The 108389-nt window shown below is 41.5% G+C and overlaps 1 protein-coding gene across 6 annotated transcripts; it reads left to right on the top strand.

Annotated features, from left to right (window-relative positions):
• The first annotated feature begins 7249 nt into the window (after positions 1-7249).
• On the top strand, positions 7250-105781 carry TRERF1 (transcriptional regulating factor 1). Of its 6 annotated transcripts, none has more exons than XM_088053296.1 (18): positions 7250-7471; positions 7625-7773; positions 35646-35701; positions 75987-76084; positions 85428-87068; positions 87672-87721; positions 88502-88652; positions 89576-89824; positions 93228-93597; positions 94193-94253; positions 94993-95132; positions 95837-95940; positions 97140-97215; positions 102033-102121; positions 102970-103083; positions 103774-103962; positions 104404-104612; positions 105252-105781. In XM_088053296.1, exons 5-18 carry the CDS (start codon positions 85695-85697, stop codon positions 105571-105573), a joined length of 3498 nt encoding a protein of 1165 aa, XP_087909422.1. In that variant the 5' UTR covers positions 7250-7471; positions 7625-7773; positions 35646-35701; positions 75987-76084; positions 85428-85694; the 3' UTR covers positions 105574-105781. The 6 variants fall into 6 exon arrangements, with proteins under 6 accessions (XP_087909422.1, XP_087909423.1, XP_087909425.1 ...); XM_088053299.1 differs by lacking the exon at positions 7250-7471 and adding an exon at positions 84764-84996 and having other exon boundaries at positions 7564-7773; XM_088053297.1 differs by lacking the exon at positions 7625-7773.
• Positions 105782-108389: the final 2608 nt, after the last annotated feature.

The raw sequence follows: 108389 nt of genomic DNA, 5'->3' as shown, positions 1-108389 counted from the left end.
AATGGGAAAGTTCAGAGCAGAAGATGTGGATGGCTGTTTTCAACTCCTTCAACAAAACCTACACAGGGTACATTCAATTTTGAATTAAATCAGCAAAATAATTTGCTTCTGTGCTGAGGAATATGAAATAGAAAATAGAAATGGCTGAAAGTAGGGTGATGGGATGACAGGGATAGTTCTGATCAGAGGTGGCTGTCTGTGCTCTTCCACACAATATGCAGTGTGCTATTGCCAATATTGCATCCACTTCCAACAGAAAAAATTCTGAAAAAGGAATAAAACTTTAATCTTGATTTCAGTTGCCAGTGCAGACTTAGACACATTGCATGTTGCAAGAGAGAACCACAGGGACTTAATCATATCTGTATTTAGATATTATCCTTCTGTTACAGAAAGTTATTTAGATTAAGTGTAACTTAAAGTTAGCATGCCAGGCTTCCTTCTACTCTCATCATATGTCTTTTCTATAACCTTTTATATTTAGAATCTTTTTGATTGTAATCAGCTTCATTTTTCCTTCTGTACTCAAAAGTAGGATTTCTCTTCTTCAACAAACACATTAATACAGCTCTCTGTAGCAAGCCATCCTAAAGCCTCTTTTTTATATGTCAATTTTACCACATAACAGATTTTTAAAGCCAAGAGAAAACAAATCAGAAAGATTGATGGGGGCATTCAACAAAAGTAGTAGGAGACAGTACCTTAAATCTGTCATTTCACTGGATTTCAACTTGATGGTACCTCCGTAAAGGCAGTTTTTATTAAATAGTGTACTGAACTGAATCTTTGTCTGCAAGCAGGACTACATGTTTCTAGAACAGCAGCAGATTTAGAGTAAGGTGTGCTTCTTCATGGAGCAGTTTTCAGCTGTTACCACTGGGAGCGCATACAAAGCCAGTGGGATAAAGCTTCTTGCATGTCAGCCAAAGCTCCAAACATTTCAAATTGGGCATAAGATTTACTTGAACAACACCGGTCAGTCTTTAAGACATAACAAGGTGCAAAGAGCCAGGAAAAATTTTTTCATACTTTATCTCTGCAGCTACATTCCTGCATGACACTGGACCACCTCTGTTCCCTACTTTAACCATCTGTAAAATGGAGACAGTATTACTAACCCCTGATTGTATTCCCAACTCAGATCTACAGTCAATGGTTTTAAATTGCAGAATAGCTCAAAACATACCACCAACTTAAAATCTGGAAATTATTAAAAAAAAATATTTTCACTCATGTTACTTTTATAAAGACACATCCGTTTTATATGTTTATGCATTCATAACTTACAAATGCATGTAATATAATTTATGTAATGTGTCTATATTAAACAAATTTGTAAATTTACAAATATGTATGTCAGTGTACTGTATAAAATAAAACATTTCCTCTTTTCTGGCATGTGAAAAAGCCACACAAACTGGAGCATTGCTCACTAGGACAAGATCCTGCAAGATGGCCCATGTCACTGAGTCCTTTGTGCGCATATGTACATGCCCACAGATTATTCCTGACAGCGTGATAGTATAAGCAACTCTTCCAAGAGGAATGGGAACTGGCACAAACCAAATGAAGCAAGAATGTCTCTAGCTCCTTTTCCTCTCTGGGGCTCACATACAGTTGCAAAACACTAATAGTGTTACAGAAAAAAAAAAAGAAGTCTTTAAGTCATCACTATTTCTCACTTGCCTATCTGTAATTTCTTAACAAAAATATTCCTAAACACTTTACGTGGTTTAATTTGCTTCAGGGCATCCCTGTGAAGTGGCATTGTCTCTCCCATGCACCCAAGTAGAGCGAGATGCAGAAAGGTCAAAGCCATGTCCCACCAGGAGCTGCCAGGAGGATCCCTCAACCAGCAGCACCCAGCTCCACCAGCACTGGGCCAGAGCCCCAGGAGCTCAACAGCTACTGCAGGTTGTGCTAAAGGAGCAGCTCAGTAGATCAGTGACTGATGGGCAGCTCTGAGCTTTGCTAAAACATTCCTGAGGTTGAAGTTGAGAGACAACTAGTGCTTGTGGATTTCCAGAGCCGACAACAGTGCAAACAGCTGTGCAAGTTCAATTTTCCTTTTGTTTTTTGTCTACTACCTGGACTGATCTTCTTAGAGAGCATCTTATCTCCCAGATGAGATAGCAGCCATGGCTTTAAATGTCTAATTTAAGACAATTAGAGGCAATTTAAAGTGGTGTGGCTGCAAATCCCATTTTTGAGCACACAGTCCTACCTCCTTTTCTGTTGCTTGTCTGGCTGACTCAGTGAAGCTATCTATGGGGAAAATGACAGGGCATTTCTGCCAGCACTGGGAGGTGATCAGACTCACTGGGGAAGCAGTGTCAGTGATAGGAGGCAAACCCATGTAGCTGGAGGCAGTAACTTGCATAAGGGATAGCAGGACCCTAGCCATCACAATTCACTTTTGTTTTAGCCTTCATGGAAAGATTCATAGCATCATTCAGATTGTAAAAGACCCTTAGGATCATTGAGTTCAACCATTAATGTAATACTACCAAATCCACCACTCTCCATTAGCACCACATCTTGCCAATCTTTTAAATCCCTTCAGGGATGATAATTCCACCACTTCCCTGGACAACCTGTTCCAATGCTTGACTACTCTTTCCATAAAGAAATTTTTCTTAGTACCCATTCTAAACCTCTCTTGGTGCAACTTGAGGCCATTTTCTCTAGTTCCATTGCTCGTTAATTGAGTGAAGAGAACAACCCCCACCCTGCTATGGCTTCCTTTGCAGTAGTTGTGGACAGCAGAGGGTCTCCCTTGAAATTTCTTTTCTCCAGGCTAAACAACCCCTAGCACTTCACTCAGTCACTCCTCATAAGACTTGTACTCCAGACTCTTCACCAGCTCTATTGCCCTTGTCTGGACATGCTCCAGCACCTCAATTTTTTTCTTGTAGTGGGGGGCCCTGTGAGCAGGGCTTTCATCAGCAGTCTGAATGAAAGCAGCATGCTTTCATCCTCTCCCCTCCTTGGCATGTTTCCTGCACCATTCCTTATGCTCTGCAATCAGCAAAGCAATCTGGCTGAAAGAAAAAAATAAAATTAAAAAGTCTTACTTCCAGGATTAGTTTTCAAATTGCAGCAGCATGGTCTGAGATCATACTAGGCTGCCAGTGAAATCCATAACTTCACCTCATATCTGGAATCAAAACAGCCAGTCCACTGGACTAGGGGCAGCTTGGACCAGCAAGGCTGGGACGTTGCTCTTCTGACACAGGCCTGCTCCTCACACGGGTGGTGAAAGTGGAAAAAGGGAAGTACGTGGTAGTTTGCAGTAACTGGGATCCTGATGTATGTCTACTAAAAATTATTCAGCTTCATTTCAACCCTTGGCCATTTTTTCTAACTTGCAAAGGATGCAGTCAGAAGTGACACTGAAAAGAGGGCAAGCTATTTTATCCTGGAAGCTCTCCATGTCCTGCGCTTCCTGGTTACAGGACCTAAGAGGGAGAAACCACACCCCAAAGTACATCAAGGCAAGAGCACCAAGGTGAGAGCAGGGGTTGTTAACATTACCTTGAAACAAAGCAGAGATACTGTTTCTTGAGCACAGGGACAAACTGGAATTATGCATTTGTTGTTCTCTGAGCAAGCCCATTACCAATAATAATGTATGCTTTTGTGTGTGTCCAGGTTGTGGGAGGCTGCGGCCACTTCCCTTTTGATGCACAGGGAATGTGATCACAGAAAACACATGTTTGGCTTTTTAAAACTATTGTACCATTGTATAGTGTATATGTACCGTAGGACCCCATTGCATCTTATGCTTCTAAAAGGAAAGAGACAAATGACTGACTAAGTCCAAGAGATTCACATGATACTAAACTGATTTAGAAGGGAATGAACCAGCAACTTCATGCTGGAAAACCCTCAAATTGAAAAAGAAATCAAGGTCAAGCATTTAATCACGGGGTGGATCAGTAATTATACCAAAACAACAGATACCAAAGGGCAGATTTGTCATCTCTTGAAATTACCATAACGGTTTTTATTTTTTCTGGAAAATAAGGCCATAATCTCAATTATAAATATAAAGACTACATTATGTCAAATGTCAGGTTCTGAAACTGAACTTGCTTTTAAACCTAAATCCATCATTACACTTTATGGCTCAAAAGCTCCCCCTTGAAACAAATCTAAGCCTGTCATTAGTCTTGTTCATTGAACTCAGATAATTACGGTCTGATTATTTTTTTTTTTTAGGATAACATCCACAATTCAAAATTCAACCTGGAAACAAGCATCTAAAACCAAGAAACTGGAAGAACATCGGTATTTTGGCTGCTGCGACTTTGAGCAATAAGATACTTGCATAAATGTGATTTTTTTTAAAGGTTTTCTGAAGTGGTTTTATTTTCATTAGTCCAGTTGTTGAACAAAGGTATGTTGCCTCCTACCACAGCCATAGTATGTTTTCTTCAGCATTGTCTTTCTTGGAAAGCCTATAAATTCAAGGCAAAACCTTTTAATAAAAACTAAGGCATTTGGGAAAATAATGACACAGCAATTCTGTGCCAGAAAGGCACGAACCAGGAGGATGATCAGAGACCTCTGTCACTTCTAAACTTCTGTAATGCTTTCATTTCTGAAACAGCCCCGCTTAGAAAAAAATTAAAATGCATTAATTGCTAGCAAGACCCTGACAGAGTGATGGCAGTTGCCGTAGGACGCTTGTTGCTCTTGTGTTTTTTGTAAGCGGTGGGAGGTTTCGGAGGCAGCTGAGCCACCCAGCCAACTCGCTGCAGGGCATCCCTTGGTCCTCCCCGCCCCTCAGCCGCCAGCTCCCCCTGTGCTGACCTCCCACGGAGCTCACCAAAATGGCAGGAACTTAGCCCAGAGAAGGAATAGTATGCAGGCTTGGCGAGCTGAACCAGCTCGGCGGGCAGGGAAGAGAAGGCAAGGTCTCCCTCTTCTGACAGCAGCAAGCGGGCAGCTGGGCCGGCCAGGACCTCACCACGGCTTGAGGACTCCCAGCTCACCAACCTGCCAGGTATCCCTGTCAAATCCTTGTCGAACAATATCACGAGCCCATAGAATTATTCTGAGGTTGAATACTGTAAATCGCAGTCTGATTTTTTTTATTCGAAAGTGGGAAAGTTGATACTCAAATCCTTCAAAGATTAGAAGAAGTATCAGGAAAACTGAGAACACAAATTAAGGTTTTGTGCTTTTGATGGAGACCAACTCATAACTGGCAGGATAAACACAAAGAATGCAGTCTGGTTATAGCCAGCCCACACGATTTTATGGAAATGTTGTCCAGAGCTAAGAGTTTTGTGTAGCTAAACTTGTTATGACAGAGTAAGATGGGTCCAATTTATAGTGCATCAGAAGGCTGCTTGATAATCACAGAACATTCTGGGCTGGAAGGGACCCACAAGGATCAAGTCCAAGTCTTAAGTGAATGGCCCATACTGGAGGCAAACACACAATCTTGGCCTTACTAGCACCATGCTGTAACAAACTAACCTAATGGTTCTTTGTTCAAATTTAAATTAGACATTTGCTTCTATTTTGAATTATAGCACAAACCCTTGTGTTTCAGGTAAATCAAGTAACACCTAGCTGATTCAACAGAGATTTGCTTGTATTGATTAATTGGACGAGTAAAGATGCTGAGACAAACCTAGAAAGACTGTTAAATTCCATTGCTTATACTCAGAGGTCATTTTGGAAATCACAAGTAATATGGGCTATTCTGGGTTTCAGACTAGACACAAAAAACAAACAGAGGCAAAGCACATGTTGAGTTGTGGTTTTAATTCTATTTTCATCATAGTTTATATGACTTGGGACTCCAGCAAGCAAGCAAGCCAACCATTGAATCCAAAACTCAGCATAGATTTTGAAAAGCTCAGCACAAAGAACTTACAATACCTGAAAGGTATTCTTCAGTTACATAAAAATAAAATTAGAAACTTAGTAGCTTGTTAGGAAAAAAACAAGCCTTTCCCACATTTGCGTATAGTTCAAAGAAATTTAATAGCCAAGGGGTGATATCATACTTTTTCACTCTTGCTCTAATCTACACTGTAAATCAAAACAATCTCATAAAAGGTTAAATTATTAAGGACAGTGGGCCGATGGAAGTGTCATGCAACCAGGAAAACAGGATTACCATAAAAAGAAAATGAGGCTGCTGGTAACCATTATAATGTAAGGCTGAATCACAAATGCTAACACCAAAGACCTTTTTCTGTTCCAGTTATAACCCTTGAGAGTTTGTCTGTTGGGGTTTTTTTCCCCTCTTTGAAGGCAGAAGTAGGCCTATAACTATCCTCGTTTCAATTTCTCCCTTCCCAGCTACGGTTTCTTACAGTCTGTCATTGTCCGTGAGCTTAAACAGAACACTGCATAAGCTGTATGCACCACGTATCTGTCCCCAAGATGTAAAATCCTTCCCTGCGAGGGAACATTTTGGTGCAATCTAATGCAAATGTTGAGCCCAAGGGAAGAAGGACCGATGAGGTATTTCACAAAAATGTTCCTGTAGACTTAAAAAAAAAATCATTTACGACTACCAGTGGCAAAGATCAGTGACCACGGGAGCAAGTTACTACATTGCTCGCTGTATTATTAGAGAATTAACTTCCGAATTAACCCAAAGCGGAGGAGCCGCCCTGGAGCCGGAGGGCAGGCGCAGCAGCCCTTCACGGCTCAGGGCAGGAGAGCTCCCGGGTGAGGGAGAGCGCTCCTTTACCGCGGCCACTTTCCCCCTCCGGAGCCCCGGGGCTGGGGCAGGCCGGGCCACAGCGCCCGCAGCCCCGGGCCCCCACACGGCTGCCCCACTCCGTATGACATCCCCGGCGTCAGGGGAGCACCCCCTCCATCCCAGCTTCTCGGCGGCGGGGTCCCCTCGGCCCCAGGGCTGGCGCGTTGTCGTCCCCCGGCGCCGCCGCCCGGGCGGGAGCGGGGGCGGTGCCCGGCCCCACCGCCCTGCGGCATGCGGCGGGATCCCGCGGCACCCCCTCGCCCGCACCCCGCCGACCCGGCGGGAGCCGCTGACAGGTCGCTGCCAGTGGCCCCGGCACCTGCGCTGCGCTCACCGCCCTGAGAGGAGGGGCTGCCGGCCAGACCGCGGCGCGGGGGGGGGGGAGGGAGGGAGAGAGGGAGGGAGGCGGCGGCGGCGCCCGGCCGGCTGGCCCCTGGGGGCGGGGGGCGCCCCTCGCCCCGCCGCGGGGCCGGGCGGCCGCGGCGCCACAGACACCTTACTTCCTGCTTCGCTCCCCGGGGCCAGACCCATCGCGGCGGAGGGATCCCGCCGCCTCCCGCAGCCTCCTCCCCCTCCTGCTTCTGCTTTTCCCGGCTCCCTGCTGCAAGGAAATTATTTGACAGCGATTTGCTGACATCGGGGTTTTTTTTCTTTCTTTCTTTTTTTTTTTTTCTTTTTTTTTTTTTTTTTTTTTTCATCACGGACTCGGCAGCGCGGCGGGCGGGGGAGGCCGTGCCGGAGGTAAGTGCCGGTGACCGGAGCCTCCCCCGGCGCGGGGCCCCCGCCCCGCTCCGCTCCATGTGCCGCCGCCGCCGGGGTGGGTGCCGGGCAGCGGGGCCGCGCCGGGCCGGGCCGGGGGAGTGCGTTTCCTGGCGGAGCGATATTTGTTTACAGGATGGGCGCCGTACTGTAAGTGAACTAGGACCGAGCCCGGGGCAGCTCCGTAATAAATTAATATCGCGATTTGCTCCCGCCTCGCCGCCACGAGCCCCGCGCCCGCCTGCCCCCCCGCCCGCCTGCACTTGTTGCAGACTTCGCGCCAGGTAGGGGCAACGCTTCGCAAGTTTCGTTTTTGCAGGAGCCGGGGCTGCGCTGGACGGAGAGGAGGAAAGAAAAAAAGGGGGGGGGGGGCGGGAGGAGGGAGAAAAAAGTTTACAGCTCGCAGTTGACTTTCGGTCTGCAGCGCCGAGGCCCTGCCGGCCGCTGCCGCCTCCTGCCCGTCCGGGCGCGGGCGGGCGGGGGGCGCTGCCCGGTACCTGCCCGGGCCGGGCGGGCAGCGGGGCCGGCGCGGGGCGCCCCCACCGCGGCGCTGCTGCGAGTCCCGGGCGCCGCCGCGCCGTGCCGGCAGCAGAGGAGGGGAAGGGCGGCTCGGCGGGGCTCGCCGCGGAAGTTCTCCGAGGCGAGCTGCCCGTCACGGCCCCTGACACGAGTGGGCGACCCACGCGGTACTCCTCCCGTCCATCGTCCCGCTGCGCGCTCGGTGCCCCCTCGGTATCAGTGTTGGGAGCGAAGCGATGCCGGGGGCTCGGCTGTGGAGCCCTTCCCCGGCGGCACCGCGTGGGGCGAGCTCGTTTTGGAGGAATGGGAATTTCTCCCTCCATTCCCGCGGGAGGGGAGCGCGCGGCGGGCTGGGCGCTGGTGGGGCGCTCCGGGTTTCTGGCCCGTCAGAATTACAGGGTGGTAAGGTAAAAAAAAAACCTCTTAGCCAGGTGTTTAAATACCGGAGAGGTGATTTGCAAGTGAAATTAATCGGCAGTTAACCAGTTAATAAGTGGATAATGCCTATTCATCCTTCTGCTGACTTTACAGAGTGGTTTTCACGTCTGCCTGTCAACTAACCGGGCTTGACTGATAGAGATGTAAACCTAGCTGGGTTATTGCCTTCGTCCAGTAAAATCTGACCTGCACTTGCTGTCCTTGCGCATCAGTGCTGGTCATCATTCAGATAGTTACAGGTGAGGTTCATATGTTTTTACAGACTGACACGATGATAGGATGACCCACAGCTTATGAAAATTATTTTGAAGTGCTTAACTGCATGATTAATGTTTGAAGCAGGTAATCACTGAGGGGGAAGTTTCATGCCTTTGGTAGCTACAATTTTACTGTAGATAGGGGAAGAGGAGAGAGTTCACCTGGCAAGGTTGGCCTGGCTGCTCAGCAGGGCCACTCTTCTGCCTGTACCCATCCTGCTTGGGCCTCTGGCTCACAGAGCTCCTTTGGGGACCAGGGATTTGTTTGCTGCCCTCACTCAGGTTATAGTGTTATGATGAAGTGACCCATCCTTACAGTGGCAGTGTGTGCATGAGTTGTTCCTGCATGTGGTACATGCAGCTGTTTGCTGTCATCGCTTATCTACTTTATGGTCTTGCATGTTCAGTTGGATCAGAATGGAACCATTGCATTAATAAGGTGCATCTATCTAGAAATAATCCATTTTGCTTTGCTGCCCACTGAAGTGATGGCATTTAATATGCACCGGTTGGTATGTTACCTTTTTTTCTAAGTGTTGTCCAAGGCACACATATAACAATAGAAGGCCTGCTCCATAGTGCTCTATGCGTGAATACTACACAGCTTTGCATACAACAAATAAAGACCTTTTTCTAGAATTCAGATAAGTAATTTTTTTTATGAGGAAAATGTGTTTTATGCATTTTTCTTTCTTCTGTAGAGGATACTCTGATAAACTTTGGAAAAATTAAAAGCTTAAGTATAGCCTACTCAAAAAGTTTTGGTGCAAATGAACACTCTGGAACAAATATGTTCTACCATTTATTAGCAGCTTGTGTTTCTGAAGACCTCTATGAGGATTTGAGCAGCCCTGTGGTGTGGTTGTCAAACCCATGTACCTTGAAAAGCCAAAAAAACTCAAATAGAAGTACTGCATTTCACTGTGAAACTTGGCCTCTTGGTGAACTGGAGAACTGGCCTCTTGGTCATACGATAAGAGCAGAGCTTAATCGTGCTGCTATATCAGTTTATGTCCTGCTGTTGGCATCCCTCTCTGGGGAAGAGGGATGAGGCCACAGGTAGATAGGCAGGCATCTTGCCTCCAGTGTTTAATATCATGGGCCAGCATGAGCATAAATAAACCACAGCATGACTAACCTCTCTACCTAATATTGACTCATGTTGTATTTCGATAGACTGAAGAAGTGTCCGTGCCTAAGCCATTTCATTTTCTCAATCTGTATGTTACTGATGATGACCTGCCTATTGAGAATCCTCCAGTATTCATTTAAGACCATAAAGCCAGTCTTTGTTTCAGGTTTGTTTTGCTTTTGGATAGTGCTCAACTAGCTTAGATAGAAAAAAGGAATTCTTAGATTTTAAACTCAAAACTCTGTTGCTTCTCTTCTGGCCATTTTAATTCTTCAAGTGATACAGTGAGGCTTGCTGTTATAAATTGGGCTAATAACTTGGCATCTGGCAGTGAGTGTGAGAAAAGTATAAGAAGAGCAGTTCTGTAAAGTACTGTAGGTTTCCTAAAGCAGTAAGTTAATATTTTGCTCTGAATATTTTCATCTTATTTTTTTTGTTTGTTCAAATCAAGTGGGGGATATGTCACCTAAAAACTTACTCAGCCAAGTGTTTGAGAAGGCCCTTCTCTCCCTTTGCCAATACTGTAATGGGACAGTATAAAAAAGAAGGGCCCTGCATTGTGCCTTCTTACTATGTGTCATAATAACTGTGAGATAAGGCAGTTTCATTTCAGCTTCCTTAGAAATATGTGTTTGTTTTTTGTTTTTTTTTTTTTAAAAAACAAGCAGCGTTTGACAAAATAATGGTTGGTGTGGAAACAATTTGTTTCCTCCCCTTGTATTCTTTCGAGAGCTGCATAGTTCCAATGCAAAATTATCATCAGAATTACAATTTTTTCTGTCCCTAAAATTAACGGATCCTTTTGCCTGGCCTCCACCTGAAAGAAGTAGGCAAAAGCATGGTGCACATATGAATTCTGCCTGGAGTAGCTGCCACACCCGTGGTTATTTACATAAGGTGAGGAGCTCAAGTGGTCACACTGACTTCCATGGCACTGCTTACAAGGGTAGAGTTACTGTGTGTGAGAGTGGCGGGGGGGGGGGGGGGCTGCATTCAAAACTAAAGAAAAAGGAAGGCAACAATTCCATATGTTTTGCTGTATGTGAAGTTATAAAACCTCTTCTTAACTTGTCCATCTCTGAGAAACTTATTACTGCAATCAGTTGCAGGGCTCTGAGGGGAAATCGGGCCTTCTAAGATAAAGATGAAAATAGCACATTCAAATATATTTTAAGAAAGGCGACTCTTCCTTCAAAGAGTAGGTCTGAACCTTGTTCAAAGAACAATAGCAACAATTTTATTGGGTTGTTGTTTTTTTTTTTGTCTTTAACAGTTCTTTGCTTGAAACCAAACAGATTTAAGAGATTCACTGAAAATACTCTTGAGCAGGATGCGTTTAGACACCAAGCTAACTTATGGGGCTTGTGGGAGTATCTCCTGTTAGATCTGAAATGCTGAGAATGGGCTCTTGCAGCATCATCTCCTTGCTGCTGCCACTGTATTATCCAGGCTGGCCAGGAGGACAAAGTGGGTGACACAGTTGGCCAGCAAGTCATAGTGACATCGGTCCTTGTTGGATGTTGGTTTCTGTGGGCAGAAGGAATAGTGTTTCTGATAGCAGTTTCTTTTCTCTCTTTCTGGCTTGCCCACTCCATGATGGGGGGGATGTGGGCTCAACTGGACGTGGTCAAAAGAGCAGCAGAAAAAAGCCCCAAATCATTGATTTGTGTGGGGAAAAACTAGAAAATATGCTCAGGTTACAACCTGCTGCCACAGAAAATTGAAGGAAAATATGTCATTTATGTTACTTTATTCTTGAGAGGATAATGGTTTGGGGAGCCCAGGACATGGTCTTAAATATATGCCCTATTACTATATAATCATGTTTGATTATTTTTTTTTTTTAAAGTTTAAACTCTTTGCATTAGAGTGGGGGTGTTGCAGGATTTTGGCATAGTCCTGTAGCGTTAGGTATATTTTGAGGTTCTGAGTGAAATGAGTCTTGTGGTTTCAGCTTACTCTGTAACAAAGAGGAATGTGTCACACACAAACAGCTCACCTAAGTTTTCATAATTGACTGATAATTTACTCTGGAAAGACCCAAAATCCTGATATGAGGCAGATGCAAAATATAGTTGATTTTTTTTTTTTATTTTTAGTTTTCTTTTTAGTTTGTCATTCTCCAATTCTTTACAGTTTAAATTTTGTTAGAATTTCAGATGAATCTCTTCGGCTTCCCATCCACTGCTCAGGTGGGCTGTTGTCACTTCCCAGGCACACGGTGACAAATGCTGAGTTTCCATACCCCACCAATGTCTAAAGCAGCCATCCTGGGTCTTGTCACAAATTTTCTCTTGTCTGTTTAGTTCAGCAGTAAAATGGTTTCTGTCTTTCCCCTCCCTCCCCTCATCAACTGCTCATGGTAAGATTTTTTTTATAGAGCCCGCATTGTGATATGTCCTTGAGTTGCAGAGCTGCAAGGTTTTGTTTTCATTTGCCATTTTTTCTCTTCATGTTTAAAGTTCATTGCAACTATAGCAAAGCAAGATTGTTGTAGATGGTCTTTTATGATTCCTTCCTGCCTCCCCCCACCCCCCCATCAAAAATCTCATGCTCAGTAAAAAGGAAAAACTCAGATTTAGGTACTAAAACTTACTCCAGCTGACCCTGGAGTGTAAAGACTGCAAAAATATGGTTTGGGGAAGGATTGCCCCAGCAAAACAGGTAGGTGTAAGTTAAATGTTAAATTATCAGCACCTCCTTTTTGAAAGATCCCTTGATGGTGAGGTTTTTGTTCACGCCATCTGGCTAGAACAAGGCTTACCAGGACTCTTAAAGGACAGGGGCCATTTGAGGTGCAGAATTTATATCAGGTACTTTCTTTTTAAGTGGATGTCAAATCCTAAATAATTTTAGCATCAGACTGCAAAAAAAATATCCAACCCTGCAAAGCAAGTTTAAAATTTAAGAATGGCTGCAGTTCTCTGTCTTTAAAAAAAATAAGTAATTTCTGTCTTTGTTCTCTACTCTCTCATCTCTTCTTTCCCCCCGCCCCAAATTTTCATTGATGGGGAAGTTTCATTTCCTTTATTTATATATTTTTAGTGTATGTGTGTTTGGGGGGGCATGAGGGTGAATAGGAAGGAAGTCTGTGTTCTAGTTTTTATATTTAAGACCAAAAAAATAGCTAATGCTGATGTGTTTAGCTATTACTTTAAATGCATTTTTCCCCAGTAAACCAAAAATTCTGCCAGTGAATAGTGAGTATTATTAGGGCATTGAGGGGTTTTGCAACACTTTTGTGTGGGTGAGGGTACTGTCTGAGTTCCAGTTGTACTAGCAGGAAAGTGTTTTTCCCAGTACTGTCATGTTTCACATGCCAAATCAGAACTAGAAAGTGCATTTTCCTGGAAGGATCTCTATTTACACTTGGAGGGTTATGCCAGTTACAGCTACATTAGGCTTTTTTTTTTTTTTTTTTTTTTTAATTTTTTATTTAATTCCACACTTGACCTACATAGTAACTTCTTTCATTTTCTTAACAGAACACCCAGTACAATCCTGGAAGGTCAGTAGGGTAAACCTTCTGTCCTGTGGCTCTAATGCATATGGGTACTCTTGCAAGAGCATGATCTTAAGTGGCTCCTCATGAAATGAATGTGCTAGAGCTTTGTCTAACTTGAAATAGCCCTCTGTTCTCCAGGCAGAATTGAATACAGTTTATTGGGGAACAGGAAATACATTATGAAGTATGTTATCCATATGTAATAATATTTTTTCCCCAAAAGAGATCCCATGTACTTTAATTTTGAATACAATTTTTAAATACTGCAGGTTAGAAAATACTGTATTTCAAATCTGTGAAAGTTTGGGGACATGAGATGAAGTGATTTTAATACACATTTTGATCAGAGACTAAAAGCTATTTATTCTTTCAGACAGTGTGGCAGTTCATGAAGGAGGTAAATGGGGTTTCTTTGGCAAGTGTCTGTAGGTACTGGGTGTGGGAGCATGAGCTGGCAGTGCTGCCTCCTGGACTTGTACCACCAGTGCTTCATTCTGCTGCTACCTTGTTCTCTCTTTCTGCTGGTGGAGAAGATGTCCTAATGGATGATGTTGTTTGTACCAGAAAAAAACAGCCCTGACTAGTAAATAGTGCTGTTCTTATTTTGCAAGATTTGCTACCTATTTGCTCTTTGTGTGAAGTTAAAACTAGCATTGTTAGCAACAGTAGCAGTGTATTAAATAAAAAAAATGGATGCTGACAAGACTTTACATGGTTCACAATTATGAGTACTTGGAAGACCCTACATAGCTAAACTGAACTTTCTTTTCCCTAAAATGCAGGCTGCCAAAGCCCTGAAGTATTTAAGATATTGACTTAAAAGTTTTGTAAACATAATCTCAGTTGCTTCTTTTTTTGATCTGCCTCTTTTATTTTTTGTTTTATCCTGAACGTGGAAGCTGGGCTTACCTTGCAGAGAGGTGGTGGTGTTTGAGTTGGCCCCTTGCTGCTCTCAGCAAGGAGAGGGCTGCATGTTGCACTCTTTTTAGAGGCTGAAAGCATCTTCAATGTCTCGTAGGCCACAGTGGGCCTTGAAATAACCGTGAGCTCTGTGGCCATTACCAAAGCTGTGCCTGTAGTCACCTGAACCACAAATACACACCACGTATAGCTCAGTGCTGAACGCAGCAGTTTTGTTCCTGTTTGTGCTGCTCGTATATTTGGAGGGAAATGTGTGGAAGTAGTTCAGATGTTAACTCACTGGCATGATTTTGGGGGATTTTTGGATTACCTTTCAAAAGCTCACATTCAGTGTTGCAGAGGAACCCTTAGGTGTCTTGATGAAACAAAAATAGTTAATGTTCAGCCATACTGAGTGGTGCAGCTTTGCAATAGCACTGATGCTTTGGCCTGCCACACAGTTCAAATTCAAGCAAAGGTCTCCCATGTGATTGCTTGCATGTGTCTTCCTATCTCTGTTTTGGATCTGCAATTTCAGTATATGCTTCCAGAATGATTTTTTATTCATTTCCAATCATTCTTCAAAGATAACTTGCAAAAAACATCAGGCTGGTTGTGATTTTACAGTGGTAGAAGGTAGACAACTTTGATCTTGTTAAATTAATTTTCTTCATGTGTGGGCTGAGTGTGTAGTGAGCTGATTTAGTTTTTATTGATCACTGTAAAAACGTGAATTCAGCATCAGAGCAATGATAATAAACAAGTACTTGCAGTGATATTCTAATGAGTTCCTGGCAAAAATAAGGTGGAAAACCATCTCAGAGATTGAGCTTTAGTGGGGAGATGCTGAACCAGGATACTTTATTTGAAAGGGTTGAGTAAAGCTGTTTGAAGTTCTAACTCTGTCTGGCAAGACATTTGCTGCGAGCAGGAGCATGCCAAACAGGGCAAGATGCAGTTTTTCATGGAGGCATTTGAGTGTCAAAAATGGCATTCTTGCCTCTGTCTGGAACGGCTTTCACCCTCCTGATCATGCCAAGGTAAGACAGGCTGTAGGAACCAAGTATCTGCTTTGTTAGAAGGTGTCTCTGAGCACAAGCATGGAAGCACGAAGGACATTTCTGTCCCCATCCGCAGGAATGCCCTGCAAACCACTGCTGTGTGTTTCAGTAAGTCTGCATGGCAAAGCATCAGGTACTGAGCGGGGGAGTGGAGAGAGCTTTCTAAATTAGCAGGCAATTTATGTGTGGAGAAATGAGATTCATATTCATAATTATGTTAAACACATATTCTGAATATGGTAGGGGCATATCTCCATTTAAGGTGGCAGTAATTCCTCTAAGCCAAAATATTTGCAGAAGTATGGGCAGGCAAATTCTCTCTCATTCTTCCATTGATTCCGTGTTTCCAAGACTTGAAGAGGCTTCTGAGTTGTGATGGTGAACAGTGATTCTCTGTGGGTTTTTTTTGTCAGTTAAGCTTGTTTTATGCTGTCAGAGTTCAGTAAATTGGTATGTGAGCAGCATGGATCATAAGGAAAAAGTATTGCTGCTGTCTGTATGAGTTTGATAAAATTAGAAAATGAGAGGCAAAATTTTTCTCACGTGAGGAAAAGAAGGTTTTTTTAGGACTATGAAATTTTGAAAGAGATGGTTTTTAATAAACTTTAATACTTTTCTAAAGCTGCTGCTATTATAATGAAAGAGCATGAATAAGAGAATATGCCTTGCAGGTAAAACGAAAAAAGATTTCACCGTTTATATGCTTGAAAACCAAAGATACATTGCAGAGGATGAATTTTACAGTTCCTATATTGCTTGTAGTAAAAAGTTAGTCTTTGAAGTTGAAAACAACTTTAAAGAAATAATACACCTGAAAAGGGAGGTGCACAGAAAAAAGACATTGGATTAAGTACTGTTTTGTTAATGAAAAGAATGTAAGTTAAGCCAAATGTGGTTGCCTGCATAGTAAGGTAATGTTTAACATGAGTGGGAATGATAAAATAAAGCCTTAGCAGACTTTTATTTCAACGATTTCCAACTTTCAGAAGTTTTAATCTGGACATTGCATGCACATATATGAATGATAGACTAATACCACAGAATTGCTCTAATTTATGAAAGGAGCTGCACTTTGATGCTGGAAGTCTGTCAGCATACGATCCCTTGGCTAACTATTTGATCGTTAGTTAAAGTAGGGGTTCATTAAAATAACATGGGCTCATCTGATTTTAAAGGCCACTTCTCAGCCAGTAGGCAGTGGTCCAAAACTAATAAGGTTGCAGTGCAGACATTATATGGCAATGGCACATAGAGTACTACATAAAGCTGGCTGATGGGAAAGCTTCTGTTGGACTGCATGCTCAGTGTGGGACCTGCTCTTTCAATTTTTAGTCATCTGTAGCAATGCCTGCTCTTACGATAGTTGGTTGAACTACCTGTGTGACTGAAAGAAGGAGCAAGGTTGGGTCTGCATATGACTGCAGCTCCTAGTTGTAATTATTTTACTCTGTAAATACTTTTTTGAAAATAAATTTTACTCTGTGTTCTTCTAGTTGAAGTATCATAATTACAAAATGGATGATGGGCTTCAGTTATGTAAGGAAAATCCTTACATTTAAGTCCCACGCTATCCTTAGCATAAACAGCTTTTTTTTTTCCTTTTCTTTTCTTTTTTTTTTTCCCTTTCCAGGTAGAACTTTTACTTTCAGGTTATTTCTGGAAAATCTGTACTGCTAATTATGTAAATTGCAAGAAACCAATAAAGAGAACAAAAGAGTGGGGCATCTTATTTTAGGCTTCAGCAAATGCAAAGTCATATGTGGCCATTAGAGCTATCTAGAATATGTACCTGCATTGTTCTGCTACTGCTTTTGTTACCAGCGAAACTTAAACTGGCCATTTCTCACTGGCTTTGTATGTTAGATTGCCAAATGTGGGAACCAGGAAGTTTTTCCAGTAGCAGGGTCAGCTTGTGCCCCCTGGAGAGCCCCTCCCTGCAGGGCTCCTTCCTTGCATACACAGAAGTTTCTTGCTGAAAGAAAATGTAGGGCTTTCTTTTTTTGGTCTGTTTGTTTTTATGCTGTTGTGTAGGCAAACGTGCATTTTCTTAGGGCAATCCTCTGCAAGAGCAGCAGGTTTTTGTACCTGCACCTTTCACTTGTTCAGGCAGTAAGAAGCTCTCCTTGAAAGGAGGAAAGGCAGATTTCAGACCTGCCTGCTGATCAGAGAGAGAGAGAGGAGAATAGAAGTGGTGTTTGAGTGAATGAACAAACTTTCAAGCTGACTCAGTGATACACGTACAGGGTAGCTGTAAGGATTAGTCACCAATTTACAGTAAATCTGTGCGGTGTTTGGTGGGGATGTGTCTCTATGGAGCTGCACTTAGCAAGCTTTGTAGACTGAGAATGCAGGTAAATGTTATTTCCACAGTATTTTCCCAGTGAACAACAACAAAACAGTGAAACTCAAAGGCTTGTAAATTACTAAGCTGAAGGCAAAAATAATCTTTTGGCTATCTCATGGTGCTGCTATCTTCATCTGTGAAACTAGTAGGAAAATGAATAAATTATGCAACAACTTTTTTTTTACTATTTAGAAACCTGTGCTTACATGTTATTAATACTGTTCTACTCTGTTCTGTGCAGGTTGGTTTTATCTCGGGTTGCTTTTCTTTCAGTAGGTAGGTTTCAAGCTGCATTTGTGTAAAACACCAATTTACGTGATTGCAACAGAATAACATTTACAAGGAAGGGTATTCATCTGTTGAAAACACTATTTTCATTTGCCAAACAGAAATTTCAGGAAAATTACCCTGCAGGTTGAATTTTCTTATAAATGTTCTTATAAAAGTGCTTATAAACAGCACTTACAGCAGAGTTTCTATTAAGAAGTTACTTTTTGTGGGGGGAAAAAGCGGGGGGCTTAATTTGAAAAGGTTATTATTTTTAAAAAATGGTAAAATTATTCTACAGCATTTCCTGAATTACCCAAATATAGTAAGTTTATTTTTTTTGGACTTTCAGATTGTTCTTTCACCAGTTTCTTCTCTTTGGCTGAAATTTTTTTGTTTGTTTGTTTGGAGGTGTTTTTGGGGGGGTTATTTGTTTGGGTTTTTTTTTTGTTGTTGTTTTTTTGTTAATTTAGCTGAGCATCTTTCATAATTCTAAGATCCCCTTTCTCTCTGATCTTCTGACCTGTTTTGCTTGGCTTGTTTAATCTGTCCTTAGAGAATAGTTCATTTCAGCCATAATCATACCAAAAAATCCTTCAGAGCTGCTAGAGCAAGATTTTTTATATATATATATATATATATACTTTGCTTAAAATTACTTCCTCCAAAATAAAAAGCCCAAACCAAACATCTTGTTGAAGAGTGAGAACCAGACTCTGCTGGCACTGCTGGGTGGGACGGTGCTGAGGGTGCGTGCCTGTACAAGTGGTTTGGCTCACTGCTCTCCCAGCGAGCTGATCCTGTTGAGGGTTTCGAGTCTTCTGAAGAGCAGGAGTGAGGGCTGAAAGCATTATTAAGTTTTGGGGTTATCTCATACTGTTTATTTGAAATGGAAGCCAAACAATTTACATATCTCTGTATCTTGGATCTGAAAAAAAAAAATAATTTTTTTTTTTTAATTTTTTTTTTCACTAGCCTATGTGTGGAAATGACATCACAGCTTACATCAGCCATGCTAAATTCAGAGGTTTTTTCTCCTCCCTGTTGGGTTATTAACTGAGCATTAGCTCTGTGCTGCGAGTCTTCCTTTGCTGACTGTGGCACATCGATAACTTAATCGGAAATGCTCTGACTTTTGTGCCACAAGGAGAAATGAAGATCTGGTGTAAAGCCTTTTGAAACTGGTGGGAATGTAGCTCGTTTCCTTGCTGTGCATGCAGCCAGACTGGGTGGCCCCCTAATGCCACGGTGTTCCCAGGATCCCTGCTGCAGTGGAAGCGACCAAAGGACAGCACTGTGCCTTTTGGCACTTCTGGTGACCAGGTCAGGAGTTTGCTGTGGCACATGGTTGGGTAGGTTATGTCCCCATAGCCCTACAGGTCAAAACCTGCCCTTGTGAGACTGAGTAGGTTTTGAACTAAAGCTCTTGCGTTGTGGCTGAGTGTCCCACGTGCAAAGCTGAGCTCTGTGTCAGGGAGTAGAGAGCTCCTCATCACTACCAGAAATCCCCAGGTTTAGGAGCTGCCCTTCTGGGGTTGATGTAGGGCTGCAGCTGTGGCAAAATGTGAAACGGAGGCATGGGGGTTTCCTGTGAGAGCCTGAGGACCTGGGAGGAGGGAAACAGAAATCAAATTAAAGTTGACATTTTGAAAAGTTGATTGCTGTGTTTTTTTAATCATAAAGCAATTTTTAAAGTAAGTCACTTCCCAGAGGAAAAATAAATACATTAAGAAAAGGGAGAAATGTGGTGTTTAATTTGTGCATTTGAGTGCAGCAGATTTGGTAGCGAGCTGGTGGTGGTACCAATGTGCACAGAGACAAAGCAAAGGGATAAGCATTGTTCTATCTCTCCTGCTGAATTTCCAGCCATAATGTCCTATATGTACAGCATTGTAATTTATCTTTACTATTTTGGGAGGACTGAGGCTATGGAGATGGGACTCATCCCAATAACTTAAAAAAACCCACCGAAAAACAGTGAAACAAACTCATCTGACACTCTGGTGGATGTGGAGAGGTTTCCCTGCTTGTCGCATGTTTCAATCAGCGGCCCTCTGCCCGGGAGAAAGGCAAGGAGGCCTCCAGGTACTTCCAGCAGGAAGACTTGCAGGAGCAGCTTTGGATTCTGCTCATTGCATGCAGAAGTTACGGATAGCCCTTCGCACGCTTTGTATTTTTTTACGTCTCTTTTTCTGCCATAGTCAAGAGCAAGGGGATGCAGGAGGAAGGGCTGAGTGATGTGCTGGGAGGGCATGTGTTGGTATAACCCTCGTGTTTGAGCGATCATGCTCACATGTGCCATGGAGCTGGTGCAATTACTTGTCTCTTTCAGAGCTTGCAAGGAGCACTTCATTGCTGCATTGCTTATTTGTATGGCCATATGCTATTTTTTTTCCTTACATATGTTCTCTGATAATTGTCAGTAGCAGGTGCCTGTGAGCCAAGGCAGAGCAGTATTTAAAAATCAGTTGCTTAATGAGATTAAAGAATTGTGTGAGTTAAGCACCAGCAAAAAGGCCAGGTTGAAAGCATTGTCCTCTGAAGGTTGTATTCCTTGCAGAGCGACAGCATGGCTGGTAGCAGAGCTTTCAGCTCCACCATTCACTTGTAGAGATGTGACCTTTAAGAAGTAGTCAGGAGGTCTAGTTTTGGGTTTTTATATGTGGTTTGGCTAAATCAGGGAAAACACAAAGTCCCTTCTGATGTGTATACCAGCCTCCAGAAACAGAATTGGACATGTGTTGCATCCCTGCTTGGTGACTTGGGTGGTATAGGGCTGGTTGGAGATGTGACATGAAATCACTAGTCTGGCAGACTCCCACTCTTTGAACCTGCCTTTCCCTGTGTTTGTCAAGCATCCCGAGCTGTTCAGGTTGCGTAACTGGTCCCCATGGATCATTGCTGTGATAGTAATTGATGATGCTGAATCTCCTTCCATCATCTGAGGAACAGCCATCTGGGGAGACTTGAAGTCGCTCTGGACTTGGAATGATGCAGCTGTGTCCACTGAAAATCATTTTGGGGCATTGCATGACCAGAATCCCCCAGTATCCATGATATTGCTGTCACATCATCTTCACATCTTCACAAATAGCTCTCTGAATTACCACTCCTTCTGTGTTTCAGCTGGGGGAAACTTAGAGCTGGGTGTAACAGATGTCTAAGTGGCCAACAAGTCAGAAGTACCTTATATTTCAAAGTGTCACGAAAGACATAATGCCCCTAACATTCTTTTGTGGGGGGATTGTTAGTTTGGGGGGGGGTTTTATTCATTTCTGGTAAAGAACTAGTAAAATATAGAGCACATATGGAAATGGCAGACGTTGTTGGGTTTTTGATTTTTTTTTGTTGTCCTTGTTTCTAAAATTAAGCACACAGGAGTTTGTGAGATCTTGCAAAGAATTTAAATCATATTGCACAGTCATGTGTTCAAGGAATCTTTTTAATCTAGTCACATATATAGTGAACGGATCCAAATTTTAAAAAATACAGGGCAGTAAGGAGAGATAACCTAAACAGAATAAAGACAAAAAGCTTCTAAATATTTTTGACTGTACTTACCTAGTTTAGTTTGCTGCCAGTATTCTGTTTCCTTTTTGTTTGGTTGTCCTTCATGTTCTTCCTATGTGAGAAAGAAACCTCTGGTATGAGCTGTTCTGCTTATCCCTTGCATAATGCTGGCAACTGAGAATTGGATCACACGACTTAAAGTAGGTCCGTCTCTGTGTCAGAAAACTAACAGTTTCTCCTTCCTGTGGGTGGGCACCCATGCACAGGGGTAGTAAGCTCTTATTCTGCCATGGCTTGTTTCTGTAGTATGTTTCTGAGCTGGATTGTAGGAGGAGTGATCTCGCAGCTTGACCACAAGTGCACTTGGCAATGCTCACATGGGCAGAGCTGGTTGCAGAATTTGGGTCAGTGGGACAGTATCCTGGTGAGCTGTCTGGCACAGGACCCTCTAAGACTAATTGTATTAGTTTACCCTCATTTGTGCTATATATACAGTTAAAAAATAACTTTCTTGGATGTTCTTACTTCTGCATCTGCAGAACGTTGACCTTGGACTACTACAAAACCTTTGAAATAATTTTGATGGCGTGTCCTACACGGCTTCAGGGCACGAGCAGCTAAAGTCAGACACACTGAAGTCATATTTAGGCTTTGTAACTGAAAGAGGTGTACAGCATATCATACAACTGTATGTGACATTGTTTTACTGGTTTCTCATGGTAAATTTAATGAGGAAGTCTTGGGAAGTATATATATATGTATATATATGTATATATATATATATATATATGCATGTACAAGGCAGATTTGAAAGCAGTGAACACAGGCATATATGCATTGTGTTGTAATTGTTTTCTCTTGGGGGTTTTATTATTTTTGTCCCTTTCACAAACTGTGAACCTTTAATTTTTTGTGTGCTGTTCTTTGGCCCTCTCTGCCAGAGAGGCTCAATCTATCAAGTTAAAAGAAATCAATAAAAAGTCTAGAGGTTTATTTATAAAGTAGAGCATAGAGAGAGGGTGCAAAAATTCCATTAAAATGGCAGTTTAGCACTAGCTACATCTCCTTGGGACTAAACTCCAATATTTTAAACTATTAAAATTGTTACAAGAGTGCTTTTAAAGTACCACAAATCACAGTAAAGCTTTCTAGCTGAAACTTGCCTTTATATAGTGCACTAGAGTTTAGCTTATACATGTTTTTGGAGTGTCTGATGCTGCCCTCAAACACCATTTTAGCATCCATTTTAGAGCTTTATTATAGTTAATAATCTTACAGGTTTATCCTCAAGGGGAAATATGTGAATGTAAGAAGTCAGAATTTATTTTCACTCAGAAATGTGAGTGTATGTATGTCTTTGTGCAGATGCAAATCTGAGCAAATTAATTATTTCTGAGAAGTCTATAGGCTTCTTATGAATTTCATCAGGATTGCCTGGCTTGGCACATACTACTTGGTTACAGGAACTTATAAATTCTATGCTGTGGGCTATTTTATGACATAGCAGTTTTCACCAGTGATGTGATGGTCATCTACTTCATCTTTTCTGTCCAAAGAAATAAATGTGTCTGTGTGCTCATAAATATGAAGCTGGAAAGTTTATGGGATAGTGTCTGTGCTGAACCTCTCAAATATCAGAAGCAGTCTATCTGGAGTGTAAGCTTTGCCTCCATTCAGCATGCTTTTGAATATTTTTTTAATAGCTGAAGAAGTTTGATCTTGAAACTGTTGAGTTTAAAATGCAAATGGCACTCTATAGTTTTGTGTTGTACCATCTTCTATCCTGGGATAAAATTGTTCCTAGTGGAAGCACCCTTTATTTATTTGCAAAAATACCCAGGAAAAAAAATGGTGAACTCTTATTTAGGCCAAAAGTAGGCTTCTCCTTCTCCAGGAGACAGTGCAGGCTTTTGGAGAGCATGGCTCTTGGTAGGGGCCATGGGAGCAGGCTACATAAATGAGCATGGCAGAAGGCAAATGAGAAACTCTACCAAACATTTGTGCAAGCCTATGCACCCTGTCACACAGTCATGTCTGTACATAAAACTTAATAACACAATTCATCATTCCTGCATTGTTCATCATTTTTCCTTTCCTTACTGATCCACAGCCTAGTTTTAGCTTACTCCTTGATGTTGATTGTGAACATTGTCCTCTTTCCTTGCTATGTGGAGTAACGATCCCAGCAAGCTTAAAAACAGCAAATCTAGTAACACTGCCCTTTCACTGTTAATACACATCTGAAGTTTCAGAAAAAAGGCTCTAACCTGTGTAGTTTGTATGGTGGAGATGCTAAAGGGAAACCACTAAAGCTTACTTTTCTAAGCACAGACAGCTAAAATCTTTACTGTAAGGTGTTTCTCAGTGTGGCAGAGGAAAGCCTCTAGTTGTGTTGTACAGCCCTGAGCATAAGTGATAGCGTCTCTGCTTTTGAAAAAAAATAAGCAAGTGCTGTTAACGAGGATAAAGCACAAGAGCATCATTCAGGAAAATGGAGTTTCCCATGAAGTCTGAAGTCAGCAGCCCACTGAAAATGGGATTGCGGGTGAGTTAGGTTTGGCCAAATTGTGTTTGCTGCCAGCTACAGTTGTCGTTCCAACTCTTCTCTTCTGCTGGGGGGGCTCCTCCTCCTCCTTCCGCTTCCTGCCCCTGGGCTTGCTGAGGCCTGTTGGCTACCTCACCTCTTCGGTGGTGCTGGGAAGTGCCACAGTGTCCAGGCCTGTGCCAAACACTGTGATGTAAGGAGGGGAGTCTAGTGAGAGGTGTGGGAAGAGGCAAGTGAGAGAAGGCAGCACAACCCAGAGCATTAAGCTGCAGCCTTTGGAAGGCATTTGTGAGGTCAAGATGCTGCAGCGGTGTGGAGGCTGCCTGAGATCATTTAAGAAGTATGATGTCCTTGAAGAGAAATGAGCGTCTTCTCCTCTCACTGTGCCATACTCACAGAGCAGGCTCTGATTCCCTGGTAGGCAGAGCAGCTGGTCATCAAGCTTTGAATATCCTATAGTTCAGGCCACTAGTTTCCATTTCTCCCCCTTCCTCCCAGTGATGGACACGTCCTCAGTCTAGCAGGATGTTTGTCTCCTTGCCTGCAACACTGACCTTTTGCAGATGGTTGTAAAAGAATCCTTATGGAGTGTTGGCGGTTGTCGGTGCTGTCCTTAAGGAGAGTGGTGCACCTTCAGGGTGCACACTGGGCTAGCTGTGAGCAGCTGGTACACACTTTGTGTAACAGGTTAAATCTGTTGGATTGAATTGCTTCTACTTCTAAAAGTTCCTTGGGAAGAGCGCTGCTTTTAGCCAGCTGCTTTTGGGGTGAGTCTGATCATTCATTGGCGTCTGGGTCACAGTCTTTGTGCTGGGGTTGGGGCGTCAGCCAGCTCCTAAAGAAAGCCCCCAGTCCACCTAGCAAGATTTTCCTATTGGAGCAATTTGGGGCACTTTCCCCATTGTCCCACTTTCCCCATTGGGGGTGGGGGGTGGTGTGAAGCCATTTTTGTGAGTTTGCCCCAGTGAGGAGGTGGTGTGTTTTAGGATGTTGTGATGACCTTGCTGAGTCAAACAGCTATCCTGGAAAGGATTGTCCTCCTCCAAGTGTGATCCTTTTTAAGTTTGAGGTCTGGCTGTTGTAAGAGCGGCTCTCTTGAGACACTTAAGTCGCTCTTCAGCCAAACTGGCAAAACTATGTGTCTTTGGCTTTTTGGAAAAACTTTGGAGTTTTCCCCACCAGGTCTGTTGGTCTTACCCTTTCTCAAGATGATGTGGGAATACCTGCACTGGCCCTCCCCTGTGCTTGGGGTTGAGCCCACAGTAGGTGAGGGAGGACTCTCAACTTTTCTGATGCTTACGGCAGAAGAGAGGAAGTGGTAGATACCAATCTTGCCCTCTCACACAGCCTTCCACACGCATCTTGCTGGTGGCCACCCAAACTGTCCCCTAGAGATGCTGCCCTACCATGACTAATTTCCTGGCTTTTAATTTGAAAATGCAGTTATCAAAGTTATGCCAAGTTCCAGCTTTTATTGTATATGAAAACCTAGAAAGCATGCTTCTGGGAAGAGATGTTGGAGATTGGTTGGGTATTTCTGGTCATTGGAAAACAGGAAGGGGATTAGTCAGTGTTGAGGGTTTGAATAATTTAATTGGTGTACCTTGATTTCAAAATCAAGACTAAGTGCACTGGAAGTAGTAGATGCAAAGTCTGTCAGGCACAAAGACTAATCAAGGCTGTGATTGTTAAAGATTTATATTGTGACTTGTAATGCCATAAAAGCTGAATTGAATGATTGGTGAGATAATCAACCTGTGTGATAAACAGGTTATCTTTCTTCTGCTGTTTATACAAATACTTTTGTTTGTAGTATTCTGTGGACATCAGTATTGAATGACTGTGCACATTAGACATAGCTGTTAGTTAAACTTCCTTGGGAAATATTTTAACTAATAGATGTGCATGTGAATCTAGTAAATTCTTTATGCATTGTTTTCTCAGCTATAAAAATGTTCCAGTTAAGGGAAATAATTTTTCTTAGTAAGTAAATATTACTCTTAAAAAGAAGACTTCGTATTTTCTTTTGTGTTTTTCCTTTGGGATATGTGTGTGTGTTTTAAAGAAGAGTGTTAAGTGAATAAAAATCCTTGCTTGAAGTATTGGTGAGTTGATAATGCAAGATCAGTTATTTGTATTACTTATATGGTCATTTGTTTAAAAACAAACAAATTTTAATATGCATTTCATGTATATAAACGATTACAGATGCGGTAAAAGACAAAGCAGAGAGTAGAATAACAGACGTAAGCTTTAAATGTAGGTGCCCTGAATTAGCTGAGATGCCTGGGGAAGCAAATTTAGAAAACCAGGTATTGAGATGGCTTCTTTCTTTATTTGAGCAATTCAATTGTCAGAAATTGTCTAGAAGGAATTTTTTATGGCTTGTACAGTTTCAATATCTGAAAACCATTTTTACCAGATTTTGCATTTATTGGTGGAGCTCTAAATAAATGCAGAATAATTTTGCTGGGCTTCATGGAGTTTTTGCGACTCAGTGTCAGCCCAACAGCTCTCAGGGTCTGGCCTCACTTCCTCCTTGGCTGGAAGAGCCAGCCCATTTCTTAAAAACTGTGGCAAAACTAGCTGGGGCATTAATCTTAGACAAACTGTTTAATTAGGGGCTTTTTTTGTTTTGTTTTTAATTAAAAGATATCTTTTTCAGACAGACAGTTTCCTGGAATGCTGGGACAAACAGTTAACTAAACAGTTTCCCATTACCAGTCTTAGTCCCAGTGTTTGAAAAAACAAAATACAACATCCCCCCTGCCCCAGCTGCTGAGAAGCCCACCAGCCAGCCAGCCTTCACTCTCCAGGGGCCATGCCAGCCTGAGCACCTCTGAGGGAAATGTGAAGTACAGAAAACGTAGCAGTTTGGTAAATGAAGTAAAGGGGAAAGTGAAGTTCTCACTGTCTCAGTGTGGAAATCGAGAGAAATAACAGGGTTGTCTGTAGGTTAGCCTAAAAATCAAGGTTAGGAAGCTCCTTGGATAGTCTGAATTCAGCTTTTTTGCAGGCAACTGCTTTTAGATTGCCTGGCTCTTTAGGAATTGGTTGCTAAATTTTAATTTTAGCAAAAAATGAGTCAGCCAGTTACCTAAAATAACATTTTTATTAATGCCTTACCCCAGTGTAAAACATTTGGAGTTTAAAAAAAAAACAAACGCACTTTTTTTCTGGATTTCTTCTGTCTTTAAAATTGTCTCTATGATCTGACAGCAAGCTGTGAAATGGTTGTGACATTCACTATCTTGACTTAAGCCCTGTATCAAGACTCCAGGCCAGGGAGTGCAGTCATGCGATAAGCAGAGTAGTGAAACACGTCTTAATTGCTGCATACTCCACTTAGTTGCTTTCTGGGGCCTTTTCTTCATGGGCTTTTGCAGGATCAGGACCACGAATTAGCTTCTTCATACACTGCTTGTGACCCTTGACTGAACAGGGGAAAGAAAAGATAGAGTGTGTACTCATAGAGACATAGCAAATAAAAGGACAGTTCACCTTTTATTTTAGCTTCTGGAAGTGCAACTTTTTTTGAATTGCTGTTAGGGGAGGCTTGGTGAGATGTAAAGTGGACTTGTCCTGACTTCCTCCAGTGATCCCAGCACTGCAGTGCTGTGGTACCTGTCTTGAGTTTTCTTGGGTTAAGAAAAGTGAAGCGAGGCAGCAGGAAGCAAGGATGTAAACTTCTCAGAAGCAGCAGGAAAATAATGACATCACTGTTTTTTCAAACTTTGAGCAATCTTAAAGTTCTAGAGCCATTTTCATCATCTCTATTGCATGAGGAAAATTGTGTATTTTTGAAAGCACTTGATGTGATCATATTCTTAACTTTTTATAGTGCTGGCATTTACAGACATGGCAACTGCTTTGAAATAGTGTTTCTTTTATTACAGACCTGATTAGTTGGGAGGGAATGGGAACTAGAAATTTTTATAACAAGTACTGGCAGTATCTCAAGCCCCCCCTTTAAATATCTTCCGCTTTTATTTCTTTTTATTTCAAGTCATTATGTGAGGTGCATGTTATCCACTGAAATAGGAAGGACATGAGGCAGTTAGAATTCAGCATTCTTGTGAAGTAATCTGTTTCAGCAAAAAAAGGCTGTGAAATTTTTAATAAAAAGTAAGGAAAAAAGTTCTGAAAGTTTCTGACTCTGGAAACCCACTTTTTTCTTCTAAAGATTTTACTTGTTGGTGTAATTCTTTAAGGAGGTTGGACTGCTTTTGAAAAAAAATGATGCTGAATGAATATCATGGGATAACACAGAAGCCTTTGTAGGATATTCACTGACCTACCTAAGAAACCCAAGAGAGATAATTACAACCTTTGGTAGTCTACATGTAAATGCATTTTGCAAGCGATTTTCCATGCAAAAAATGCAAATCAGTTGCATTGTGGAATCTGAACTGTAAAAGAGATGCCTATTTCAGGCAATTTTTGATGAGTTCCAGATTAAAAAAAAATAAAATTTTGGCATATTAAATTATTAGGCATCTTCACTAGGGTGTAAGGAAGATTTATGGTGCAATGAAATATTGCTGCAACCTAATTTAGAACTTGACAAATCTGGTTTTATAGGGTTGAATTATAAAGGATACCTCATTACTTGTGGGGAAAACTTATTTTATTATTATTTGTGATGCCCTGGTCTTCTCTTTGGTTGGGCTGTGCTCTGTAGGAGCTGCTGTGGGCAAGATGTCTCAGCTGATCCTTTTTCAAGCGAGCTGTGCAGGATGAAGTCATAATTAAAGATCACATCCTGGCAGACCTTTCTTACCACATGTGGTTGCTGATTTCAAGTTAAATGTGTTCAGTCCTCATTGCTCCTCTCGGTCAGAAATGTAGTTTTTCTTAAAAGCACAGAATTGTACTTCATTCTCCGATATTCCTTACTGATAGCGAATATCATATACTGTATATACAGTATCAGTAGTTACAGAAAATTTTGCTACACCAAAATTACATGTGTGCTGCTTTTTTTTTATCCTCTGTTCCTTTCTTCTGCATGCAGGCCTCTTGATTGCACAAGGGCATGCTTTGGGCTTAAAGTAAGAGGCAGTTTATGTGGAATATGACCTGGCATTATGGCTTGCACAGCAAATAGAGAACATTAAAAAAAAATCCCATTATTTTTTCAGTTTAGGAAGTCTATGAAAAATTTGGGGTAGCTAATATTTTGATCCTCTTTGGAGACCACTGACAGTATTCTTACAGTGCTGTTTATAGGTTCTCAGCTGAGAAAAAAATCTGGAATCTAAGTTTGTGCATTCAGCTAAACTGAAGAAGAAATTTTACCTGGAAATAGTATTTCTTTGTAGGGTAATAGTTTCTTGTGTGCATTGTTTCCCCCTAAAACTGACATGCAGAGCGATTGATCCTAAGCAAATTGCACAGACGTGTAACTACAGCCATCTATGTGCACATACAGCAGCATGTAAGAAAGGAAAGCAAAACCACAGGCTTTGAGTTCAGAAAATAAATCTTTTGAGGACCTTTTCTCCTCATTTCTGTGAGAAAGAAGTCTCAGCTTCTCCTGATGCTGTGGCTCCACAAGTGTGTTTCCTGAGGTGATGTACCTGCCTCATGGGAGGAGTAAGGCATTGCTGGATGGCTTATGTGGTCAGGTATGTAGCAGAGGAAGTGTTTACATTTAGGAGACTCTCATATTGAATACTTAAATGACTTTCTGGTAAGCAAAGCTTCAAAAGTTTAAGGAGAGTAGCAATTTGGTGTGTGTTGATTGTGCACTATGTTATGCACTTAGCTTCAACTATAAACCATTTGCTGAGTTTTAGTGACTATGATGTTTAGTCTTTGTCCCCCCCCGCCCCCCATTTAGACATTAGTAGCCAAGTGTTTTGCCTCTGTATGTAGCCTTAAGTTGCACTTTTTTCTGATGTAGTCATCAGATCAAATTATTTATAAAATGAGGACATCCCTTTGGACTTCATGCGTAAACAGTCTTAAATATGCACACAGGCAGAGAGATTCTTTTCTGTTTATCCACAGTTGAAGGCTAAACATTAATAAATGCTAACATTAAATAGTGGGGTTTTTTCCCCCCCTCGTTTTTCACTGGAGTTTTCACTTTAAGGTTCAGATTCCTTCTCTAGATTACCCAAAGAACTTTCCCCTTGCCCTTGATCAAGATGCTGGTTGCAGTATGTCTCTGCTACTGTGATCATTGTGAGCTAGAGTAAGCAAGTGATTCCTCTGGAGTGGTTCCTGCTGGACAGGTATTAATGTAATTAAAACCACGTCTGCAATGCTGGCACGTGTGTTTGAGGGTAGGATCTACTGTCTTCAGGCAATATGGTGACTCCAGGACTCTTAATTCTGGAATTAGTGGTGAGAACTGGAAACATGCCACCAGCTCACCAGAGTACCATCTGAAATTTCCTTGGAGCCAGATTGGTCTTGGCCTTGGCTTATTTCTAAGATACCTCAACAGACAACAAATTTGTGGTATGTATTTGGGGTTGATGGGGAAGGATTCTCAATAAAGATGAGAGGTGACTGATGGTGTCTCAAACTGTTGCAGCAGAGAGACTCTCATTTTGCTCTCTCTGCTTTTTTGAATATGTTTTGCTGGAGTCCTGGAAGGTGCCCATCCAAGAGGCTGCCTTCAGCTGGAGGGGGAGATGGAAAAGCAAGCTGTAAAATGGGGTTTGAGAAATGTTGCCTCTTGCATAGTTTAAAGGTACCTACTGCTGCCAGGGTAATTTCATTTGTGTGTTTGTTTCAGCTTTTTGGCTTTTGTTTTTTGCCTATTTTAACAAAACTTGAAACGTCCTGTTAGCCAATGACAGCAAGGTTTGCAAATCAAAACCAAATCTGAGCATAGCACTACACTTGAGTGAGCTGTGCTAATCTAAGACAAGCTTCTGTTTCCTGCTTGGAGCTTCTACCCCATGCTCTCGTTTGGCACATGTACAGCACTGACAGGCACCTTTGAGGCACAGATCAGTTAAAGAAGTGTCTGTGGTGGCAACTGCTCCAAGCTCAGTATTTCATGTGCTGTTTGGCTACCTACTCGTGGTTAGGAAGTGGGTCTTTGGAGTGATGTAGGCTAGAGAAGAGTCCTACATTTGTGAATTAACACCTGTAATGGAGTGGTGTCAGATCCTTTTTGTGTTCTTATGGTTAGACAAAAAGCTTAATCTGCCGATGAAAGTATTTCCCATAAGAACTCAGAGTGCAAGCACTGTGTGAGCAGAATATTTCAGGCAGTGAATACGTTGAACTGACAGAGTCCTGCATAGCCCAGCGCTGTGGTTTGCATAAAAGCAGCCCCTTGAAGACCCTGTGGTCTCACGTTCTATCAGCAACTCTGTGACTGACTTTCACTTTCCCTACAGTAGGAGAAGAGATAGAGAAGAGAATTTGCCATCAGTTTTCTCTCTCTGCATTTTTCCAGACAGTTTGGCCTCAACAAATTGTACAGCCTCCCTCTTGTCTGCGTGGGAGAGTACAGACTGCTGCTGGCGGCAAGGAGAGATTAACATTCATCTGTTCTCTCCCCGCTCGCTTTTCCATCCCGTGGGCATGGGAGACTTATGAATGTTCCGCTCCTTTGGGGTGTGCTTCTACCGATTGCCCTGATGGGAAGACCACAGAGACGCCGGTAAGGTTGTGCAAGTTTCACATTGCTGATTAAATAGGCACATGAGGAAGTCAAATGTAGTGTTTCCCTAGAAGAGGTCAGAGAGGAAGATGGAAGGACTGCCATAAGCCTTAGGTTGCTCGCTTGCTCAGACATCTCCTTTTCCAGGGTCTGTGCACATTGAAGGCTTCATGCAAAGTCTGCCTCCTCATTTGGGTCTTCCATGAAAAGTGTGTTTTGACACACTTGGAAAAGTCTGTTCCAAGCAGAGATACTAAGTTCTTTGATGTTTACTCTCTGTTTTAATGTTGCACGTATAGCCAGAAAATCTGATGGGGAATATGGGGAAAGAAATGATGGGAGGGGTTTGTTTATTTTTGAGGGTTTTTTTAAGGAAATTTTTTTCTGATGTAGAAGCTGAAGTTGATACTGTATAAATGTATACAGTATCAGTACACAGCAATGGTTGGTAACATTCAGATGTAAGATGAGGAGTTTTACTTTCACTTTGAGGCATTGTGAGGGACCAGGAAAGGTTTTGCAAACACGTCTTTCTGAATGACCCTGCTGCAAGGGGAGCTCTCAGCTGCCATTGTCCTTTGGTACCCATTTGCCCTACCTAGGAGTCAGGTACCATGGTGGGTGCACACCATGAAGAATTATGTATCTGCTTGCTCCTGCTTCCCTCTGCATGACACCAGCCTGCCTGTGCAGGAACAGCAAGGGCCTCATTGTTCCCAGCATCTTATGGTGCTGCCAAATTACGGGGTCTCTCTCAAGTAAGAGCCAGATATCCTTTCTCCTGCTGTTTCCTGTCCTAAACGGGGAGTGGCTGATAGTCAGCATTTACTAATTTAGCACTGTGGAAGGTTTGTTCTTGATGAAATGGAGTTGGGAGGTCTTGCTTCTTCTTCACTTAGTAGTTCCTGCAGGAGAGGGGGCAGTAGGCTTCTTCCCATCATTTCCAGTGCTAGCCACTGCCTAGTGGGATGTGATGAGCCAAGTGCCACTGCCACTGGCCTGGAGGTGATGGGGCTGCCAGTATGGATAGAAGTTGTGGGAGCTGCAGAATCTGGGGATTACGAGTGGGCAGCCAGCACTTTGCATGAGGTGGTGGAAGTGTACAAATGTGGTAATTTTTTGAACGGTACAGTGAGCGTTTTACCTGGGGTAGCTTGCGTATTGCTTACAGTGGCAGGGAATTTCTACAGAGCTTGTTTGAACTTCTGAAAGGATGTTGCTAACGGGCATCAAGTGTAGTGAGGTCAGTACAAGAAGAACAAAACCTCCCATTCAGATAAAAGCAGGGAAGGGGAAATACTGCCACGTGTGGGACTGCTTCAGGCTGAACTGGTCCATGCAGCAATTTGTGCAGCTCTACAGAAACGTACTATGGGTTTGAGCTTCCCAGCTTAGACAGGTCTACGTTCATGTTCCAGGCTTTGGGAAAGCAGGAACGTCACCATCTGTGTCCTACTTAATTTGAAAAAGAAAATTAAAAAAAAAAATCTTGAATGCCAGCCATCTGCTGATGCTGCATCCAAACTTTATCCCGGTATCTGGGGGCAGAGGAGGAAGATAGTTTCTTAGGGAGAGGCACCATTCAAAGAGAAAGAGCAGCCTGTACCTGGTGCTCCTGGATCCAGAAACCATCAGAGGAGCATGTGCAGGATGGCTTGGCATCTCAGTCCAGCCACTTCCTGGAATACCAAAACAGTCTAGCCTAGAGAGAGTAAATCTGCGTCCCATCCTGCCGACAGTCTGCAACACTTGGTTTATGGGTTATTAAGAGCAGATTTGAGCATTTCTGTGAAGTGGATGCCCAGTGATGGATGGTTAAGGGCCACCGTATTGATGTTTGACACAAAAAGATACGTCACTTTTTTCCTTGTAGCCTGGTCATCGGGCATGATGTTGTTTCAGAAATATATTGGGTTGTGGTTTTCTACAGCCTGCCTATGAAAATAGGCCCACAATCTCAGTGGGAGCTAATATGGGCCCTTGGCTGGACACAGCAAGAGCAGACTTGCTTCTCTTAAATTCTTATAACAGATCTTCCCCAGCAAACGCCCGCTGAATTTTATGGTTATGAAGGTGCTTTTTCTGAAGTCAGTATGTCATTTTTCTATGTTGTATTCTCTTCTCTGTATTACATCAGTTGAGTGCTGCTTCTGTCCTGGTGGCTCTGTGTGAATGTGAACACAAGGCAGTAGACAGTTAAAAAAAAATCCATTAATTAAAATATTTACATTGGAAGCTGCAAAACATTTACTCTTTGTGTAAAACAAACTTCCCCATTGTTCTTGTATGATTGCTACAGTTGCTCTGAAAATAGCCGGGAAGAGGTTGTGCTCTGAGGAATTTTACTGGGTTGGCAGGGGACTAGGAGGGTAGGGATTCTGAAGTGGGCTCTTGGTCAGTGGCTGTCTTTTGTTCAAATCTTTCTGTAATGTGAACGGAAGATCTTTTTTTTCCTAAGGAAAAAACAAAAAAACTAACCAAACAAATAAAAAAACCCCAAAACAAACCTATAGTGGTGTAACTGTTGTCATATTATTCTGATAATGCAAAGAAAATTAACGATCATTGGTAGAATCTGAGAAAATGGTATGTACAGGATGAAAGGTTTATTTTTTAGCACTTAGTGTGTACTAGTGTATACTTAGGGGGAAAAAGGAGGCACCCCAGAGCTGGCAGTTTGGACCTGGCTGGGGACCCACATGCCACCATCCCATTTTGCTGGTGGGGAAATGGCAGTGCAGCGTGGTGAAGGATGTCACCTCTGCCTGGCACTGCGCACCTGTGGGTTTCTGCTGGGGTGTGTTGGCATCATGGCTACAGCTGCTTGGTGTTGAAAGAAAACCAGGCGAGGGGGTGTACCTGTTTTTTTACTTTAGGCACAGGCGTACCTTTAACAGCGTCACTACAGGAGAGGTAGGCAAACATGAAAACTGTTTGCTTCAAATCCTTTAATTTCTGCTGTATCTCCCCCCAGGTAACTGGATTGAAAAATCAAGCATTTTTTGTTAGGTTTTTTAGTAGTATTCTCTTGTGTACCCTTTCACCATTGCACATTTCTGACATTTTCCACTCTGGCACTGGACTAACAGGCTTCTGGACTTTGTGGGCAGGACACTGAAGGGGCTAAAAGAGTGTGAAGGGATTGGTTTGGTTGTTTTTTTAGGTCCTTGATTCACACTTCTCACTCTAGGCAGATTCTTAGAGATTTTCAGGTTGCCAGATGGAGGTCTCTCTTCTGCCCTAGTGACTCATGGGCTGGCTGGATTGCAGGTCATGTCGTCTCTTCTTAACACTGCTGTGGTAAAGTGTTTGTTCAAGCCTGAGTCTATCCAGACTCTAAATTTTATTAACAATTTTAAGGTTGCAGATTTGTTGGTCAGGTGTGTGGTATTCTTTCCTCTGATCCCAAGAGTGTCATATTTACCTATATTATAAAAACACCTTGATTGCTTTGAAAGGTTGGTCTGTAAAGGAGTTAGGAAATTAAATGTACTTGACTGGAGTAGGCATGATTTAAACTTGAGCATGAGAGTTTTGTTCCATCCATTTCTTGCATGCTTTACTGTTTCTTAAGAGAGGCTGCATGCTGACAGTTTCTTGGCCTGGAGATAAAAAGCACTGCTTACCCAGGTTTGATAGTCTGATGGAAAATTGTCTCCACAATGTATAACACCACTGGGATTATTTCTAGCCATTACCGTTGGTCTCATTTTACAACTGTTCACATTATGTAATTTGATGCTCATTTAATTTAATGAGAGGATGCTGCAGACTTACTTATGACTCTGCAGGACAGTCTGTATGCTTTGGCCACCTCTGTTAGCCCTGCCAAAGGAGGAAGAGCATGCTTCTTACAGGACATGTTACAACATCTTTAATACCTTTATTATCCACGCTTCCCAGATTGCCGGCAGTGGGAGGGCGACTTGCCTGGGGTGTAGATTATACTGGAATGGCAGGAGAAGTTTAACCTTTTTTTTTTTTAACTGCTTATTAGACTTCTGTTGTAAGGTTATCAGGAGGTATTAATGGGCTTTTCCTTTTGTTGCAGATGGAATTTCATGAATTGCTGTATTTTGAATAGGACGAAGAGATGTGTCTCATAAGGTAAGAGAGAGGGTAAGATAAACATGTTCCTACACAAAACCGTCACACTATTTGGTTTTTCGGGTTGAGCATAATTTTTTTCCCCCTGGCAGAGCCCTGCAAATAATTGTGATAATTATTTTTAAGTTAAATCTGCCTCGGAGCAGAGACCATCTCTGTTCCATACAGCTTCTGACCAGTTCTTTCTCCTGGTGAACTGATGTACAAAGGCCAGAAGACAAAATGGGATGCCCTTGCAGATACAGGGGTTAGCAAGATAGTCATGCTATTATTTTAGAGTTTTTTTCTTTTTAAGTAACAGAGGATGTAGAGAAGTATTGCTTTAGTTTTGAGATGTTGCCTCCCCCCACATCCCCACTCCAGGTATTTAAAAGTTCAAAAGATCTTCGAGTTGTTTTAACTTCTACACTTCAAAACTTGTTTTTCTTGTTGCAGTATTTTCAAATTTGGACTGTTTTTTTATCAGGACAGAGTATATATAAGTAGAAATGTTCTAGATTTGAGTTTGAAATTAATATTTGCTGTCACTAATGTGCTGAAGGAAGCTGCAAGTTTGCTGATTTTTTAAAATTTATCTTCTAATGGCATTTTTAAATGGTACTGTTTAGGTGGATACCATTTTCTTTTTGGTTTCTCCTTTAGAAGTTTCTGCTGTTAGAGAGGAGTAGGTGTCGCTAAAACTCTTAAGAGTTGGGAGAACCATATTCAAACAACAAACAGCCAAGCATAAAAGTGGTATTACCTAGGGATTGTCACTGTCTTTCAATGTACAATTCACGGTGCAACTATACAGCTCTATCACTTGTTTGTTTGATTTTTGTCTCACCCTTCTTCCTGAGTTCTGTACCTTTTACAGGCCTCAAAAATCCCTATTGTTCTTTTTGGCTCTTTGTTGGAAAATGTCATGGAAACAACTAAATGTATCATGCCATTATATGAGGATCAGGACTAAATTATTTTTTCCTTGGATTCAGACTTTTAGCTCTTGTAGAAGCTCTTGAGTTTTCTTGGTTTGTCAGGGGTTTATTTGTTCTTTTTCCATATAAGTTTTATTTTCCAAGTAGAGTTAGCCTTTGGAGGGTGGCTGCTCAGGCAAGAGCTGAAAACTTTGAATGACTCTTAGCACTGTGTGGTGTATGCAAGATTCAAGCCACTTGGTGGCCGCCTGGCTTGTTTGGTTTTTTGCAAGTGTTAGACATTTTGTCCATTCAAACCACCCTCTTTGATGCTACTGTTGGATCATGTTATGAATATTTTATCTAAAGGCTTACTCTCTACACGAAGGTGGTCTTGTATGTTGGTAAAACCCAGCTCTCCAGGTGAGAGAGCTTGCAGTGTGCGGCACTGTTACACAAAGCACCTCGCATGCATACCTCGTTTGTTATGTAAACAAGCTGCTTCACTTGCACGTGTTCCAACCAGTCCTCCTATACTCCAAGAATGGGTAATTAAAATTGTTTTCAGGACTTCTTAGAGTTTTCAGGCAACGTGCACTGGCACCCCTCTGCATCACCCTGTCGCACCGTGCCAGCGGTGCTGCTGTGGCTGGAGGCCAGGCGGTGCCCACTGTGGCATTGCTACTCTGTGCTCTTGTTGAAAAGAAGCATAGCCAGAATGGGACAGGTAGAAGTGCCCATGTTCAGGCAGCTTTGTTCAGACTCAGTTCATTGAGAAGTCTGTTTGTCCAGTGTCAAAGCAATGCTGGGGACTTCGGTGTGCGTCAGCAATCGGGACTGGACAATTTGGTGAGACAACAATTTAGTTACTCAGCTGCTAGTATTTCCTGAAGACATTATTCTCATGTATTATATATGTATTATATAGTGTACATATATTACACTGTTTAATTTTATGTACTGCTCTCTTCTGTGGAGTAAATATTGACAAATCTGTGTGCTGTAGCATGGGCAGCTCTTGTAGCAGAGTTCCTGATTGCTGTTATACTCTCTCTCCCAGGACAATTTCACTCTCCTCTTGTCTTGTAAAACAACCGCTGAGGAGGCTATGTTTCTAAGCAAGTTTTGCAACTTGAGGCCATGACACCTCCTCTTACCACTGCTTTATTGCCAGCCCCGGCCATGTGCAAATTGTAGGGTAGATCTCAGCAACTGGACTGGCATTAAAGTGAGATTCAATGAGGAAGAAGTAGCACTTTCCACTGGCTGTTGTCTTTCACCTCTAAATTAAATACTCTTGTCCTCATTTTGTATGATACCTTCTCAGTAAAATTCAATTCTAAGCTAGGAATGGGTGTATCTTGCTCCCCTTTCTCTGAGAGGGCTTTGTTTATCCTTTCCCCAGCAGCCTGGGCTGGAGAAATGCTACTGTTCCACTCCTGGTCCTCCTGTGTTGCAAAAAGTGTCTGTTCTGGTCGTGTTCCTTCTCAAGGCTGCAGGTGTCACTCATTCTTTCAACTGTCCCTAACTTCTAAAGATGTCGTCAGTGTTACGTCACTTATTTCATTTTTTAACCTTCTGTTCCCTTTCTGGATTCTCTCTCCTCATTTACATTTGTATTTTCATCCTTCCAGACAGGCATCTGGATTCTGCCCCAGACATGCACTCATGTCTTGACTGTGCCTCCTATCGGTGTTTTTCCTTGGTGACTTAGTTTGTATGGATATTTCCTGACCCATTCCCTTCTGTTTCTTCTTCTGCAGGAGTCAGTCATATTTCTTGCTGCCATTGCAATTAAAGGGTTTAGATCCCATTTAAAGCAACAATAGATGGTCCAGTCTGTGCAGAAATAATCTTGTTTTAATGCTAGCCATGGTGACTTCCTTGTAATGGCTGGCTTTTGGCATCTGTTCTACTGATTACGTGGCAAGGTAGAATAAAAAAAATGAATAATAGCTCTTTTGATATTCCTGAAGCCTAGTGATGAAATTATGAGACTTGGCAAGCTTGCAGCAATGTTGATGGGTCTCAGACCTCTCACCCACTATTTTCTTTTCCTTCTCCCATATTTCCCTGTGTCTTTATCTTGCTCCAAGCAACCCAGAGTCCTTGTGAATTGCAAGTCCGGTTTCGCATGAGGTCTGCCCAATAGCTCAGATTATAAATATAAAATCATTCTATAAGGCCTAATCTATTTTCGGAGGTACGCTTATGAGATAAAAATTACTTTGATCGCTGAAACAGCATTGTGTCATTTTTGAGAGGAAATGACAAGAAAGTAACTGTTATCAGGCCTATTTTCACCCACTGTTAGCTTAGACCTGACAAATGGTGTCTGCAAGGTCTCTTGTCTTAACAGTTCCAAATTAGGTTGCCAATTAATACTGACTATCTAAAAAGAACTAGGTTGATGTATATTCTATTATTAATAGCTGTTAATGATCTTCATAATAGTAATCTGTTTTGCAAACATTTTCTGGTTGTTCTTTTCTAACGAGTCTTGGCAGTGAAACCCCCGATTTTACACATGCAGAACCACAGTAACTCGTTGAAGTGTTTGTGTGGGTTTTGGTATTTTTTTTTAAATTTGGGTGTGTTTGTCTTGTTTACTGGGAGTAACGCTTGATTTTGATGAGACCAAATGGAGGCAAAGTCCAGAAATTACTTATGTCCAAACTGGTACACTGTGGTTTCTTCTTGTGTTAATGTAGGTCAGCACAAAACACTTTCATCACTGCTAGATGAATTTTAATAATTTCCTTTGACATGGCCAGTGAATACTTTTGTCTCTACAGAAGCCATCTTAGGATAACTTAAACAATAAGAAAGCTAATTTGAATAAAACGGTAACAGGTAATTTGAGTTTCTTTTCTTGTGTTATTTAGCTGTTATGTCACAATTTGTGGAAAGTACCTGGAAAGCACAAGGAGAAAAATGGGAAATCTCATGCATGAGGAAAAGCCTCTAGATAAGAGTGTGTAGGGGGAGAATATATACATAAATGTAGACATCAAGGTAAATGCTTTTTCCTTTTCTTTTTCTTCCAGAAAATTTGAATATTTGCGCAATCTGATGTTGCAAGTTTTAAATGCTTAACACTTCTAAAAGAATAAATTACTTGAGTGCCTGAATTTATAGATAACTGTCAGCTTCAAAGGATCAAGTGAGTTGGAAGGGATGTCTGGAGAACTCAGTTTAGGCAGGTATCAGGCAGAATGTAGAAATGAGGGGAGTATATCCAGCTAATATAACAGACACCTAGATGTAATTTTATATATGAATTAAGACCACTTAATTCATAATAACTTTCGTGCTACAAAAAGCAGGTTTCTGTCGTTCTGCTTTTAGTGTAAATGTAGGATACTCACTTCCCCCTCCACATCTCTGTCACACTGGGTTTCCCAAACTGCTTGTTACAAGAATTGTGTTGCTTCTGTAAAAATTAAGAATTTAAATTCACCTATTTAATACTTTTCCAACTACCCTTACAAAAAGGACTGCCTTTGGCTTTGGAATATCCTTGTTGTGTGCTGGCTGGCTCTGTAAGATATAAGTAACTTTACACTCTTGACTAAACAATTAAGAGAAACTGAAATCAGCACATTAAAGCTATAGGGATGAGATGGAAACATCCATTTCAGCTTCTGCTTCGTAATGAACTGATCTGAAATTCCCCTTGGAGTGTGTAAAGCACAAAGATGAGGAGTACTTGAGGTGAGCAGTCTCTGGGGTGCTTGTTGCCTGTCTTTCACTCCATCCAGTGAGCCAGGGCACAGCACTAAACCTGGCCAGAGCCACTGGCTTAGACTTTTCCCTAGGGCTATTTTTCTGACCCAGGTTCTCTGGGCTTTGTGGGCACAGGGGGGGTGCCAGGGGGCATCGCCTGGGGATTGCAGCTTCCCCTTTGGGGTGGGCACCCACTGGAGCAGGACTCTGGGGTGATGGGAGCATCAGTGCTGGTGCGAATCCCTGAGCCCGCCACCCTGGCTGGACACACCCTCCTTTCATCCTTCCTTGGTGTTGGTGGTGTGGCTGGGGCTGGGAGACGCTAGTGGGGAGCAGGTGACCTGCCCCTGCAGCTGTGGACTGGCTGCCAATTTCAGTGATTGAAAACAGTGCTGGCAGGCAGAAATTTCCAACTGCAGCTCTGCTAATGACTGGTGTTGTGGTTTTGGGCAACTCCCTTGGTTGTCTTTGAGTCAGCTCCCCTTTCAGTAAAAAGAGGATGATACTTACTGCTGAGGTGATTAATTATTGTTCTTCAGATGTCAAAGTCCTGCCATTTATTCTTACCCTTGGTACAGAGAACCTTCTCTGCTTTTGTTAGGCCTGGCTCCGAGAAGATGACAGCTTGTAGGGACTACTTTGTTTTGTTTTGTTTTTTCCTTTTTTACTTGTTGATTTAGGAAATGGATATGATTGACTCAGCACCAAAATACCAACCACCACTACCAATCTTTTGGATCTTGGCCCCCTCCCTTCCTCTTCTCCTTTCTCTCAGCATCTCCTCTTGACTGTCCATTGTTCATATCAAACCCTTCCTAAATTAAAGACAGGGTGCCAGATAGAGTTAAAAGGAAAATTTTACTTGAGGTTCCTAGCAGTGAGGCTAAGGGTTTGCTAATGGTGTACTGGTGAGATACAGAAATGTTCTGCTTTTTTCTCTGAAACCCATTCTGTGTGACAGTTGTGCAGTTTCCAAGCTCAGACTTGGCCACCAACTTCAGACATGCTAGTAACTTGCTGATTTTTAAAAAAATATGTAAAATAAACAAGTCTAAAAACAGTATTTGGGGGAGTGGCTGAGTGAAAAATTTCAAAATTCACATATGAGATTAAATTTAAACTTACCCTCCCCCTCTAGATATTTTAGGAAAAGTATTAGTTAAGGTACCCAGGCAAAGTTCAGAGAACACCAGAAGTTCTAACAGCTAGTTTGCTGTTAATCTCCCACAAAAAATGTGTTGTCTGGGTTCATGAGAGACCTGCAGCTGCAGGTGGTAACTTCCTGCTCTGGGTGGAAGAGAGAGAATATGTTGAAGGGGCCGAGAGCTCTCCCTGTTGCACCCATTGGGGTGGTGGGGCTGTGCGGAGCAGGCAGCTCTCAGTGCTCCTGCTGGGTGCCTGTCTGCAGCCTAGCACACTAGGTGGGACTCTGGTGGCCCTCCTGATGCTCAGACAGTAGCCAGGGCTCTGGTGACTTGTGGACTTCATAAACCCCAAGGAATGGGCCTGAGTTCTAGGAAACATAGTCTTTGAAGAACATTCAAAGGCTTCTGTCCATAAAATGAGCATCTGGTGTCTGTTCATCCTGTCCTGCTAGAGCACATCATGAACTCTCACTCAGTGATTTCTATAGTCAGTCCATAACTTCTGGTGTTACCTTACAGAAACATCCTTTTCTGACTGTAAATAACAGTAGGAGGCCTGCCCCGTTTTTGTTTTTTCTTTTAGTATTGTCTCATCTTTGTTTCTCTTTTGTTTCTCCCTTATCCATGGAAGGATGTAATATAGTACCTGGATGCAGCATAATGCATCGTGCTTCTGTTAAATACAAGCTGCTGTCAGGTAAAAAGTGGAAAGAGACATAGATGGATATCATAAACTTTGTTTCTCAAACCTGACATTTCCATACTTGGAAATCACTTCCTGTGCCTCATTTATCCACACAAAAATTTGAATCTCCAGCACCAACTAACATTAGGTAGAGCAGCAGAACAGTAGATTGCTGTCTGTCTGGAGCTCTGGAAAAAGCCTTGAGTAGCCTGAACTGAGGCCTTGGAGCACTTTGAAGACAAATGTACTTTGATTTGAATATTCTAACGGTGTGTAGGGAGCAGCAGGTGCTTCTGAAGAGTTGTGCTCCCAGAGCCATACTTGTTGGAGTTACCTGAATGCAGAGGTCTGTATTTGTGAATTGATAGCACTTGTGAATTGGAAAAGATGTAAATGCCGAAGGAATTTTACAAGATTTTAGTCAGCTGGATTAAATAGAAAGTGGTTCTTGGAGAAACTGCATTTAGCAAGCTTGCTGTCAATGAGTTTTTGAGCATACTACGCATCATATCAATCAACTGTAATTATGTACAGTCAGGCAGAAGAGATTAATTCTGAATTCTTCAAAACCTTTTCATCTGACCAGAAGCATCTTTTGGGAGCCTAGCTTTGGCTAGTTTATTCTTTATCTTCTGAGTAAATTTTGGTAGAGACACTTGGCCATTTTGTTGGTAAGTCACTGATAACCATTATCCTCTTGGATAAGCCAAATATGCAGACTGTTTAAACTGTTGATATAAGATGTATTCTCTGAATCTTCCACTGTTCTTGTGGTATTTTCTTTTCCAGAGTGAATAGACCAGAAATGCTTGTTGCCCTTGTTGTTACTGTTTTTTAGATAACACTCTCCCTCCCTGCCTTGCCTTACACAAAATAATGCTCTTATCCATCCAGAGGTTATGCTTCCTCGCTTAGCTGCAGATTTGTGCAGGAGATTTAGTGTCTAGATGGTGTCCACTGTAACCCCCAGTCATCTTTTATAGGATTGCTTGGGGATATCTCTTGGAGTTCTTTTTTTAATTCCTAGAAGTTTGTAATTTTGTGTTATGGCTGTATTAAAACCAGCTGCTGCTCTGACAAACTATACCTAGCTAAAAGTATACTTTACCAGAAAGTAGCCTTTACTAGTTTTTTGCTTACCATTGCTCCAGGTTTCACATTCTGTACAGATGGCAAGAATTGGTTTCATATTTTCCTTCTGATCCCTGGTAATGGCAATGGACAGCATCCCATCAGGCCCCCAAAATACCAAGAAAAAAAATACAAGAGGAAGTACATGGTGTCATTAAAAATAACACAGGATTTTGTATCATTGAACTTCTTGTACTCTGCAGTTTAGGTTTGTATGAACATAATTACAGCTTTGAATTCTTTCTTTTAAATATTGCATGTATGTGGGAGAGTAGTTGTTTTGTTTTTGCTAAGTAGCATTTTTCCAGACAATTGCATTCATACCACTTGTGTTCTTTTTTAAAGGTTAAATTTAATATTGATAGGGTTTTTTGGTCTAGTTTTTATATGAGATTAAGTACCAGACAGTTGCATGTTTACAATCAGCTAATAGTCAAAAGGTACAGTCTCACAAAGACTTGGCTAAAACTAAATGAATAGCTCTCAGTTTCCTGTGGGTGTGGGGTTTAGTGTGTGTGCACTGCTTACCAATAAGGAATGGAGCAGCTTTCTCTCTGAGATAGCTATGCTGCCAACTTTTATACCACTGAAGTAATTTTGTTAAACAGGAGGAAGAAAAGAAGTTCATAAATTGTCAAAAGGAATTTGACTACAAAGTGTGCCAGCAGGGTTGGGTCTGTTTTTCCTCCTCCATTTTATCAGGAGGAAAGTTGGCTCATTGCTTTTGTACTTTATTGGCCTTTTGCTTTCAAATGGTGAGCCTCAACAGTATACTGCTTTCATTATCTATTTCAACAGTTGCCTGTGAGTGTAGTATTTGAACACACCTTAGATTAAAAGATTAAAAAGGTCAAGACTTAATTCCTTAGAGATGTTGTACGTGGCCTCAATTTGGGCATTTCACTGAAGTGACTCAAGTAATTGCCTTAGGGCAGTGTGGAAGGGCTGTGGGGATTTGAATGAAGGTACCCTCCCACCAAAGCCATCTTCTGCTGGTCAAGGAATGCTCTGTTTGGTCTGTCTGTTACAGGCTCAGATGAATTTTACCTCTGATATATACTAGTGTTGTCACTTTGATCCTGTGCATTGCTAGGTGCTATTCTAATGATGGCATGCTGTTTCTTCTACAAAGGAGCAGTGTGCACTCTCTGGCCCTCACCCTAGTCTGTGCTGTTAAAAGACAGGGAAACAAGCAGGCCTGACTGTGTCCCACTTAAACTTCCTCTGAATTTGAGTAGACAACTCGGAAGATCAAATTATCTCTGTCCTTTTTCTCTACTTTCTTCTCCTTACTTGCAGCTTAAAATATCATCCCCTTTAGTAGCCTTAAGGAGGTAGATGATGAAGTCTTCATTAGAAGTATTCTCTGAAGTTGAATTAGTTATACCATCAATCTCACTAACAAAGCTCAGTGGAAGTAGAGCTTTTTGACACCATGCCAGAAGGATATCCAACAAGTTTTTACTGATTGAAAAACATGCTTGGGATATACCTTGCTGTGTAACTTTTTCCTTTTATGATCTTTTGGATGGCCCATGCTGCCTAGAAAACTTGGCATTTCTACCAAGAGAGGTTGTTGGAGAACTCTCCAGGGACGTCTGCAATATCTCTAGCAATTGTTAAATGTGTGCTCCATGTGTCCCTGACTCAGGGAGCAGCTGTTGTTCCTCAGCTCTGGTTTGAGGTCAGAGCCAGATGAGGGTGTGTTCTTGCTTCTCCAGTTTTCAGAGGTGGTGTGAGGGAATGAAAGGAATAAGACACCGTGCTCTGAATAACCCTGATGAAGAGTGAGCCTTGAAATTATTTGTAGCTCTGATTACTTAACATGCAAAAAGAGGTGAAAACTCTTGTTTTATGTAGACTTCAGCAAGATCAGTGGTTAAGGATCACCTGTAGGAAGATCTGAAGTTCTGACATTGGTTTCTGGTGGGACCTGGTATTACATGAGGTTTGAGTGAAAGTAGCAATGGCCACTGTTCAGCAAAAACAGGTGACAGGGGTTAATACAAGCTATTCTCTTACATTATTAGAATGTTTTTATTAAAACATGACAGATAACTGTGTGACCAGATGCTGATGGATTCTGGTGCAAGAATCAAAGCAAGGAATACTCTTCAGGCACTAGTGAGTCACATGCAGTTTGGAGATCCTGTGCTGTCTCTCATGCAAGACAAGTTCACATTTGCATAGGCTGCCTTTTTTTCGTGCATGGCTTTGGTTTTCACTACTGATTAAATTTTAAATGATTTCCGTACATTTTTAGCTGTTGATGTAATATTAAAGTGTTAGTCCTTTTCTGATTGCTTGTCCTCTCTCATATATGTGTATATTTTCTCCTTATTAAAGAAGAAAAATAAACTAATAAGCTAATTAAAAATGAAAATAATAAATAAAATAAAATTTAAAAAAATAAATAAATAAAATACATTAATTTTATTTAATTCTAGCATAGCGCCTGAAGAACTGTTGAAGGTGAGAGACAGGCCTTCTATTTTATGTTCTTCCTGTTTAAAACAAATTGAGACTTACATGATATTTACTAGCAGTCTCTTGCTCATCCAGGGAAATAATTTTTAAAGACCAGGTCCTGAGAGTATTCTTTTCATGTGGAAGGGGTTAACATGAGCTTTTCCTGTTCAGATTGTGTGGCTGGGACAAAGAAAGACAACCATACAAATTGCTGTAGGTGGGAATATGGTTTGTATAAATAGTTTTCTTAGCAGGTGATGAACTTTTTCCTTAAACATTTAATTACTTAATTTCAGGAAAACTTTGGGGGAAGAAAATGTCTGGGAAGCTCTGGTAGACACCTATATAGGTGTGGCAATAGAAAAAGAAAGGGACGATGACATCTGAAGTTGGATGCAGGGCAGGAAGCACTGGAGCAAGGGTTGGCCAGGAATGCTGAAATACAAATTTTGGGGAGGCAGGACATGAGGACTGCTGCTGGTTAGCCCAACAGCAAGTCACTTCAGCCTCAGAGTTTCCACCTGTGTGAGACAGTGTATAATACAAGCCTCAGAAGTACTGTGAAAGTACTAAATTAATGCTTTCAGTGGAAGATCACAGGATGCTTTGAATAAAGCTTTACAAAAGTGCACAGTGTTCTTACACACAAACTATTTGGTATTAATAGTATCTTTTAAATGACAGGGAAAATGAAATGTGCCAGATTTGTGAAGCAGGAGAAATGTTTGCTCATTATTTTGGAAGAGATAGAAAGTGCAGATGGAGAAGGGAGGATTGAAACCTAGGTTTGGAGTAAAAAGTCCTATGGGCTGTCATCCCACAAGGGATGTGGTTTGGAAATCCTTCATTTTGTTACCTTGTGTCTGTCAATTGGCTTTGTAGGTGGCTGAGCATATTTCTGAGCAGGCTGAGAGGGAAGAGGGTGTTCACTGGTGCAGAGTAATGCAGGGCAGAGGAAGCTGCTGCACAAACTATTTATTTGAAGATGTGGCAGACCAGGAACTGCTGTAGTCCTTTGCTTAAATAGGAAGTACATGCAGCCACAAAAGACAAGTGACTGGCTGGAGGCTATAATAGAAATATGAAGTTGCAAGAAGTAGTCTTTCAGCCTGCTTTGATGTTTGGATAATACTTCAAAAGCTGAAAAAAAGGCCAATCAATGTTCAACCTGCCTGCAGAATAACAACTGGCAGCATTTTAACCTTCATGTCCACAGTATGATTGTGCTTCCATCGAATCACTTTGAATGTTTTGGGTTGGATCTTAGCGATGTTCCAACCCCTCTGCCATGAGGGACACCTTCCACTAGACCAGGTTGTTCAAACCTCCATCCAGCCTGGCCTGGAACACTTCCAGGGATGGGGCATCCACAGCTTCTCTGGGCAGCCTGTGCCAGTGCCTCACCACCCTCACTGGAGAGAGTTTCTTCCAGAAGTAGATGAGAGATCTTCACTGAGATGAAGGGACTCTTCATAGTGGGAGGATCGCTGTAGCTCTGTCCTCAGCTTCAGAGTGTCTCTCTCCTGCCCATGCTCCAGTTCTCCTCTGTCACAGGCTTGATGTGGGCTTACAAAAATGGTTTGGTTGAAACCAGCTCACAGAGAATGAGGAAGATTCCCATTGCGTCAGACAGCTGGAGCTTCTTGCTGTATTTCAGTTGTTAACAGTGAGGTGTGACCTTTCTGTGAGCAGGTGAGAAGTGAAAGTTCTGCCTCTCCCTTGCTTGGATATTAGCATGCTCAGAAATGAGGAAATAGCTTTAACTTTGTGACAGAGGCCAAAACACTAAAGAAAACCCCAAACCCACGTATTCAGAGAAGTGAGTCCTCAGCTTTATTATTTAGGAACAACTACGTGATGGTCAGGGTATGTTCTCCTGATGGACAAGTTGGCCATCCTTTGTTAGGTATGGCAAATGAAACATTTAATTTTTAAATGAGCTGTGGTAGTTACATTCTAATATCCTAGGGGAAGGCTTTGTGGCTATTAGGCTGGTAATTAATTCTGGTAATTAATTCTGCTGTTGGGCTAGAGTTCAACAAAGGGTTGCACAGGTTTTATTTAGGCAATACTAACCTGAAGAATTGTGTTGAAATTTCTTTGACCTTTGTTAAAAAGTTAAAGCCCTATTAAAGTTTAGCCTGGGAGAACACCTTCAGGTCTATATTCTATTCCTCTTCTCAGAATAAATCCATATGGGAAAACCAGCACTGAGTACTTGGGTCTGGCATCTAGACCTTTCTTGTAAAGGGAATCCTCTCATAAAAATTGTAACATCAGCTGACCTCACCACCTCTGACTGCTGTGACGATGGATTCAGATTCTTCTGCCCCTGCTCCCTGTCATGCTATTTTTCCAGCACACCATTGCAATGGTGGTGCCATTTGTCTAAAAGATAAAGCACTCTTACTCTAAAAAAGCGAAAGTGATGCAACTGAATTGCTACTTTTCTCTATAAATATTACTGCTATTTAATAATGATAAGAATTCTCTTTTTTGGGCTGAAAGCAGAAGCAGCACTATGTTCTGACTCAAGTTCAACCTCAGGGTTGTTTTTTTTTTTAATAGTCATTAAATGCCTTATTGTATTTAAAAAACCAAAACAAACATTTTTGTTTTGGAAGAATGAGTATCTGATATGACAGCATAGAGCAAAAGTTTATTATGCATATACAGTTGAAATAAATTAACTTGTTTAAACTGTATTGTAGAAGCAGTGCTTCAGCATTTGAAAAAGTTTCATGACTTCATATAACCATATCAACATGTTTCCATAGTTAATTTCCAGCCTACAATTGTATTATCCCTTGTCTAATGGAACATCATAATGTTAAGTAAACTAATAACCCTAATGTTAATGTTGCTGATGCTTTATTAGATATTACATAAAGCAAAAAAAAACCACCAACCAAACACCAAAATGACAACAAAACAACAAACTGCAATCCTGTACTGACTTAACCAGGATATGTTTTAACTTGTTAAGTTTTTCTGTAGGGGGAGAGTACAGGTCACATCTAAAAATTCTGTATCCAGTTCTCAAAATGGGCCAGCACACAACAATATGCTGAACTGCTGGGTATTGTTGCTTGGGAGGACATCAAATATGTACCCAGTGCTGTTCAGTGCTTTTCTGCAGAGGTGAATAGACTTTATGCTGGGACTTCATCACATTTATGTATGTCCACATATATGTAGCAAATAGTGAATTAATGTAGTGAGTATGAACCAGTGACGAGGCAATGTGATTATTTGGAAAGGGAAGGGGGAAGTAACAGCCTTTAGCTGGTAGAACTGAGGTAGTTACATTTCAGTCACTGGTAATTATACTGAACAAAGCTATTTCTTCTTAAATTTTAAAATGCCACCAAAAATGAGGGATCTGGCAAGTATATCCTCTGTCACACAGGGAGTTAATTTCCTTTTGGTGTGGGCTTATTTGAGTAGGCTGAATGTTAGCACAGGCCAGTCCAAGTCTGTACGTTACGCAGAGGGGAGGGCTCACTACGTTCAGGAGAGAGTTTACATTGGAAGGGAGCTGGGGTGATGGGCAGAAGCTAACAAAGCACAGAGGCCTTGCTGAAAGGGTATGGTTTTTGGATGCAAAATTCGAGCATATATTCTAGGAGCATAGAATGTTTTACCAGTGTGTGATGGCACAGGATCATTACTGGAATATAGAGTCCGATTCTTACGTGCCTGCAGAAAGCTGAGAGATTGATTACAGTTGGAAAACCTGTTCTACTGTTAGACTTTTCTAAATAAAAGGCTTTGCATGCTTGCTTCAAGTGAAGTGGATGAGTTGTATTTTGCAAATATCTATAGAGGAAAAAGCACAAAACTCTTTAGTTTAGTGGGAGGAGGTGTAATGAGATTGAATAGCTGAAAGTTGAAACCAGATGAATCTGGGCTACTTGTAACACACAGATTATTAAACAGAATAAATTATTCGCTAAAACAGCTCCCATTGGACATGATGCATTCCTAATCATTTGCCTGGGAATTAGACTACATGTTTTTAGCAAGGGAGAGTATTGCTGTGTGTATGTTTATAGCAAGCCATATACCTGCATGTAGGTTTGTGGCACACCTTGGGTGGAAGGTCAGACTGGTGATTGCAGTGGTCTGTTCTGTTTTCCACATCTGTGGGAGGTGGGTGGAGACCACCTGATGCTGTGAAATGCTGTATCAGCTCAATCTCCTGAGTATCATCTCAAGGAGGCTGGTAAGATTTTCTTGGTTTGTTGTTTCTTTTCTCTCTTTGGCAAATCTGCTGGGTTTGATTCGTGACTCGGAAGGGAGAAAACAGAATTTAAGTCCTGCCCACCCATCCATGTGGAGAACGGCTTCTGTAGCTGGATTACAGGGAGTCCTGAGGGGCTTTGGGGTTTTTTATTTAATAGTTAAGGATGTGGGGATTTTTTTTGTTCCTTTGAGGAGGATTAAAGGAGTCAGACAAGTCAAGTTTTGCATGGGTGCAGGCATCCTGCTGGAGAAAAGGATGGGACAAGCAGAATAGAGAGGAAAATGAACTTATGATCAAGGGTTATATTCAATTTTTGTTTGATCTTATGGGAAATAGGGGAATTTGCCATGGAAAAAGAAAAGCTAATGCACTGGGGAGCTTCCATCATTAGGTTGGTTTTCCAGATTCACTCCATATCAGTAACAGCGGATTATTTTTATTTTCCTGGCGACTCTTCGATCATCCATATAAAATAAAATCTGTGTTACTCTAATTTCAAATAGAGAAGGGGTTTCCATCTGTGTCAAACTACTGGCACACTTTTTACAATGTGTTGCCATGTGTTCCATAGGGGAGAGGGAGATCAGCACTAGTTGAGTTGCCTGCCTGCCTCTGGATATACCTCTTTGGGTTGGAGTAGGGGACACAAGGTAGAGCTGTGCAACACTGCAGCACCTGGGCAGCGGACCCAAGATGGCAATTCCGTATTATTCATAGGGGTGAAAATAAAATTAATGTATGCAATTTAAATGCAAAGGAATTGCACTTCTTGTCCCCATAGTAGTATGTGTAGAAGTTTCTATCTGTAGATATAGAATATATTAATATATCCTGTGTTGTGTTGGTGGGGAAGCCTTTGGAGGGGAATAAAGTTTTGTGTTTAAATGACAATCCAGTGTTTTCATAGCATTTGTGATGTTACAGCAGAGCTCTGTTTCACTGAATATGGGAAGCTCCCTGAGGATGGCAGAGAAAATACCACTGCCTTCACTTCTGACACATATTATGTGTGAATTATTTATGGTACTTCACTGCAAATGGAGTGTTCTGTAGTATATTTGTAAATAATGAATTCTTTATGACAGGACATCTGTGTCTTTGGATCCTGTGTCATGAAACTAGTTTTCTAAATACACTTTATGATGTCTACCCCTTTACCCAGGCTGTCCTGTAATAAAATACTTTTGTATTCCTGCTATATGTTATCTATTCTGACTTTCAAATGATACATGGATAGATATATATGTAGAGGTTTGTACTGTTTCTTGTGAGTTGATAGTGTGTTACGTTCACTTTATAGTTAGTACGTACCTTTGTAAGTAAACAGTCTGATTTTTGTGTTCTGTAAAATGAAGTTAGTGAAAGACTTGTGGACCTCATAAATTAAGTTTACCTCTTCTAACTTTCTTGAAGAGAATGTATTTTGTAAGACAGTACTTATTTTTTAAAATATATATTTATTTATATATTTAAATATTTTAAAAATATGTTTTTAATTAATAAGAACTATTGATGGCATTAGTTTGTGGGGGTAATGAAAATGCTAAGTGCAGTGTGCAGTTCAGAATGGTGAAACAAGAAGTGTGGGATGAATGCCTATTTGGCCCAGTATGTGACTTTGGGGATAACATTTTCCCTTGCTTTTCTGTGCTGCCACATTGGGGGAGTTGAGATTCATCACCAGTGGGTGGCTGAAGGGGTTGGCATTGCCTGTGCTGACCAACTGACTTGTGCAGCTCTCAGGTCAGCCAAGGCAGTAAAAAGGTCCCACTTGGAAAAACAATTTTCCTCATGGGAAAGGCCAGATTGTCAGCAGCCCACTTGAGTAGCGTGGTTTTCTGTGTGGTGCACAGTTGGATCAGGGTGTCTCAGTGAAGGGGCAGCTGCCTGGAGTCAAGGCTGGGGCCTCTGCAGGACAGATGTGCAGCAGATCCCTGGGCCATGTGGGAGGATGGCTGTGCATGGTCAGCATGTAAATGCGACCATGATTGCAAATGGAACAGCTCCATTACCATCTTACCCACATCTGCTGAGCCAGTGTGATTTGTTGGTTACAGTGCCACATGGATGTAAAATGTGCCAAGAGGGAAAAATGCGTTCATTTTGGGATGTTAGGAATACTGTATTTTCAGCTTCCAAAAAAGTCTTCCATTAAATTACCTTCTGCATACCCTCCCTTGGTGCAAGCCTGGTCCCCTGCTGTCCTCTCCTCATCCCCCCATCACTTCTCTTCCCTTTCTTCTCTCTGCCCCATAATCACTCTTGGGAGCTCAGTACCAGGGACCACTTTTCCAGCTAATGTACTGTTGTAAGCCTTTTGAATTCCCTCAAAACCAGAAGTTAAGGCCGGGTGCCTGCCTGGCCCCGTGCACTGCTGCAGTTGCTTAGCAGCCAGCGGGAGGCAGAGGGGAGGAGCGGCTCGGCCCTCCCTGCATCATCTGCGGGGATGAGACAGGAGAACACAGTTATTACTGGGGAGCTCTGTTGACATCTTGCTTTCTGCCTCTTCTGCATGCTCATCCTCACCTGCCTCTCCTGAGGAGGCAGGTTCTCTTCCCGAGAAGCTCAGGAGCTTCTCACCAGCTGGGAAATGGAGGCTCCTGCATTGAAGCAACCCTTGCTGCTTGCAAGGCTCACTCAGAAAGAGGCAGCAAAACCATCCCAGGTGACTGCGAGGCCTTGGTCCAGAGCACTGTGAACATACTGCATGGATGTTCTACCTCTTGAAAGAGTGGCCTTGGTTAGGTGCTTCAGCTCACAAGGTCGTGATTTTGCACACTTACCTCTTAAGTTTTCCATTTTCAGTTGTAGGTTACTCATCATTTCTCATCACTTTTTCTTGCAGGCTCTGACAGAGTAGTTCTGCTCAGTGTTCCTGTGTTACCTTGGAAAAATTTCCAGCTTTCAGCAAAAAGTTGTGGCCTCTTCTGTCACCAGGAGTGATAGAAAAGGACATCAGCCCCTGCCTTGGCCACACTGCTGCAGGGTGGTCGAAGTCTTGGATAGAGGATAGTCTGTGAGTGGAGAGGCTGAGGTGTGCTGGACTACTCTAAGGTTGCCTCAGGGGAAAAAACACCCTCAGGGAAAACAACACAGCAGGTGGCCAGAAATGATGGTGCCTGTTTAACTGCCATGGCAGTTTTGTTACTTTAGGGCTGAAGGCATGGGTCTTTGAAAAAGTATGTGTACCAAGATATCATTTGTAGAACTTATGCTTTGTTCCGGGGGGGAGGGTTCTGTAAACCTGACCAGAGAAGAAAGGAGTGTCTCGCCCTGGTTGTAAATGTCAAGGTAATGTACTGTTTTGGAGCAGAGGCTGTCTCAAAGCTGTGAAGTGTCCACTGCAGTGGGATCTTTCCTGACTTGTTTCTTCTTTAAGAACATTTATTTCTGATGGGCACCTCAGATTTCAGAGATGTGAATGATGCAAACAGAGCGGCTGTTGGCTGTAACAGTCACACATGAGCCAGTTTGGTGTGTCATACTTTTCATTTTAATGCAGATTCCTAGATAGCCACAAAACTAGAGTTGGAGGAATAAGCGCATGACTTACAAGAAGAAATATAGTAGTGCTTAGTGCTTGGATTTTCTTTTTATAAGGCTAATTGTGTTAATTTGCTTGAGACATAATTATCTCAATGGGATTGATTTGTTTAATTAACTTGGGATGCCTGCAGGTGAAATAGTGAGTATAAATAGAAGGACAGTGGGGAATGCATCACTAATGTTTGTATTGCAGAAGGATTGACTCATATGTAAATGAAGTGCTGCAAGCCTGCCAGGCTAACCTAGTTCTGGGGTGGTTTCTAGATAGAAAAAAAAAAAAAAAAAAATCTCATTCTGTCATGCATAACACAGGGCTTGTACACTCAGAAATAAGTTGGTGAGGAGTGCACGCTGTAGTACTGAGGACAAACATACCTTGCTCCTGTCGTAAATACCTTGCGTACGAGCACTTCCATGAATGCTGCCAAGGGATGATATCTGAAGGATGTAGTTTGTGCCAGACCACTGTGATGGCACTGATGCACCCCAGTAGCTTCTTCAGTGTGCCAGTTGTATGTGGTGAGAAATCAGCGCAGTTTCTTGTTCCAAGCATTGCAAGGTCCACTTCTGAACAGAGCATGTAAATACCCTGCATGTAGCGTTCCTGGGATGAAAGCCTTGTGGCAAAGCTTTGTGTTCTCCTGCTCTCGGATTCCTGTGCTTTGCTGTGTGGACATACCACTCTGCAGAGGATTAGATGTCTTAATAGACCAGTTCTGCAGCTTGTGTGCGCGTCTTTGCCTGCTGTTTGCCAGAGCTGTATCCGACACTCTTAGCGTGTCCGTTGTTCTAAGGTAGGTGGTTGTGTTCAAGGCCTGAAAGGGAAATTCTGTGTCTTTCCTGTCAGTTTGGTCCTGTACTGTAAAAATCCTAATTCCTACAAATAAAGAGGACAGACTGGTGTTTCTGATCTTTTCCCTACCTAAGGTAGATTACTAGTTTTCATAAAATTCTAGTCTTTCTCTGAATCTTTTGGAGAACTTCATCGTTGCTTGTGGCAAAATATTGTGCAAATTGAATGTTGAATATAAACAGAATAAAACTAGATCAACAGAGCACTGCCACAGAACCAAACCAACTAAACAAACACACATTTCCTTTGGCAGCTCTTCGTGTATTGCTGTTTAAAAAATGCCATTGCTTCTGCATGACAAGAGCGTATAGAAGCACTGTTGTCTTTACCGCAGTTCCTTTTTTTTTTTTTACATCCTCAATACTTTTTCCATCTCCCATTAGTGTGGTTGCTTCAAGCTTCTCCATTTCCTTCTGTACAGAAATCTGTCTTTGTTCCAAATTATTCTTGTCCCCATTTTCTGAGGCTTTTACTACATCTGCTATCTCAAGAAGAGATCAGATGATAAGAGCTGAACACAGCACTCTGATGGAGAACACGCTTCTGATTTATGCTGTGGCACAACAGTCTTGTATGTCTTATCCTTTAGATTATCATGCGAATACTTTCATCTTGAAAATGAAAAAAAAAAATAATATTTCTAAGTTGTATCCTTGTATCTCTAGCAGTGTGTTTCCTTTATTTGCTGAACACTTGATTCAAATATTGAGTTACTCCAGAACCATTAAACCAAACAATCAGTTTCGAGTGCTTCACATTTTTCATTTAAATGCACTTTGCTTTTTATTGATCTGCAGTGGATTTAATTTGTCCCTTAGTCTGGCCTTGCATGGTTCATCTGGAATTCTTTCCAGTCTTCTCTGGTTTTGAACAACTGTAAATTTTGTCATCTGTGGGATTTTAGCTGTTCAGATTTTTGGCGGGGAGGGGAAAGAAGGTGTTGCCTTCCTGTTTTTCAGTCCGTTCAGGAGTATATCATACACTGCTATCCTGGTATAGAGCTGAGGGCATCCCTCCCTTGACTCTTTTTTTTTTGAAAGCTGTTTGTTTTGTGCTCATACATTTTCTGTGTCTCTCTGCTGCTTTCAAATCTACATGCATGCTCTCCCTAATAAACCTCAATTTTCTTAGTAGGATAAAAGGATTTTTTCAAATACTCTTTCAAGTACAATTCCCAGCCTCTTTGAATCCATATGTAGGTTAACAAGCCAAAAGTACTCATTAACAGCAAAGAGAAAAGTATGGAAGTGTTTATCTGTTGGAGAAACTAGGCTTGAAAAATTCTATTTGTCAGAAATGTTAGAGCTGTGTGCACCAAATCTATAGCTCTTCAACCTTCAGGACACTCTTGCTCCAGCCTTTGTTTGCCTTATTTTTTGTTATATCCTACATCTTTGTGTAGGCTCATTTTGTTTTGAATGCAGAGGACTCTTTCTGTCTTGCTGTCACTTGAAATATTTTGTCCTGCTTTATTATTTTCTACCTGAAGGAAAACTGTGGTTGGGGTTTTTTGGGTGTTGGGGCGGGGAGAGTGCTGTTTTGATTTTCGTACCAGGTCCCTCAGCTTGTCCTCCCCTGCCTTGTTCTGAAAAGATTCCCGTTCCATACAGGTCACTCAAAGCCAGGACATATATCTGTGTTTTAACTGTCTAATAAAAATATTGGAGCCCTCAAGAAATGTCCCGCTTCTTCTATCTTGCTGCCAGCCCACAGTGTTGTTACTCTGCTGTCAAGGTGGAGACCTCCATCCTTGTAGCGTTTAACATAGATGCTGTTTTGTCCTGGCTTGCAAATGTGGGTTTCTGTCCTGCATGTCACATGGGGTTTACCAGGCTTTTGACTAGAACTAAGTTTAACCAGTAATGCCAGTTTATCTTTTTCAAGTTGATACTACAGGTTTCCTTCCCTTTTGCCTGTTCTGTTTGGGTTAGGGTAAGATGGCAATATCTGAGGATGATTTGACATCTGTTGAAGGAAACATTACAAAGAAACTTTCCTAAAGTTTCTCTGAAGCTCAGGAGTTAAGGAATAACAACTCTTTTCCCCAGGACGCAGTTTCTGACCCAGTTACGTAGATTCCACTTTCAGGGCTTCGTTGACATAAATGAGTTTTGGTTCTGCCTTAAAACCACTGCAAGAAAAGGTCTTTGTGTAAGTTTCAGTTTATGTTTGGTTTTTTTAATCTATTACACCATTGAAGTATTAAATAACTTAATACTGCAAGAGCTTATTCTTTCCAGTCCATGGCATTACCCTGAGGAAAAAGTAAATAAGCCTCCTCAGAGGCACTTTGAAAATGATGCTACACAGATGTGTAGCGATGCACACGCACATGTGTACACCCAAACAACACTGTGAGCTCTAACGTGAAAGCTTGTGATGTCAGGGGTTGAGATTGTGGAGGAGGCACAGTAAGCTGATCTGACTGGAAACTGTCTAATACTGAATTTCATTTCAGAAATCATGGAAGTATCATGCTTCTACCATGTTCCTAGTTATGTGTTCAAAAATATTTTTCCACTGCGTGTTACTTCTAATTACTAATTACTTGCATGGAAAAGCTGCAGTATGCTTTTCTACAAAATTGCAAGTTTCTTCCAAACTCTGCAGAACAGTGAAATGAAGCATTTGTAGGCATTTTGTTCGTGTCTGTAACTTGGATCAGGAAAACATACCAATGTGATGGGTGCATTTAATGGCCTCTCAGGTTTCTTAAAGTTAGGTTCAGAAACTTGCACAATAGATTATAGTAGATTACTGTTGACTAGGTAAAGAAAACTGATTGTGAAAGACACGTCAGGCACATCAGAGGAACTTAAATTCAAATGGAAATAATTATTTTTCTTGAGCTGGATATTTACAGGAATACAAGCTGAGTAGTGCAGCTGGGTGGAGGGTGCAGGTTGCATCTGTTGTAGGGACTGCTTGGGGTAAGGCAGTACTGGTATGAAAAATAGCGAAGGGTGCTGGACATGGACTAAGGTGTATGTTGATTCAAATCCTGGGTTTATTTTTAAAATGTCCTCCAGGATGATGTTTTGAAACTTTGAAGAACCATCAGAGATGTAATGAAAACCAGAAAAGACATCAGGTAATAAAAAAATAAATATTGGAGAACAAGGATGGTTTGGAAGAGGTTCAAGGTTTTTGATACAGCAAAGGCTAGATGTTGCTGCTCTTGAAGTATGCCATGCAAAGCCCCAACTCTCTTTTCACTGCAGGAATGCCTTTCTTTTTCCTGTGGTATTTTAGAAAGCCACATCTTCAAGTAAAATTGAATCTGACGTGCTTTTGTCTTTATATTGTTGACACTGAATTACTTGCTTATTGGATACATGCTTGTCATGCAGACCATCTAAGATGCCACTGTGAGGGTTGGTAACCTTGAAGGATATTTTTTATGTGGTTTTAACTGTAATACATTCTGAAACAAAAAATGCCTTTCTCCATATTACTTGATAAGATTTAAATATTTTTCCCCTGTTGCCCTCACTGGAGTGCAGAAAATAGGTTGACTGAAAGGCTGACTATCAAATTAAATTTGTTCATGTTTTAAATAACTTTTCACATTGCATCTCTAGAGATTTTTATCCTTGTATCTGCAGAAATGTCATTTGAAATTCTTCTTCCTCCAAGATTTTACCAGGGCAAAATTTCAAAAATGTATGCATTCATTTTCTTCACTTTCTTTCTTCCAGTTCTACACCAAGTTGTGCCTATTCTCCTTTCTTTTGGGTGTCCTTTCCTAGTGCTACTCACCCAGATGAGTTTAAGCTTGGGATATACAGGCTCACCTGCTTCCATGAGGCAACTCTAACACTCCTCTGCATGTGTATGGATTTCTGTTTGCAATAAACCAGCTTGTTTATACCTACTGTGCAAAACATGGCTGGTGACTGGAGGAGCTTCTTAGCACTACATAATATTCTGTGTGAGGGGAGGTGGTTAGAGTTAGGAATAACTAGTCCATAAAGTAGGACGAAGATGTTTTTACAGGAAAACTTGCTCTATTTTGCATCTGTTTCTTTTGAGTGATAAGTCAGGGAAAAAAATAATGATTTCTGCTCTTAACTCTGTGAATTCCTGTAATCTTCAGAAAAGATGTGAATAGAAGTTACAAGATTATTGAAGATTATGCAATGGTCTCATATCTGTGAGCAGTTCAGGGAAAAAAGTCACTGCTACTTGTACTGTCACTTAAATATGATATGAGAGAGACACTTCCCTCCCCTGCTTCCTGCCTCCTTTTATGTTCTTTGCAATGTGAATATACTAACATCTATTTGAAAGTTATTTTTGTCACCTAGGCCTTCTCTTTCACATCTACCACAGAAGCAATGCTTGCATCTTGGCGGCATGTGTTTGTTTAATCCAAGGAAGAGCAAAACTTGTTCAGGTGACCGCAAAAGCAGAGACAATTGTTTGCCTCAGGACCATGGTGTGTATTTGTTTATCTCACCTTTAAGGTGTTTTGTAATCACTGTTTCCCAGATCCAAAAGATAATGTCCTAGGAGATAACAGCTATTAGATGCAAATACTGTGTGAATTATACTTACACCTACTTGCATCAGTCATGCTGTGTGACAACAAAGGACGAAAAAGAAAACAGATAGTGGTCCTTGTAATGCACTGTGTTGAGGGCCCTTGACTTGCCCTGAGACAAACAAACAAACAAACAAAATGGACGAATACAATAGAGTAGAAATTACTTTATTTTTTTTCCCCACTCTCAGCTCTTCACCGCGTCTGGTTCTGCATAGATGTGATGGAACTGTTGTTTTCGAGTGTTAAATAATATACATACTTATATAAGAACAAGCTCAATCCCTTTTTTGTGGGAGTGGTACCGTGCGTTAGGATTTTTTTTTTCAGGCACAACAGCGGCTTTAAGGGCTGCTGAGATCCTCGTAAAATTTTTCCCTCACGATGCTGTCCAGTGGGAAGGGCTGGCTGGTCGGTGGCTTGTCCGTGGTGCACCTGGGGCTTTTGCAGCGTGCCACGGTGTTTGCTGCCGCGGTGGCCTGGCAGCACGCGCGGCGCTTTGGTACGTTCCGCGGCCGTTCTGATGGAGGTGCGTCTTGAGGTGGTTTGCTGTGGGTGGGCAGCTCTATGTGTTTGGGGGCTTTCAGCTGGGTGGGTGGGTTTGGTGTGTTCCAGTGTTAAATACAATTCCAGAGGTGGCTGTCTTGTGGTTTATCTCTGGAATAGCAGGAAAGTATTAGATCTTTCATGTTTGCCTGGCACAGAGTTTTCCCTCCTCTGTGTTTTGTACCACTTGCATCTGCCTCATCACAGCCTGCTTTCCTGTAACCTTGTCTTCATTAACAACGTACTGTAGCTCCTCTACAAACGAGATGATGTCCCTAGTGCGCTGGTAATGGGTAGCTGTAAAAAAGGCTTAACTGAACCTACTGCTGTTGCAGTTTATTTCAAAAGACAGAAGTATCAGTAATAGAATGTTCCAAGTTGTCCTAAGTTTATGCTTCTGATTGGACTAGCTAATTTCCTTAGACAACTGACTTGTCCTTGGTAGGGCAGCTCAGCACTGAATTTCAGTGCTCTGGTCACATTCTCTTCTAGAAACTTTTTCTTGTATTTTCTTTTTTTGTTTTGTTTTCTTCTTTCTTATACTGGCAGTAGAGGAAACCTAGAGACATGAGCCAGCCAAGCTGTTGGTGGTATCAGTTGCACGGTTCTACCCACAGTTACCAGGTAGGGCATCTTTGGAGGGTGATAATGAAGGCGTTTATCAGAAGACCCATTTAAATATAGTTTGCCCCAGTGCAAAGTGTTTTCTACAGACTTGAATGAATGCTACATCTTAAAGAAATAAAGATCTGCATTTCTTCCTCTTCCAGATGCCAGGCCTTTGTTAATGACGGCAATACAAGATCGTCTCTAGAATCTTCTCTCTCTTAAGAGCAAAATACAGATTGAAACTGTAATCCTGTAGTTAGATGGGTTGCAGAAAGTAACACGTCTCTTAATTCTTTCAGTGAAGTGCTCACTAGCATATGAGCACATGTCGACAGGTAGATCCCTCCTGTGCTGCTGACAGATGCTGCTGTTAGGCATTTTCTATGGTATTAGAAATTCCTTCAAAGTGTTCTGTCAAATGGTAGCCCGAAATGTAGGTGGTTCTTTCTTAAGTGAGCCAACAAGCCAGGGAGGGGAGTAGCATTTGAGAGGGCATGCAAGTGTTCAACACAGCCTTGTGAATTTGAAAAGATGAAAATTCTTTATCTGGCACAGTTTGGAAAAGTGCTGTTAAACCAGGAAAAAAATTCTTTTGTTTCTGTTTTAAGAATTAAATTTAAAATGGCTGTAGGAATTTCCACGTATGATGTTACATTTTGAATAAAAGTACAGCAAGTTGGACAAGTCTGTTGGATGAGGTCCTTTGTGAAGGGGAAACTGGGGGAGAAATAATGTCGTCGTGTGAACCATTTGACAGAGCAAGCAGGTCTGCTGTTCATGACTGGAGTTGTTTTTTTTGGGCTGTTCACTGTGAGCTGGGGGGTAGAAGGGTGAGGGTGGTGTCACTGCAGCCTGGGCTGTTGGCATCTGAGGAGGGAGTGGTGCCATCTGTGAGGGGCTGCACCTCAGCCCTGTCACCAAAACGATTGTGGTGACAAAGTTGAGTTGGTGGCTTGAACACGGGAGGTCAGTCCTTGGTGAACCTGCCCTGATTTCAGGGAGAAATTTCAGCCATTCTGGGGGAGAATTCAGTTGCATTTTGCCTGCTTGTGTGCAGTAGTTTCTCCCACACAGGGATTTTGTGGGAGAAACCACAGGAGTTTCCCTATACTTCCTTTCACCTTCCTGTGTGCTGCTGCTGCTGCAAATAGTGCAAAAGGGGCTGCCTGGGCAGACCCCAGCTTGGCCTCTTAGAACTGTTCTTCAGTCTGGTTGAAGTCAGTAAATGTGACCTTTCTGAGCAGAAGAGACACATTTCTATCTCTAGTGGTCACTTCTCGTTTTGGGAGTGGAGAGAATAGGTTTGACTTTATATTTTTGTGGAATGTAGATTTAAATTATTATTAAAATGAGATCTTAGGGGAAAGTGTTTATGTATTTATGGGGGAAAAAAGGACTTTGTTAGATAGTTCTTTGAGGTAAATGTACTTGTCAGAGAATTTATTATTTGAGTCCTGTGGTCTTTCTGAATGCATTTGACATGATCATTATTCACGTGTACCATTTGTTTCCTGTCTCATTATATAAGTTAGCAAACCACTCTAGGGTTGCCTTTACTTTTATTTGCATTAGAAATTGCACTATAAAAAATGTTCTCCTTGGGTTGTCTGCTGCTGAGCCAAGAGCTGTAAATAAAGTGGTTTCTAATTGAAATCTAGGAGAACCACAGAACCATTATAATTAATGTATACTCTGTTTTTTCTCTTTATTTTTTTAATATTACCACATAACATTTTTCATAAAGTGAACCAAGCTTCTCTTCTTCCTAGTTACCCTTAACTTGAAATAGTCACTTCTTGCTGTTAGTGTTTTCATACACTTTTCTGGATAAATGAATTCTTGAGGCTGGGGAGTTTTTTCTTTTGCTTTGTTTTTTATTTTTTTATTTTTTTAATTTCATAATTTCCTTAACAAGAAGAACAGTTTTGGACAAGAGTAAGGAAAAAATATTTTGTGAGCAAGCTTGGTGTGAGCATGTTGTGATCTATGAGCAGATACTACTGAGAAGTGGTTTTCTGCTTTTGACTGGGAGGGTGGGCACACATTGCCACTCATTTCCATTTTAATGGAATACTCCATCTGCTGTCAAGCCAAGTCTCTTTCTGAACATGAAAGTTTTATGCCAAATGCAACATCAAATCCAGATAAAAGTGGTGGGGTGTTTGCTTCAGCACTCTGTGAATGTTAAAATCCAGTATGTCTAAGAGGGTGGGCAAATCCAGATCATCTTGTGTATCTGGTTCTTTGCTTATTTTAAAATGGCATTTCATACATGTCATTTCAGTTGGTTTTTAATTTGAAACACATAGGCAGGTATACTTTTGATCTGTAAATGGCTGCTTTGTTGGGGAGTTTTTAGTTAACTAGTTTGGTATTATCTGCTTTTTTCGTAGAGTTCTCATCACAGATTACCTAATGTGTTGGATTCCTGTCTCTTGTGCTGCATGTTATTTTTACCCTTTTTGCAAAGGCTGGTGCTATGCCACCAAAGAGATATTTTTTTTCTCCCAATGTTAAGGAGATACAGCAAGTCTGTCATCCATTAAGACAGAATTCAGAATCCATAATACTCATGCATTTTGCTCTAATCATCTGCAGTGTAATTTTTTTATTTTTCTATTCTGCATATTGATGGGGTAATTTTTTATTCAGATATGACAGCCATGAATCATTCGGCAAGTTACTTGATTCACATGGATGATGATTTTTTTTTTTTTAAAGCACCTGGTGGGGATGGCAAGAACTCTTTTCTTGCTCCTTCACCAGATTGACGAGTGGGAGCTGTGAGGGTCTTTGCTTACCTTGCTTATTAGAAACAAAGCAGGTGCTAACAGCCCTGTGAGCCTAGAGCTGGTTGTCTGTGGTGGTCCTTTAAGCATTGGGATGGAGTCAAAATCCTGAATTATGTTAGGATTTCCCATTTTAGCCAAAGTCTTTCAGTTTAGGACCTTCCAAAAGACAGGAACTCCTTGGAAATTGTGACATTCTCAAGTCCAGGGCAACTTCCTTCTGATACTAACAGAAGCAATTTATCCATTTGAGGACATGGCTACAATTGAAATGAGCCTACTTGCCAAACTCTTGCCAAAGTTTCTATTTTTATTGAGGATAAGAGAGCCTATTGAAGCAGAGAAATAGAAGTGAGATCTGGAAGAAGTAGGTGATGGTGATTTAATATAAACAGAATTTTTCAGGTAACACAAACCAGAAACTTCTCAGTGGCTCAGTGTTCTATTATTGTGGGCATATAAAATACACCATTCTTGTGCTTGTGTGAAAGGTCTATGCCTGGGACAGCAGACCAGTAAAGTCATGTCCACAGAGTTACACTACCTTTTTTGTCTCGGGTTGAATGGACTGTGTAACCCCATAAAGATGTAAAAATAGTCATCAACCACAGACTGTAGAGTGAAACTGCATGTCTGTTACCACTGAAGAAATTGTACAGACTGCACTCGATATTTGTGCTTTGAAAAGAATGGATGTCTGTGAGGACTGCCAAATCACCTTTCTCTCCAGACTCACCAGAAACCTTGAATTAGAGTGATCTAATATCCATCCATCTCAGGATTTTATGTCTTAAGTAGTTCTGTGTTATCCAGAGAAAATTACTAGTTCTGTATGTTTCACTGTACGAAATATTTTTCAGTTCAGGACTTCATAGCTCACACTAGTGAATAAATCATCCAAATCTCATGTTCAGGTTTTCTTGACAAGAACAGGTGTATCCATTGGAATTAAGGACATAATAATTTATCAAATGGATCTCAGGACTATGCTGTGTACTTGTACTGTGGTTTGCTGATCAATGTAGAGGGACACGACCAGCTGCCTCAGCACTGTCTGTGCACAGAGTGCCAGAGAGGTATTTCTCTTCTTGCACAAGCACAGAAACATTTTCTCCATTCATCATCAGCTCTTGATGTCTTGGTGGGGAAGGAGACCACTCCTGGCTTGTGGCTTCTACTGGTACACACCAGGGGCCAAAAGAGGAGGCTGGAGCTGGCTGTGGAAGTAAGGCACACCAGACCAGCACTCTGTTTTCCATAGGTTTTTGTATTGTGCAAAACCACGTAATCGTTTTTTGAGAAGAACACATTATCTGTGTGTCAGAAGGTCACTGGGGAGTGATGGCTCACACTTGCAGGGCTTCAGAAAGTGTCAGAAAAGTTTGATAATTCAAGGTCTCTGTGAAGGAAGATGACTATGCCGTCTTTCTTCTGGAAAAATGCCAGGAGATCTCGAAGGAGCAGGGCATTGCAATTGGTCTACGGTCTATTAAGACCATTTTAGCCTTGCAGAACTTGGGGAGGATTCTCCAAGAGAGAACTCTGGATTTAATGAGATTGCAGCTGGAACTTCCAGTGTGCAGAGGAATGTCAGTCCACTCTTGAATCTGGACTTGGTGGCATGGCTTAACCTCAGCCAGCAACTAAGTACTACACAGCCACACTCTGGTGGGATGGGGAGGAGAATCAGAAAAGGTAAAAGCCATGGCTTAAGAACAGTTTAATAACTGTAATAAAGTAAAATAAAATAATAACTGTAAGGAAAGGGGAGATAACAAAGACAGAAGGACAAGTGTTAGACAACACAGCTGGTCCCCTACTTCCACATGCCCAGCCTGTCCCTGAGCAGCAGTCCTCCCCTCAGTGTGTATACTGAGCACGATGGTTCTGTGGTGTGGGATATCCCTTTGGCCAGTTCAACTCAGCTGTCCTGGCTGTGCTCCCTGCCAGCTTCTTGTGCACCTCTGCACTGGAAAAATATGTAAAAACTTAAAAGTCCTTGACGAAGAGTGAGCACCACTTAGCAACAACTAAAATGTGAGGGATGATATTCCCTCCCATCCTAAATCCAAAACACAGCACTGTACCAGCTACCAGAAAGAAAATTACCTCTGTCCCAGTGGAAATCAAGCCACTGGCTAAACTAATGTAGAAAAGGGAGAGACATGCAGCATTTGACGTAGCTAGGCATTGCTGGAAAATATACTAGTAGGATAGCATGAGACTGCATAAACTGATCTGGGTTCTGCATTACCAGAGACATTAATGCAGGGAAAGATGAGGTAAAGAATGGCTTAAGATTTTTATGTGAAATGGTCTTCCTCCAAAGCAATGTCATGTAAATAAACTAAAATGAAAATCAAATCTATACCAGGAGCCTCAATATTTAAAAAATAAAAAAATTAAAAATTAGGCTTACTGAAGCTCTTAACCTTTTCGAAGATTGAGATTTTCATGCTGTTGTTACCTGGTACAGCATCTGATACAGACTTTTCTTATAGCCTGAATTTTCAGTCCAGAAATGCTAAGAACATGACAGAAACAGTACTCTTGATTATCTTTTGTCTTGTGCAGTTACTGCTTTTCCAGAAGGCTAGTCTTCAAATCTCCCAGAAGGACAATTGGATTTAAATTTATTTTTTTTATGTTTGACCGTTGCCTATTAAAAAAATAAAACATTGTTTTGTACAAGCCAAAATCATATTATTGTTGTTCTAGCCTGATTCTTGGCATCTGAAGGAAAACAAATCTGTGCATTAGGTATTCAGAGGCAACTTTAAATCATATGTGCAGTGCCTTCATTATACGTTATTCATTCTTATTGTCTTTTAACTGAAGAACAGTAATAAGAATTCTCCATTGATGAAGATGAAGGAAGAAATGCAAGGTTGTTCATACATAGGAGAAAATATTTTAATAGTCTTCAAATAGGTCTCTTCAAATAGAGACCTGGGAGGTCTCTGTTTGAAATCTTTATCAGATGGAGCTGCTGTTGAACACCTACCTAACACTGGTGCAGGTTTGTGTTTTCCTCCTGTGGGTGCAATCTTGGGGGAGGGCTGTTTGGAAGGCCCTGGTGCTACACAAGTTTTGCAGCCCACACCTAAGTTAAAGGCCATGAGGTTTGGCCAGGAGGAATAATGTTGTTTCCTTAGCATGGGTGCAGGTGTGCCATTGGAGCTAAGCACAGGCGAGCAAGGACAAGGCTCAGCATCTCTTCAGGACCTGCAGGCCACACAGTGGTAGCACCAGCCTTCCCCCTCAGCATGTGCCACTGTGCTTTCAGAGTGGGAATGGGTGTCACCATGGCACGGATTCTTGGGAGACTCGTGCCCCTGCTATACCTTCCCTTGTGTCTGGCTGTGTTGAAGCTTTGGGGAGATCCCTAAGCTGCTTACTCTGAGTGAGAGATGCTGAAGCACTGCCCACTGAGGTCTGGCTGGTGTTGCCTGAGCTGCTTTTGCCTCTGATTTGATCAACACACTTCAGTGTCTCACCTTTCATCTCTGCTGAAGTTCTTTTTACCTCCTATCTTAGCTTTTTTAAAATCAACTCACAATCCATCCTCACTCCCATTCTACAGCTCCTGCTTATGTTATCTGGTGTTTGCAGTGATGAGGGTTGTTAGAAATGCCATTTTTGGTTGCGTTTTTCAGTCATGAAATCCACAGTCAGAACTAAAAATGCCTGAGGTCCATGGCTTCTCCATTCTCTGGTTGTACTGCTTGTAGCTGCTGTTGCTTGGGCAGTTCCCAAGGGTGTTTGAGTGGGGAACATCCATGCTGCTCAGAGTTACAAATTACTCTACCAGTCAGATGTCTTGAGTAGATAATCCAGAGGTTAGAATCTGCTGTAAATGAAAAGTGAACAGAAGGGAAACCACGAGTATGTCAGCATCACCATCTTCTTTCCAGAATCCTGTGATAAATCTGATAACACTGTTCTGAGAATTGCTTGCCTACTAATTATTGGAAAAGCATTACCTTTTTTTTTTTGTCTGTAATTAGCATTTCAGCTTGAGTCTAAGGCCTGATGGTAAATGAGTCTGGTATGCCATAGGTTCAGTAAATGATGAAAAACTGAAGTTTGTGTTTGCTTACTTTCTTTCTCAATAAAACAAACAAAACTTGAGCTGATCTGTGAGGAGAAACGGTGTCAGACGTGATGTGGTCTAAAGGAGGAGGCTGGTTTTATTTCTCCATTTCCTCATCGGGTGGTTCACAGTGCGTGTAAAAAATGCAATAAATAAATAGCCCAAGTCCAATCTTAGCTAAGATAACCATGAAAAATCTGTTTATGTGTTCCTGAATCAGAAGACAGACATGCATCTCCTACAGACTGATAGAATTATAGAGTAAGTCTTTAAAAGCATGATCTGGAGCAGCCAAGATTTCCAGATAGCACACTCTGAAACTTAATATCTATGTAAAGCAATTGATAATAAATATTGATGTACAAGTCAATATTGTATGTCCATTGAGATAAGTCTTTTGGGGCAGAGAACAAACTGAAAAGCTCTGTGAAGTGGTACTGATGTTCTATCTGCTGTGCTGGCTTGTGGGGTTTGGGATGCAGAACTTGGTACGTGGTCATCTGAACACCAGCATGTCTGAATGCAAGACTTCTGAAGAGGATTTGTGCTAATCATGTTATCTGGTTTGTTTAAAGATATGAGCTTGCTCTGAAGGTGTTGGAGGTCTTTTGCAGGCTATTTGGAGAGATAATTCATAGAGGCTTCTCTAATTGACAGCAGATGGGAAATCACAGAATTTAGCTGTAGTCTGATGTCTCAGGGAGAGATAAACCAATGGGCAGACTGTAGAAGGTTATTCCAGAGAGGAAACCTCAATGGCTCAAGTAAACAGGACTTGAGAATATGTCCACTGCCACCTCCTAGCAACTAAAACTTATCATGTTCAGTTGGTGCAGCTCCACTTGCTTGGAGGACAGTTATGCATAATTCATGCTAGATTCAGGTCACTGTGACCTCAGACAAAATTGAGACATGAAATGTTATCCTTTGGGTCCTCTTGTTGAGCCCCCAGTTCCTTCACCTTCATGCAAAACACTGTGCCAGGGTGCCAGTGGGATCATAGGGAAGTGTGGTCAGAGCCTGTTGAATCATTGTCTGGGACAATAATTCAAGCTCTATCTGTGATAGACTTGAAAGTGGTATGAAAAGGTCAGGCATACACTGCTTTCAGTTGGAGGCGTGATACTTGGTAATGTTACAGTAATCCTGAAAGATTTCTTGGTCAGTTGGCAAGACAGACACATAGATGACAAGCAAGTTTATCATCATCTTCACAGTGTTTCCTACTTAAAATTCACAAGAGAAGATGCTCTAGTGATGTACTGTGCCTGCCACAGAGAAGGTTCGTTCCCCGGTGCTTGTTAGGCACTCACTGAAAACTCCTTCCTCCTGTCCTGCTAAGAAACAAGATGGCAGTTTGGTCAGAAATAAAGCTTTAGCTGTAAAATTATTTAAATTACCCTTTTCTTACTTGCTCTTCTGTTCTTCTTCTCACACCCCCCTTCTTCCCCCCAAGGTTGTTCACAAAATAAACAAAACCCCAAAACCAACTGAAACAAATAAATCCCCGCTTGCCAAATAATTACGTTTAGCCTTCCTAGGAAGGGAGGCGTTTCTCTGATCTGTGGGGGTTTGTTTATATTTCCCTCAAATAAGCATTAAGCAGGATGAACTTGCTTCTTGCAGAATGATGTTTGCCACTTGTGTATCAATAAAGCACCCCTTTAAGGCTTTCTGCGTGCTTTGTTACATGTTGGCAAACCGGAGAGAGTGCTGTGCAGATGGACCTGCATTTAGCGTGGGCAGTACCTTGAACGTGACCTTACGGGGCTGGGAACACGCCTGCTCCAAAACTGAGGTCGTCTTTGAAGAGGAATTGTAGAAGCCAGTACTCAAAGCCTCAGAGGCTGCTTGTCTCTACCTGGAGGGTAAATGGGTGAAATAGCTGTAGCTTAGTCAGGAGACCTTTCTGGGAATATTGTTGTTATCTTTGCAAGTAATAAATGCGAACTCTGAATTTGTTACAAGAAAAGTATCCATGAATTGTGCCTAGCCCTTCTTCCTTGCTTGCCAGCTGAAGGCACTGAGGTATTAAAAAGCATTGCTCTTTCTCCTCTCCTGCGCTACTTCTTATGTGGAATACTCAGAAAGGAAACTGAGGATTGACAAATAATACCCACCCTACAGGAAAGTCAGTGTTAGAGAGAAGATTACTACAGGGATGGCTAAGAGCTTTTAATATAATGAAGAAGAAAATAGTCAGTGGAGCTAATACTTGTGGGGAATAAATTCTTCATAGAAAGTTGAGAAATGTTCTTCTGAAAATGGTAAAAGTAATTGTAAAAGCTGAATGGCATGGCATTTAATTAGGTAAGGAACGAAAGAGGCTAAAAAAAAATAATAACCTGGTATATCAGAAAGCAATTTAAAGTATAAGCTAGGGAAAATGGAATATTTCTGTCACAATAAGATGAATTCCACCACTGCCTGCATTGATTTCATGTCTCAAGTTTTGTTCCAAACAGATCTGTAACTGGAGGGGAATGGGGGTGTGGGAAAGGCATATTTTTGTTCCCTCGGCCTCCCAAGCCAACCCATTCCCCTGCTCAGCAAGAATGGTGAGAAAGATATGGATAAAAATACAAACAGGACTTAAGAATTTAATTAGCTCTGATGGTCATCCAATCTCCAGTTGTCTGGTAATTGTCTCTTTCAAAGGGATCATTTGAAGCAGAGCTTCATATGCTTTGTGAATGCCAGTAAACTAAGCTTGTTAGTGTGGAGTGCAAAGGCCAAAGCTGAATTCTTGTGGGTATTCACAGCCTTTAATAAATAGCGCGGCAGTGCCGAGGAGGAATCATTCCTTACTCCCACTCGCCCTTAAGATGTTTCCCTTAAATTCAGAAATTAATATTCAGTTGAAAAGTTATTATACATTTTGTGTCTTTCAAAATATTCTTGGCAGTGCATAGGAGTCAGTCTGCAGAGGGGTGGGATGGGTTGGGGTTTTTTTTTTCCCCACCCACCTTCTGCAGGGAATATCTGGAGCCAAGAAGTAGCTGGTAGACTTTTAGGTTTGTCTGCTTATTTGTTTCAGGTTGGGGTTTTTTTGCTCTGATAGTTCTGCTTCCTGAGCTGTGGGGCTCCTACTCCATCTTCTTAGAGCAGGGTTGGCATGTTAGTGTGGCACAAGAGGTCCAATCATCAGGTTACCAGGCTGTTGACAAGATCTTGCTGTGACATGCTCCCAACTCTGCCAAACTGGAACAATTAGGGCTAAAGCTCATTATGAGGAGTGCCCACTTAGAATTTTTTTTTGGAGTGATTGGGAAATTTCTTTTAGGAGAGTGTCTGGTTTGAAGTAATTTTGCAAAGGGAAATAATAGTTTGAGGTTTTTTCGAGGAAACAGAGTTGTTTATTGATATAAATTTTGGCAATGATTTTGTTTGAAGTGTTTAAGTCACCTCATAGTTTTAAGTAAGAAACTGAAATTTTGCAGGAGTGTGGGCTTGAGGTATTAAGAACAACGAAAAGAAGGGCTGGCTGAAATGTGTTGCAGGACTTCTTGTACCGAACGATTGGATGATAAAATGCTGGAGGAAATTGCTTGTAGATAAATGAAAGCAACGCATGGAGGAGGAGGAGGGCAGTCACAATATGGTTCTTGCCTGATGAATGCTTCACCAGGTATTAACTGCTCTGGAAGAGACTCAGTGGTTTTCCTGTAAAAATGGCAGTGAAATGATAGATGAAAACAGGTGACAGTAGTTGTTAGTGAAGGAACAGAAAACAAAATGGAAAGCATGAAAGTGCTGTTGTGTAAATATGTGGTGCTGCCCTGTATTCAATACCGTATGCAGCTCCAGTCCTCCTTGTCTCCCATTTCATCTCTTCCAGTTCACAAGTGTAAAAAAAGAAGAAAAATCCTAAGTATGGGGTGACAAAAAGCCACCAGAAGTCCTTGGTCTGGAAGGAGACCTCCAAAAATGACAAATGTCGCAAAGAGATGGGGAGTGAGCGTCTGCTGTCCTTCCAAGGAGACAAGCATAGGAGAGCTGTGAAGGGGAATGTTGGGTTCTACTGCAGCTCTGGGGCTCTTGTACTGCCAGCTGGGTTGCTCTCCAAATTCAGTAAGGAGAGGACAAGAGGTGGTTATGTGATACGAGGTGTAGGAGGATTTTCTTCTGGATGGGCCAAACTGAGCCCTGCTCGAGGGAGCTGGGTTTGCGTTCTGGTCAGTGCCAGAGAGCAGGCGCTTGGTGCAGCTGCCGAGGCAGGCACCTCCTGGGTTATGCTGTGGTGTAACTGGTGCTCTTCTCTTGTGTGAGCACCCATTTGCTTTGTGTTTCAGGGATGAAGCTAACCATTAGCTCAAGTCAAAGACAATTTAAACATAATCTCACATTGTACTGTATGTGTTACCTGAAGCCTTGGAACCCTATATGTGAAAAACTAATAAATTTTGGAATTTGTAATCTATCTGTGGAATGGCATCTCACTTGTAAGATGCTCTGTTTGTCTAAGCCATTTTCTCTGAAAATAAATGTCATGCAGTATTCCTGAAGCATTTCAAAGATGCAGAAATGAGCAGATAAGAATAATTATGCGTGCACAGAGAATCCTGTCCTTAGAAGAGAATTTGAATTCCTGGAGTTTTTCTCAGAAGGTGCAAGAAGCTGAACATGGACCAGGGAAAGGGAACAAATTCATGAGGCTGATGATTAAGAGAGGACTTCCAGCATCTGAGGAGAGGCTCTGCTCAGATATAGTTGTGTTAGCTGAAGTAATGGTATGTGATAGATGATGATCATTCTGGTACTGGTAACTATTTTGTTGCTGATATAGCCACTTGATATTACGATCTTTGTTGGTACAGCTTGTTTAATACACATACTCCGTTGTTGTTCTTATGTTTCTTATCTTACGATGGCTAACTTTTCCCTTTCCTGCTCCGAAAGTAATGAAACACTGTTTTATTATAACCAAGCAATTTAGATAAGAAGATGCTCTTTGATACTATGATTCCAACCCCCCCCCTTTGGTATATTCTCACAATCATGTTTTGGATGCTCTGGTGATCTGCAGGAAGTCTGAGTTCCAGTTGTAACACCTTGGTTAAGTTCTTAATGTCAAATGATACAGACGTTAATGCCATTTAAGTAAATCATACAATCACAGAATCCGAGAATGGTTTGGGCCTTGAAGTTCATCCAGTTCCAGCCTGTCTGCCATGGTGTCTTGGGGTGACTTTATGATACAGCATCCCCTATTGTCTGCTCTATGTTCAGACACGAGTGCTGTACCTTTGAGCTCGAGGGGGGAGTTCCTCGGTGCGCAGTTGGTGTGCAGTGCTCACAGACTCCCCCGTGTTCCCTCTGCTGTGCTGTCCAGCATGCATAGAGGGAGTCCATCTTTGCTTTTTAGCAGGACACCTCCCACTAAACCAGGTTGCTCAGAGCTCCATCCAGCCTGGCTTTGAACACTTTCAGGGGTGGGGAAGACACAAATTACTGGGCCAACCTGTTCCGGTGCCTCACTATCCTCACAGGAGAGGATTTCTTCCCAATATCTAATCTAAAACTATGCACTTTCAGTTGGAAACCATTCCTCCTGTCCTATCACTAAATTAGCTTTGTGAAGACTCCTGCAGGACTAATTCAGCTTTCATCTATAAATCTTCCTCTCATGTGTTGCAATAGCATGCAAGCATGCAGAAACTTTGATTTTTCTTTAGCGTAACACGACTGGAAAAAATCCCAAATCTGTCTTTGGTGTGATAGAGTTCTACTGCTATCCTCCATTTTGTTCCTGGGTAAATACCTACTTTAACTTGCAGTGTGAAGCTTTGCTGATCAATATGTTACAAGCATAGCAAAGTTCAAGAAATTACCTTCATTTCTATCTTGAGATGAGAAATTGATTCAGCTGCATTCTCTTTCTGCTAATTCATCCGTGCTTTACATTCCCATAAAAGGTATTACGTGCTCCTTATTTTCCAGCAGCGTCATCAGTCCTAATGAAGGGAGAAGAGACTGAAAATTTATATTGTGTATATGGGATAGCTGATCTCTGACTTAGCTCTTAATTTGTAAATTTTGCTGTAAGCTCCACTTCTCAGCTTCTCCTGTGCTTTGTTTGTGTGCAAAATCTAAGGGCTGGGATGAAAGCAAAACTGAAGAATATGGCAAAGGAATATAAAGTTAGATTGCTTTCTAATCTAAACCTCAAAAAATGAGATGGTGATTAAAATTCAATGGAAAGAATTAAAATGTCATGTGTAAATTTGATGTACATCTGCAGTGATTGTTCCTGCATGAATTATGTTGGGACTGTTTTCAGTATTTATCAGCCATCAGTTCTCTGCCTCTGGCTCTAAACGGCCCAGAGTTTTACTTTTTTAACTGTGTTATTACGTATGAGACCTTTGTACGTCTCTGGTAGTTTCTGTAGCCCTACATAGGGGTGGTATTGTAGCTCTAATGATAAAAGTGATATAGTGGGAAAAGCAGCCAGAGCAAATATGAAAAACAGGAAAGGGCTTTCCTGGGTATTTCAGTTGCTGTTTTCCCTAGTGTCCGTCAGCCTGGCCTGTGTAGGAAACTACCAGGAATGGTTTGCCTGCACAATATTCTGGCATTTAGGCTTAATAGTGGCATCATTTGTTCAGAACAGACAGATAAATGACCAAGAAAGCAAAACTATATATTGTGACTTTGGTCATGGTTCATAATTTAGCAGGTTTTTTTAAAGTTAAATTTAAACATATTGGCAGGTTCTAAATACCTGTGTTAAACTGAGGCAAAAAATCCCGCCATTTTCCCTGTTGGCTCCACTGATGTCAATCTCAGGTTTTCTCCGTGTGTTTGGGTATTTTTTCTTACAATCAAATAGTATTCAATTTTTAGTCAACTATAAGATTCAATATGCCTCTTATAAACCTAGAGGTGTTTAAATAGCAGCATGAAAACCAAGCCATATAAAGCATTAAGAAGATGCAAGTCTATTAAAACCTTATTTCAACAAAGATTCTTGGATTCACTTAGAAAAGTTGTGAGCAGACAGGATGCAAGTGGGTGATGAATGGTTTGTGTTCGGGGACATGTAGCTTTTAGGGTCATGTTTGTTGCAAGACATGGGTGCACACAGGTTTCAGTTACTGGGGCTCAACATGATAATGTTGTAATCAAAAACTCACTTAGATCCAAGAAAATCCATGTGATGCTACCAGCATTTACCATCAGCTGAGGTGTTCTGTTAAAGAAAGACATTTTAGGCAGGTCAGGCTTGGTAAGGGGCTCCGCTGTCTCTCATGGTGCATGCTTTGGTAGGTTGATGTCTGGATTGAGCTCTGCTGTTTCCTGTGGGCCTGGGGGGAAGATGAAGGGGGAAGCAGAGACTGGTGCAGGACAAGGGAGTTGTTTGGGTTCTTCTCCCCCACCTTGCAGGATAACTGAGGGAGGGCACTTGTTCTGTGCAAGGATCTGCTGGACTTGGGCGGTGGCTTCTTGCTGTATGTGGCACCATCACAGTGCTTGGGACCCTCTCTCAGAGATTCTAAAAGAATAATTTTAACAAGTGAATGTAGCGTGACAGTGAGAGGAAGTAAATGTTGGTTGCTGTCACTGAGGTTATCTGTGATCATTTCTACATTTTCTTCTTACTCCTGGAATGACTTTCCAAAACCCAGCAGGGCTCAATGCAGATGAAGCGTTTTCCACTGGTATCAGTGAGCTGTGAATTGCACCCCAAGTTTCACAGAATCATAGAATATTATTTCAGGCCTGTTTCACAGAATCATAGAATACCAGGTTGGAAGGTACCTCAAGAATCATCTGTTCCAGTCTGGAAGACCTTGCATGTTCTTGTTTTAATCCATAAGGTTCTTGTTAGCCCACCCTTCCAGCCTATTCAGGTCTTCCTGCAGAGTGACTCTTCTTTCTGAAGTGTCTGCTGCCCCATTCAATTTGGTGTCACTGGCAAACTTTATCAGGGTACATTTGATTCTGTCTTCCAGACCACTTATGAACGTATTAAAAAGCACTGGGTTCAGTGTTGGGGGACTGCATTTGTGTCACTTTGCCCTTGGTAAATCCACGCTGGCTTTTCCCAGTCACATGCTTCATGTGATTTGTGATAACCCCCTGCAGGATTTGTTCTGTAACTTTCCCCAGGGACTGAAGTATGGCTGATGGGCCTGTAATTTCTCGGGTCCCTCTTTAAGCTATTCTTGTAGATGGGGTGGCATTAGCTGCCTTTCAGTCTTTTGGGATGTCCCCCTATCCCCATGACTTCTCAAAGATCACGTAGAGTGGCCTCACAGTGATTTCAGCTAACCTTCTTAACACCGTCAGGTGCTGGAGGCCTTCCCTCAAAGCCATCCAGGCAGCAGCATTGACAAAAACAAATATGTTGTTTTCATTTAGGTAATTTAAGATGCCTTGTCTAGATACCTCTTCTCCCCTGGGTGACAGCCTGATTGTATCTCCCACATCTTTGACTTTCATTAATCCCTCCCTTCCTGGTTGCTGTACCTGCACTCGTTTGTGTGATACCTGTCATGTAGGTTGCAAGCTCTGGGCCAGCAAATCTCTCTTCAGGGAGAGCATTCACCCTGCCTCTGAGTTCTGTCAAAGCTGCATGAGGTGTTGTGAAATCTTTATGGTCTCTGCAATAGTGGCAAAATGTTGTTTTATTTATTGCATCAACATAACCCACTCCTCATTTTGCAGTAGGCACCAAGCTGAGTAAGAAGAAAAGATTCAGTTACTTCTATTTCAGTCTGTAATTTGAAGGTCTGTGAATGTATCAATCCCAGAGATTTGACAACGAAGCAATCTCTCACAGTCAGTAAGGGAAAGGGGTTCTTGGTTGTTCTTTAAAGGAGTTGGAGTGCTGATAGTTGCCTTCTGCCATAGGGACTTAAAAGATAGAGTAACCTAGAGAAGTTAGGTTTTTGTTGCAATAGGAAGCTCATTGTCACAAATCTGCTCATGCTTTGGGGCAAGCTGGTGCTGGGAGATAGTCACGTGTGGGGAAAATTTAATTTCCATTCTTTTGCTTTGTTTAGATACGTCACTTTGAGATCGCAGAATGAAAGCAGCATGAAATGTTGTGGCAAAGACAGCACAAGAAGATACAAGAATCTCACAGATCCTCAAAAATCAGGTAATGTCAGAGCATTGTATGTACAGTTTTCCGAAGGCTGTTTTGTTTAATAAGGTTCAGTGCTTTTTGACAATTTTTCAAAATGTGGGCTTTTGTGTCCCTGTGAGTTTATTGATGGACTTCTCAAATCTGGTTAGTTGTGTGGTGGCTGGGTATCTACTAAAATATTATTTTGTGTTCCACAATATGTATGACATAAGAGATATACACACATTTATATCTTAAAGGACTACTTTGGCTATATTGTCTCAATCAAGCAAAATGACATTAATTTAAGAAAGAAAGAAGCAGCAACCATGGTGGTCGGGTTTTTTTAGCCATTGGATTTGACTTTGCTCCATTGCTAGGCACCAACATGGTTATTTTAAATGGATGGACTTTTCAGAGGGTCCTGCAGCTGCATTTCTCAAAATCTCTCCTTTGGGGGAGACACCAGGCTCAAAATAGCTGTTCCCTCCCCACTGAAAGCTTAGCCATATGCTATTTTCCACATACTACTTGTGCTTGGTTTTTTTGATTGTTTATCTGTCTCAGGATGTTTCCTTCTTGCCTGTTTTTGCAAATCCTAGCATATGTTCTTTGACTATTTCAAAGTATTTCCAGTTACAGAAAAAGGCAATCACATTATACTCTGTGGAGCATAAACACCACAGAGGTCAGGAAGAAACTGCTTAAGTGCATTACAAGGGTGCTCACCTAAACTAAACTTGGAGGTTTATCATGGCTGTGATCACAGCAACAGCTGATGGATTAATGTTTGAAAATTTCCCCCTCTCCCCCAAATCAACAGCAGTGACAGAGGTTGTAATGCAGCCACATACAGCAACCGAATGAGGTCTGACCTCTCTGTCCTAAGTTCTTTTCATGTTTGCAGAACCAGGATCTTGCTGGGGAATAACAAATGGCTCAGTTCAGTAAGAGAAGTAAACTAAAAAATGGAGCTGAAGACAATTCTTATGATAGGTGTTTATTTTCCAGGAAGTGTTTGGAGACTATTGCCCTTGATGTAAGACTGCAGAAGGGACAACAGTTTGTCTCAACTAAGCAGTCAGTAAACCCAGGTTAGCTGAAGAGATTTCAAATCAAGTTTCACTTGACCTAGTATGCATTAAAGTACCAGCAAATATTAAAAAGATAAAACTCTTGTGTTTGTCACAGGTGATCAGCCCCTTTAGTTAGTGCTGTCTTTGGTATGCTTTTTAGTCACTTAGTCACAGAATATGCAATTCAAGTGCCCTTCTGGCCTTAAGTCAAGGCTTGTATTTTATTTTTATTTCTAATCAGTATTGTGAGGAGATCACATCATTTTATGTTTGTCATTTTTGTGAAGTAATGTGATACCTGCTTCTGTTGCAGTTCTCCAAACTCTTCAGAGTACCTTAAAATTGTGACACCAATTCACCAACAACAAAGATAATCAGATTTGTTGAAGCAACCTTCTTTGGGACCCATGAAATTGTATCTTCCTTAAACTAAATTCAGCTAATGGCTTTATTTAGAAATCAGCCTCCTCTTCTTGAATAACCATAATTCTGCTAGTTTGGGGGAAAAAAAAAAGTTGTCATTAGATTACCAGTGCCTCAGAATGAATTTCTACATAGATCAAAACAAGAGTAAAATGTTTCTGATTGTTTGTCTTTCTTCTCCCCCTCTTCTAGAGACTTTCCTGAGATGAACAACTGTTGTTTTTCCTGTAGGGTTTGTTGGGCTTTGTGTTTGGTTTTTGGGGTTGTTTATTTTTTGGCTGCCTTTTTTTAAACTTCATTGAAGTAGAGAAATTGTTCGGTTCCTCTCCCAGTACCATCGTTGTTCTCCCCGCCCCCAAGTCCAATGTGTTTTTTATTAAACTGAATTAGGACATTCTAGTCTCTCTTAAGAGTGGAAATGGGAACAGCTTAAATGAGCAGCCAAATGAGACTCAGCAGCCTTTCCAACTGCACTGCAGAAGCTTAGCTGCAAAACGGCATCATCATTTTTGAAGGATTTGTGCTACTGTTGAAGAACTACCAGCATTAATATTAAAAAGCAGCTAATCTGTTTTTCCTTTTCCATTTTAAGAGTATGTAGCATTCTTACAATGCTTGCTATAAAAATCAGTCTACTAAATATTTTGCTTCCTTTCAGTTCTCTTCCCTTTTGTAATTCCTCTATTTGCATACTTTCTCATATACTGAAGTGGGTTTTTTGTTGTTGGTTTTGCCGAAAAATGTCAGCCTCTGGGTTTAAATGCAGATACAAGTGTGGGTTTGAGATCTCTGCCATTCAAAACCAGCCAAAACTGAAGTGAAGCAGAAACCATAGGAGCAATTGTATCTAGGATTGGGATTAAAAGGTTTTCATCCCTAAAATTATTTGTCCTTGAGGTAACTGTAGAAAATTTTTGGTCCTTGAAATCCATATTGCTACTTTGGTGTTAATTCTAACTGAAACAGTCATGAGCCTGATATCTTCTGACCCTTATTTTCAGTCTCTGCCTCTCTTTATTGCTATATCAGATGTCTTCAGGATTTCTATAGATACTTTTTCTAAAAAAATGGTCTTTGAGTTAGCGTCTCACCTCTCTGTCCCTTTTCCTCTCTGCTGGCTCACCCAACCACCTTGCCTGGTACTGGAAGTTATTCATTCTCTTTGAGTACTGTGCTGATTTTTTTCACAGGCTTATTTTCTTCACCAAGGGAAAAAAACAAAAAGGGAGCAGGGGGTTGAACTCCAGCTGCATGAAAAGTTACGAGGGCAAACCTGGTATCTAAACAGCGTACAAGAGCACAGGGGTCTCTGAAATATGCCAGTCTGACTCTCCTAATTCTGTGCTTCTCAGCCTTCCAGCATTACTCTGGTCTGAAGATGTAAGGGCAGTGCCAGCTTTGTACCTGAGAGCTGTGTGTGCAGTGCAGGTGGATCTGTTCTTGGGTAGCACTCCCTTGCTTTTTAAAGCTGCTTCTCTGGGTGGGGTCACAGTGGTGTAGTGGCCAGCAGAAAACCGTGGCTGGGCTGCTGGGTAGCACTGGTGCTAGCAGAATGCAGGCTGTCAGGGAAGGAACTGCTGTTTATTCCTGTGTCTATCCTAAAGGAAATCAGAGAGCAAGATGATGTGAATGACGGCTGTCTTGGTTTAGGAATATCTTGGCAGGAGATCTGACAGTTCTGAATAACAAAGCAGGTCAATAAAAACATTCCCATAAAAAAGGCTAAAAAATTAATAAGAGATACAGTGGTTTGTTCTATGGAAGCTAAGTAGGGGAAAAATTTAAATGAAAGAAGGGAGAGAGAAGTTGATTTCATATCACCTGAAGTTAAGAATGAGGCTTATATTCCAGTGGCAGAAAGACAGTCACTCAAGAGAGCCCTGTCAGCGTGTGTGACTGAGGGGTGGTAATGCACGATTAAACCATGAGAACACATAGCAATGACACATTTCTAAGTGGCCTTAAGTGTTATAAAACACAGTTTAGGCTGCTAAGGGTGGTGGTGGTTAACTTGGCTTTAACGACGTTTTGCCATCCCCGAGGGAGAGACACGAGGAGGGATGGTGCCCAGCAAATGAGTATCTGCTGATGCTGTCACTTGCAAGTAGCTGCAGATAACTCTGTCCTGCAAAAGCTGGTGGAACATGGAGGGATGTGGGCTTTATTGCCATCTTATCCAGTCTTCTTTTTTTCAGGCTAGTAATTAATTTATAAAAGCATGTAGATTTTTAGCTTAAAGGGACAGCTGAAAATAAGTTGGACATAAGCTTGAAAATAAGCTTGAAATAAGTTGGACAAACTGTAGGATCCAATTCTGTTTTGATACACAGCCATGAAGCCTACTGAGATGGGTTAGATTAGTGCTGTAATAACTTTGCAGCCTTTTAGTGAGTCTGCTTTCTTCAGCATTTGCTCTTGTACAGTCTTTTGTCATCCCTCTCCATTAACTGAGTTCTGAAACTGGCTCTGGCTGACATTCAGCCCTGGTTTTACAGCACACACCCAGCCCAACTTTTATGCATCGACTTATTTGTAGTGGATGTCTCTTTCTGAAATTCATGTGAATTCAGGCAGTTCAATTGTGTGACTGTCATTTGATCTGTAATTTTACTTAAATTGAAAAATTCTGTGGGTTTTGGCTTCTGTGGTGTGTGATGGAGTCAGAAGTGTTTATTTTATATAAGTATCATCTTGGTATTTCACTGCTTGTTGTCTTCTCTAAGTTGATAGAATGGCCTGGGTTGGAAGGGATCTTAAAGGCCATCTAGTTTCAACCCCCTGGCTGTCAGCAGGGACACCTTCCACTAGACCAGGCTGCTCAGAATGCCATCCAACCTTACACACTTCCGAAGATGGGACATCCACAGCTTCTCTGGACAGTCTGTTCCAGTGCCTCGTCACCATCGCAGTAAAGAATTTCTTCCTAATATCGAATCTAAACCTGCTCTCTTCCAGTTCAAAGCCATTCCCCCTTGTCCTGTCACTACAGGCTCTTGTAAAAAGTCTCTCTCCATTGTTCTCGTAGGCTCCCTTCAGGTGCTGGAAGCCCACAATTAGATCACCACAAAGCCTTTTTTCCTCCAGGCTGAACAATCCCAGTTCTCTCACCTTACCTCATAGGAGAGGTGCTTCTTCCCTCTGATCTTCTTGGCTCCCTCCTCTGGATTCACTCCCAACAGGTCCATGTCCTTCCTGTGCCGGACCCTGCAGCTGCTTCTAGCTCTACAGTGAAATACTTTACAAAGGAGAAAAATTGGATCACCTTTATTGAAGACTGATATTTTCTTCCACTTCCACTAGTTTACCAGAATTAAGTTATGGCATGTTTCCTGGAGAGACTATTTGTGTTGCTTTTCAGTTACTTGTGTTTGAAGAGAGAGACAGCTGGAGTGTGTAAAGGCATTTCAGCCAGCTTGGTGGGCCCCTGGCTTTCAGTCTGGAGAATGGAGCTGTGCAAGTTGCAGTGGATCTTGTCAAAATGATGAGAAAAGGGTTGAAGCAAACCCTTGTCTCTTTTGAAATCAATTGAACTACCATTAGCATGAGTCCAAATTTCATCCATAAACTTAAGTAGGGTATTTCTCTTTCTAGGCAGCCTACAGAAATGATTCTGTCTGTTGGCATTTGTTTTCATGTTTCTTTGTAATGATTGCCTAATTGGGATGTATCTGTAATGTCAGAAATGTAATAGGTTAAGTAGCATAAATGACTGCTAGGAAGAGAAAAAACACACAACTGCAGAACCATTGTTGCTTTAAACTCCTACCACTTCAGTTGTTCAGTTTAACCATTTAGTAGTCAGAGCTGTTGTGGTAAATGGCAGTGATGGGTGTTTAGGCATTAGTGCTAAACACAAAGGAGAAAAAGCACCCTTTTTTTCCTTTCGCTTATATGGAAATCATTCAGTATGCTGCTAATGGCTTCTCAGTTGGCCAGAGACTAACTTTGGTGCCCCTGAGCCTTAATGATGTTGTTACAGACTTTGGTTTTAATCTGGCAAGAAATGTATACTGTTAGCATTTTGTTAAAACTGATAGCAAATGCTGTGTATACAGCATCAAGCCCTTGAATTTAAGCATTTAGTTCAAGTACTAAAAAAAATTTGGTATCTAAGGGACTGGTTGATTACTGATTATGCTTTTATCAATGTGCATATCTGGGGTTTTTTTCTATTACCTGAAGGTAGAAGAACAACGCTTTTTAAACATTTGCATTTTTTCCCTCCAGATCAGTGATGCCTTTGAAAGGAATGTTTTCATCTTTCTTATGTTTTTATTTGGGGGGAGGGGAGATGGTTGTTTGAAAACAATGCCATTTTTTTCAACTGTAATTCTCATAGTGACTAAGCTTTCCAGTCTTTTTGTGACCTGATTGGTATTTTAATGTAATACCCCTTACAATTTTTTTCAGCTTTTTACAAATGTTTCTGTATAACTCCGATGATAACTCTGTAATCTAACCAACAGCAGCATGTCTCACCTCTTAAATCAGAGCTGAGTTGAGGATGCTAGAGCTGCTGGAGAGGAAATGTTAATGAACCATTTTAAATTTTATTTTTTTTTTTATTCTGGAGAGGGAAGGACGGGTGTTTGTGTTAATGCCACAGATATAAAACCTCTTGGCTGCTTTCCAGTGTCCTGAGATCTGTGACAGGTAACCCCCAAGTAAAAGGGTACAGTAAGTGGAATTTGTCAGATGCCCAAGGGACAGCACTTCTTGTGATGACTACACACTAGCTGTGGCTGCTGGTACAATCCACAGCATCTGCCACCATGGTGCTCCTGCCCGTGGGAAGAGAAGGGGTCAGTGGCCTGGTTGGTCCCTTGATACATTTTTGTAATGAAATCAGGTTGTTTGCTACCTTACATATCTTACTGTGAGACGTTTGTTCTCCTTCACTGGTTTGTATTGTTTCTTGTCCTTTGACTAATACTTGTCACTTCAGACTTTAAAAAGAGGGGCCAAACTCAAGGAACTTGGTATTAATTACAGCTAGCTCTGTTAATAGGTGAAATGGGACATAGCTCCTATGCAAAAGGTGTATCTGTAGATCCAGTAGTACTGTTTTTATGGGGAGATGTGTTCTGAGCATCTTGACTGAGCTGCTTTAACTTGGCAGGCATAAAAGGAGATGCACGTTACCTCTCTTCCTTTAAACGTTGATGGCCTTTCAGTGTGAAACACCACACAGTGTTTATTTTTATGCCCTTTTAATGTTTTGTGGAGGGTTTGTTTAGTTTCCCTTCATAATTTTTAATAGGAAATCTTTGAAATTGGGTTGTGGATGAAAAATCCTGTTGGCAGCCTGACTATTCATTGTTGACTCCTATCTTCTTTAATTGTTCATGTATAAAAATCTGGAAGGGAGTGTGTTCAGAGAAACTGTGAAGCAATGTATATTTCTGGAAAGGGGAAATAAACTTGCAATTATTCTCAGCTATTATTTGTCACGTGAAGATGTTACATACTAATGGTTGCAGATGGTTTACACAAAAACTATACACACTGCAAACCCTCTTCATTGGGAGCTATGGCTTTCTGTTATACATTATGCTAGAATGGAAAAGGTTTTTTTCTGCCTGCAGCTATGTATTACCCGTATTCGCTGTTGCTAGCACAAACTCTCCTTAATATGCATCCAGCAATGGTTAAAATTTTCTCCATTGGTGACTTCATACTTATCCACATAGATGGAGGATTCTTCTAAGGATAAAAAGGTAAGGACATCAGTGTACAGGAGTCTTTGGTGGAGACCACTGCAGTTAAAAAATCAGATATGAAGCAGGCAGAGTTAAGGTTTTGGTTTAATATTTCTGTGTTCTTGTTCAAGTTCAGGATCTGCTTTTATTTAAAAATGTATTTATGAGTGCATAAGCATGCTGTACCTCTGTGCATATGTGTGACCGTAGACACAGCGATTGCTTCATTTTTTGGAGTAGTAAAACAATCCTATCATGTGCTTATGTATTTTTTATTCTTTGTAAACAGTACAGACATCTGTAAAATATTATTTGAATTACAGTTCATACAGTAAAAATTATAACAGGCTGCATTCAGTATAAATTTGCCTGTTAAAATCACGCAACACAAAGAAGGAAGGGTGAGGAGGTAGAACAGAAGTCAGAGTTAAGCATTCCTGATGTAAGGTGACTGGTCAGAAAAGATGTAAATTGACTGGTTTGGTCTTAGCAGACATACTCCAGGTCAGTCAGCCTCACCTGCCTGGAAAGGTGATGAACCAGCTCATCCTGGATGTCAGCTCTAAGGGTGTGGAGGAAAAGGTTATCAGGAGTAGTCAATCAAGGAGAAATAATAGCTTGATCTATCTGATAGCCTTCTGTGATGGAATGTCTGGCTGCATGGGTAGATGAGGGGAGAGCAGTGCCTACCTTGACTTGAGCAAGGGTTTTGACACTGTCTCCCATAACATCCTCATAGGTAAGCTCAGGAAGTGTGGGTTTAGATGAGTGAGGTGGATTGAAAACTGGCTGAAGGGATGGTCCCAGATTTGTGGACAGTGGTGCAGAGCCTGATTGCAGGTCCATTGCTAGTGGTGTTTCTTAGGGGCCAGTACCGGGTCCAGCCTTGTTCAACTTATTTCTCAGTGATGTGAATGAAGGGACAGAATGTACTCTCAGCAAGTTTGTTCCTGATACAAAACTGGGAGGAGTGTCTGATTTTCCAGAAACCTGTGTAGCTATTCAGCAAGAGCTGGACAGGCTGGAGAGGATCTTAATGAAGTTCCATGAAGGCAGGTGCAGGGTCCTGCACTGTGGAAGAATAACCCCCCCAAACTAACAAAGGGGGTTCAGCTGCTGGGAAGCAGCTCTGTGGAGAAGAACATGGGAGTCTGGTGGACAACAAGCTGTCCATGAGCCAACAGAGCCCTTATGGCCAAGGAGGCCAAAGGCATCCAGGGGAGCATGAGGAGGAGCATTGCTAGCAGGTCAAGAGAGGTGATCCTGCCTTGATTTTGCCTTAGTGGAGCCTCATCTGAAGTGCTGTGTCCAGTTTTGGGCTCTAGTAATAAAGGCAAGGAAGTACTGGAAGGAGTTTAGTGAAGGGTTGTGGAGGTGATAAGGGGGCTGGAGCATCTCTTCTGAGGAGAGGCTGTTTAGCCTGGAGAAGAAAAAATGGGATTTCATCAATGCATGGAAGTACCTTAAGGGCAGGTGTCAGGAAGATGGAACCAGGCTTTTTTTTTTTTTTTCAGTGGTGCCCAGCAACAGAACAAGGGGCAATGGGCACAAACTGAAACACAGGAAGTTCCTTCTAAATATGATCCATGCATCCTTACCTTGAGGGTGTCAGAGCACTGGAACAGGCTGCACAGAGAGGCTATGGAGTCTCCTTCTCTGGAGATAAGCACAGGTGAACTTGCTTTAGAAGGGGATTGAAGAGATGATCTGCAGAGGTTCTTTCCAACCCCAGCTATTCTGAGATTTTGTGAGTATGACTTGTGTAGTGGTTAGGTTCGCTAATTTGTGTTTCCTGGCCAACACACCAAATAATGTGCAAATAACGTCAAACCACCACACTTGGCTTGATAGTCAACTGTCCGACTAAAACCGGTCATGAGAGCACAGTACATGGCTGACTAAAACTGCTTGAATGTTTATATACTTTAGGGGAAAAGACAGTTTTGAAGAATAAGCTTTTATTGGTTTGGCAGAATGATTTTATCAGAGCACTAGGGGAGAGGCAGGATAATAGGATGAGATGAAGTAATCTAACTGCTCTGAAATAGCCCAGCTGCTACAATTTTGCATCTGATTATGTATTTCAAACTAGAAGATTTTACAGTTTCCTTTGAGGCAATAACAATAACAGTTTATGGAAAGAGCCAGCACTTACCTTGTCTTTCTCTTACTCTGCAGGTGCTTGGCACACTGAACTTACTGATCTGTGTAGGATTTGTGCTGTGGTCCATTTATTGAAGATGTGAAACAACATCAAGTCTGAGATTGGAATTACTGACAGACTGGAGGAAATTTTAGTCCTTGTGATGCACATGGACATGCTGAATTATAAGTAATTCTAGTTTCTCCTCCCCTCCCCTCCCCTCCCCTCACTCAGCTATCTCAGGGTTCATAGAGATTTCAATGGTTTGTGTGCCTGTAAGCTTGGAACAGAAGTGACCAAAAATGGGGGACCAGCAATTGTATAAAACTAATCATACTGCCAACAACAATGAGAACTTGTACTACGAACAACACCAAATGAACTCCCTTCCATCTCTAAATCACAGCTATGGGACATCTGTTATGGATGCTCCCCAGGCGTCCCCCCTCTCCCCTCCATTTCCCCAAGATTCAAGGGACAGTATAGCTTTGCCTGTAGGTTCAAAAAGTCTTGGGTCAATGGATACATCTAGACAAACCAGTTGGACACATTCTGGCTCAGGAAACCATGTCACAGCGAGGAATAGTTTGAATAATCAAAGCTCAATGTGGAGCCCCCTCGGGCAGGGGGAGTCCCATGACGGATACCAATATTCTTACTCCCAACACAGTGAAAACCGATCGCAAAAAATTACCAGTGGGGTCCTGCACAAATTGGACTCCTTTACACAAGTATTTGCTAACCAAAATCTGAGAATTCAAGTCAACAACATGGCTCAGGTTCTGCACACCGAGTCTTCAATGGTGGATAATTCTGGTGACAGTGCACTCAGGCAGCTGCTGTCCCAGAAGCCGGCGGTCGAGCAGCAACCCGTAACTTCCTCCGTACAAAGATACCAACCAGTGCCACAGCAAACACACCAGAATTTTGCAAGCACACAGCAAAAGCAACAAATGCAAGTCATGCAGCACCAACAGTTGTACTACGACTACCAGCAGCACTTATCACAGATGCAGATGCATTCTGCGTTCCAGCAGGGACAGGCGCACGTTCCGCAAATGCAGTCCCAGCAGCTCCTACCGCAACAGATGCAGCACTTGCAGCAGCCTCAGTACTACGCTCAGCCCCAGCAGGGACACCAGCGGCTCTCGATCCAGGACATCCAGCAGCAGCAGCCAGCTCGGCAGCAGCGGCAGTGTCCAGTGCAGATCGCTCAGTATTACCAAACACAACCTGTCATGCAGCAGTTACAGCAGCAGCAGCAGCAGATGCAATTGCCGCTTCCTCCGTATCACAGGGAACCCGATACAAAGACTATGCATGAACCACACCAGTACTCTCAGGATCCCAGTCATCCTGTACAGCTTATCCAGTTGGGAGCAGTGCCTCAGTATTGCTTCCAAGATCCCCACGAACAGTACAGGCACTTGTACCCCCAGAGTTTACTGCAGCAGCAGCAGCAAGATCAGCAGAAGCAATACCTGAGTGAGAGCAGAGTGCCATCCCTGAACTCCCACATTGGCCTCACTCCACCAGATACCGCCGAGGATCCCGCACGGCAGGAGATTAATTCTGCAGGTAATGCTGTCCCTCATCGAACTCTTTTGCTACCTTCGGGAGTTCATCTGAACAACAAAAGCTCTCAGCAAGACTCTCCCAGTACCACATGGCCTCAGGTAAGTGTTACTTTAGATCCATGCCCAGCCAAATTTGTTTGCAGAAAAGTAGCGAAGTGTGGAAACTAAGCGTTTTCGGCAGAGGCAGAAGGTTAGGATGTGAGCTGTGGCCATCTCTGGGATGGGGAACTACTGGGAAACTTCATTACCAGACTTTAGTCTACAGCTCTGGGTTTGCCTTGGGCCAGGCTGGCAGCAGGACAGAAGTGTTGCTGCAAGGCTGCTGCTTTCCTTGTGAGAGGCTTTGGGAAGCTCTGCCTTGGTTTTGGGAAGGAGGGACCAAGTTACAACAAAGCCTTCCTGCTAATTTTTCAGCACTGCAGGCTCAGTTGTTCAGGAGCAGTTAGTCAGCTCTGTTTGCAGAAGTAGTGCTTCTGAGTCAAAGCAAAAGCCTCAAACGGCAGGTGAGTGAAGAAAACTTGAACTAGCAGTGCTCACAGGGGCAGATTTCATGTCTGGCTCTCAACTCAGAGGCTTCTAGTTGTAGTAAAATTGTATGCAAAATGCAGACTTAATTCTGTGAGGACCTTCATTTATACAATATTTCCTGAAAAATTATGTTCTCAACTTTTTCCCCTCTTTTCCATTCTCCTGTTTTGGTAGCAGGTGCAACTGTCAGATGGCAGACTGCAGCCACTGTCCCCAGAACAAAGGTATTTTTAAAAGATTCTTTTTTGTCTTTCTAATTAAATATGAGAAATGCAAAGGAGATCTGTATTTAGAGGGAAAAGCATACAGTCTGGATGTGTAATAATTGTTGCTCTTCTAGAAACACCTTTAGTTTTGTGCTTTGTGATTTTAAGTTTGTATGATTTCCAGTATCTCCCCATAGCAATAGGGATCAAATCTTCCATCAAATAAATGCTTTGTTTTTATTTTAAAAAAGCAATCAAACAGGGAGGGAACCAAAAAAAAGAAAACAAGCAGGAAGGGAACCAAAGAAAAACCAAAAGCAGGGGAGCTCCAGTGTTGTATTTATGTGAAAAGGGATAGTGTAGTCTGGATTTGTATCCTTGGCGGCAGAGATCTTCTGTTTGTTCCTTAAGGTCTCACCTTTGAAGGGTCAAGGTGTTCATCAGCGTGGTTGCCTACTGTAAATTAGAGGAATTGTGTCCAAGTACTTGTTAACTGCTGTCACAAGTGGGGAAATGCAGGTCTGTCATAGTAGATCTCATGGGTCTCAGGTTTTCTGTATTGATGAGCATGTCCTGCTCAAAACTTCCCTTTTCCCCATCTTGGGAGCAGCTGATCTAGGTTATTTGCCACGTATTCTACAGCAGTCACCACGTGCTTACTTGCTACTTCATTACCATATAGCTGTAAAATTTTGTTAACTTCCCTGATTAAAAAAGCTCCCTCTGCACCAAAGGGAACATGCCAAACTAATGTTTTTTCTTCTGTTCCATGCTTTAAAAAAATGAAAATAAAAACAGTGGCCAAAACAGAGAAACACTTCCTGAGAGACCTGATGCGAAGAACAAGCTAATGTGTTCAATATGCTTGAAGGAATTTAAGAGTTTGCCTGCTCTAAATGGTCACATGAGGTCACACGGAGGAGTAAGAGCATCTCCTAACTTCAAACAGGTAGCAGTCCATTTGACTTCAGTATTTGGCACAATCTTTTTGTGTTGATGTTTGCTTGCTTTGCCATGCTTTGCTTTTCTGTCAAAACTTGTCCTTCTCAGCACTGTTTTATGTCATACCCCATGGAAGTGGAAATGCACATAATTCTGTTAGTTTGTAGGCCATAAGTCTTGTTTTGAAGACAGAGGCAGTGGTGGAGGACAGATCAGTGTTTGTCCTTCTGTTTCTCTGCACGTTACAGAACACGTACCAAGTCATGTCAGGAGTGTCTAATTTTTTTCCTCCTCGTGTTTGTTTATTATATTAGAAATACCGGGAACATCAAGTCTTCCTTATTTTCATTTGAACTACTTGGATGACTAAGGAATATTTATTGGAAGCCTTCCCAGGCTTTAACTGGAGGAACAGAATTGTTGAATCTTTGACAGCTTTCTTCCAAAGTGTTTTACTTGTATAGGTATCAACAAATACCAAACCAAAAATGTGTTTTAATTGTTCTGAATAAAAATAACTTGCCTTGTCAGTCAGTCTTTATCCTGATATTTTAGAAATTCTGTCCTAACAGGGAATACCATAGGAAGGCAAAGAGCTATCAGAGTTCTGCAGTTTGTGTTTTTTTAGTTGGGTAACGGAGAATTCTGTGTTTGTAGTGATAAAAAGAGACATGTTTGTCTCCCCTCCTGCAAGTTACCTTGTACAGATGTTTCAGGTCATTATTTGTCACCAAGACCGAATCCTATGTAGGAGTCAAAGTAACCTGCAGACTTCATTCGAGGCAAAGAAAGAGTCCCACGAAGGAACACTGTCGTGTGTTTTGTAACCCTGGCCACTTCTTTTCAGCCACGGTGCACACGTTGTGTAGTGCATCGATCCAGAAGCAGCGCTCCCTCACTCAGGCTGAAAGCCTTTAATTGTCTGTGCAGGATGAAGGAGAGAAACCACCACAGCAGCCGCTGTCTAAAGAGGTGGATGGCCTCGCGCCCATCGTCATGCCAGTGTCTGTCCCTGTAAAGCTTCTGTCACCTGAGCCCAGCACGCAGCCCTCTGCCAGCACTGCCACAGTCACAGACAAGCCTGCCAACTCTGTGTCAGATGACGAGATGCCCGTTCTCGTGAAGATGACTTACTCTCCACCGTGCAGTCCAAAAATGGCCAACCCCTGCTCATCCTCTGTGAGTGCTGTGTTTCTTGCCACTAACTGTCCTGTGCTTGTTAAATCCCTTTGCTTGTAGTGTTGCTACTTTCTAAAACATCTGTATTTTAGAGTATTTTCTGGAATCTTTATGATTCCTAATAAATAAAATAAAATCCTGTAGCATAAGAGCATTTCTTCCTCAATCATTTGAAAATATTAATTTTCCTTTGCTGAGGAATTAAGATCTTAGTTGAAAACAAATAATTTGAAATTGGAATGTGATATTCTTTCATCCCACTAGAACAAAGGGATTTACTATCTTTTTACTGGTTTTGTTTTTCCCTTTTCAGGCTGCTTCATTGTTACATTATTGCTTAAAATCGGCAGTTTTATTTCTTCCTGTTTTCTGAAGTCAGATATATGTGCTTCTCGTTTCAGCTAAAGAGAGTGCAGTGCTTAGAGTGTGTGCTCTAAGCAATACGAAATTCGGAGTTTTGCAGTGAAGTAATTTTTCCCTTTCTCCCTGCATGCATCAGCTCTAAGGGTTAATCACTGGGATTTCTGATACAGAAAAAATAGCTTTGCTTAATGCTTTCATTTTGCTTATAAAACTGAAATGGTCAGGCAGCATGAGGAATTGATGAGTGCTTGAATGAGATGTGAGAATGGTCATTATTATTTTCCTGAAGGAGTCCTGGAGCAAGCAATATTTATTTCATGTTCCGGTGTAGAAATGGATTCTGCTCATTCCTTCAAATCCATTTTGGCAGACTACGCCATGATAAGGGATTACTGGGGAGTATAAGCACTATATGGTATTATCAGTACAATGCAGAGAAAATATCCTTGTGATATTTTTTGATTTTCCTTCTCCGTGCGAGCCTGATGGACAAATGAGGGATCAGCATATTATACCAGCATGGGTGACTCCTTAAATTTTTACTCCTGACTCTTCATGCAGACATACCCACTAATTTAAAATATATATAATATATACATGTATGTATCAAATCTTTCTTCTCTTCAAGACAGAGGTTTTACATATAAACTTCCACTTTACTGTGAAAGCCGTCATTTCACAATACTTAGTAACTCAGCAGTAGAATTTTTCATTTCTATTTCTAGTTCCACTAAAGAATAGGGACAGTCTTTTCTGAATCCTCAAGCTCTGAGTGGGAGATCTTCTCTAGAGACACCAGAGTAGGTGGCTTGGGCTTGTGTATTTCTGCAACGTATGTAAAGTGACTGTGATCAAATCTGCCAGTGTTTGGCGAAATGCACATTCACTCCCTCAAAATTATGCTTGTGGTCTTTGTTATTGCCCAAGAAGACCAAACTCACACAGTTCCCTCTCTGGACCCTATCTTTTTATATAAGCAGTAGCATTGGAAACATTAAAAGATCAAAAGATTCCGTTTCCATCTCTTCTCTAAAAATATTGTGCCATTGGAGAGAGATTTTTTTTTTTTAATACCAAAGAACTGAAGCTGTGTTGCATTTATTTATACCGTGCTCTGAGCTGTCTAGAAGAGCTCCCACAAAACTCATGGAATCAGTAAACTGAAACAGCAAAAAAGGAGCTAAATATTCAGCAAGGCTACAGGATGGTAAGCTGAGGCTAGCAGTCAAGTGAGGTCTGTCCAGAGTGGATCTATCAAGGTGCAGCAGCAGGGCACAAAAGTATGCATTCTGGATGGGAATCAGTTACTAGAACTTCAGAAAAGTAGGGTGATTCTTCAGGGATGGTTCTGCACTGAGAGCCCATGGACACCACTATCTCCTTTACTGCTCAGTGTGACCTTTTTGGAAAGCAGTGTTGGCATAGGTATGCTCTAGGTGAAGCAGTGTAGGAGATGGAGGTGTTTAAGATTTTCTGAAGATGTTGCATTGCTTTGCTTTACACTTGTGAGAAGGGAATACCAGCTCTTTGACACTTGGAAAGCAGAACAAAATGAGCCCTTAATCAAAGACTTGGATCTGGCCTTCTGGGTCTCTTTTTTAAGTTTTGGGTTGTTTGGATTTTTTTCCTTGAGTTTAGGGGTTTTTCTCTCTTTCTGCTTTATGAACGCTAAATGTTCACCATCTTGATGGACTTTATCTGTCATTCCAGATAACTTCCACTGCTCTGAATGTCCATTATCAAAAAAATAATCCTCTGCAAAGCTGCATTTTCTTCCCTGTAGAAGCAAGACTCTTCCAAAACGAATTTTTTTTTTTTCAGAGAAAAAATGTCAACAGCTGTTGGAGAGGATGCAGCCATGATCTAACAAAGAGGACAGGACCTCTGTAATCAAAAACATTTCCTCAAGCTGGAACTTATTAACATAAGGGATAAAGGGTGACAGTGCTAATGCTCGTTTAACATGATTTTTATTGGGTGAATGTGATTCTCAAGAACCACCCGTGGTGTAAAGATGTATGTTGTCTAAACATACATTGTAGTAATTTGTTTTATGTAGTCATAGAATTTACCAGAAGATGCAGACATTCTGGAGTAACACAAGTCAAAATTTTCTTCTGCTTCCCAAATTTATTCTAAAGATGGCATACAGCCTAAATACCCAAAAGCAGTACATTTAATAATACTGTGTTCATCTAACAGCTTTTGTGTGTTCTTAAAGCACAACCTGAGGATCTGTTTGTTCCTACCTTATCCCCATTCCTCCAAGAAATCCTGATTCCAGGTTTGCATAAATTCTGTGCCTTCTGCTTCTGTATACTCTAGGGATTTGTTATTAAATTATTTTGAACATTCGAATTCTAGGCATGTTAACAGTGTGTGAACCTCCCAAGTGGTCATCTACTACCCTTTTTTCTCCAAGGAAAGAGGAGAGTTAAGTTCAAGATTTGTTGCAGCTGGACTGTAATCAAGCCGATGGGAATGTAGTGATAAGAGGCAAAGAATTTGAATTTATTACATTTTTCTTCCTTTTCTACTGCTGAGTACTGCAGTAATTTCACTGAGCTCATGTGTCCTTCCTGGTTTCACTAAATAAATGCATTAGAAAACCTCTCATATAAAGTTTCTAGTAAACTGTGACTGGGTAATGAAGTATCTCCCACCAGTGCAAACACAAGTGCCCAGAGTGTCTGGGTAGTAATGAAGAAGGCTGTGGGAGACTCATGGTCTGGGAGAGCAGTTCCCTGCACTTTCAAAAGCTGACAGCAGCCTCTCCATGCCTGCCTCTGTGGCTCAGCCCTATCTTGACCCAGAGAGATTGCTGCTGGAGGTGAAGGGTGATTTGTCCTGGTTTTTCTCACTCCCCTGAGGTTTCTGTGTAGTGCCAGATACTGCACTGGCCAGGGTTATTACAGTGGTACCTGAATATCTGCCTGGTGGTAACAGCTTTTCTGGGGCCATTGCCCAGAGCTGTAGAGGATTGTGCGCAAACCACATTTAAGCATGCCTGAATAATAAGATTCTCTGTGTTTTCATTTAGGAAACTAGCAAAAAACCTCATCCAAGTGCTGTAAAATTGGAAGAAAATTTCAAACCGTTGCAGGACAAGAAGAAGTATCGGCACAGACCCGAACCTCTCTTCATACCTCCTCCTTCCTTCAACCTCAGCATGTCCCACTCCGGTGCCACTCTGTACCAGAGTCAGCTTCGTTCTCCCCGTGTTCTGGGCGATCACCTGCTGGACCGGACACATGAGCTGCCCCCCTACACTCCACCACCCATGCTCAGTCCCGTCCGGCAAGGGTCTGGTCTCTTCAGCAGTGTTCTCACTTCTTCTCACAGCACATCACATGCTCAGCTGCCACTTACTCCACTGACACCCACTCCACGGGTGCTCCTGTGCCGGTCTAGTAAGTATTGCATTTACAGAGCAGCAGTACAAAGGCAAGACCACCATCATCTCTTCTCACGTCACATTGATGGGTTTTGTGTGTCCTCACATGCATGGCCAGTTCTGCTACTTCACAGGAAAAGTCCACTTTATGTCCATTTTATATATGAAGTCCATACATACTTCACAAAATCCAAGTTTGCCTTGGATTTTGTGAAGTAAAGGGAATAGAGGAGCCTAATCTGCCAATAAGGCTGTGATAATTCCATGTGGTCTGCCTCAAGAAAGGACCACCTTGCCTTTCATTACATCTGGGACTTCTGAAGTGGAAGAAAAAGACCTAATTTGAGACATGAGGTTCACGTTAAGTATTTATTGTTTAGCACTTCACAAGAAAAGGTGTGTAATCATTCAGAATCAGGGCAGTAGAAACCTCTGCAAGTTCAGACATTTCTATTACCTATAAAAATTTAGACTGTTTCTAAATATCGTTAAAGGGTCATTTTTGCATCATAGACTGGAGTAATGTTGGTGTTAGTAGAGAGGTGGCAGTGCAGCCTGGCAGGGTCATCAGCACCAAAACAGTGATGCTCAAATTCCAATCTCTGTTTCAGATAGTATTGATGGAAGTGTCATTCCAGTGACGCCTGGGCCTGGAGAACAGACTGTTGAACCGTAAGGAAAACAATACTTGTTGTCACCACATTTATATATTAGATCCAACCTAGAACCCGTGGCCTAAAGTGTTTTGAACCAGGCAGGAAGTATCCAACTGCCTGATACCATGCTGGGCTGGATTCATTTAATGTTTCTGTGGATGGTGGCTAAGGACATTTGGAGCAAAGTAGCTGTGGAAGATTTAGGTGTCATGGCTCAAAGTTAGTGATGGCTGGGAAGAGTACTGTGAGGAAAATGTTCCATTCCAGTACTCTTGCTTTTGTGTATATATATATATATGTATATATATGTTAAGAGTGAGTTTTGGAGTGGTGGTGTTACCTCGTAGGTTCCCCAGGGCAAAGTACAACAGGCTTGTCCCTCAACAGTAATGGCTCTTTCTGCTCTCTGCTGAAGAGTACCATTCTCTGTGGAACAGAAATTTGCTGTTTCTGATGTCTAGCCTCTTTGCTAGTCATGCATATAAACTAGCTTGGGTTGTCCCTAAGGTATGATGTCTCAGTATGGCTTAAATTGCATATTGAAATTTTTGTTTTTCCCCAAGAGATCAGTTCTCTCTAGTATTCAAAATACTTATCCCACTGGGAGTAAAGCATTGCATAAAGCAATCTGACACAATTTCCTGCCACTTCAGTGCAATAAAAGTTGTGTTTGAAATAAAGTGAACACTAATCTGACTTTGGTTTTTTCTACACATTGTGTAGTTGAATACTTATTTATTTATTCTTCTTTATAGGCGAATCAATATTGGGTCCAGGTTCCAGGCTGACATTCCTGAGCTGCAGGACAGATTGCTGATGGAGAAAGATGTGCACAAGGCTACTTTGGTTTGGAAACCATGGCCAGAACTGGAGAACAAAGTCTTCCAACAAAGAGGTATAATGACTGGCCATTTTAGAAGTTCCTACGTCAGCCTTTGCCTGTTGGAGAAATATGCATTGATTTCTTGTGTCTGTACTGAACAAAACGTTCAAGAGAATATTAATTGCTGAGTGCAGAGCAAGAGACTAGAACTACATGGTATAGGTTCAGAGCAACACCATTATATAGTGGCATTTAAAGGGAAGCCTGGATGAACTGTTTTCTGGCAGCCAAGGGGGAAAGGTCATCGCTGGGAAGTTGGGTACTGAACTGCCTGGTAAAGGCAGAGGTCACAGCTGAGAGGCAGCTGATGGATCTGGACCTGTCCTGTGACCATGGTTGAGAGGAAATGTGGCAGGCTTGGTGGCTTCTACCAGCCCTGAGAAGAATTTTTTCCTGCTTCTAACATGGTTTATTCTCTTTCTCCATCCTGGCTGGAGTCTTCTTGGCACAACAATGTCACTGATGTGTGCAAGTCATTGCCTCATAGGCAGATCTCTGGCTCTGGAGTAGCCTGTCACATCCCAAGGACATGCTCTGTTTCATCCTCTCCCCAGTGATCCTAAAAAAAGGAGATAAGATGCTGAGGAGAAAAAGTGTGAAAGAATCTGCTGCCCTGAACTATGTAGTCTTTGAGGAGCATTACAGAATCCTTAGCTCCAGATGTTTGACTGACAGGCTACTGTATTAGCAGTAAAATGTTGACTTGTTTCTGACAGTGGAAGACCTTTTAAATATGAGCTGTTCCAGTGTGTTACCTGGTGGAGGAACTAACTCAGAATACGCTTTGCACTCTCTCTTTGAAGCAAAAGGAGATATTATGGTAAGATAAAAAGCTGAAAGGAGAGATATGATCCTCTTCTGCAGATAAATTAGCATGCTTTATTAAATGGATTTAGATATGGTTATATAAAAAAGATTTCTGATTGATTTGAAATTATGCTTTAAACATCCTGTAACATTTTTGGGGAATGACTTTTCCCTTTATTCTCTAATATATTTAAATTTCAAAGCAGTGCCTCTCTGAAGGCTTACTGTATATTTCATATAGATAAGATTACTTAGTTTATAGCCTTGGGGCTTTGAATGTATCCCAGTGCTTGCTCCAGCCCTGATATTTCACAGGCTTTATATTTGGCCACAGAGAGCTTAGTCCTCCTCTAGCCCTTATAAAAAAACCTTTTTTTGGAGCAGCAATCACATCTACTTATTTGTTCAGAACTGTGAGGTAATTGCACACAGTTCTTATATAAATAATGCATTTCAAATATTTGCATTAGTTTAGTGATGGGAATGTTATTAACTAAGGCAAAACATCCATTTTGCCCAGTGTTACAGAAAGGCAAGGCCCCTTGCACCAGTTCCTGGAAAGCCAATATGAAACCAAATGCAACAAAACATGGGATTGGAATGAGTCTCACTGGATTGGCTAATACAGTGGGTTTTAGCTTGGGACCCAGTTTCTGTAGGCTCTGTTAGCTGTATCTGAGGGGTCTGAGAACATCAGGATGTGGAATTTGCTTTACAGAGAGTCTGCATTTTCAAGGGAAAAAATTTTAGGGATCCATAAATCCTCTGTTTTCCTGATCTGAAGGACAATTAGCTATACTTGCAGTCACTCTTGACAGATGTTGACCTACACAGATACTGTAAAATATTTTATGCTATAAATAATAACGCTTTCAAACCAACCACTAAATATTAGTGTTAATTAACACTATCGAGGCAAACACTATAAATGTATTTGCTTGTGGCAAGGAGAAGAGGGAGGGAAGAAGCTGGAAGTTGCTAAGTAATAATCACATTTGTGCTCATTAAGGCAGGACAGGTGCACATTAGGTGCTCTTCTGTGAGGTACAATGTTAATGGGCCTTGGAGTAATTTGGTACAATTTTGTAAGACAGAAAAGAGAAAAGAGAGAAAATTAATTCATATCCTCATACCAAATAGTGTTCTAAATGCAGTTTTATGACACAGCTGATTGCTTTTCCTAATTTTGTTTTTCCCTGCTTTTTCATTTAGGTTGCTCTTGAAAAGCTGCTGTTGAGAAAGCCAGTGAGATTGAAGTGTCATCCTTTGGCAAATTACCACTATGCCGGTAGGTTTTATTGTGATCTTTCTATCTGTTACACAGTCCAAGCCTGGCTTCCCAGGCTGGAGCATGGGATCACGTTGCACTCTCTGCTGTCTGCTGCAGGGATGGCAGCATTTAATAGAGATGATGTGGACAGTGCAAGGCTCCCAGAGCCGTTTGTTGCAAGTTTAGCAGTTTTATATATGACTGACAATGTGCAGAAGCTTTGCATTTGTGTTGCTGTGTAGGATTCTAAGGATTTAAAACTGCCTCGGGTGATTCTTTTTATTTAAACTGAAATTTAAAAATTCATTTTAAAACTGCCGCTATTATAATTTAGTATCACTAATATCTTAATTTTCTGGTACATAAACAGTCTGCCATCCTGCCTGCTTCTTCTGAGGTGATGGTGCACAATAATTGAATATGATAATCATGAGCATCCTTCCAAAGAGGCAGTGCTGTAACTCTTACTAGGATCTTAGTACTGCTTACAGAGCTTCTGTGTGGGGATCTAGTAAAAAAAAGTCTGGGTTGGTGACTTGTTTCATAAAACACAGCAAGAACTGCATTGTGGTGTGAAACAGAAGTGAAATACAAATGTGGTGTTAAGTCATTAGACTTCAGTGTCACCTGAGCAAATGTCTCTCCTCTGCAGCCCCCCATGCTACTGTTTAATGCATTGTAGTGGCTAACAACTGCTGAGACACAGAATAAGGTTTTACATAAGACATTTAGAACTTCATCTCCAGTTCAGGCTCAATAGGAAATGAGCCAAGAGTCTTCCGGTGGTCAGTCAACCACACTGTCCAAGGTCATGTACTCATTTCAGTTACAGTCAATGTGCAAGGTAAGCACAGAAGCAGTCTACTTCCTGGCTGAAGAGGAAAGACTGGAAAGACTTCCAAGTTACAAGAAGTCTTTGTAAAGCAACTCCTTAACCCTGTGGCCTGAGAGCAAGAACAGAAACATGTTTGATGGTAGCTGATAATGACAGTGAATAAATGTGAACATCAGGTTTTTGGTTTTGTCTGAGGGAGGTGGTGCAGTGGTGCCTGTGATAGCATTTCTGTTGCAGTCCAAAGGGTGAACATGGAAATGAATGGAGAAGGAGGACATCAGCCAGGAACTTCGTTCAGGATCTCTTGCCTGAAGAGATGACACCAAATCATATGTGTAAGACAGTTCAAGGGCATGACAGCAGGAAGATGAGGAGATAACCCACAGCCTCTTCATCAGTAAACAATCCAATTAGCAGAGCAGATAAGAAATTCCTGCCTGTGTGGCAGAGGAGGAACAGTCTTTACTAAAGCAACTTCACAGTAGTTTCAGAAAGAATTCATTGGGATTCAGGGAGGAGCCAAGAGACTGTTTTGTTTAATCTTTCACATGAGATGATACTAATCCTTGGTAACTAGCACTGAGACCTGTGGGCACCTTTGAATCCCTATTTCTTAAGCAGGGAAGAAAGTTTGATTGTGCTTATCACAGCATGAAATAAAATCTCACCAGTCTGATTTAAGTGCCATTAAATAACAAGACAAAGCACTACTTTCGAAGGCTATTGCATGTAACACGTGATTACAACTTATATTGACAGCATTGCTCTAGCACTCTGCAGCAGCTCTTGAATAACAGTTTATTTCTGATTGATAATCAGCCACTCGAGGCATATGAGAATTTTTCACAATCTAGTGCATGAATAGCTTTAATACGACTTCAAGTGGCATCATTTTGGGATAACTTCATGTTTTCTGCTCCATATTCAGAAATCATGGCTCTCGGGCTTGCCACATTTAAAGGTGGAATACATTGAAACAGAGCATGCCACTTACCCATGAGTATTACTAGTTGGAGTACCACAAACAACAGATACACAAACTCATCCTTAGCATTGCCTTTGAATGAGGGTACAGGCAAATAGCTCACCTTTGAAACTTGTTGACTTGTGAGGGAAGCCACTTGTAAAACTTGAGGATTTTATGTTGTGTGCCAAGCAAGAGAGCTGGACATGCTGGCCCAGGGCTCCTTTGAAGAACACTCTAATCTCTGTCCTAAGACTTTGCCATCTGTCAGGATGGTGTTTTAGGAAGAGAGAGGGAGCACCTACCTAATGCAGGAGGGGCACTGGTGTGAACACTTGAATTGTTCTCCTTTCAACAGTGGAGTTTCTCAGGTCTGAAGTTCTGCGGTGAGAACTGCAGGAGAGATGGTCTCTGACACAGAGCACTTCAGGCAGTCTGGAAGCTTCATGTATGTGCTGTGACAGGGTTGTGGGTCAGATCCAGCGTATGTTGTACGTAGTGGATTTCAGCTACCTCTCTATGGGGCACCCTGGGTGTACACACAGTCCCCTTGAAACCCACAAGTTTTACAACCCAAAGCACACAAATGAGTAGAAGATATTTAATGTCAGTTAAGCAGTGCAAAGACAGTATGGCAGGTAAAAATCAATTTAGAATAAATATCTAAACATAAAGATCAGCTTTATAATTTGTTCTGTATTCTAAAGCCCCAAATTCTTTTTGCTGCATTGCAGATCTCTCTCTATGCACGTTCTCTATATCTCCCTCAAGCTAACAAGAGCAAAAGTGGTTTCCCAGCAACCAGAGTTAAAAACAGCTTTTCTTCTGTTTCTTTTCCTACACAGGATTTATTCTATTAATTAGGTTACTTCCAATTAACCCGCATAATCCTATAAGGGTCTCTGCTAATACCACAGCTATTGGGGAAAGTATGCAAGGCCCAAATTCTCCATAGGTATACAACAAAATTAGTTCATGGAAGTGATTCTGTGTTATTATTTTTATTGTGTTGTCTTTTTTGGAGGGTGGGGTAGAGGCAGGAGAGCAGAATGACTAGGGAATAAAAAAGGCTATCCCGGTGTCATCATGCTTTTTAAAGTTATGTTTTGGCATAATAAGAGTAGCCTCCTGGACTGAATGAGTGCATTTACCCCCACACAAAGGGAGGGTAAAGGCAAATGACTGACGACTTGTGTAAGAAGGAAATAATGCTAGTTCAGAGTGGGAAAAGATGGAAAGGCAGTGTGTCAGCAGAAGTATCTCTGGGTGATAACAGAATAAGTAAAACTCGTGGCTTGAAGCCAGCACCATTCTCTGATGCTTAAGAGATCTTTAAGTGTAAATCTCTGTGGAAATAACTAATGCATACTTATATCCAGTACTGGAAGAGCCTACAGAAAACAGGTTGCAGAAAAGTTAATTTTGTAGTTTTCAGCATATAAAGGAATGATGAGATACCTGCTCTGAGCTTGTATGGAGCTTGGGAGCTGATGCTAAAAAACAAAACATTTGTAGTTAATAACATTGATTTTTTTATTTTTTTTTTAGACAAAAGTAACTTGTAGAGTTCAACACCATGTGTGGTCCCAAGACCCAAGTTAATAGAACTCAGCGCAGAGACAAGCTTTTTTATGGAGAGTAGTAACATTGACAAGAATATTAGGGATTTCTTTTCATAAAAGTTTTAGACTTTTCAGAAATTCTCAGACTGAAGTAGAATCTTCTCGTAGTGTAAGTCATTTCAAAGGCATCCACTTTATGACTACTTGCATTGACATCCTTCCTTTAATGTATGTAATGCTGCCCACTCCTAACAAACAGAATACTGCTTTGATGCAGCAGAGCAATCCTGTTTTCCTTCTGTTTGACTAATATTGAGAAAACATAAATTCAGTTCAATTTAAATGTTGATTTCACATTTCCATGGGCAGTTAGGCCAGGGGACCAAACACAGAATAACAATATTCAGAAGTTTTATATACAGCTTCCATTAAATGATAAAAACCACAATGTGCATATTGCACATTGCTACAGTCTCTACCTGCTTGTGACTTCTGCCACAGAGGATTTAAATGTCTTATCCCAAACCATGCAAGTGGAGAACTGCAAAAGGATATTACAAAAGGATCTTAAAAAAGGATCTTACAAAAGGATATATGAACTTCTGTGTCTTCAAATGTACAGTGGTGTACATGGGAATAAACAATTCAAGCCTTACATAGGAAATTATGAGCTCTGTGGTGGTACTTCTCAATTAGAATGAAAGTTTGGGATTGTAATGCTAGTTCTAAGAAAGTATCAGCTGTATTTTACAACAGCTAAAAAATAGTCAAGCGCTAAGAGGATAGAACACATGGTGATGCCACAGTGAAAGTATAGATTTTATGTGGACTTATGTGCCTTTCTGGTCCTCTTGTCTTTATAGGAATGTTTTAGTATTGGAAAAGGTTCAGAGGGGGATAGCAGTAGTGATCAAAGGTTTGGGAGTGATAGGGCACAGAATTTTGAATAGCATGGAGGTGGTGGTCAGGGTTGGGTTCACTTTCTCCTCCACTTAAAGAATGAAGGGTCATCCAGTGAAGCTACTGGGAGCCAGGAAACAAAGAAAGAGTGATGGTTCTTCATGCAGAGGGTCCACTGACCTGTGAAACTCCTTGGCAAAGGATGTTTTGGGTACGAGAAGTTTAATTGATTGAAAGGAAGAGTGGCTCAGCCACTTAGAAGGGTAGTTACTAAATAAGCAAATTGCAGCAGACTCAGGAAATCCCCTGTGGTCAGAGATCAGGAAAAATTAGGGAGATGTACTGTATTTGCTTGCCCTGATCTTACTGTTTCCTAGGCAACTGCCTGTCACCACTGCTGGAGACCAAATACTGGTTAGATGGACTTTAGGTCTGAGTCAGTACAGCCATGCTTGTATTTGGGTAGCGGCAATCACTCACGTGCCTGAGACTTCCTGGTTCTCATTTCAGATACGGCATCAACATAAAGGGGGTGAGTTTTTATCATTCATAATGATTTCACTTTCTTTTTAAGGCTCTGACAAATGGACACATCAAGAAAGGAGACTGTTCAAAGAGGCATTGTCCACCTACAGCAAAGATTTCGTATTTGTACAGAAAATGGTAAGGTTATTTCTATTCTATCAATTTCTGGGTTTTTTTTTTCCATTTTGCTCTATTCTGTTCATTATCCCTCCAGTACCAGACCAGCTGATTGCAGGCATAGAGGCAGCAGTGGTTACAAGAACACCGATAAGAGTGGTGTAGTCATTGCATGTACTTGTGCATTAGATACCTGTAAAAAACAGTTATAAATAAATTAAATAAATAAAATTTGTTCCTCTTGTTATTACATGTGAAAGTTTTCACACCTGGAATCCAAATCATGGCATTTTATGAATGGGACAAGTATGGTTTTCCATTATTGTCTTGGTGTGTTCTCTGGCAGTTTGTTACAAGGTGCCAGAGTCAGTGGCATTGAACCTGGTGCCAGAAAGGGTTGAAACCTGTTACTAATGAGAAAACATGTTTGGGCTTACTTTTCATGGTCTGCCACAAAGCAGAAGGGACAAAGTTATAAATCTCAGGGCACAGTACCCTCCCTACTCATTAGCTCAAATGTTGAAAAATATGTGGGTTTATGCTTAAGTCTTAATTCCTGGATTTCTCAGTGGTACTGTATAACTGAGCTACAAGAGTACATTCTGAGTAATTTTCTGTCTGGACTTTAGAGAATCACAGAGAAATCTACTGAAGTTGAAAAAGTCAACGTAAATTTGACTGAAAAAAAAATTTAAAAAATAATTATTCTACAATAATACTCCTGTTGCAGTCAAACTGCTTCTTTTTTTTTTTTTTTTTCCTCCTTTGAATGTTTGAGGAATAAACCTCTTGGAATATATTAAAATTGTGTTGAATGAAAGCAAAAAATTAAGACTGGACTAAGGAATTCTGCAATTCCTTAACTACAGGTTAAGTCTAAGACAGTTGCACAATGTGTGGAATACTACTATACATGGAAGAAAATCTTGCGTTTGGGACGGAAACACAGAACACGTTTAGAGAAGAAAAGAGATGAATGCTTGGTAAGTCTGAAAGAAGATGAGAAAGTTTAATACTTGATAATTTCTGTTTGTCCTGTTTGGAGGAGGAGGTTGAATTAGGTGACATGGGTATCTTCCAATAGAAATTATTCCATAACTCTGCGCTATGTTCTGTATGAACATTTCGTGACCTCAGCTACACCAAGATTTGTGTGGCTGGACTGGAACCAGATAAAAGTGCATTATCTAACTGTAGTCCAGAGAAAGCTCTGTAAATTATCCCTGTGCCCAAGTGTGCTCCTAAAGGCTGCTCTAACATTCCAGTACAAATACCACTTGGGATGTGTTGGTTTGTGGGTTGGGGTTTTTTTGGTTGGTTGTTTTGGGGTTTTGTTAAAGTAACTTGACTACAAGTACAGTGTACACGGCCTTTCTGATGGCAGGAGGACAGCACTGCACCTGGCATCTAGATCTTTGGAGCCACAGCTCCCTAATACACACGGAGGCTGTCTTGCCTGGAGTACTGCAAAGAAGCTTTATGTGCTATAGCTTATCCATTAGGGGGTGGTACCTCCAGTAAGACCAGAAGTTCATTCAGGATGGGAAGAAATACTGATACTGGGAAGCACACGTGACTAAATATGCTGTTCCAGAACTGTGTATGCCCTACTATCTGTGCTGTCTATCTTTGCCCATATTTCTAGTGTTCCTTAAATGCGCTGTCTGTTTTAGACAAGTGGAGAAGAGGAAGTGTTAGAGGAAGATGAGGAGATCGAAGAAGACAGAAAGGAAGAAAGGGAAATGCAAAAATCACCTGACCCACCAGCAATCTCTCTTGTTGGACCTATAGATGTACCTGCCATTCAGGGTCTTTCACTGTCTTCATCCTCCTTCATCTGTGAAATGCCAAACTGTGGCGCTGTATGTGTGTTTGGTATATTTAAGGGGTTGTGGGGGGGGTGGTGGTGGTTGTATGTGTAGGCCAGTGAATTGTGATTTTGGCTGCTTTTAATTCCCACCCCACAAAATATAAGCAGTTTGATCTGTACAGAAAACTGAATTCTGAGATGATGTACCGGTTAGAAATACTGTATGGCAACAGCTCCAGTTAGGTTATACAGTTTTAATAATAGGATAGCTCACTGCTTTGTTTTATTGTGACTATCTTCAACTATATTGCTGAAAGCAAGCACCATTTGAGTGAGTAGATGGTGGTGCATATTAGACCTGTACACTTGTTCTGTTGTGATACGCATTCAGCATCCTACTTTCTGCAGTTCCTTGTTTTCTTGTGATTTCATGGGGTTTATTGTTTTGTGTGTGCTGTTTTTCTTCCCACCCCTCCACCCCGCTCCCTGCCAGGTGTTCAGTTCCCGACAAGCGCTGAATGGCCACGCTCGCATTCACGGAGGTACGAACCAGGTGACAAAAACACGCTGCACCATTCCCGGCACTAAGCAGAAATCTGGTACGCAGAGCGGATACTGCTCCATCAAGAGCTCACCTGCCCACAGCACAACAAGCGGCGAGACTGACCCAACGACAATTTTTCCTTGCAAGGAGTGTGGCAAGTAAGTGTGACTGTCTGCAGTACAGCATCGCCTCTGCCTGTTTAGATTCCAGATCAGCAGTGCTGTGAAAAAACTTTGTATTTTGTTCTGATTGTCTTGGAAGAAGTTTGCCCCCTAGATGATAGGTTCTCTTACCACAACTTTCAGAGGTAGGTCTGCATGACATTTTACATGCCCCCTGCAGTATTTACTCCTGTTTCCCACTTACCTGCTAGAATTTCTGCATCTGACATACCAGCTTCCTGCTTCATCACAGACTTGAATGTGACAGTGGGCAACTTTTTCTGTGTTTCTCTACTTGAGTTTGTCCATCCTAACATGGTAATCCTTCACATTTTCCCTGTTGTGCAAGATGGTTGTGAAACCAATAGAGGGAAGATTAGGATGTGCATAGACACTGAAGCAGGTGTGGGAGCTACAAACTACCTCTGGCAAAATCAGAGTAGGCCATTTTGATACCATCAGGATGTATAAATCTGGTAATATGTCCCTGAAATTCACACCATGGCATTGCAGACTTCACTGACTGCTATTTCAGGACAAGGAAGCAAATGTACTGATAAGTTGTTGAGTCTTTTTTGGCTCACTTCATCAAAAGCAGTGCATTTTAATCTGATTTTTTTTCCCTTTAAAATTTAGGGTCTTTTTCAAAATCAAAAGCCGCAATGCTCATATGAAGACTCACAGACAACAAGAAGAACAGCAAAGGCAGAAGGCTCAGAAAGCTGCTGTGGCAGCAGAAATGGCAGCCACTATTGCAAGAACTACTGGGCCAGCTGGGCATAGTTTGATCCCCCTGGATCACATGAGCTTGGTTAAACATGTTGAAAATGTTGGTGACATTGATGATGATGTTGTTCCGGATCTGGGTGATGTCATGGAAGAGAATGAAGTTATGGATGCTGACCTCTTACTGGATGATGAAGATCCAGATCTACTGCAGGATGATGCTGAGTTGTAAATAAAGTCATTTGATAGACAGCTACTGAGCACACCCTGAATGGATCAATCAGGAAACCTGGACTGCTTGTTTATTCCCACTGATTGTAAACTACCTGTTGAAAATTATAATTCTTTTATCCAGGTCGAGAAAAAAAAAATCTGCTTTTTTCCTTTTTTTTTATTAATTTGTGTTTTGGGGGAAGAAATAAATAATTGGTACAAATATTCTTATAAGCTGTTTTTATCTGAGCTCTTTTTGCTGATAACTTCCAAGGCCACTAATTACAGAAGTTCATGGTTCTGCTATCAGTTCCTACCAGATGGTCCTGGTAGAATCTTTAGTCTTTAACTCTTCCAAGTTTCATTTTACCCCCATTACAAGAATAAATTTCACACACTTCTGATGAAACATTTTTTTTTGCCTATATTGGATCATTTCCAGCATCTTCTAGAGAGTAAATGTCATCTCTCTTAAAGATATGATTACATTATTTGTCTTTGTGCTGCCATTTTAGGCGAGATGGAGGAAAAAAAAAAATCTGGTTTTAACTGTGAAAGAGTTAGTAATATCACAGTTCATTTTCAGTTCTGTCTTGGTTACACAGGACATTTTAGACCTTCCATTTTAGCAAGGTTTTGATCTGCTGATTTTAAAATGACCTAATTTCAAGGATTGAAGAAAGAAAATGATTGTTCTGTGGTTCACATCCTCTGATGGGAACACTGCATCAGAAACGCTGCCTTGGTAATCAGATTGCACTGGAAATATTGTCCCATGACAATAAATCACACTGTGGAATAGCCATCTCGGTGGTTTTTGGGGAGTGTGCTTGAGCAATGCTTGCTCTCTCACCAGGCAAGCACAGGGAAGCATTCTTGCCATTGGAAAAGAAACTGATACACTTTCAGTACCTAGGTATAATGTGTTATTCTTGTGCCATTTTCATTCCTCTTCATTACATCAAATTCAGCTGCTGTTTGTTTATTATAAACATGCTTCAAAGGTGAGTTGATGTTGCTGTTTAATGAGTATTTTTCCTCCCTTAGGTTCCAATCTACATGCTGGACACCTGATGCAGTTTATATAAATTTAGATTTGGTTCTCCGATTAAACAGGATCTTGAAAGAATTGTACGTTGCAGAATAAAAAAATTAAAGAAGAAATGGAGTTAGGTTGAGTGGACCTTTAATTACAGAATGTGAATGCTGATTGCAGAGCACTCACAGGCAGCAGCACTGGTTTTCTTGTGAATTTTGCACAGTAGAGGACTGTTGTTAACTTTTTAGTTATAAGACGTATTTCAGATCTTCTAGGATTCAGGTCTGTTTGGGTGGGGTTTTTTTATGGGTTAAGTTTTATTTTATTGGGTTCTTCTTGCCATATTCCTAATACCTTCACCGTAATCTGAGGGATGGTAGGTCTTATTTTCTACTTGTTATCCTTGTTTAACTATGCAAAATGAGGGTAAATCACAACACTTTTATAGGAGTTACTGGACCACACAAGTTCAGAACCAGTGAGACCCACTGACAGAGAAAGGTGCCTTCTCTGTCAAAGCCAAATAAGTGAAGCCAAGTGACCATTAGTTTCTACTTAAGTCAAATGTTCTGATGCTAAAGAACAACTCTTCAGGAGAATGGAAATAACTTCTTAGTTTTCGGTCAGTGAAGTTCCTGTGTATGTGGTTGTTTTAGTGTTTTGGGGGGGTTTTCCAGAGGTTTTTGTGGTACGGTTTGACCAGTGGGTGGAATTTCACTCCTGTCACGTAAGAGGTGATGTTCTCACTCACTGTACCCTTGAGCTTCAGGAGATCAGGCAGCAGCAGCCTTTTCTTCCCCAACCTGCCACTCGGCACATTCCCCAGCAGTTCCTGTCCATGCTGTGACATTTCACTTTTACTATTGCCATATGCAACCCAGGTTCAGCAGTCTGGGTGCTCAGCTGTGTACCACCAGTGAGACCTGCTGACAAAAAAATCTCATAGATTGTGCAAGTCTTTGTGGTTTGCAAAGTGGAGGCTTTTGTGAGCATTAAAATGTGTTTGCTTTCAGGAGCCTCTGTTAGAAACAGCCCAGCAGAGTCTACTCTTCTTCTCCCAAGCTTGTTTAATTTTGAACTGTTAATAAAGGATCTTTGTGAGAAAGGCTCTACACTGGAAATTGGACAGTTTTTCAGTTCCTGGTGGTTAAAACCTGTTTAAGCAAAATGATGATTGAAATCAGAGTTCTGCTTGAAGAACTGGCTGAAATACAGTAGAAACTTAGAAGCTTGATTCTGAAGAGCAGCTCTATAGTAAAGAGTGACAGTGGCACTTTTTTAGTAACAATTGGATGGGACCTGTGCTAAACTTAATATCTATAAATACATATGTATACACACATACATACACCTGGTTAAGTAACATTAATTGGGTGCTGTTGTATTGTACAGCCAAGAATATCATAGAACAACAATAACCAAAGAAGTTATTCATAAAGGAAAAAAAAAAGCAGTACATTGTTTAGGCCTCAAACATTGACGTCGTCATTATTAAGTGTTGCATTGGCTGATGTTAAATGTGCTGTTCTGACTATTTGTATGTGAGCTGAAATAGTTTTGTTTCAGAAAATTTTTTTCTTGCTGATGGTTATTGATGGAAAACTTCATTATTGGAGCTAGTCCTCTTTGATAAAACCTGTACATACAGAAAACATATTTTATGAGAAAAATCTTATTTTCAATATTTAACTGTTATTTTATTAGAAAATGGTTGTGTAAATATTTTAGGCGTTTTAGTGTAAAAAGCGAACTGTAATTTTAGGTGGCAGAGGAAGTAACAAAATAAAAAATATATA

This window comes from Pseudopodoces humilis, chromosome 3 (genome assembly GCF_049639895.1).
Source record: "Pseudopodoces humilis isolate 2021_Gansu_Grassland_sample_001 chromosome 3, ASM4963989v1, whole genome shotgun sequence".
Taxonomy (NCBI): Eukaryota; Metazoa; Chordata; class Aves; order Passeriformes; family Paridae; genus Pseudopodoces; species Pseudopodoces humilis.
Note: the sequence above shows the minus strand (reverse complement) of the source record. Positions and strands in the feature narration are given on the sequence as shown.

Bases quoted from the DNA above. Each gene is read 5' to 3' on its own strand.
- TRERF1 (XM_088053297.1), top strand. From the start codon at position 85,695: ATGGGGGACCAGCAATTGTATAAAACTAATCATACTGCCAACAACAAT. The intron at 87,722-88,501 runs GTATTTTTAAAA...AAATAAAAACAG, and splicing joins CCACTGTCCCCAGAACAAAG to TGGCCAAAACAGAGAAACAC. The intron at 102,122-102,969 runs GTAAGGTTATTT...CCTTAACTACAG, and splicing joins TCGTATTTGTACAGAAAATG to GTTAAGTCTAAGACAGTTGC.